The sequence below is a fragment of the Paramisgurnus dabryanus genome, chromosome 10 (assembly GCF_030506205.2).
Source record: "Paramisgurnus dabryanus chromosome 10, PD_genome_1.1, whole genome shotgun sequence".
Lineage (NCBI taxonomy): Eukaryota > Metazoa > Chordata > Actinopteri > Cypriniformes > Cobitidae > Paramisgurnus > Paramisgurnus dabryanus.
The window spans coordinates 4,372,195-4,513,828 of record NC_133346.1 but is presented as its reverse complement, the minus strand read 5'-3'; the positions used below and the strand labels follow the sequence as shown (position 1 = coordinate 4,513,828).

Sequence of the window (141,634 nt, the reverse complement as noted above, 5' to 3'; positions counted from 1 at the left end):
CATGTAATGAAATCTCAGCCGTTCGAGTGTTAGTGGTGTCCAGGTCAAGGAGCATTTCTTTGAGAGGTTGCTTATCTTCAATCTCACTTGGGTCACTTGTCCTGTCCGGCTGTTTTCTCACCTTTCATTGCTGCACCAGTTTCTCATAAAAGTGGGGCACGTAGATAAAAGCCTTTTCATTTGATCGTTGTTGATAAGATGTGCTACGTTTAAATCCCTATGGATTGTGCACATCACTAACAATGTCTTAAGTGAACATTTCAAGTCTTTTGTTATTTTCAAAACAGCATCAAGTCAAAAAAGAACAAACGCAGCCGTTGGGTTAAATAAACCTATGTTTATATTTGACCCAACAATGGAATTGAAACAACCCAGTAGGTTAAATTACAATTGGTTGGATTCGTCCCATTTTGATCCAATACTGATCCAACATATGCTGGGTTGTTTTAACCCAAAATAACCCTTTGTTGGGTCAAATATAAACATTATCTGTGTTAATTTAAACATTTAACATAAGCATTTTTAGGGTGTATAAATAATTATCATTATTGCAGATCCTTGGCTCCAGCGATGCTCTAATAAAAACAAGTAATTTTTTCAGATATTTAAGATCATCTATCTATAGAGTTAATATGAAACTATTTCTCTGATATCTTAGGTTGTTGTGTAGTGCGCATGGCCTACTAATATGTGATTTATAATAGTGTTACAATTAAGTTTAAGTGCCTGACATTTTAAAATAGTTTTTCAAAGCGCAAGCATAATTCATTGTTAAAAGTTATCGAGTTCAAAAGGTTGGCTGCTTTATGAAGCAGGCTGTAGAAATAAATGAACCGCTTACATTAGTCATAATGAGCCATCATTGTTATTCCTCTTTTTCTTTTGTTCATTTAGCTTTGATATTTCCAATTATGCTGTTACAATTTATTCTTTAAATAGCATCGTTTTGCTCATTGTGAGGCAAATTCAAAGATACAGCCCTTTGTATTGCAAAAGAAATTGTGATTTTATGGTAAACGGGTATTTCATTAAAATTTTATGACATCCATACAGTTGCAGTCTCAGTTTTATGTTTCTCTACTTATTACTTTGCAATCTGATGCTAGTTCAAAGTGCTTTTCTTTCATCTGTAGCATCAAATAAATCTGTAAACAGCTTCAGGACTGTGACCCTAATCTGAGATATAATTTATAAATAAATGCATTCACGATTCAAACTCTCCATTTATAAATGCCTTGAAATATATATGCTTTATTTTCAGATCTCACAATATTTATTACATAATTTTAAATTAATATTAAATTAATTTTAATCTTTATTGAGACATTACTGTCTGATACGTCTTAGGTGCACGGCTGGTGCTCCTAGTTTAAAATGCAACAGATGCATAGATTGCATGCAACGGACAATATTACTTTCCCCGTACATTTTGCAGCTTCAACAAAGCCTGTCTGCTGTAATATATTTGCCAGCTAAGCTTCAAACAAGGCAACAGCAATCCCTAAGGACCATAGTAGGCGCTGTGTGAATTAAGTTCAGCACTGTTCCAGTTCATCCTGTTTATGAAACAATATTTATATGTGGATTAATATCAGCATCAGTCATATATCATACAAAAATATGATTTTTTGGCATTAGGATATAATTTTCATGACAATTGATTTGAATATTTGCCCAAAAATGCTGGGTTATTTTCAACCCAGTGTTGGGTCAACAAGGGACAAACACAATCACTAAATTAAAAAAACCAAGAACATTTTAAATTTGACCCAACAATGGGTTAAAACAACCCAGCACATTTTGCTAAAACAACCCAGCATAGGTTAAGTTACAACCCAGTGGGTTGGGTTCGTACCCTTTGGACTCATGATGTAATACTTATTTGTAGAAGAATTTCAGCATCAGTCATATTTCATAAAAAATTATGAAATTTGAATATTTTTGCATTAGGGTATAATTTACATGACAACTGATTTGAACATCTGCGCAAAATTTCTTGCACTCTAAAAATGCTGGGTTATTTTCAACCCAGCGTTGGCACAGAAAGAAACAAACCCTGTCGTTGTGTTAAATTAACCCAGAACATTTTATATTTGACCCAACAATGGGTTAAAATAACCCAGCACATGTTGCTAAAACAACCCAGCATAGGTTAAATTACAACCCAGTGGGTTGGGTTTGTACCTTTTTGAACCAGGTTGAAAACGACCCAGCATATTTTTAGAGTACATTATATATCATCCTGTTTATGAAACAATATTTATATGTGGATTAATATCAGCATCAGTCATATATCATACAAAAATATGATTTTTTGGCATTAGGATATAATTTTCATGACAATTGATTTGAATATTTGCCCAAATGCTGGGTCATTTTCAACCCAGCGTTGGCACAGAAAGAAACAAACCCTGTAGTTGGGTTAAATTAACATTTTTTTTACACTTAACCCAAAAATGGATTAAAAACAGCATTTTGGGTTAAAACAACCCATCTTAGAATACATTTCTAATTGGCATGTCGGTTTTGTCCCACTTTGGCTCAACAGTGTGTTAAAAATAACCCTGCATTTTTTTTGTATTACAATAATGTTACATTAAAATATTGTTAAAAGTTCTTACACAAAATTTGTTAGCTGTAAATAAAATCAGATTTTGTAAGAATCACCCATTTCCTAATTCACTTTTAACCAGGAACATTTTATTTAGCAACAAAGTTTATTTAAGATCAAAAGTCGTGATTATTGTTCGTTATATGTTGTCTTTATTTTTCTAGATATTTTTTTAAAGAGCCAGTGTGTGATAACGTCATTCAAAATCAATAAATTATATTGCAATATGGTGACTATGCTGGTATGTCATCAGTCTAAATTAAATGCATTTCTTCACAGGCCACACAAGTGCACAGTGCAATATTACTACCCTTACATTTGGCGCCATCTAACGCTGTACTTTGCTATTACAGGCACTTTAACAGCCCAATAAAACCAGCATCTCACAGAGAAGACAATGTCCCAGCAATTCTTGGGTTCACCAATGAATATGTAGCAAAGTGAGTGCATTTGAACACAGAATTAGGGCCTTGAAAAACAGAAGTACAATGTCTTTAAAACATCTGCAATTGTGGATTTTCAATTCTGAACAAATGGAGAATCCTATACTACAGTGCATTTGTTGATTTGTTTGCCACGAGTGCATGGTCTTCATTCATTGCCACTGTCGTCGTTGCCGCTTTCAACAGTGCCGTCTGCTCTTCTCTCCGGTTCGGGATAATTCAGGATGTGTCTGTTGGCCTGGGTGAGGTACTGCTGCTGTTTAAAATACACTTTAAGCACACCCTTGATCACAACGAAGGCAATGCCACCCTGGAAAAGGAAAACTCCATTAAGCGTCATGGTTGTAACGTGCTGATGTCATAATATTATGCCTTGACTCACCAGGATAGTCCGCTGTAGGTTAGACGTGACTCTTCGGAACAGAAGACGGCCAACCAGGTTGGCGATAGAGGGGAAGATCAGAGCACCGCACAGGGTGCGAGATACAGAGAGATGGTCTCCGCCGTAACTACCCTCCGCTGGGACCCGGGGCAGAGGACGCCCCATTCCTGCACAAACCAATACATACATAAAACAATCACTTCTTTGTCATGCACTTTTGAGTATAATTAAGACAAAGAACCACATTTTCTTCTACATACCAGGGACAAGCCCACTAAAGATCTGAAGTTTGGATGAATGACGCTGCCACATCCGCACAATGTAATCCTCCCAGCGTATCATTTTTCCCAGTACCAGCATGACAGGAATGGTGGGCAAACCCATGAGCAGGAAGAGAGGGTCTGCACGCTCCATCACATCTAAACCCTTCTTATGGCCCACAACCTAAAAAAATAACAACAATTATAAAAAAGTGTTAAAAAATCGTGTCCAGGCCCCTTCTCTTCCGAAATTAACGCACCTGCATAACTGTGACGGCACCATAGGTGACGGCTGACCAATAGACAGTGCCCACAACGACTCCAGCCGCAGCGAATGGGCTGACCCGAGATAGAGCTCTATCGACCTGCTGAAGGAAGTAGACCACAGGCCCTGGAACGAAAAATGAAACAAGCACACGTTTAACACTTTCTCAGTTATCAGCAGGCTCAAAGGACATGTATACTGATAAAATGTATAGCTTGCATCGCTGAAATTTGCTTTAGATAAAACTCCCTGCCAAATGCATGACTGTAAATGAGAATGCATGACAGGTGTCTTCAAAAAGGTGAAGTGCAACTGCTCACCCATTTTGGGAAAAACTATCCGATATTCTGTTCCACATTGTGGGCAGCTCACAGCTCCACCGCTGTTGCCCTTCTGTTTCTCATCGAGCCATCGCTGTAAGCAAGTCTGATGGATCCACTTTGTACAACCCTTACAGCGACACGGGCTCACCCATTCTGCAGCACGGTCCTCCTTTTCAGTGGCAAAACACACCCAGCAATGCCTGGCATTGGAGAGGTGCCAACATTATTATAATGCTCAGTATTTTTTTAAAAATTAAAGAAACAGGAACTCACTTCTCTGGTGGTTCATCTACACATGCCATCTTTTGTCAGGTTATATCCACTGTCTCCAACTCAACCATGTGTAAGCCAGAGCTGGCTCAATGTATAATACCTGGACAAGCAGTTCAATACACATAGTTACAATACAGTAGCAGCTATGAAAGTTTTACTGTATTTACAATTATTACTGTAGATTCATACATCAAACTATTTCTCACGATACGTAACATTTATTTATTGTAGAATTAATGTAGGTCACGTGAGCCGCCACAAACTATACTCATTCCCTGTTTCGTGTTTAGTAAAGTCAATTTTATGGTAAGTTTGGCTGTGTTATATAACAGTTTTTGTGACTCCCTCAGCTCGAAAGCAATGGACTTTATTATTTTAGTATTACCTGTCGTTAACAAACAGAAACTTATAAATCAAGCAATAATAGCCATCAAATAAACTCAAGTTTGGACACACACCTCTGCGATCCGGAGTTTTTGAAAAGATTCAGTAGGCTTTCTGATGGGCGTTTGATTGTTGATCTTTTGCTGATCTGACACTTTCAGTTTCACGGAGGACAGAACAACAACCTTATGAAGAACAGCTTCCTGGCGAGGCACTTCCGTGTGTTAAAATAAAAGTCCCTTAATGTGATTGAATTGTTTCGATTTAAAAAAAAGGTTCTTATTATTATTTAATTTTGAGAGAGAGTATTTGCATAAAAAAACATAAATGGGATTTGATAATTCAATAATCTAAATATTTTATATACACGTAAATATTAACGATTAAATATTTTAATTTCACTTCAGGAACAAACATACACATATGAAAAAAAACAACATAGTAATAAAATTATCAAAAACTATAAAATGAAACATGTTACAAATTTACAGATTTTTGTGTCCGCGTCATGAAGGCCGTTTCTCAATCAGAAGACTGCAGCATCCGGAGGTGGCATTTGAAGGCTGCATACGTCATCTAAATTTGTCTTGTTTTAAATATTAACAATTTAAAGTTCACTTTTATTCTTAGTTAATCTTAAATTGTTGTGATTTTCTCATGACTTGCGAATGTAATTCTCAGTTAACTTAAATAAACCAGACTTGGTGACGTGTGCAGCCTGCATATGCGACCTCCGCAGCCTGCAGCCTTCGGATTAAGAAAAGGCCGAAGAATCCTCTAGGTTTTCATATCCCGCCTACGACCAGTTTTCCCGCATGTCTATTGGTTACAATTCTGCCAGTCACCGATCTGTTACGTGGGTTTGATTGGCTCCCTGCACCGTTAGGTTCGGTTGACGCATCACCGCTCAGCCTGCGGTTTTTACTGCCCAAGCAGCGACGGTTGTTTTTTATTTACATGAACAGAAAATTATAAAACGCGTACTTCTTGCTATCTGTTTTGACCGAATAACGCACCCAAGCGCAGGCTGATTATGGAGTCGTATGATATTATAGCAAACCAGCCGGTTGTAATTGATAATGTGAGTATGATGTCAGCCTTCCACACCCAGTCTATGCTAACGGGCTAAAGCTAATACCATTGTGTCCTATGGTGTCAAAGCCTGGGCTAGCCGACCGGTGCTAATATGTGTCTGGGATTCATAAAATTATATTCTTTTAAAATGTATACAGTCTGATGCACGTCTAAACACGCTAATAAATGTAACCGTGGAAAAAATAACTGAACAGATGGTTGTATTTGTCTGGATTGATTTGTATTAGCTGGCATTAGCTAATCGGAATGATGCATCAATGTAGAGCTGTGCTGTCAGTTGTTTACTGATTATACAAATGTATTGTTCAATGTTTAAATTAATTAAAGTACATTGTTTATATTAATCACACACTGCAATATGCATGGCTGTCAAAGGCTGTCTGTCAAATTAAAAGCGGATTTTGGATGAAGTTGTTGTTAAGATGACCGGCTGTGACCCCGCCTTTTTTACAGCAGCTATATTTTGCTATGTGACACTCGTTACTATAAAATTACTTTCTCCTATTAATTTGCATTGATTTGTCGAAATTTAGAGCAAATATCAGTTTGTTGAGTTGTGTTTCTTGTTGTCCCCTCGAGCTCAGTCTCATGACTCAAGTTATAACAAGCAGATTTAAGATCACACAGTAGATGATTCATTTTTAAACGCATTCTGTATCTGAGTAAAATGGTCCTCATTGACTTGACCATAGTAATTTTTATTTCTACTATAAAAAAGTCAAAGGGCCCCATTTTTTTTTGTGGACTACTTTTTGAAGTTTATATTGTATTACCTATGCTGATCTCTCTTCCTCACTATCTTCCACAGGGTTCTGGTGTAATCAAAGCTGGCTTTGCTGGAGATCAGATCCCCAAATACTGCTTCCCAAATTAGTAAGAATTTATATTGTTGTTATTGCATAAATCTAAGCTTTTATTGTAAACAGTAGTCAAGAATAAATGCATTACGTATGTTATTTAGCAAGTGTATTAACTTTTTTGAATTATCTCTAGTGTGGGACGACCCAAGCATGTCCGGGTGATGGCTGGCGCTCTTGAGGGTGATATGTTCATAGGACCTAAAGCTGAGGTATAAACCAAGTACTCTGTCTCCATTAAAGGCACAATATGTATAATTTCTGCATTAAAATATACAAAAACTGCTAGCAGAGGGTTATATATTTTTTTGACATACTTGAATTATCCCAAATGTTTTCAACAACGTTTACATCCAAAAAAATTCGCAGTTTTAAAAAGTGTTCATAGGACCACTTGTACTGCAGTCGACCTCATGCAGCCATGCGCAGACTGAACGGCATATGACATCATAGTATTGCGAAAGCACATCCATGCACATGATTTGTCCAATCGCCAGACTACAATTCCCATCATTCCATGCTCAAATTAAATATTTTGCCTTTAAGTTTTTCAGACTTCAAATTTTTTATTTTTATGATGTGTTATGAGAACATAAAAGTTTAATAATACTGTTTTGTGTGTATCCTATTTGCAGGAGCACAGGGGGCTTTTGTCCGTACGCTATCCTATGGAACACGGAATTGTGAAAGACTGGAACGATATGGAGCGCATCTGGCAGTACGTGTACTCAAAGGAACAGCTGCAGACCTTTTCTGAAGAGGTGAAGCCGTGTGCTTTTACCTATTATTTTGACACTACATCTCTCAGAGACGTTAACGTTTTTTTGTCTCACTTTTATCTTAGCATCCTGTACTACTGACTGAAGCACCACTGAACCCCAGTAAAAACCGAGAACGGGCGGCAGAGGTTTTCTTTGAGACCTTTAACGTCCCCGCGCTGTTCATCTCCATGCAGGCAGTGCTCAGTTTGTGAGTACAGAGATTTTTTCATCATGTTGTTTTTCTTCCAGATACATCTCCCTCACATAAATCTACTTCCTGCCTGACAGATATGCCACAGGTCGAACCACAGGTGTGGTCCTGGACGCCGGTGATGGGGTGACGCACGCCGTCCCAATTTACGAAGGATTCGCAATCCCGCATTCCATAATGCGCGTGGACATCGCCGGGCGTGATGTTTCTCGTTACCTCCGCCTGCTCCTGCGCAAGGAAGGCTACGATTTTCACACCTCAGCAGAGTTTGAGGTCGTGCGCACCATCAAGGAGGTATGAAGCTTTACAAATTTAATCTAAAAAAAATTTTTAGAGAACGGTAACTGTATAAAACTTGTATTTTTCAGAGAGCCTGCTACCTTTCCCTCAACCCTCAAAAAGATGAAACTCTAGAAACTGAGAAAGCACAATACGCACTCCCCGATGGAAGCACTCTAGATGTAAGTGGGAAAACATTTCCAGCTTGCTAAGTAATCAATTCATGTGTTATTTTACCAACTGGTTGTACTCACAACTATTGATCTCCCACAGATCGGTCCGGCGCGGTTCAGAGCTCCAGAGCTCCTCTTCAGGCCTGATCTGATTGGAGATGAGAGTGAGGGCATTCACGAGGTGCTGGCTTTTGCCATTCAAAAGTCAGACATGGACCTGCGACGCACCCTCTTCTCTAACATAGTGCTGTCTGGAGGCTCAACATTACTGAAAGGTAAACCGTCATTTGTCATCTCTCAGTTCTCCTGCAAATGATAACCGAAACTCAACCCTAGCTATTTACTTCCGTCTTGCAGGTTTTGGAGATAGGTTGTTAAGCGAAGTGAAGAAACTTGCACCCAAAGATGTTAAAATTAAGGTGAGGCCATGACTGATAAATGATCATTTATTATTTTACGGTAAATTGAACTGTTTTGCTAATAAAATTACTTTTCCTTGTTTTATAGATATCAGCACCACAGGAGAGACTTTACTCCACTTGGATAGGGTAAGAATGTAGTATATATACATGCCTGACTATATTTTGACATTAGTTTAATATATATATATTGGGGCTTGCAATTGGCTAGCAAGGTACACGTGGTTAAAAAAAAATACAGATGCTGAGGTTGTCATCCACATTCACCTTTCCCATTATGCCTCATTTAGGGGATCTATCCTGGCTTCACTCGACACCTTTAAGAAAATGTGGGTCTCCAAGAAGGAATACGAGGAAGATCGTGCTCGTGCCATCCATAGGAAGACATTTTAAATGGGGGTAAAGGGTACCATCCTCCCTCATCTCAGCGGTTTTTCATCCCACTCCTTTCCTCGCTTGGCCTTCCTCTGTTCTTTCTTCTCTCCCTCCTACACCTTACTTGTCCAGGTTCTCATTCGGACACCTGCCGGGACTAGGACGGGGTTCGGCCGGGACATCCTCGCACACATTTACGGCCATCAAACACGACGAAAGCTTTGCAGGGCATCAGTCAATGCTGTTAACTATTGTTTCATTTGAAGCCGATGCTTAAAGTCAGCGCTTAAATATTTATTACACTATTTACACCGCCCTGTATAATATTGTCATATCTATTCTAATGAAAAACATGAAGGTGAATGTTTTACTCTGTTGTAAGAATTTCATTCCAAAACTGAAGAGATCGGTAACTTTCTTAAATGTAGATAACAACATGTGGGAGTCTTTAGTCAAAGTCGAAATAGTATTTTTATTGTTTTGGGGCAATAATGGCAAACATATACAATAGAAAAAGGCATCACTACAACAATTCACTGTAATGGACACTATAACGTGTTTATTATTTGTGTCCTTTCCCTTGATCGTCTCAATGCTGAAACCGCTCTAGCTCAAGGGAAATACATATTGTGTACCGAATTATGAATTACACAGGACGTAGCTAGAATTATAGCTGCTTGAGATGTTGACAAGTGTTATTCTTAGTATACAGAACATTTTAATGTGGAAGCGGTTTATGTTAAAGGGTTGTACTGTTTACTCTTTTTGTTAAAAAAATTGCTTGAGAATTATTTTTCTCAGCTTTAAGTTATCGAATTTTTCCTATTCATTAATGTCAAGTTACCACACAGAAATTCATGCAAACATCCACTCAACGTTTGAATCAATTACACATTTCTAACTCTTTAAGCAGAGCAACTGACTGAAGCTTTAAAAAAGAAGTCATCCGGCTAGTGTTTTTGAATTTTTAAGGCTTTTCATCATTGTGACCCCATTCCACTGTAAAATATGACACCATTTCTCAAAATCTGCATTAATGCATGAACAGAATGACTGAGACTGTGTGTTATTTCGGTGTAAATTAAGGCAGAGGGCGGCCAAATGGATTTAGACGCTGACACTTCTTCTGGCAGATTTCTGTCAAAGGAGATTTGCTGTCTTAATGGGATGTGGTAGCAGGGTTGCATTCAAGTCCAATTTGTCTAACCTAAGATTCGCCTTACTTGCAGTGTCGTCATTGGAAAGTCAGAGCATCCTGGTTGTATTTTTTTTATTTTAAGATATAGAAAAATCATAAGCCTTGTGTACAGTGGATTGCTATTCAAAAATATTTAAAAAAAGAAACAAAAAATAAATGACAAAAAGGACTAAAATGTACAAACCTGTTTCTTTAATGTTGCTTTTTCTTTTAATTTTGTAAATTCAGTATGTTAAATAAATTAATGCTGAAAAATGGTTATCTGGTCTGTTAACACAATCCAAACAGAGGTGGGGTTTTGTATGCTGCTGACGTATTAACAGTGGTTTTTAAAACTGCTAGAGTTTTGTCACATTGAATTGGTGTGACTTTGTGGCTGGAAATAAACACGTTTTAAAATACTCATAATTAACTAATACATATTTAAATTGTTGATATTGTTAAGTACAAAAGCAGCTGGACTTAAAAAAAAAAAACAATAAGCGCGCCTGTGCTAAATTTCGAGCTGATAAATAGATGTGTTTGACTTCTTGCAGCTCTGCGCAGACCGTGTGGCATCAAAATACCGCGAGAGCGATTGCAGAGCTTATGGAGCAGTCTTCTATCAGATCGCTCTCGCGGTACTTTGTCGTCACAATCAATCGGTTTTGCGCACTTACTAAAGTGGCCAAAAACTTATGGCCGTTTCTCAACCCGAAGGCTGCATCTTTCGGAGGTCGCATTTGTAGTCTGTCTACGGCATCAAGACGGTCTTATTTCAAAATATTAACAATTATAAATTGACTATTATTTTAGTTAATCGTAAATTTTTGTAACATGCTTATGAATTGCGAATGTAATGCTCAGTTACGGCTTGATGTCGTATGCAGCCTGCTTATGCGACCAACGGAGGCTGTATCCTTCGGATTGAGAAACGGCTAGAATAACCTTCATATCACAAGACGTATGCTAATACAATTCGTACAACCCAGTATTTATAAAAAAAATACAAGCACAAACATTTTAATGATTTACCTGTTGTTCACAAACAAACGTTTTCGAGTAGTCAAGCGTACCACGTGACCACTCTTCGTTGTACATGACCAATCAGTGAGAAGTTTTGGGCCGCTAACACCGCCCACTTGATTCAAATACTTCACGTTGTTCGCCACTCTATTCTCTTGTTCTTTTAAACGGCCCTACTTCCGCTTTGTTTCTAGCCTGCTGATTGGCTGACATCATAACGGAAGTAAATAGTCTTCTGTAGTAGGCGGAAATGCTTTGTAATTTTAACATTAACTTTAGTTTAAAACAACACAAATAAATTCTGAGGAGCCACATTACAGTCTTAGATATGAAGCGAGTGACGCTGTTTGTAAATGGAACCTCGCACAATGGAAAGGTAAACGTTTTGTTACCCGTTATCTTTCTATTGCAGAATTTAAAGCATTTTTGTTGACTACATGGCTTGTATACCAGGTAGTGGCAGTTTATGGCACTCTGGCTGATTTGCTGTCAGTTGCAAGCACAAAATTTGGAATCAAAGCTACCAACATATACAATGGGAAAGGTGGTCTAATTGATGATGTAGCTCTTGTCAGGTATGAAGCATTCAATTCTGCACTAGTTTTCTTATGTGTACATTAATATATACATTATCTTTCTTATGTATACATGACCATATGTATACATTATCATCAGTACATCAGTTATAGAAATGACAATGAAATTAAAATTTGGTCTGTAATCTTTATCCTTGTAATAGAGATGATGATGTCCTCTATGTATCTGAAGGAGATTTCTTTGTTGGTAAGTTTGAAGCAATCTCCCTTTCACTTTGTTTGTATTTTTCTTATTTCATTTCTTATCTTTTTTAATTGAATTATTGTCTACAGATGCACCAAATAATTCAGAAGGTGCACACGAGTTTCACTCATGGACTCACACAGACTGGATAACCCTAAATGTAGGGGGGAGAAGATTCACCACCACCCGGTAATCTCAAAACAATCTTAAGTAATCCTGCTAGTGCAAAATAATCAATAATCTGAATCACAACTAAACAAACACTGGCAGAGCGGTGCATTTATATTACATTTACATTTATTACTTACAGTGCATTACAAGGTATACATTTTTTAATCAGTATTTGTCATCCCTGGATTCGAACCAGTGACCTTTTGGGCTGCTAACGCAATGCTATACCACTGAGCTATACAGAAGCACATTTAATACCATTTATGTCTTTTCAGAAGTACTTTGGTGAAAGAGGCAGAGAGCATGTTGGCCCACATGTTCAGAGACAAGGGTGAGTCACAAACATGACATTGTTTTTCTATTAAATGTTTAAAATCAGTTTTTTAGGTTACAGCTTTAGGTTTATAATTTTCAGTTTTGCTTTTATCTGAATTTTGTGAGGCAGATGTTTGGGGAAACAAACAAGACGAGCAAGGTGCATATCTTATCGATCGCAGTCCAGATTACTTTGAACCCATACTGAATTACCTGAGACATGGACAGATCATCATTAATGACGGCATCAATCTATTGGGTAAGAATGATGCAACATATTTAGTAGTTTTAAAAACTTCTTTACAGATATGCAATATAATATCCATAACTTTATTATCAGTGGTGTATAAAGACCTAACAACATCAACTATATTGTTTTTATTACCTAAGAATGAGCAATTTTATCTACAGTATATACACTGCAGGTCCCCTTAAATGGAAGTTGTCATTTTGTGCCGCCATGTTTCTACAGCAGCCCTAAACGGACAAACTGCTCTATAGAGTGCGTTTTGTCACTATGTTGTCTTACCGTGGGTTTACACAAGACGCGTTTGAGGCGTCAAAATCGCGTCTACAGCGCCTAATTTGCCATTTGAACAGTTTGAGTGTAATCGCTTCATTCGCGTGTGAATCATTAATTCAGTTATTTTTAAACAACAATTTTGCTTATAATAAATTATTATATGGCGATGATCCCTGTTACAGTAAGTTTGCATGTGAATACTTTGTTCAGGTGTGCTTGAAGAAGCCCGTTTCTTTGGAATCGAGCGGCTTGCTGAGCAACTTGAAGTTGTTATTAAGGTAACGAATTTCATTTATATGAGTTTTATAGTATATGGCGATAAAAAAATCATGATCAATAATATTCTCTCCTATCTCAGAATTCCCAGCCTCCCGATGACCACTCGCCCATCTCCAGAAAAGAATTTGTGCGTTTCCTGCTTGCCACGCCAACTAAATCGGAACTCCGTTGTCAGGTAAAACAAAACCGAATAAATACCTTAATCGCTTTGATTGTGCTATATTGTTGTGTCGGGTTTATCTGAGATCAGTTTTTTCCTCCTAGGGTCTAAATTTCAGCGGGGCAGATCTTTCGCGGCTTGACCTGCGCTATATTAACTTTAAGATGGCCAATCTCAGTCACTGTAACCTCACGCATGCCAACCTCTGTGGTACCAACCTGGAGAGGGCGGACCTTTCTAATGCTAATCTAGATGTAAGATTTTCTCTTTGTGATCTGATGACGATTCATTATTCTTGCAAAGATGTGATGTAGTTTTTGTTGTTCATAGGGAGCCAATTTACAGGGAGTAAAAATGCTTTGCACCAATGCAGAAGGGGCATCACTTAAAGGCTGCAATTTCGAAGATCCTGCCGGGCTTAAAGCAAATCTGGAGGGTAAAGCACGTGGCATGTGTGAAACTGAAATTTGATCATATGTTTTCATCACGTAATGTATGTCATTCTGATCTCACAGGTGCAAATCTGAAGGGTGTTGATATGGAGGGCAGTCAGATGACCGGGATAAACCTTCGTGTTGCCACGTTAAAAAATGCCAAACTGAAGAACTGTAACTTACGGGGGGCCACACTGGCAGGGACTGATTTGGAGGTGACTGGATCTTTAATTTTCAAACCAAACCAATATGTCTTAAGGTGCGTTCACACCAGATGCAAATGAAGCATTAACTGCGAGTGATTTATATGTTAAGTCAATGCAAAGACGCAATAGACATCCAGCGATTCGCCCGAATGAGGCAGCATGATTTGCACAAAACGCGAGTTAAAATATCTGAACTTTAGCGAATATTCGTGCCGCGTTAACCAATCAGGAGCTTGCTCAAGTAGTGACGTGATTACGACGTACAGAGCAGAGGCAGAAATACGAAACAACAATGGAGGACAAAATCATTGTCGCTGTATGACACGAGGTCACGAGTTAACTCAAAATGTTCAAGCGCCCAACTAAGGGCGAAGAGTACGATTTATTCGATTCATTTGTGTCTGGTGTGAACACACCATTAGAGACCAGAATGGGTGGGTAAAACATAGCAACACTTTAAAACCCTCAGAACAATCTGGGAATCATCCACCAAATTTACACGTTGTGGTACAAACCTTTTACAAGCAAACATCTGTAAACTCCCTAATATTTTATTTTCCTTTGTAATCATGCAGAACTGTGACCTCTCAGGCTGTGACCTTCAAGAGGCGAACCTTCGGGGCTCAAATGTGAAAGGGGCGATTTTTGAGGAGATGTTGACCCCACTGCATATGTCTCAAAGCGTCAGATAACCACATACACTCACCGCTGTCTGTCTTCCGTGACCGCCAGACGATGGTCTCTTCACAGAGCAGCTTTAAAAGACAAAACTACCTACAAACCTGTCGATTGTCATGTGACCTTGAGCTTATTGATATTCTCTGTTCATGTGCCGTCTACTGTTGTCTCAAGAACATTATTTTGTCCAATGCTTGATATGTAAACGTCCTTTAAAATGTTTGGCTGCCAAAAACCTTTAAATGGTCTTTTATAAAGTGTTTTTCTGAATGTGACTGCTGACTGTGGCTTTATCATGCGTAATACAGTATATATTTGTGCAGAGCCTTTATTTGTCACTGCTGGCCTGTGAACAGATTTTTTTTATATCTTTGCTTCTGTATTTGATACTGATTGAGGAATATGGCTTTTTTTGTTACTATAATTTCTATACATTGTTATATGCTTTGTCATTTCATTTTAAACAGTTTTGCTTATTTCAGTGTAATTCAACCTTCCTGGACTGCGATGCATGGTAGTTTTTAAAATCAGGAGGATGGAGCTATTACATAACATGTCAGTTTGACAGCTATATTCTGTATTAGTCAAACCCTGCTGAATTTCTGTAATTTGTATTAAGATCAAATAAAGTATAACACTGGAGATAAGAGAAACTTTTGTCATTTAAAGGGGTAGTTCACCCAAAAATGAAAATTCTGTCATAATTTACTAGGGTGACCATACGTGCCATTCTTCCTGGCCAGGATTTTAAAACCATTCAGTTAAAAACATAAGACATACAATCATAGTTTCATTCTTACCTTAAAATGTAATGGTTGCTTTTTTTGTAATACTAATAATAATCCTCTATGACGTATGCGGTCGACAAATACAACTTCCGGAAGACGCACCCAAAATCCTGGCCAGGACGCGTCGGGAAAGAATGGCACCTACCCTACAATTACTCGTTACAAGCCTGTATAAATTTATTTGTTCTGATGAACACAAAGGAAGATATTTTAAGAAATGTTTGAAACAAAACCATTCGTGGACCCCATTCACTTCCATAGTAAGAAAAAATAATTCTATGGAAGTAAATGGGGTCCACAAACAGTTTGGTTACAAACATTTCTCAAAATATCTTCTTTTGTGTTCATCAGAACAAAGAAACGTATACAGGCTTGTAACAACATAAGGGTGAGAAAATGATGACAGAATTTTAATTTATGGGCGAACTATACCTTTTTAAGTATTATTTTGTGCACGTGTTTCCACAGTTTGCGGTTTCATCAGACGCATATGCGTTGTCGCGGGCGGAATTTAGCTTCCGGTCTCTGTTTAATGGTCTGACTAAACCTAAACTCTGGAACAAATACCTAGTGGAAAATAACATGTTTTGTTTCTCAAAGACGAGGGCATGGCGATCATGGATCACAGAAGGAAGGTTTGGCAGCAGATTTATACATTTTATAGTACATATTTTACACAACAAACTACACTCACTATAGTTTGATACGCTTTAGCTATGATTTGAACTAAGGTAATCTACTTTTTGTTTATTTTGCTTGTTAAATAAACTCTAAAAGTCGTTATTAATACTTTGCAAATTGTCCCGGAAGTTGCGTTTGTTCCACGAAAGCCGTTTGTTTATATGTTGTTACTACTGAAGCCGTAAAATAAAAACTGCTGAAGCCGTATGGATGGATGTGAGTTTACTATTCCTGTAAAAAGCTAAAAAATAAACCGCCTAAAAGGGACACTAATTGTACCTGCTGTGTTGATTGTATCTTGTTTAAATCATTCTAATATAAAAAAAAATCTCAGCATTCCAAAGATATGCGACATGTTTAGCTTTTTTTTTTTGAGTTGTGGTATGTTATCATGAGTTTACAGTGGGATGCAATGTTCCGCCCACAGAATCCTGAAATCCTGGAAGTGAGTGAAAGAGAAAAAAGTATAAATGTCCCGACAGAAGAAACCGTTTCTTTAGAAAACACAACAGTAGCTGTTCCTCTCAGTACCGACGCGCTTGCGAGTGTTAAAACTTCTGCGGAGGTTTGCCCGCAACACCTGGATTTAGGCGAACGCTTAAAAATATAAATCCGTCACTTCAAAGTGGTGAGTGCCTTTATATCTCGTGTTAGAAACATAACGTTATCTGTTTTTAAGCTTGCACACTAAAGTACACAGAATTATATATAGGGCACATTAGGACTTTTAAAAAATTATCTTCTGTTGTTTTTCCAAATTCGTGAGTAGAGTAAGGATGCTATATTGTGTTGTTATTGAAATATGAAAAGTTATCTATTTTTAATTATTTTTATGGATATATTGTGAGGCAGTTTTCTCATAATTTGTCTTTCAAGGGGCTCACCCTCCTCGGCTAGCTGCATTGCCATGTCCTATTTCAGGATGTTAATGTCATTGCGTATACTTCTCCTGTGGGTTGTTTTAGCCCAGCTTTCCTTGGCTCACACACATCCTGCAGAGACTATACAAGGTATTTGTTTGTTTTGTTGTGTACATGAGGTAAAATGGCCTAGAAGTATGATCAAAGGCAACTAATAGACCGAATTAAAAGATGCTTTTACCGTACCTGCAAACTAGTTTTTAATCAAAATATGTCATTTATGTAAAGCAGTGGTTCCCAATCTTTTTCACTTCAAGGCCCCCTAGTTGCCCACAATAATATTTAAAGGCCCCCCACTCACTAAATTTTTTCCACATAAAATTAAATAAAACTTGGAATGACTAGACAGATGTATATTTTCTACTAAAATGGCCAAAAAACAAGAAACATCTAGATTTCTAGATTGTTTTAGCTTATTTTAATGCTTGTTTTGTCCAATTTTTAAAAGCAACCGTTTAGCAAGACCAATATCTCTGCATCAGAACATCTCAATGCCTAGTACTGAATGAATCTACACCTTGTCTGGGAAACAGCCCCTTTATGTTGTAGAATGTGGTTTAGTGATTAATTTGTTAGGCAGCTCCCCTGTGTGGGTTTGTGGTTTTGTGTATGATTCAAGCGTAGGCTCAGTTCTGAGCAGAATCCTGGACCGACGCCTACAGTTTCCTCACTGTCCGGCAGTCTTTGAAGACCGAATACATTACCTGTGTGCTTGAATTATAGCAAACTGCAATCCAGATTCTGCTGTTTAAAAATGAGTAGCAAGAAATGAGCTTTTATTTAAGGGTTGTATAAATTTCAACACAAATCATGTCGACTTTTTCACAGGTCACACAGTACTATCACGTAAGGATGATGATAAGTCATCAGAAGACAACAATCTGTCAAGCACCCTGAAGCTCTTACGTAAGTACTAACCCTATTTTCCAGTAGACAATGAAATGATCAATCTGTCATTGTTATTAATGCAGTTTTTGTCCGCTGTAGCAATGGCACCTCAATGGACCCAACCTGAAAAGATGACAGAAAAGCCTTATGCTGTACCAGCCAGCAAAACAGTGAAATTCCGATGTCAGGCCATGGGAAACCCCATTCCAAAGCTGCGCTGGCTCAAGAACGGAAAAGAGTTCAGTAGAGAACAGCGCATTGGGGGCTACAGGGTAACGCTGTTCTTAAGACTTCAAGACGCGCAGTTCGCATTGACTTGAAAATGTCCCCTTGGTTACTTTCAATAGCTAGGGACTAGCACTGCATAATATCACTACGCCTGCTGCAGCCATGTTACATCAGCAAAGTCCTTGATTATTACGCCAGAATGAGAGTATAGTTCCTAGCAATATCGTAGAGGTCTCCTCGGGTCCAAAGAAATGTACCCGCCCCGAAATGACCCGAATCACTTTATACCTGAACCGAACATGCATAAATATATTTTTTTAAAGAAAGACCCGACCCGAGACAAACCCGAGAAAATTAGACCTGAGTCCGACCCAAACTAGTGGCAGTTTTTTTTAACACAACTGGACCTGAATGTAAACGGCACTGACGTGTGTGCATTCTGCAGACTCACAAGCAGCAGTCACACAGAAAGAAACTCCAGTGGGCTTGCAACCAATTTGGCCTGCATGAGAGCGTGAGAATGGGGTCAATTGCGCAAGTCTCACGCTAAATGCGTGACTGTTGACAGCCCTGCTAAATCAGAATTAAGAGTGATAACTATGCTTTATAGAATCATATTTACTATGCCAGATCAGAAACTCTTGCATGTAGTTCCTGTAGTCAAACTAAAAATCTATAAAAATGTAAACATCATAAATCTTCTCTGCTTCCTCTCTCAGCTAAGGGAACACTTGTGGACCATAATCATGGAGTCGGTGGTGCCCTCAGACAAAGGCAACTACACCTGCCTGGTGGAAAATGAATATGGGAGCATAAATCACACTTATCAGCTTGACGTAGTCGGTCAGTTATATCTCATACATTTTTAGGCTAAATAATTCAGCAAAAATTCATCTAAACCCATGTCTAACAAACCCCTCATGTGCGTGTTGTAGAGCGATCTCCACACAGGCCCATCCTACATGGGCCAGTAAACCAGACCGCTGTCGTGGGTAGTGACGTGAAGTTTGAATGTAAGGTGTATGGCGACCACGACCAGCGGCCTCACATACAGTGGCTCAAACATATCGTAGTCAGGGGAAGCCATGTCGGACCTGACGGACTCCCTTATGTCCGAGTTCTGAAGGTAAAGACGCATTCCAGTTGATATAATTTTAGATATTTTTTTAGCTGATTTGTTAAAATAAAGTGCTTGTTTTATGATTAACAGTATGGCAGAGCAGAAGCATTGCATGTGTGATCTATAAAAATATTAGATTTAAAAACAAAAAATCATAAAGGCACTTTTTGTTTTTTATTTGACCAGCAGCCCAAGGTTGCATCTTTTACAAGCTCTACAAATTAAACACTAAAGGTTTTTTATTTGATTTTTTTGTCATCTCCAGCACTCGGGGGGTCAATTGCTCAGACACCCAAATGCTGTCACTTTACAATATAAAAGTTAACACTTTTTAATACTTTTGGTCTTCCTATTTCAAAATGCCATGGAAACTCCCAGCTTATCCCTTTTTGGGATTAGAACCCAACCCATGACACTGATTTCCTTGAAGTCGTTTGGGTTCTACAGGTTAGTGCTCCATGTTGCTATCCTGGTGTGGGTGAATTAAGGGTGATGGTGTAGGCCAGGGTTCCCCAAATCTTACCCTGGAGGGCCCGGGCATTGCAGAGTTCAGCTCCAACCCTGATCAAACACACCTGAGCAAGCTAATCAAGGTCTTCATAATCACTAGAAAATCACAAGTGGGTAAGTTTGATTAGGGTAGAGCTAAACTCTAGTGCTCCTGCCCTCCAGCGTAAGATTTGGGGAACCCAGGTGTAGGCCATTGTTGTTTGGTCCTGCTGCAGGTGTTGGGCCAGGTCTTTATGTGTCTTTCAAAGCTTTGGGAGCTTGTAAATGTTTTTAAAGCCAACCAGAAACAACTCCCAAAAACTTCCTTCCCCTTATTTCTGGGCCTCGGTGTGCTTTTCTTGTTTTATTCCAGACTGCTGGCCTTAACACCACAGACAAGGAGATGGAGGTGCTCCAGTTGAGGAATGTGTCCTTTGAGGATGCTGGGGAGTACACTTGCTTAGCAGGCAATTCTGCCGGGGTCTCTTATCAAACGGCATGGTTGACCGTCCTCGAAGGTACCTGGCGACGCTTTCTTCACCTCTTTCCACCTCTCCTCCTCTTCAATCTCTTTTATCGTTGGTGTTAAAATGCTTGGCTAATGACAAGTCACCGATTGTAGGCCTAGAGGTCATCTGGACAATATACCAGACTGCAGTGCTGAATTCATAAAAAAAAAAAATTTGCTGCTCAGTTACTGTCGTGTTTTGGCTTTACTAATCGGTCAGACCGGAAAAAACATTTGGAGTACTACAGACTGGCAAAAGTTATAACAAATCAAGGAGAAGAGTAAAAAAAACTGGCGCTTGTGGTTGGCCAAACTGCTTTTTTTATTTGCAATATGGCCGCATATCCGAGTAACTGACCAAACTGTAACATAGGTGAAAACTCTCTATGGTAGGGGTTTTGTTGGTGTCTTCATTCTGACCTTTTATTTAAGGGGCTGTATAAATTTCAACACACATCTGTCGACATTGTCACAGGTCACACAGTACCATCATCTAAGGACGAGGATGAGTCAAGCAGCCAGAAGTTCTTGCGTAAGTACTGACCCTATTTTCCAACAGACAATAAAATGATGACAAGTGTTTTACCTTAAAGTTTATGTGTTAGAAGCAGGAAAAATGGATCTGAGCGACTTTGACAAGGGCCAAATTGTGATGGCTATACGACTGGGTCAGAGCATCTCCAAAACTGCAGCTCTTGTGGGGTGTTCCCAGTCTGCAGTGGTCAGTACCTATCAAAAGTGGTCCAAGGAAGGCAAAGCGGGGAAAAAGTGAATGCTGGTTCTGATAGAATCGTCTAGATTGGTCAGGACTGTTTTGGTGGCAAAAGGGGGACCCACACAATATTAAGCAGGTGGTCATAATGTTATGGCTGATCAGTGTATGCTTGCCCTTCATGAATCCTGATTACAATCTATAATCTGTTCTAAGCTTTTTTTTCTGTGATCAGCAGTCACCCTCGCACACCTGTAGGTAATATGTGCTTTGGAAGACCTATACCTTGGTCATGGCACCACCAAAATGTTGTTGATTAATAAAGACTTTTGATACTTTTGCAAGATTTATAGTGTGCAGGATCTTTCTGTTATTTTTTAATTTTTCATAAAACCATCGTTGCTAGGAGGTCTTTTAATTTACTGCTCCCAAATCTAACTTCCTCTATAGAAAAATCTTTGTGACACAGCATCATACAATCCAATCATGAAAATCATGAGGGTTTCCCTGCACTCTTAGAAAAAAGATACAAAATTTGTCACTGGGATATAGTACTGTAATGATTCAGTTCTGTCATGTCTCTTATTTTGAAGTTCTGTCTGCCACGTTTTGTAGTCTTTTGTAGTTCTTTTGTTCATTGGTCGGTGTGTTGATTGTCTCCCGGGGATAACTTCTAAAAAAGCCCAAATATGTACCATGCTGGTACATATAAGGACCTTTAAGGTAACAATATGCACCTTAAAGGGACAAAAGTGTACTTTTTTATAAAGTGCCTCAGTTTCTTCTGAGAGTTTGAGGGGGGAAATCCCTGAGGGAAGGATGCCTAATAACTCAGCATCACTTTTCTCCAAGGGATTATTTCGATTGATAGAAATGCGCATGCCTTGGTACTAACTCGTCTTTAGTAAACATAAAATCAGACATGGTGTTTGACGTTTACTGTACCTTAAAGTAATTAAGGGACCATAGGAAGTAAAGTGGGTACTAAGGACTTTAAACAGATCTTTTGGGATTTTAGCTTATTCACCGTATCCTCCAGATTTAGATAAATCCATACATACCCTTTTAATCTCTGTGCATCCTGTAACTCTGTCTGAGGCACCCACCGCTAGCTAGCTTAGCACAAAGACTGGAAGTAAATGGCTCCAGCTAGCATACTGCTCCCAATAAGTAACAAAATAACCCAAACATTTTCCTATTTATATGTTGTGATTTGTATAGTCACTTTGAGACACAGCAATCTTTTAACATTATATAGTCACTTATTGGGAGCAGTATGCTAGCTGGAGCCATTTACTTCCAGTCTTTGTGCTAAGCTAAGCTAGCGGTGGGTGCAGCATCAGACAGAGTTACAGGACGCACGGAGATGAAAAAGGTATGTGTGGACTTATCTAACTCTGGGGGATACGTTAAATAAGCTAAAATCCCAAAATCTTGGTGTGTTCCTTTAAGGGGAATACTTTAGCATTTAAGGTAAATGCCTATTGACAGCCTTATGGTTCCTTTATGGGGGGGTTTCCCGGACCGGGATTAGACTAGCCCTATACTAAAATAAAATGAAGATCTGTCCAAGCTGAACACAACTTGCACTGACATATCTTTAAATACACCAGTGCCCTTTGTTTTGCCTCAAAGTGCACACAAGTAATGTTTTTAATAAGGATTGTTTGTTAAAAAGTTGTTAGATTTCCTAATTAAACTGAGGCCTAGTCCTGGTTTAAGCTAATCCCTGTCCGGGAAACCACCCTTTAGGGTTTTTCTTAAAACCTGAATAACCCATCTGCCATAGGAATGTAAGTTACTTCCAATACAAAAGTTTGCATCCCCAAAATCCCTCTGCATAACATTATTGTTTACCTGATAACACGCTGTAGGCATCTAGGTCAAACATAAATGTTATTGCCTACGTCGCAAAAATCTCTTTTCCGTCCACAAATGCTCTGCCCCAAAACATTTTGTTTTTTCAAATCAATATTTTATGTTCCTTACTTTACCTATGAGGCAAATAGCCATTTAATAAGCAGCTCTGGCGACAGCTGTCTGATTTCTTTATCAAATACCCTCAGATCTTCAGCAAACCTCTTTTCTTTAAAAATCTGTTTTTCTTTGCACTTTTCCACAGTATTCAAATAAAATTAAGTAACACCCTTTAGAAAGTACACTTAAAGGTCCTTACCATTGAGGTACAGATATACATTTGGTACCAATATGTACCTCTGAGCTAGCCTAGTGATGGGAGAAACAAAGCTTTTTGAAGCTTCGAATCAAATGAACCAATTGCTTCAAAAATTGATTCAGTTTTTCGAAACGTTCGAAACACCACACACGCTGGCGACACATGCTGGTCAAAATAGTATAAATGCAGTTTTGTACAAACCAAACATTTTACACTTTATTACAACTTCCCCTAGTGGTGAATCATCGGGTTTTCGAAACAGTTATGATGTAATGAAGCCTCGTTTGCTAAAATCACGTGATTTGGCCAGTTTTAGGCTTGTTCGAGCCGGATGATGTCAAAGTACCGCGAGAATGATTCAAGAAACCATATTTCGTCTCGCTCTCGCGATACTTTGACGCCTTTTGAAACACGCTCCGAACCAATGATTCGACACAAAAGATTCGTAAAAGTTTCGAAGCCTCATGTAGCAGTGCTTCAAAGGCGACCATCACTACTCTGAGGTACAAACACGATTTCTTTGATATAAGCTATTTTGACATAAGATATATATTTCCTGATCAAATGATTTTAAAAACTTTGATTACAACAATTGTTAATGAATGCCCCAACTTGTGTGGGCAGTCTCGCCGGTCACAGGTTAGATCAATTTAGGTGCCCACTGTCTGCTCGGCTATGTTTAATATTGTTAACTCAGCAGCTCATTTAAAAGTGTTAAGTTATTCAAGATGTGACACATTAATAATCAGATGCCCAAATAACAGGGAAAAAAATAATAATAGTAACGTCTTGTGATAACCTTAAGCCGTCAACAGGGGTCAGTATATCTACACAACACTCACACCTCTGGTATTATTACCAATACAACAATGTTTGAATCCACACGTTCTCAAAAGAGCCTCAGCAAAGCTACTGAGGGTCTTCAGCTCATGACAGGAGAGCATGAAATCTGTTTGCCAGGATCTTCTGCCAGGTTGATGAATTGGACTGAAGTGTCTGGTTAACCCATCAAATCACACGTGCTATAGTTACTGTTAAGGATTGAAAGTGTGTCCAAAAACAGGTTGTAAGAAGTCTCTGTGCAACATTATTATGTGTGTTTCCTGGGAATCGAACCCATGCGTTGCTTATGCATTGTTCTACCAATTGAGCTGTATGGACACCGTGTATAAAATGCCTGAATATGCAATTAATTCTTGGACTGTCATATATCTGCCATGGTACCAGGACCTTTTTTAATGTAAGTGCAGAGTTCTTCCTATTGCATTGTGCCTGAATGAGGCCATGGATGCCACTGCGGTTGTGCCCTCAAAGTCCATAATATATTTGTGAGTTACTCGCCTTCCCACATCACCACAGGTCCGGCCAATTCTGCAACGAGGTTGTTATTTCAGGTGGTTGACATTTGGGAAAGTTACAAGTGACACTTACTTTGTTTGGACAAGATAAGATGGTTGTGTGGTGGTTTGAGGTTTGGATGTTTGCAAGCTATTTTAGTGCGCTTGCTTAACAAAGAACTTCCTACTAGAGATACAGGGAATATGTATTTTGCACGAATACCCGGTTTACTAGAAGATCTAGGTGAAAAGTATATAGGAGGGGGGTATATGTTGTCCTCTCCCGGGATAAAAAAATAATGAATCAGAGGCAGGGCTATAAAAAACAGAGGGGGGTAAATCCCCCCCTGTCCCCTCGAGAAAATCACACACAATATTTAAAGGTGCAGTGTGTAATTTTTAAAAGGATCTCTTGACAGAAATGCAAAATAATATACAAAACTATATTATCAGGGGTGTATAAAGACCTTTTTATAATGAACCGTTATGTTTTTATAACCTTAGAATGAGATGTTTTTATCTACATACTCCGAGGGTCCCTTTACGTGGAAGTCGCCATTTTGTGCCGCCATGTTTCTACAGAAACCCTTAACGGACAAACTTTTTTTACTAAGTTGTCTCTGTCTATGACACTTTTTTGGTGGTGGCTACCGTAGCTTCTCTATGGGTTTCAAAAGCGAGGGAAGAGCAGTGGACTGAGCCATTGGTGGCAATTCGCAACCTCAACACTAGATGCCGCTAAAATGTACACACTGCACCTTTAAACAGATTTTTTAGTGTCGTGAAATAAACAGTGTTTCAAAATCATACAGTTGAGTACACTAAGATGTTCTTAAGTTTATTTTAAGAAATATTTTTATATGAAGTAGTGCGTGAAGAAAATACATTTTTTAAGTGTATTAAACAAAGTGTATTTTCACCTAGGTAGAGTAAAGGTAAATATCCGGTCCCAGATCTCCGCAGACGGATATTGAACACCGATCAACTGTCTAAATATTTTCACTGTGACCAAGCTAGCAACCCACACGTTCACCTCCGCTCTTCCAGGTATGAATATGTGTTTGTCTCCCACACGCGGACCGGGCCTTCGCCCGCCTGCGCACACATGTGGCCTTATCCACCCGCTCACTTCCTCTACCCACAGACCCGCCGTCAGCGTCCGGCCCGGGGACGTTCTGCCCTGAGAGCTCCATGCTTCTTTTCCTGTGAGCCCCAGTGGGACGACCGCAGAGTTATTAGACCTAATGGCCATCTGGGCTCCATTAAAGAAGGCCTGTACTGTGGAAAACATCTACCACTGTTTCTGTTTTAAAATCACCAGGGAGGGTTTTAGCAAACCCCAGAACGATGCAGCAGCACCTCATTTATCATTCGTTTACAGTTGGTATCGAAGCATTAGACAACGTGCCAGTTAAATGTGGGTCATTTCATATCTGCGTCTGTGGTGACTGGTTGGTTATACCGAACTGAAAGTGTCTGTTTAGTAGCACAAAGTCCCTGTTTGTGTGAATGTTCAGGTTGCTTAACTGAGCATTCCATTAAGTTCTGGGTTCGATTCCAGGTAACAAGGCCGTTTCTAGCCATTTTGACACCATAGACAAACCCCCATTGGCACCCATGCAATATTACTTACAAAAAACATAAATCATATACAAATCATGTGATCATGTAACACACAAATCTTAAAGGAAAACACCACCGTTTTTCAATATTTTACTATGTTCTTACCTTAACCTAAATGAATTAATACATACCTATCTTTTCTCCATGCATGCACATCATCTTTGTACAGCACTTCATGAATGTGTTAGCATTTAGCCTAGCCCCATTCATTCCTTAGGATCCAAACAAGGATGAATTTAGAAACCACCAGACATTCCGATGTTTTCCCTATTTAAAGACTGTTACATGAGTAGTTACACGAGTAAGTACGGTGGCACAAAATAAAACATGATAAAAAATGAGAACTATATGGCGGAAGAGCACTTAGTTTGCAGCACTTCGACCTCAGGTGCAGTAATATTGATAGAAGTCTAAACGAGAGGGGGAGTGATGATGTTACTGCACGCCAAGGTCAAAGTGCTGCAAACTAAGTGCTTTTCCACCACTATATTGGAAAACGGTGAGGTTTTCCTTTAAATTCAACACAATATTAAAATAAAAAATTGTCTATTAAAGTTTGACCCTTTAGTCTAATGGTGGTGTTGAGCACTAAAATGCAAACTTTACATGCAAATAATGATCAGACAGTAACCGATAGCCCTCTTATCCAATAAAATCTGATTGACAGTAGGCTACTCCAGCATGATGGTGCTATAGCAGTGGGGGCAGCAATAACATTTTTATGGTAGCTGTGCCCAGGTTTTGCTACCCGTTGGACCAGGGGTATGAAAATAGACAATGGCTTTATTTTTGGAGTAACCATGATTTTAGCAGATTAATTTCCATTTCTATTACCATAGTTTTACTACATATACTATTGTTATTATGGTGAGAACACAGTAAATTTGTGGTTACTTACTACAAATAAAGCAATGTTTACTAAATATGCATGCTTAATTTCTTTAAGGGCAAATCATGCACTGCTTGATAAACATTATGAATTATCATGAAAAAATGTGTTAAAAACCGTTGTGGTCTTTAAAAAAAATAGTTACGTATAAAAGTACCACAAATACCACACACACCGTCTTCTGTGTTAAAGGTGCAGTGTGTGAATTTTAGCGGCATCTAGTGGTAAGTTGCGAATTGCAACCAACGGCTCAGTCCACTGCTCACCCATCGCTTTTGAAACGCATAAAGAAGCTATGATAGCCACCTCTGGAAAAATGTCATAATCGGAGACAACTTAGAAAAAAAAGTTTGCCCGTTAAAGGCGGAGTCCATGATGTTTGAAAGCCAGTGTTGATATTTGAAATCGCCTAAACAAACACGCCCCTACCCCAATAGAATCTGGACCTTCTGTTGATAGACCCGCCCCACACATACGCAACCCGGCATTTGATTTGATTTGATTGGCTATAAGTGTGTTTTGGTAGTCGGCCCGTCTCCTTTTCCAAACCGTTTTTCAAACATCGTGGACTCCGCCTTTAAGGGCTTCTGTAGAAACATGGCGGAACAAAATGGCGACTTCCACGTAAGAGGACCCTCATGTATTTAGATAAAAACGTCTCATTCTAAGGTAATAAAAACATAAAGGTTCATTATAAAAAGGTCTTTATACACCCCTAAAAATATAGTTTTGTATATTATTTTGCATTTCTGTCAAGAGATCCTTTAAAAATTACACACTGCACCTTTAAATGCAACATTATTTGTTTATTTTTTATTTTGTTGCAGTGCTCGTCTTTTACATATTTAAAGTGAAATGAAACTGAAACAAAAAAATTCCATCATAATCCTTAATCAAAAACGCAAATCTCCTCCTCTCCTCGAAACGGTCTGTATTTGCTTCCGGTCATATGGTATGGCAGGTGTGCGGGGTCCGGGAGAAGATCGCAGCGATTAGCAAATAGAGACATGGTCCAACTTCAAACGATCCAGTCAATTCTCGATGGACGAATTCAAGTCCAGCCCCACCTTTCTTTTTTTTATTTAAAAAGCCGATAAAATCAATCAATCGCGTCTTCTGTTTCATGCAGATTTTAAGTCATTAAAGCAGCAGAAAAAAAAATCAATATGTGCTCTTTGGGACCCCCTGCAACAGGTGGCGCCCTAGGCAACCGCCTAGTTTGCCTATGCCTAACGGCAAGCATACTGATAAAATGTTAAAAGTTGCTTTAGATTAAAGTAACTGCAAAATGCAAACATGTAATATAACATGTAAAACAATAAAAATGAAAGAGTAAAATGCCATGATAGTCTAAACGATTCTCTTGTATTGCAGTGTATTGTATTGCATTAGTTATTTTTGCCTTATGTTGCTCAGTTCTTATACCGCAAGCCTTGAAATATAAGTGCAAAGGAGTCACATGGTTTCATTTTTACTTTCAGTTTTAGTCATAAAAACAGACCTTTTGATTTTATGTAGAAATATGACCTGGGCTTGTTCATGATACTCTCAAACAATGTAGACCCAAAAGATCATTCAGCCAGATTACATAATCCTACTTCCATTTAATTAAAGCACATAAATCCACCCGTTTCTCTTGCAGTGGCCACAGTTGCATAATTTACTAAATATATACACGCATTTTCGTTTCAAACTAATATACTGAATAGTCAAAGAGGATTTTACATCGAAAAACAGGCTTGATCCCATGTGCAGCGCAACTCCTGGAGAGACCGAGTGTGTTTACATCAATGGCTGACATAGATCGATCATGCTAAAAAAACACACGTGTGTGTCTTTAGAGGTGTGCTGCAAACCTGGAATTACTTTATTTGCACCTGGACCCCATTCAGATGTATAGATGTGGGGGTACAGTGCAGAAAAATCCATCTGTAGTCAGAGAAACACATGTGAGGCTCGTGGCAGTCGGCGCCACTTCGGGTCTCCGAAAAAGAAATGAGAGGGCGGGAGATCTGAAACGTGCTTCTGTAAAAGAAACACTCATAAATCGTCTGTCAATGGTGTAGCCAATCAAGCTCCAAATTTTACAATGATTAGATTCATCATAGTCATTTTGGAGCTTATAGCATCTGGGACCTCTTAACAGTGTCTGCCTGGAGAGTTTCACAAGATTTGAACATCTTTTAAGTAACATCGTAAGACGTGTGTTTAATTTGTACGACACACTCCCAGTATGTGGAGTTGGTTCCTGTGTGGAGGGTGAGGGGGGCGCCAGTGTTTATACCCCGCTTGGGTTGTGGTGGATTTGTTTGCTCCACAATTCCGCAGAGCATTTGCTCACTTCTTGAACAATAAACAGTTTTGATTGCCTATGAAGGCCTGGTGCCTGCTTTGCAAGCTTTACTGATTTAGAGGAGCCCAGCGGTCTGACATTGTACCACCAAAGCACACACACACACACACGCGCACACACACACACACACACATATATATATGTATTTTATATATATATATATATATATATATATATATATATATATATATATATATATATATATATATATATATACAGGGTGCGATTTGTGAAAAAAACAGAGGGGGGGATGTTTTCAGAGGCGTCGATTTCGGCGACGGTGGGTACTCACCATACTTCGTCATGAGTTATTTTGAACCCACCACTAGTTTTTACTTTTTTGACTGTTTTCAGTGGTTATGAAGAGCAATATGAGAGAGAAATTTGGTAATCATTGTCCGACCTAACAAAAATCCATTATAATATATATTTTTTATATATATTTCTAATTAAAATATTTCTAATATTCAGAAATGCGCTCTCCGCTCACGAGCTCTGATCGGAACAAACCCGAACCTCACTGTCTGCTGAACTTGCGCAGAAACATCAAAATAACCAGCTTTTTAAAATGGTTTTAAACTAAACATTTAGACTATTTTAGCGCAAATTATGAGCTTATTGACGATTTTTTATCATTCTTGACATAATGCGTCTGTTCACAGCACATTTCAAAACATTTTAATTCATAAAAATAAATCATGAGAACATTAACTTCATCACTGCATTTGCAGGAATTGTAAAAAAAATTCTTAACTCATGAAGCAGCCTAACGCAATATTTTTACACTAATAGTTTATCTTTCCCCACACATATGAACTGTGATCATGCACAACGAAAAAACACGCAAGAATTAAATCTTGAATGGCAAAACTGTATGGCACAACGTAGTGTCAACTTAAACATATATGAACAATGTATTGATTGCAAAGTTAAACCATAACAGTAGAAACAGCTTTACTGCTGCTTTTAAAGTAATAACATTAACTTTACACCGCAATGCTGAGCTACAGTGAAATGATAGAAAAGACAGATGCATTATGTCAATTAGCCTCATTTGCGCAAACTGGACGCGCCCGCGCCTCGCTAAACGCCTCATCTGCATTTATCATGTGTCACTTCTGCCATTCTCAGTGGTGTGACTGGGACACTTACTCTGCTTGTCATCATAAACAGATTATCAGATTGTGATGTTTATTCTCGCTTTATTAATATGCGGATGAATATGCTGCCTTCCATCGTTTCGACACACAGCTCCATAACCATCTCGCATGTGTTGATAGGCTTTTACTCGTGAGGTGTAACCGGGTCTGTAACCAATCAGGTAGCGCCGTGGGCGGGACATTGAGCAAGTCTTCAGAGTGGTGAATACAGAGAGGCTGCGCGGCAGCTGTATCAGAGCCAGCCAAAGCAGCGCATTTTAAAACAAAATTGACTTTAATCAAACCACGGATCAGTGATATGTTTTGTGATCCGTCTCGCCACTAGTGTAGTAGCACTGATCACTTTGAGGGGGGGATAAATTTATCCCCACCGGGGATAAAAATTATTAAGCAGAGGCAGGGATACATTGACCAGAAAGGGGGAAATCCCACGCATCCCCCCCAGCAAATCGCACCCTGTATATATATATATATATATATATATATATATATATATAAAATGATGTTTAAATGTTGTTTACAGTAGTGGTTCTGTAAAAATACAGTAAATGGCTGGCAACCCAGCTATTTACTGTAAATTTACAGTGAAAAGTTTTACAGTGATGTGAAGAGTTTGGTTCCACGCAATAAATTCATTTTGACAAATTACGGTAAAAACGTGTTTTCTATATCAAGAAAGTGACAAGATGAAAACCACTATTTTCTGTTACAAACTTTCACATAGCATCTTTAGGTTATAAAAACATAAAAAATTCTAATCCATAACTTGATTTTCAAAGATTTATTATAAAAACGAAAAATTTTTCCACAAAATGCATGTATATTACTAGATGTTGATGGCTTACGTTTCTTTCCCGTCACAAAAAAACACGACACATTTATCAATGCCATTAAAATTTTGTTTTTGTTTGTTTGTTGATCACGACGCGCCGCCATTGTTTGTTTACATTGCGTGGAATGGTGCGCTGTAATTTGTGGAGCGGATTTATTGCTTTCTGACAATGGGGTAAGCAAATTTTTCTTGAATTTTTCTTGAATTAAGCTTTTAAGAGAAATGTTCAAGATTTTTTGCTTACCCCATTGGCAGATTTTTTTTGCTTGTTTTATGCAGAAAATCACTTAAATTTGATATTTTTGGTTTAAAAACTAGTCTTTTTTCATGGGTCGACTCGTTTTGCTCATCAGAAAAAGCATCTTAATTTAAGAATTTTTTGATATTTTTACTGAAAACAAGACAAAAATCTTAAGAAATCTTTTTCTTGAAAATCATTTTTGCAGAGTAATAGGAAGAGATGTTGCCTATCAGTGTGAACTCTTCGCTTCTGTCGTCTGATTGCTCTTTCGCAAGGACTTCTGGGTTGGTAAAGTGTGCGAAGCCTGCTGCAGTGCAGGCTTCACCGAAGACCACATCAAGGGTTCAAAGGGGGCGCTAATGAGCACACTTCGGAGCTTAAAAATGACAGATGGGACACCCTACGGACTTGTAGACCAAGCAAGCACATGCAATTTAAGGCCACGAGACCGAAAGTCCACATGAAGTGCGACATTTGGGACAGGGCCAAAGTCCATCGAGCAAATTTGGGGCGAGTTGGAAAATAAACTGCACTTTCAAAGGAAAGTCTTTGGCTTGAGTTGCAAATGTCCTGTTGTAATTTTTGGATAAAGCATCTGCCAAATGCATAAATGTTACAAACATCACTTTAGGTGGCCAAGAGCACCATGAATTAAAGGGATTGTGCACGCACTGTAAAAATGAAAAGTTGGATCAACTTAAAAAATGACTTCAATTGGTAACACCCCCCAAAAAGTGGACATATCAGATATTAAGTTAAAAGTGGATATGACTCAATTAAGACATGCTCAAAGCAACAATCATTATGAAATGAAATCATGTTTTGACAAACTTTATTCAGACCTGTCAGGTGATTTAATGTTTTTGACCACCACTGTATGGTCATATATATGATTTCTAGCAGTATATAGTTTAGTTAAGGATCATTTAGAGCTGTGGGCAGTGTTTGATTTGTCTTCTGTTGTCAGCTGGATGAATCATATATGTGTGATCACACTGTAGACCCACTATGAAGAAAACATCAACATCCATTTGATCAGTCGAGGATACAGTATGTTCTGTCATGTACAGTTTGTCTGTTGTGTTGCCAAAAACTACGCTTTTATAGAAAACAAACAGAGCACTGTATTTAAAAGCACTTGATCTTTTTAGGATAAGGGGTGCAGAATAAGATCTCTTCAATAACTTAGTTGTTTCCACTGGAATGCATTGAAATTGAATGAAGACACCTTTGTCCAAATCTCTGGTTTGTCAGATGTTTAGAGACCTTAGTGAGCCCACATGTGTGTCCAATAAAGTTTCACAACAGAGATCTTAAAGGGATTCACCCAAAAAGTAAAATTCTGTCATCGTTTCCCCTCATGTTGTTCAAAACCTGTATGAGTTTCTTTATTCTGTCTGTTAAACACAACTTGAGATATTTTGATACATGATGGTAAGCGCACAGTTGACGGTACCCACTGACTTCCATGGTATTTGTTATTTCTACTATAGATGGATTTTAGTCATGTGACCTTTTACATCACGCCGCCATCTTTAGGACCTACCGAGTACCAGTAGGCTATTGACAAGCATTGGCTACCTTGCTACGATTTACGGATCTCTTATCTTTTACTGTCTATGATTCTTACGGATACAGTAAAGGGCTACGAAAGACAACATGTCGGATCTCGACTGTCATGAAAATAAACGCTACTTTAAAAAAATATATCTTGGTTAGGGTGTGATGCTTTCTCGATCCCTGATGCGTTCTTCCAGCCGCTGTCCGCTGCTACCGAACTACCACTATTTTACAACATAAGAAGGCGCGACACAACATGAAACTTTGCTCGAAGTATCACCTGGATCTCTACACATGAACGCGAGCATTGAGAACATTGTTTGTGTACACAGAGTTTACTAAAAAGAAAGGTTTTGTACAACTGACTTTGGCTGTTATGATGTCCGCTCGTCATCTCTGCCAGACGTAAATAATCGATTTCCGAAGGGGAATGAATGAATCTCATATGAGGCTCCTTTTTCAAAGGTCAATATTGTTTTTCACTTGTGACAAAACAACGACTTATCCGTGCATTTTTATGGAATTATGCTTTAGGAGATATCAATCTTTACAATCCTCCCTCCTTACGTCGCAATTGGAGATCGATACATCTTGACTGGGTAGAAGGCGGCGAGCGGATGCCAAATCATCCAAAGTCAGTTGTTCAAAACCTTCTTTTTAGTAAACTCTCTGTTCACAATGAATGTTCTCAATGCTCAAGTTCACGTGTAGAGACATAGGCGATACTTCGAGCAAAATATCATGTTGTGTTGGGCCTTCTTAGTGTTGTTAAAATAGCGATTTTGATGCTCACAGCATATTGAAGGCATAGCTTCTAGTTCTTTTGCGACCACTTCAAGTCCTTAAAATGGCGGAAGACAAGTGAGTGACGTCAGCTGATATCCATGTATAGAAGTCAATACACTGCAAAAAATGATTTTCAAGAAAAAAAAATTCTTTGTATTTTTGTCTTTTTTTCGGTAAAAATATCTAGAAATTCTTAAATTAAAATGCTTTTTCTTGATGAGCAAAACGACCCAAGAAAATAAGTCTAGATTTTAGACCAAAAATATCACATTTAAGTGATTTTTTGCATAAAACAAGCAAAAAAAAATCTGCCAGTAGGGAAAGCAAATTTTTCTTAAATTTTTCTTGAAATTAGTGTTTAAGAAAAATATTCAAGATTTTTTGCTTACTCCATTGGCAGATTTTTTTGCTTGTTTTATGCAAAAAATCACTTAAATTTGATATTTTTTTATAACTAAACTTATTTTCTTGGGTCGTTTTGCTCATCAAGAAAAAGCATCTTAATGTAAGAATTTATAGATATTTTACTAAAAACAAAACACAAATACTAAGAATTTTTTTTCTTGAAAATCATTTTTTGCAATGTACCCTTCTACACTAAGGGGGTGTGCACACCAAAGCTTTTAAACGCTGCTGAAAACGCCTGGAAGAAACCGAATGCCAGCTCGATTTTTTTCAGCTGAGTACCAGCTCCCTTCAACTGAGCACTTTGGTTGCTGTGATACTTCTGCTTTGTTTATGAGTTGTTGTACGATGTGCGGGTTGGTTGTTGTGATATTTGTCTCGCCCCTCCTCCACTGTGATTGGCCGTGTGAGAATTGACACTGACGAGCAAAGCTTTTCACCCAAAGTTGAATATTGCCTAATTTGCCTAAATAACTTGGAGATGTATTATATTCCATCATGTAAGCAAAGTCAACAGGTGTTCAAGGTGTTTGCTTTATTTCTTTTACATGTTCTAAGCGTATACGCATAGTCTGTTTTTGGGCTATGGTTAGACGTCTATTAGACTTTCACTGATAGCACAAATGTTGCCTTGTTTTAGCCAAAATTGCTTGCTTGGTCATACAGGTTTTGAACAAAATAGGGGTGAGTAAATGATTATTATTGAAGTGATTTTCATTTTTGGGTGAACTCTTGAGGTGGCTAATTCGTATTAATTCATACGACCAGTTTTGGTACGATTTGCCTTGACCCCTGTGATGTTGGGGTTAGGGGTTCGGTTACGTTGTTGTTTACTTCATGACAATCGTACAACTTTGCACGATTAACTTTGTATGAATTGATAAGAATTAGCCAACTCAAAAATATAAAATTATGCAAGATTTTATGTGAGATCAGGCTGGCTGTCCTCATATTTTCCAAGATGTCTGCAATCGAAAGTAATTTAAAAGTTCAAATACTTTTCAACAAATTCTTTCACTACCAAAATGTTTAAGTTATTACAACCCCATTGGTTCTATTGTTGTATACTCTTATTGTATGCGATTTTAGAAGAAACATCCGCAACTTTCATCTGTAAGTGAATCATTAATAAATCTATTAAGTCTTAGGTTTAAATCTAGAAAAAGTTTTTCCACCCTACCAGCAGTGGTTGAACTCATGTCTGTTCTCAAGTCTCGGGATATGAGCGATGCCATGGAACAGGGCAAGGTTAAAAATACGGAAATGCAGACTGCTTCTCGGCAAACAGCCCATTCGCCAGCTGCGCTTACAGTTCAGCATTTCCAAAACCTCAGCCCCTGCCACGAACTTATCCCAGCTGTCCGACACTCCTCAAACAACCGCTTATTTCCCGGCTCCTTGTCTGTTTTCATACATCTCAAAATCTTGTAGAAATGAAAAAATGCCATTGACAGTTCACAATCTTCCTTACACCACCTAGGAAGTCTTCACGGTTATAACCAACCGCTTTGCTGGGTTGTTGTTGACCAACTATGGGTTGAAACATCCCAGCATAGGTTTATTTATAATCCAACTGTTGGGTTTGTCCATATTTGACCCAACAATACAACCCAACATTTTAACAAATTGAGTTACACAACTTCAACTTGTTTTTTATAATTTATGTCAAAACTTAAAATTGACTTGCATTCAAAATCAAGTTGTTTAAACTTCATGCTGCTCACTTGGTAGAGCACTGCATAAGCAATGCAAAATGTAATCTGCTGATTTTAATGCTGATCACTATACTTAAATTTGAAGATGTTACTGTTTACAGATGTTTATATTTAAACCCCTGTGAATCAGGAGCTCTCATGATGACTTCATGCGAGGTCATAGCAAACACTAGGCAACCTAAACTCAAGACAACACGAATCCACGGTTTGGCCTTGGTCAGAAAGTACCAAAACAGACTAGTTTTGGCTGAACTGTGTCTCGTCTAGCTGGATTCACAGCTCGACCGCAGACCTAGGTATTCTTCCAGCTCCTCGTTTCATTGGTCGGTGCACCACAGAGGCTTGGGAAAAGGCTTGGCTAAAGCATGTAATTTTCAAAAAAACTACAACCCTTGTGAACTTTGCAAGTAATGACAGACTCGGACTGAAAATACACAGATACATTTCCCATTTATTGGAAGACTCTTAAAGAAGTGGCAAACACTTTACCGCATGATGGGATTTTGGTGGTCCGAAGCAGCGGTACGCATCACGTTGCTATAACTCGGGCTTTGCATGACATGATGTATAAATGAGTGAAAAAATAAAACCATCCTTTGGTTTCTCACCATCCTTTGACTTCCATCAGATGAATCGGTGCAAAGATCTCCATGCTTTTTCCGAATTGCTCATTGTGGCAAACTGGGTGTGGCGATGCTGTGCCTGGCAAAACCGCATTTTGTTTTCCTCTGCATCCAACACTTCCTAAATGTCCTGAAAGTAAATCTGCAGGCCTAGCCCTTAATTCTTTGCAATAAAAAATAGTCTGTATGAAACAAAGACACCACAAACCTTGGAATTTCGCTGTATGGCTTCCAAAACCAGCTTCCTAAGTTTAGGAAAACCTGATAGTTTGGCTGCAGCGAGCGTTGAATGGTTGCCAAGCCTTCAAAAGTACATCAAATACAAGCATTACATTGTAAAGATCACCCAAGTCTCCAAGTGCTAACCATTTACAGGTGATATGTCTTTGATGTATCAAGCAATACCAGCAACAGTTTTTCTTTGGCTTGCAATACAACATTTGTTATACAGATTGTGTCTGATTGTATTTAACTTATATGCTTATTTAAGTCAAATTAACTTATTTTTATTATGAATGTAAATCTGAATGCTTTTTGGCCATGTGTAAATCACTCTTATAGCTTTATGTCAACATGGACTTCCGCACTTCTGTTACGATCAAAGCCAACGTGACTGATTTATATCAATAAGCTGAACACACCTGCCTGTTCTTGTAATCTTGACAGTGTGCGTGGATACACAAGATGTGTAAGTTCACAACTATAGGAATGAAAAGGAATGCAAATGGTGAAAACAGGCACGATGAAGACCATAAACTGTGAAGATCACGTGTGTCATTATGAAAAATCGCAGGGTGGCAACTCACATCCAGTCTGTCATTTTAGTAAAAACGTGCTGGGTGGTAAAACGCAGACCTGAGTTTGACGCAGACCTGAGACAATCTGATGCTCTTTTGTGATAATCAAACATATATATAGAAATGTCCATTTTAGGACTTAATGTATCTTTCTGGCACACATTCATGGTTTAAGCAGAGCTCATGGTCATTTCAGTGGATGCCCAATAAACTCCCACATTTTAAACAGTGCAGTGTTTACTGAAAGCTGCTTGTTCCTGTCTGACCGCTATGAGGATACAGAAACAAACATGTATGCTTTAGAAGTTAACAGTGCTTTAATTCATATGCTGAAAGAGGTGTCCTAATGCAACCAAATGTTTATTAATGCAAATAAATAAGGAAATGGTCAAATCAACACAAATACAGAAAAGGTACAAAAAGTTTTTTTCTACAGCAGATCTTATAGGTGTTAAAGAAAATGTTTAAATAAAAATGTGACTACAAAACCATAAGCGTCAATTTTCTGAAATAAGGATTTAGACATCACCTGAACGCTAAATAAATTAGTTTTACAGTGATGTAATGTAGGGACTGGACAATATTTGGCTGAAAATCTGGAATCTGAGGGTGAAAAAAATCAAAATATTGCCTTTAAAGTTGTCCAAATAAAAGGTCGCATATTAGTTATGATAAATAATTTTTTATATATTTATATGTATATATTATTATTATTATTATTATTGCACAAAAAATTTATAATATTGACCCATACAATGTATTGTTGGAAATTGCAATAAATATGCACATGACTTATGACTTAAAGGGATAGTTTCCTTTAATATGTGGTCCAGGGTCACAGTTCATACAATGACAGGTTTCACAAAATATTTAAAACTTAATTTTAAAGAGCACCTATTTCATTGATGAAAAACAAAAATATTTTGTGTATTTGGTACAGTGTTTCTCAACTGGGTTACGCGGACCCCTATTGGTCCGTTGCGTAATTGCAGGGGGTCCGTAAAACCATAAAAAAAATTATTATCTTACATTATCTTTGTTTTGTTTTATTGTGTATAAAAAAATTGTATTGCTAAAACCAGAATAAAGGTTGAAAGTTGTAGTTGCCAAGTCATAAAAAATTATTAATTACTAAAATTGCATTCACTTATATTGCATTAATATCTTTTAAATGTGAAAATCATTGTGATTGGAAGGGGATCCATGAGGCTGGTTTCAGATATTATGGAGGTCCCATACTCCAAAAAGGTTGAGAAACACTGGTATAATACAATGTGTTTGCGTGGTTTACGTTTAAAAAACACATTATTTTCCACATACCGTACATTTTTGTAGCTCCAGATTTCACTCTCTTTCTGAAACGCACGGATTTGAAAAGCTCTGTGTCCCTGATTGGTCAGCCAATCTGTACGTTGTGATTGGCCTTAATACCCTTGATTTCAGCAGGAAATGTGACGCTCCTTACCCTGTTTGAAAGATTTGCTCACAATGCAATGCTAACAGGAGTTAACTTACAGGCTGTGAGTCCGAAGCAAGAGGAATTATGATAATGTCGATTTGTCTACATCACAAATCCCAGTAAGTAAACTGTTGCCTACAATCCGTGTGTTTGTTGTAGTCCAAGAAAAAAGATTTACGATGGAGACGATAACTCGCATCATCGTTTACTTTGGGGTTTGTACCTTTTGCATATCGTTAACATGAACTAATACACACTTACACACCAAAGGAAATGTAAAATTGTGAATCGGACAATAGGTGCTCTTTAAGTCTTCTAAATATATGCATTGTATGAGGTCACTTTTAAACTGCATACATAACTGAATAAGCAATGAAAAACTATTTATTCATGGGTGAAATATTCCTTTAAAATTCCATGACCTCACTGTCTTCATGTTAACATTAGCGTTTCACATTTTCCACAAACAGTCTATGTGAGTGGGTGAACTTAATAAATTAGACACTTAATAAAAAGTGACCCAGTCTCTTGCACACAATCCTATTGTTTTGAATATACAACTTTTATTGTCGATGCTTAGATTATTTGTGGCATCGATTTCTTATTGTTCAACCGCTTTTGTGATGACTGATTCAAGATACAAGTCAACCACACCCAGAGAAGTGAGAGAGATAGACAAATGAGACCACAGTAAAGAGGAAACTGATATCGGACCGAACAGTAGCACTTGCCTCCGGTGTCATTTTGGGTTGTATGACCTTCTCAAATTATACAGCGGGGAAAATAAGTATTTGACACATTAGCATTTTAATCAGTAAGGGGATTTCTAAGTGGGCTATTGACACAAAATTTCCACCAGATGTAGCCATCAAGACAAATATTGAATTCATACAAAAAATTCAGAACATTTAAGTATACAAGTTGAGTCATAATAAATAAAGGGAAATGACACATGGGAACTGCTGATAACTATCAATAAATAGTATAACACATTCTGGTTCAAATCAGGACAGCCTCCAGATTACCATAAAAATAACAATAATGAAATCACAATACCGCAGTTGCGAAATCTAAAGCACAATCTAATTATGAGATTAGGAACATCAAACGTTTAATATCACATTGATATTAATCTTTGGCATGACCTTACTCAGTCAATATTATAGATATCAAGATTATATTTTCACAGAATCTTCTTTATGTTATGTTGGATTATTTTTTGTAGAAAACAAAAAAAATGACTAGCTGTTTTTTCACAGACTGAGTCACAATTATGAAGCATAAAATGATTCAAAAAAGCTTGCATACTTGTATATCAACATGTGACAACTTTCCCTACTTGCCCCTGTTTAAATTTGTACATTTAAGTCATGTTTTGTACAGCATATATACTCTCTCCTGTAAAACTGATCTCCAGATGTCAGTGTGGTTGAAGCTGTACTAGGTGGTTTCTCTAAGACAAGTCATCCACTTACCACATCAGACCTTCATATATAAAGCAGGTGGCTCTCTTGCAATGTGCTGTGTGGATTCAGAGCATTTGATTGTTTTAGCAGATGGAGAGACATTCACTCTGAAAGGGAAGTGAGCAAATGGACTTGGATGTTGATGTTAAGCACCTCATGGGAAACTCTTTTCGAAAATACACCAGTCTCCATGAAGGGTAATTCATCAAAGGTACTTAAAGGCACACCATGTTTTGTGCATTAAAATAGATTTAAACAGCAAATAGACACCTTGGCTTAAACAAGTAAAGAACCACACATCATCTTTTTGAGATTTATCGTTGCTGCAGACGGAAGATTGCATAGCTTTTATTCCTGTATGGTACCATGAAAAATGTCCTTTTTATCCGCCTCCATTAGTAAGGTAGTGACTGGATCGATTGTGCAAGATTGAGTTATCACTTAAACATAAGCTAGATACAGATATATTTACATGTTTGCAGAATTTCGAATGATGAATAACAGCTTTAAAGGAATGAATTAGAAATGACCGAAAATATGTTTGTTACATGTAGTCACATGAAACAATAAATCTCAGTTATCATATTATAGGTTCTTTACAGGACATTGATAAATACCAAATGCTGGGTATGTATTGACTTTAACAGTAAATGCTGTCTTTATTCATTTTCACAGTTCATATTTTCAACCCAGTTGTCCTGATGTTAAGTGCTGCTGTCAACCAATGAGATAAACGACCAAATAATCCACTTATGGCCGGTGACTATTTTTAAGTGTGCACAAACTTATGAAATGTAAATGTATGCATGGTGGATTAAAGCATATGCCAAATGCAAAATGTAACAGTATACAAGTATAACTGTATTTCATTATTCTTGTATAGATCAGTGGTCGAGCATTGTGTTTGCAGCGCAAAAGATCATGGATTTCAACCTAGGAAACACAAATACTGATAAAAAAAAGTATAGCTTGTAATGCCCTGTAAGTTGCTTTGGATAAAAGTGTCTGCCAAATGCATAAATATATCATTATTGTAATTAAAGATAAGTATTACAGAGCACCTATTGTCCGATTCACGTTTTAGATTTCCTTTGGTGTGTGTGTATTAGTACATGTTAACAATATGCAAAAGGTACAAATCCCAAAGTAAACAATGATGCCCGTTATCGTCTCCAATGTATATCTCTTTTCTTGGACTACAACAAACACACGGATTGTAGGCAACAGTTTACTTCCTGGGATTGGTGACAAGATTGACATTATCATAATTCCTCCTGCTTGGACTCACAGCCTGTAAGTTAAGTCTGGTTAGCATTGCATTGTGAGCGAATCTTTCAAACATGGTAAGGAGCATCACATTTCAGTATTCAGGCCAATCACAATGTACAAATTATCTGACCAATCAGGGACACAGATCTTTTCAAATCTGTGCATTTCAGGAAGAGAGTGAAATCTGGAGATTAAAAAATGTACGGTATGTGGAAAATAATGTGTTTTTTAACCATAAACCACACAAACACATTGTATTATACAAAAATACTCAAAATAACCTTGTTTTTAGCAATGAAATAGGTGCACTTTAATTAAATGATCAAAACTAATAATGCATCATTTAACTCATAGCTCTACGTCTGCACGTGTCTTATTTCCTTAATGTTTTTAAATATGGAAGTGAATGCATGCAGAGTTTTAACAATGCAAAAAATTTACTTCTTTCTTAGTATTTTGTCTTGTTTTCAGTACAAAAATTCTTAAATCAAGATGCATTTTCTTGATGAGCAAAGGAAAATCTAAATAGTTTTTAGAAAATAGAAAATAAATAGTTTTAAGACAAAAAATATAAAATTTAAGTGAATTTGTGCCTAAAACAAGCACACACACCCAAAAAACATCTGCCAATGGGGTAAAAAAAATCTTGAATTTTTCTTGAATTACAATGCAAAAAATGACTTTCTTATTTATTATTTTTGTCTTGTTTTCAGTATAAATATCTAAATTTCTTAAATTAAGATGCATTTTCTTGATGAGCATTTAGACAAAAATATAAAATGTTAGTACATTTATGCTTAAAACAAGCAAAAATATCTGCTAATAGAAAAAAAATCTTGAAATAAATTTCCTTTTTTTTCCTAAACACTTAATTCAAGAAAAAAAATTCTCCCCATTGACAGATATTTTTGCTTGTTTTAAGCACACATTCACTTAAATTTGATATGTTTGGTCTAAAAACTAGACTTATTTTCTTGGGTCGTTTTGCTCATCAAGAAAAAGCATCTTAATTTAAGAATTTTTAGATATTCTTCCTGAAAACAAGACAAAAATACCAAGAAATATTTTTCTTGAAAATCATTTTTTTGCAGTTTAAGTGTTGAAGAGAAAAGTAAACTTATTTCAAGATATTTTTTACCCCATTGGCAGATTTTTTTGCTAGTTTTAGGCACAAATTCACTTACATTTTATATTTTTTTGTCTAAAAACCAGACTTATTTTCTTAGCTCATTTTGCTCATCAAGAAATTCCATTGTGATTTAAGAATTTTTAGATATTTGTACTTAAAACCAGTCAAAAATACTATTCAAGAAAGTCATTTTTTGCAGTGAGGGGTGAATGGGAGGATCAGATTGGGGGGGGTGCAAATGGGGGGCAGTGGAATTCTCGAATCCTCAAATCCTGGAAGTGGGAGGAACGACAGGGAAGAAGTCCTTCGTATTTGTGTTGAGAGGAAGCAGGGCTTGCTGTGAGCGACAGAAGCAACACGCGCAGCAGTTTAGCAGTTTGACTTCGGTTCCTCTCGTAAATCTTCGGCGCGCAGTGAGTTACAAACGCGCGCTGCTGGGTTCATGAATGAAAAACTACAGAAACGCCGTAGACCCGGAGGTTTTCTCACGCTTGCTCCGCGCACCTGGGCCGAAACCTTTTGTTTCTCGTGAATCGCCTCAAAACTTTGACAAAAACAATCGCGTTGAGAGACAGAGAGAGACGCCTCGCGGCTTGTTTTGATTTCTCTGCACCGTGGGACTGTTTTATTTCGCTTGTCGCGTGAATGGACAAATAATTCTGAGATTTTTATGGTTTTGGAGTAGTGCTTTACAAATCCTGGAAAGAAAACAGTTACACTTCAACATAACTCAGTGGCATCGCAATGGTGAGTCGTTTTAAGTTGTGTTTTCAAGCATTGTATGTGTTTTCTGCTGTTTTTCCACGATGTTTCTTTTTATAAAAGTTTATAGCAAATGCAACATTTAATATTTATGAATTCTTTTATCCAAATCAATGAACCAATCCTGTGCATTTTATTTATTATCACTGTGTGAGCAGATGCAAGCGTTCTCTTTATAGAAAAGCATTATGTATTTTTTCTTTTTAAACTTTTAAAAAGCTAACAAGACTTATCTGTCCCAATGCATTTCATCTATGATTTTTATCTTAACAGTTTCATCTGTGCATTTGATTCTTGCAAAAAATACACATAATTTTTTAAAGGGCAATGAACTTTGTTTATGTTCATGTCTATTGTCCCCCCATATTCGTGAGGAGACACATGTTGAATAGATGCTCACAGCACGAGTAGAATAAGAATGCTTCATTGTGTTCTGGTCATTACCATATCAATGAATATGAAAAGTGACCTATTTTGAGTTGTAAAACCATAGGTGCCATTGTCTGTCCAGTGATTAGTATGAATGCATTGTGCTTCTTGAGGAAACAAACCATTCCCAGTGAGATTTATTTCTCTGTTAATGATAAATCGGATACTTTCTTTGACATTCCCAACCAACCGCCCTTTGGGGGTTGTATCGTATTATCGAATAAAATGATCTACTCCTATAGGTCGTACCATCATTTAGGTGGATCTCCTTGTAGCATCACCAAGAATCCATTCAGATTGAATGATTTTAGTCCCCTGGTAGTCATGTTATGCATGCTGTGACCTTTAGGGCCACTTTTAAATACCAAGTGCATCATCAAGAATCAGTACTTGGACGTGTGCCTGCATCTCTTAAGAGAGTGGTCAGAAAAATAAGTTGTGGAGATGATCCATAAATTAAACTGATGTTTTCGAAACCCCTGCACACCCCATCCCCAAGGACCCCATCTTGTCTTATTGCGGCTCTAGGGCGATGAGTTACGGTCGAGCAGTTTGAGAGTTGACTGGAGTCCGTCCAAATTGAATGTGTAATATAGGATGCATTGAAAGATGAGCTCTCTGTGTGTTTCTGCACCTGGTCCGAGCGCTTGTGATTCAGCGTTGAGATTATTCCTGCTGGTTTCTTCCCCAAATCTTCTCTCTAACAGGATGAGAAGATTGTGTTTTCCACATGTGTGACCCTGCCTGCCTGTTAAAATCCAGCTATTTGTGATTTTTCTAAATAAATTAATCATACTGTAAAGAGCATTTTGTGAAAAATAACCTTGATATCTTCAATACTGACTTAAGTCCATGACTCCATGTTTAAAGATTGAAATTAATGTGAAATCAACACTGTAACAAAATTGCTGTAATTATGCAGCTGTTTGCCAGTAACTTACTGTAGATTTAAATTGATGTTATTTACGGCAACAGTTTGTTTAAAGTTAAATGAACATTAAACATTAACAAGTCTTGGTCTTTACAGAATAAAACTAAAATAACAGCCTCATGCAAAGCATTCTGGGAACCAGAAATCCTCATTAACCCATTTTTTCCTTCAGATTTTGGTTACCAGAATGCTTTGCATGATGCTGTTTTTTTTTTTTTTTTATTCTGTAAAGATAAAGATGTGTTAATATTTAATGTTCATATAACTTTAAAACAAACTGTTGCCAGTACATCTTTCTGTGTAGCTCAGTAGCATTGCATTTGCAGCACAAAAGGTCATGGGTTCGTACCCAGGGAATACACATACTGTTAAAACCTATACTGTATACCTTGTAATCCACTGCAAGTCGTATTCACTGCAAAAAAATGATTTTCAAGAAAAAAATTCTTAGCATTTTTGTCTTGTTTTCAGTAAAAATATCTAAAAATTATTTTTCTTGATTTGCAAAACGACCCAAGAAAGTTTTAGACCAAAAATATCAAATTTAAGTGATTTTGTGTAAGAACAAGCAAAAAAAAAAACCCATTGGCAGATTTTTTTGCTTGATTTATGCACAAAATGACTTAAAACTGATATTTTTGGTCTAAAAACTAGACTTATTTTCTTGGGTCGTTTTGCTAATTAAGAAAAAGCATCTTAATTTAAGAATTTTTAGATATTAAAAATTGAAAATCATTTTTTGCTGTGTAAAAACATAAATTTAAATCTACAGTAAGTTACTGTCAAACAGCTGCATAACTACAGCAATTTTATACAGTGTTGATTTCACATTGATTTCAATCTTTGATATGGAGTCAGTATTGAAGTTATCTGTTATTTCGACAGAAATGTTTAACCATTGAACTATGATCCTCAAAATCTCATTTTTAGTTTATGAGACTTTAACCGGATTCCACAAGATCATGAGAAACCCAAACTAAACCAACTATGTCCAAAGCTTTTCACTAGTAGCAGTAATGGCAGTTCCTGAGTTTTGATATGCATTAGGGATTAGGCATAAAATAGGTGTGGATGGGAAGAGAAATGGGAAATAATTTGCTGGGATTTCCTTCCCTAATCTCTGTAACTACAGATGCAAAGAAGTCCGATAACCAGTCAGGCGACAGAAGCGGGGGTTTGGGGAGATCTAGGGGTGGATTGCATGACTATCTCCCAAAACAAACACAGAACGGAGGAATGTCATGCATGGACGCAGCGGCATTGTAATTAAGGGTCCGGGCTGAACTCTCAGGGGGGCTGAGAACACAGCAAACCCAACCTTCAATTATCACAAAAAGCTTTTCAATTCCTGCTTTTGCAATTCTGTGAAGAACTCGGGAGAATGGCATTCAATGCAGTTTTTTACTTTTCATGACATAATGGTTGAGTGGAAGTTTGTGAATAGTCATTTACTCGTAGTTGTTACTAAAGTCCAGCGTACGCTTATGTTTAAAGACATAAAAACAGCTGTTAAATATGCATCAGTTGAAGTTATTTCTTTAATCAATTATTTGCATGCATTTTAAACTTTTCTTAACTTACAAGTTGTTGAATTTGATTTGAAATTAGCAGTGGTTATTGTGTTTTGGATTACTACCAAATGTTGCGATTACCTAGAGTTATAAATGGAAACGCTCAAGCAGCAGCAGCGAGAGCTATCAAACACTTTTTTTTTTCTAAAATCTGTCGGACCGCTGCTAGAACAGCAAAACGTGCATCTATTATTCTGCTAAAACTTTTATACGGTTTCGTGACTGTTCTTGAAAAACACTTTTATGGCTTTCCAATAACATTTCTTTGAACCTCGCCAAAGTGTTTTGCAGTTTCATGTGGGGAAAAATACCCCAAAATAAACTCATCAGTTTAAGAGATTCTTAAGTTTTACTACTTTGATAGTTATGGACAGCGCCTGTGAGGTAAATGAAGTGCGTTTATGGCCTTATCATAAACCCACTGCACACTAGCATTTAGATTTTTTTGTCCAATGGTTATCACCCATCCCAGCGACCGCTTCTTTATGTAGTTTAACTAAATTACGGTCATAAAGATCACCCAACAGCTCTCTGTAATAGACGGCCACCCCTTGTTTATCATTCTAATGAGGTGATCATGATTTACAGGATGGGGATCTTCTCCAATTTTTTTATTTTAATGTAAATGCATGGGATTTTTTTTAAGTTTGAAACAGGATATTTAAGTGGGAAATATAACATATTTATATTTATTCCCAATTTGTTTGTAAGGCACCACTGCTTTGACACATGTATAGCCTATTGCAAGGCTTATAAAATAAAAATGTTACATAAATGCATGTTTTCAAAATTGTTTAAATAAACGTGATTATGATTTTAACCAAAATAATCGTGATTATGATTTTGCCCATAATCAAGCAATTAATGCCAATCTGCCCTGATTATTGGCTGTTTTATTGACCTATGTCCGATAGTGAAGAAAGTTTATTATTGAATTTATGCATCTATATTTTTGCAAGAGAAAGATTATAAATTGTAGATGCATTGAAGTAAACTACAAACATTAACAAACAAACTAAAACCCACATTAAAAAGCCCTTATTTGGATTTCATGCAGTCAAACATCCACAGCATATTTTCTCTCTTTCTTAAAAGATAAGCCAATTGACCAAGGTGCTTATGCCACCACACTAGGCCATTTTGTCAGCTGAAACAATGTTGTGTTTGTTTGTGTTCACTAATGCTCTAACCCCCCCACTTATAGTGTAAAACATATGGCACCAAATTGTGTTATTTCTAGGTAGAAGTAAAGGTGCAAGAGCAAATGGTTAATCGGAGGAGGGGGTAAAAAAACAACGGGCAGGTTATTGGGCTTTTGTTGAGTAAAGTTTGTCAGGTACTGGGGGTATTACCGGGGTCCTGAAGAAACTCAAGTGTCAAGTGGTCCCTCTTGGGGGCAATAACAGATGTGTTTCACACCACCAGCATGGCCTCTCCACACCTACTCAGGGGGGCAGCAGCTGGTGGGGGAAGTGTTGGGATCCCGCATATTCTGTATAGTGTTGGGGAAAACAAAATAAATGTACATTTCGATTGGCAGTGTTCTCATGCTAATCTCAGATGCTCGTATGCATTAGTCTTATGCATATGTGTTGTTCCTGTAGCTCAATTGGTAGAGCATTGCATTAGAAATTGCAAAGATTGGGGGTCTGATTCCAAGGAAACACATATTCATAAAAAGTATGGCTTGAAGTCACTTTGGATAAAAATGTGTCTTAGATTTGTGCCAAATCTGGGATTTAGGTTGGAGTTTGATTGTTTTTATTTACCGCCGCCCCATACATTTAATGTTTATGTGTTTCGGGATAATTCTATGGCCTTTCCATAGGATTCCATAGGAATTAAAATGTTTTCTCCAATAGTTTCTCAATTTAAACTGATTTTTTGCATTTTAATGGTGATTTAAGATGTTTTACTTTACCCAATAACATTTAATGTCACTTATAGTGAAGAATATTGATGTGCATTTCAGAAACAAGTGGAATTTGCTTTTGAATTAAAAATAAATATTTGTTTCATTAGCTTATGCGTAATAAACAATTGTCAGTTCTTATAAAATTTAATTCGTCTTTAAAAAAACATTGAAAGGTTTGCATCCTTATAAAGCCAAATTAGTATGAACCAGATGTGCCTTATGACCAGGTGACAGTATTTTTTTCAGGCAGTCAGAGGGATCTGGTGTTTGTAAGCAAAGCCTAATTGTTGTTCTGCTCATGCTGGGGGTTCTTTGACACAGTAGAAACCTAAAAGCAACTTTATAGTTGTCCCGTAGTCCTGTTGAACTTCCCTTAACTAAAACCCAGTGATATTTAGGTGGTAATATAAAGTTAGCATTTGCCATTTTAAAAAAGCCAGTGCATTCCAATGAAGTTAAGGCTAATTCCTGTCTCTCATTTTTTGGCAGGTAGCTTTATGTTGCTGGTGTTGATGGCCCAGTGCTGCCCACAGCTGTGTAAATGAGCTCTTTCGGCCCACACTCCTCGCCCAGCTGCATTGCCATGTCCTCTCTCAGGATGTTGATGTCATGGCGTATACTTCTCCTGTGGGTTATTTTAGCCCAGCTTCCCTCGGCTCGCTCGCGTCCCGCAGTGACTGAACAAGGTATGTTTGTATTTTGTTTTCCATAACTTGAGGTGAACGTCTGAACAGTGGCAACTAACTACTTTCTAATTTGTCCTGGGTTGTTTTTAACCCAATGCTGGGTATATATTGGACCGAACACGTGTTGGGTTAATAAATGAACCTATGCTGGGTTGTTTCAATGTTGAGTAATCGATCAAAAGCATATCTTTTTTCAGGTGTTCGAGGTAGAGATTTAGACGGGATTAAAGGGCTTTATTTGATGTTAGGTTTTTACTTTATGTAGCCATAGAGTTCTGGTCATGGTTTTTGAAGTCAACTAGAAGAGCTGGAACTCATTAAGGTTTGGTGTGTAGTAAGACTCCAGATGCTTATTGTTCATGCATGAAGCTTTGGAGTTTTTGCTTTTTCTTGTAATCTTAGATGTGCAGATGGACTACAGACGCTCTTTAACATGCTAACAGTTCTCCAAACACCTTAAAAAACAACTAGTCTTACAAGAAAACAGTACAATAAAACATGAAACAATTACATATATTTATAATGAAGGTTGGGCCAAGCATTATCTTAAGACTGTGAAAACTATGGGTGGGCATTTCTTTTTAAATTGAGCCAATGAGCAACCACCCAGAAACACCCTGCCAACCACCCACGACACATCAGCATTTTCGCAGAAGCACACATTATCATCCGAAATTTTATGTTTAAGCAACTGGCGTCCTTCTTTTATGAATGCATTTCTTTCCCTAGATACAAGTTGTGCACCTAATTGGGTATGACAAAATGCATGTGTGTACAGATTCTTGGGCAGCCACCAAATTTTTTGGTAGATTTGCATTTAGACCTGAAGGTGGGCGAAACAAAAGAAGCATGTCTCCACCCTCTGACTGATGTTCACCTTGGAGATCGTATTCCTGGGAAATAATTAGGCACCAGAGTCGAACGAGGCAGACAGAATTGTGGGTTGAGGTTTACCCTTCAGTGATACTCGGCACAGCCTGACACCAGCACACAACCACTCGCTCTACAGTTTTGATCGACTTAACCCTCACAAAGATGCATGTTGGCACGCAAGTGGACATAGTGTCCATTTACAGCTGCTTAAGGCACTGACAGGTTGTACATTGTGAGTTGCAGAGCTCATCTGCTTGTTAGAACAGCCATAAGTCTGTATCTTGTTACCGCACAATCTCTGGCTCTATTGTTTATAAGCCTTGATCAACTTGTCTGTTTCCCATCTTGCCTGAATTGACTTGTTGTAGTGCCTCTGGTATTATGTCTGGCTAGTAATAGTATTGCTAGTCTGGCAGGAAATCCCTACAGCAATTCATCCAGGCTATGACTTCCTCCAGTGATTTCAGGCCAAGTCCAGAGCTTAGCATCAATCCTGGCTGACAGAGAATGAGAGATTGGCAGCTATATGATACATGGCTTGTTTTGTTGAAACATTAGTTCGTTTAATGGGTGGTAATGGGCTTTAATAATACCAGACTTTGGCTTTTAAGAATTCTGTGGGAAAGAATGATGAGGTGGTGATAGATGCTCTTCACTTCAGCTTGGACTGACCGACTGAGACAAATGGTTTGGGTCTCCTCTTCCCACTGAGAAAACACATTCTCTTCGGTTTTACAGGAAGCCACTGTGGGACGGCTTGAATCCGAGCCCACAGATGTGCGTTGGTACAGCTTGCGGATGAAGTCATGTTTGTGTGTTTGAGCACAATGTTTGGGTTGGTCAGACTGGACAAAATTATGTAGGAGAATTTTAAAATTCTTTCTTTTTTCCATAAAACTTTTCATTTGTTTTCCGTAAACAAAATGTGCTTCTAATTTTACATTTTCTCCATTTCTGCATCTCATTGTGATTCCTGTTTTTAGGCTATGTGTTCTTTCCCTTTGTTGTTGACTGCTTCCAATTTCCTAAAGGAATGGTTTGAATTCTTGTGTGTTAAGGTTTTTTGCAAACCAAGTCAACAACATTCTTTCCGGTTTTACCTATACGAAGACCCATAAAGGAAATTTGTGTTTATACCGTTTTTAGCCTTTGGCACATTAATACATTATTGTCTTGAATTCTTTTACAATGCAAAGACTTTAAGAAATGGCAGACTCCATTAAAAATTCTTGGCATTAGTTTCAGTAAAACAAGTATCAAAGCAAAGGCTAAAAGCTGTGAGCCATATTAATTCCAACTATAAGTGTTGCATTTCCTATAAGTGTTGAGTGCTATATGTGGTTTCCCTGTCAGGCAAGTGACTGGAAAGACATCCTATAGATCTAGAATCTATAGGATGAGGCACCAGACCATCATCTCTTCCACCTTTTCTGTTCAGCCTGCTTTAAAAACACTGCAGAGAAAGTTGATCCCAGCCTCCCCATCCCATTTCCCTGCCGGGATTAGGGGGCCTGTGATCCAGGAAATACCTCCACTTGGCTTAAGTGAGGTTTCTATGACAACAAGTCAAGGAACCTGCTGTTATAGGCTCTATGAACATTCGCTCTTCCCCCTGGTCTCTGACGGATCCGCTCACATTGTTGGGAAACACTGTTTGGGACAAAAGAGAGGGATTAGTTTGTTTGGCAATTAAGGTGACTTAGGTTGGTGGTGGGGGGTCTGTTTGAATGGGCTTGGCCGTATGCTGTGGCGTCAGGGTTTTTTGCCTTTGTTTGCTTGTGCTGACTCTTAGTCCTAACAGCTTTAATGGGCCACAGGAGGTTAATCTTTAAACTGTTTCATTTTTACCTCCGAACATCCCACTTTTTTCAACAGGAAGTATCTTGTTTTCCTTATAGGCTTGTTTTTGTTTGAGCTGTCTGTGTAGCAATGGATACATGCCTGTGGTGCTGGATTTGTTTAAAAATGTAACAAATTGTTGTGTATCTTCTTTATGTAGTTACAATTTGGTTCTTTTATACTTAAGTTAGTGATTGTATTATATTTTTTTGTTTGTTTTTTGGGGGGTGTCAATTCTTTAGATTTCCTTGGTGCTTTGTAGCTTATGCCTGTTGAGTGGTGACTTTTTTGTTGTTTTAGTTTTACGTCAGTTGTCCTTTTTTGGAGTATCGCCTCTTGTCTTTTACTTTCTTTTAAATTACTGATTTTATCCAGTATTCCCACTTTCCGAACAGTCCATGTTCGTTTCCTGTCTTACCGTTAGTCTGAACAGAAACTAACGTGGAGCTGTAAACGTTCCCTGGGGAGCATTTGGTGCTGCAATGCTTGGCTCATGACGAGTCCCAGATTGTAGGCCAAGAGGTCATGTAGACTAAAGACCAGACTGCAGTGCAGACCACATGCAGGTGAATGTGGTCCAGCTGGTGATTGGGTCAGTGGAACCAGCTGACTGTGGGCTTTGTGCCTGCTTTCGTCAAAGCTTGCTCGGAAACTACTCTGCCTATTTCATTGTTAATGTGATGGGTATGTCTGCGTGGGAGCTATGAAAAGATGAGCTTTGTTCAGTTAACAGATTTTGAAATATTTTTCTACTTGGTGGTCCGCAAGCTCTTGACCTTTTGTCATTCCTTTCCTTTGTTTTATTGTCATTATTGTTGTTTACGTAAGCAACATACAAATGTTTGTTGTCATTTTTTTAAATGGTCTTTCATTTCTGGTTGGGACTCTTTATGTTGTAGAATGTGTCATGGGTTGAGTGGTGAATTTGTTTGGCAGCTCCCCAGAGTGCGTTTGTGCTTTTGTGTATGATTCAAGCGTAGGCACAGTTCTGAGCAGAATCCTGGAGCGAAGCCTAGAGTGACTCATGCCTCATCACTTTCCAGCAGTCTTTGAGGAGCAGATACATTCACAGTGTGCTTGAATTATAGCAAATCTGGATTCTGCTTTTTGAAACGACTACCAAGAAGTCATCATTCATGAAAAATAAACCCTTTCTATGTAAGAACCTATGTCTTTACATTTTGACAAAACTGAAACACACAAGAGGTTTTAGGGATCCCGGGGTACTGACACACGGATAAAGTCTGGTTACAACTGTATTTGTATTTGTACAAGAACATTGTATACTGTAATACAATTTGATTTAATAAAAAAAATCAGGCATTGTGCTTGATAAATTGTGGGTTTCCTGTGGATGTCTTCATTCTGACCTTTTATTTGAGGGGGAGGTACTAACAAAATCATGTTGAATTTGTCACAGATCACACAGTACCATCATCTGAGGATGAGGATGATGATGAATCATCGTCAGAAGAAAACAAGCCGTCAAGCAGCCAGGAGCGCTTACGTAAGTACTAACCCTTGTTTTGCAGTAGACAATGAAATTATGAATCTGTCATTGTTATAATGCAGTTTTTGTCCACTGTAGCAATGGCACCTCAATGGGCCCAACCTGAAAAGATGGAAAAAAAGCTTCATGCTGTACCAGCCAGCAAAACTGTGAAATTCCGATGTCAGGCCGAGGGAAACCCCACTCCAAAGCTGCGCTGGCTCAAGAACGGAAAAGAGTTCAAAAGGGACCAGCGCATTGGGGGCTACAAGGTAACCCTGTTCTTTAGTCGTACTTGATTGCCTGGCTACTGTTGTGATGTCCTTTTTGTCGAAGATGCACAACTATTATTGACTTTCTGTAATGGCATCTTGATCTGTAGTTCTTGTCTCACAGACTGTGGGCCAAACCAAAACTCAAACCATCTCTATGAAACTCTTGGATTTAGTCCCTGCAATCAAACTAAAAACCACAAAAAATTTAAATATAATAAATCTTCTCTGCTTCCTCTCTCAGCTAAGGGAACACATGTGGACCATAATCATGGAGTCTGTGGTGCCCTCTGACAAGGGCAACTACACCTGCCTCGTGGAAAATGAATACGGAAGCATCAATCACACCTATCAGCTTGATGTAGTCGGTCAGTTATATCTTATACATTTTCATGTTCACTTAAATACTTCAATAATTGCTAATTAATTCAGCATTTTATACTCAAACAGTTCTTAACCGATGTCTAACAAAAACCCATCATGTGCGTGTTGTAGAGCGATCTCCACACAGGCCCATCCTGTATGCTGGTCTTCCAGCAAACCGGACCGCTGTCGTGGGAAGTGATGTGGATTTTGTATGTAAGGTGTTCAGCGACCCGCAGCCTCACATACAGTGGCTCAAACACATCATAGTCAACGGAAGCCAGATCGGACCTGATGGACACCCTTATGTCCGAGTTCTGAAGGTAAAGACGCATACCAGGATGATATTTTTAAACATTTTTGCTTATTTTATGATTTACAGTATGGCAGAGCAGACGCAGTGCATGTGTGAAGGGTTTATGGGACATTTTTGAAGTTGCCCATGAATATAATTTGTCTACTGACTGTAATACATATGTTCAGCTTTTGATCAAAGGTTAGATCTAAAAACAAAAATCATAAAGGCACTGTTTTTTCCGTTTGACCAGCAGCCCTATGTTGCATCTTTTACAAGAGGTAGTTCTACACAAATCTGATATATAACAATTGGGGTTGAATTATTTGGAATTTGGTTTTTGTCATCTCCAGCACTCGGGGGTCAATAGCTCGGACACCCAGGTGCTGACACTCTACAATATCACAGAGGAAGAGGGCGGCGAGTATATATGCAAAGTCTCCAATTATATAGGAGAGGCCAATCAGTCAGCCTGGTTAACTGTTCTTAGACATGATGTACAAGGTAACTGGACTACAGGGTAGACCGAAATACTCTTTGTAGAAGTTTTGTCTTTGGGCTCCTCTAGTTCCTTTTTTATACTTTGGGTCTTCCTATCCCATATTGCCATGGAAACTCCCAGCTAATCCCTATTTGGGATTAGAACCCAACCCATGGCACTGATTTCCTTGATGTGGGTTGGGTCTTACTGGTTAGATCTCCATGTTGCTATTCTGATGTGGGTGAAGGTAAATTAAAGGTGATGGTGTAGGCCATTGTTTTTTGGTCTCGCTACAGGTGTTGGGTCAGCGCTCTAAGGTGGCTTTGGGAGCTTCTAAAAGCCAAACTCCCAAAAACCTTTCGATCCCATAGTGGTCATGCTTTCTTCTTTCCCCTCACGCCTGGGCCTCGGGTGTGCTTTTCTCATTCTTTTCCAGAATGCTGGCCTCAACACCACAGACAAGGAGATGGAGGTGCTCCAGTTGAGGAATGTGTCCTTTGAGGATGCTGGGGAGTACACTTGCTTGGCGGGCAATTCTATTGGGCTCTCCCATCATTCAGCATGGTTGACCGTCGTCAAAGGTATCCGCCGACCCTTTCTTCACCTCTCTCAACCTCTCCTGGTTTCAATCTCCTTTCTGTCTTGCAAGTGTGTCTTGGGTCATTTGCCGGGTCTTCAGGTGGACCGTATTTAGGTTCAAGAGCATTTACTTGAATATCCCTGAACTGTTGTAGTTTCTGCACGCACCCCAAAAGACAAGGTATTTAACAAAGATGTGTGTGGCCGTCTGTATTCTACAGGTGCAGAATCATTCATGCATCCAGCACCAGCATGCTAAGTAGACCAAACAATTGGATTATAGTGACATCTCCCCTATACTAGTATTAGCTTTCTAAAGGTCTTCAGTGTGTTTGACTTTCCGTTTACCTGGCAAATGACACCAGTTATGACAGTTGTTTCTGCTCTACCTTTTGTCCTCTAATCTCTGTACTTTTTGTTTTAATGACCGGTTTTTGCACACCAAGTCATGTCAGTTCAAATTTTGGCCAAACGTGGTTCATTATACAGTATAAGACAATATAATGTCGCTGTTTATCATATGGATCAGACATACCATGTGCATAAGTTCATACCTAAAATTCCAAAATTCTGTATAGTTAGGCTAGGTTTTGTAAACGTGTAGACTAGTAGTAGTAGTAGTAGTAGTAGTAAACTAGGTTTTGGAAAAGATATGTTGTCTTCTGACTATAATCTTACCACTTTTTGTCTTGGTGCTGCATTGTCGTTGTATCATTAAAACATGTTTGTGTTCATTTTCTGGGTGCTTTGTGTTATTTTAACCACTTTGTATTTTTAAAAAACACAACTGAGTTTAATCCAAATTGATAATAACTAGAGATGCACCGATATATCGGCAAATCATTTGTATCGGTAGATGAAAGCAATTTTTCACACTATCTATCATTATATTATTTATTATGAATAATTTTCAGAAAATGTAATCTTTGGAGTTTAAATAATTAATATATCCCCTCAAACTATTGGTTTTGGTATCAGTTATCGGCATCGGTGGAAGAATGTAATATCGGTGCATCTCTTTTAATAACCCATTGGGGGAGTTTATCATGCCTCGTCATGTTGCCCTGCCCTTCGTGGACGTTTTGGCTAGCTTGGATTCATTTCATACTTGTGCAGCCTCACACCGGTGGAGAATGTAGAGTGAAATCCTAAGCCACAAAGGAGTCATTATGTGGCAACAAAAGGAGCTTGTGCTCTCTTTTCAGTGCCAATAGTGTCAAATACACTGGTTGAAATACAACAGAGCTTGGTGTGTGTGTATATGTGTGGATACATGTGCGTATGTGTGCCTGTCACCAGCGTCTTTCAATGTGTATCAGTTGAGGGCCCTGTTTAACATTGCAGCCACAGTAATGGAGGTGTGCTTGGGGGGTAGTTTACACTACAAGAAGACTTAGCTTTGCTAAGAGACAACCATCACTATAATTAATTCTAATACCACCTAATCTTAAAATTATGTGGTTAAGGGATAGGCAACAGACACATGATTTTCCCCTGTCAAAAACGATAAAACAGGCAAAAAATCCCATCAGCATTCTTTGTCAAAGGGACATGAATTATATCTCAGGATAGTGACCTTGTGGGGTAAACTCCTTCGACCTAGGACAGTAAACAACTACTTACAAACTACTAACACCTTAAAAAACAACAAAGCAATGCCGTTTGGCACGGACAAGTACAATTCACAATCAGCATATTTACAAATTTAGTTCTGCAGTTACTGACCCTAAAATTTTGTTTGCTTTATAAGCACCCACCACCCCTTCTGCAGTGCCCAGTCAGTCCTACCTGGAGGTTTTGATCTACTGTGTTGGTTTCTTCTTCATCTTCATCATGGTGGGAATCGCCACCATTGTCAAAGTCCGCAGTTCCACCAAAAAGAGTAAATTCAATGGCCAGCTGGCTGTTCATAAGCTGGCCAAAAGCATTCCCCTCCGCAGACAGGTAACAAAGTCAATAAGGCATACTTTTCCCCCAAAAAAACCTGTCTTACCAAGACCTTTAGAAAACACTTCTAGCTCTTTCATTTTTTTATAGGTGTCGGTGGAATCCAGTTCTTCTCTGAACTCTGGTGTAATGTTGGTCAGACCCTCAAGGCTCTCCTCCAGTGGGACCCCTATGCTGTCAGGGGTCTCTGAGTATGAGCTGCCCCAGGACCCATGTTGGGAAGTGCCCAGAGACAGGTACCGCCGTTGGTCATCTTATATATTATGAATTTCTTGCAGTACTATCTCTGTCAATCTGGAGTCATCTTGCCGTCTTGTGTGTTTGTAACAGACTGGTGCTAGGAAAACCTCTGGGAGAGGGATGCTTTGGCCAAGTGGTGATGGGTGAAGCCATTGGACTGGACAAAGACAAGCCCAACCGTGTGATTAAAGTAGCTGTAAAGATGCTGAAATGTACGTTTTGAAGGAGATTTATATGGACCCTGAAATGGGCTTTAGTTTACATCACAGTACTGCTAAACCATAATTCGTGTAGAATAGTTCCTCATTGACATCTTGCTGCTTTTCTTTAGCTGACGCAACTGAGAAGGACCTCTCTGACCTCATCTCAGAGATGGAGATGATGAAGATGATTGGAAAACACAAGAACATCATCAACCTGCTTGGAGCTTGTACTCAAGATGGTAAGAGTCAAGCTATGATTGTCTCCAACCATATGGTGTGAAGTTTAAAGATATTAGAACCCATCTAACGGACTTATTTCTTATATCTTTCCTCAGGCCCTCTTTATGTCATTGTGGAATACGCCTCCAAAGGAAACCTGCGGGAATATCTGCGTGCACGCCGGCCACATGGCATGGAATATTGTTACAATCCTGACCAGGTGCCTGTGGAGAGTATGTCCATTAAAGACCTGGTCTCATGTGCCTACCAAGTGGCTCGTGGCATGGAATATCTGGCATCCAGAAAGGTAACTGGGGCATGTTAAAGCAGATTTTTTTTAATCCTCTATTATGTTTTAACAATGCTTGAGATACTTACTGTGTATGTAATCCTCAACAGTGTATCCATAGAGACTTGGCAGCACGCAATGTACTTGTAACAGATGACAATGTAATGAAGATAGCAGACTTCGGTCTTGCTCGTGACGTTCATCACATTGATTACTACAAGAAAACCACGAATGTAAGCAGACAGTTCTCCAAATACTCATAATTTAAAGTCCAACTGATGTCAGTTTATGATCCAATTCATAAAAAGTTTATCTGTATGTTAAATATGTATTATTTTTCCAGGGTCGACTCCCTGTGAAATGGATGGCACCTGAAGCTTTGTTTGACAGAGTTTACACACACCAAAGTGATGTGTAAGAATTTTTTTTATTTCCATTTCATTAAATTCTCGCTTTTTGTCACTGGAGATTTTGGTTGTGTCTTGGCATTAACTTGGTGATATTGGTTTGTAGGTGGTCTTTTGGGGTTCTTCTCTGGGAGATATTTACTTTAGGAGGTTCACCTTATCCAGGAGTGCCTGTGGAGGAGCTCTTCAAGCTATTGCGGGAAGGTCATCGCATGGACAGACCCTCAGCTTGCACTCATGAGCTGTACGGCCAGTTTAAATGATTTAATTTGTGTTTTCAAGACTACATAAGTTTTCCAAATGTTCTTTGCAAAGTAATGATCCATGTTTGATTAGTATTTCAATGTATAATGTTATGCTATTGGTCTATTTTAGGTACCTGATGATGAAAGACTGCTGGCATGCGGTTCCCACACAAAGACCGACTTTTAGACAGCTGGTTGAAGACCTTGACCGTACGCTGTCCATGATGTCCAATCAGGTAAGCCAAACAGTTCACTCTTAACAGTTAGCTTTATGGGGAGCATCCTTATGTGATTTAAGCCATTTATGAAAAATATTAAAACAAAACTTTCTCCTGCAGGAGTATCTGGACCTTTCTGTGCCTCCAGACCTTGTATACTCTGAAGTCATCCTGAATGAACGAAACTCCACCTGTTCTTCTGAACCAGACTCAGTCTTCATACAGGTGTCTGGACCCGAAGAACCCTGCATTCCCCCGCCAGTTCTCCCTCAACACAACGTTCGTTCCTTCAAGAAACGCTGACTATAGAGAATACCTGGACATCTGATGTCACATTGTCTTTCTAATTCCTTTTGCTCATAAACTCTAAGAGCTCAGAGACTGAGGAGTTCAGCCTGGGCCATCATAAAACCATATGCAGGAAGAGACATTTATACCTGCAGAATGTGAAAATGAAGACGAGGAGTCTCGGGTGGCTCTTAAGAGATGGCTGACGTTTATTGAACTTTTGTCACCGTTTCTGCTCAATATGCTTCAGAGGCCTTGGTCCTCACAAAAAAGATGTTTCAAAAACATCATTAAAGGGTTTTCTTTAGTTGATATGGCACAGAAATAATTACAATTGTTACCCAGTGGAGTGGATTGACTGTACAAATATGAAATTATATAAACGCTATTGTTTTATGTCACTATTATAATTATTATTATTTTGTATTTAGCTCGCTCATTCCCTCTTATGTTAGTAAAACATAAGTAGTAATACACATTAACCAGGTGTAACCAGGTGTAAGCTGACAACAAGAAGTTACATAGCTATCTATTCCATGTTATCCCTTCTATGGGTTTTTCAAAATTGGTCAGGACCACCAAAAATTTTGACTGACTGGGTGGCTTCTTTTCTTCTCACGTTAATCCATGGATATGTTATGAAAGACTGTGCTGTGTTGCAAAGCATTTTTGATTTTCTTGTGGAAATACTCTGTCGCCTGGTTAAGAAACACTGTAACACAGATTCGTGGGGTACAGTTGCTTTACCTTCAAATAAGCTACAAATGAATGATGTTAATCATTGCTTGCTGTTGCGGATGTAGCATACAAATACCATTTTGTTGTGGTCTGTAACACTAAATTCCAGTAGTGTGAATTAATGTTTGATAACAAATGTTACCTGGGTAGGATAATATATATATATATATATATATATATATATATATATATATAATGTCAGTTGGGGGGTTTGACAATCTCTAAGTACATTCTGACAGATTTTGCCCATATCATGTTGGTGGTAGCGTATCTTTGCCTTTACCATATTCTGTTAAATTGTCAAATGGCAGGGTTTATGTGATGTGTTAAAAAAGGATGACTGGTAACCTGTTGTGATTCAGCCCACAGGGAAAAATACTGTAGTAAACTTTAGTATTTATTATAGTTAACTGTAGTGTATGTGGTATATTATAGTATTATTCTGTAGTATTAACTATAGTAAACACTGCTAAATTCTCTAGTATACTTTCATTATTCCTATAGCAAGATTCAAAAACATTATAGTATCTAGAATATTACTACAGTTTAGTATACTAAATACTATAGTAGCCTACTGTTATACCACTACAGTATATTTACTATAGTAATCTGTAATAAAATCACTAGATGATATTGTGTTTTTGAATCTTAATATTGAAGTACTACAGTGTATGAAGTTAATACTACAGAATACTATAGTATACATTAACAGAGTGTATTATAACTACAGTATACTAAAATTTAGTACAGTTTACTGAAGTACTGCTGTATTTTTTCATGGGTTATGAGTGATTGTGTGTAGATGTGAATTTCGAGGCAGTGCACTTATATTCAGGCTGTCAATAAGCTTATTGATTTTGCCTTTCTTGTTGGAAATAAAAAAGTTATATATAAAATATTGCCCTGGTTCATGGGTTGTTTAGTAAAAGCTGTGTCATTCTTCTGTGTCACTTACTTGTATGAGTAGGCCTAGTAAGCACGTGAGAAGGAAATGAGACTAACCAAACGTTGCGAGACTGTCCAGAGGTTGTCGGAAGGGCAGACGTGAGTAAGAATTTGCTGTCTCTAATATGAAACATTCACTCCAGCTGAAAGCTTCTGCCAGAGCCAAACACATGATTAACGGTGAGAAAAGATCGCCTTTCCCTTGCGCAGGTCCCCAATCGATCAAGCGCGCCAACATCAGCGCGCGAACACATGCGCATTAGAGCACGTATCACGAGGAAAACTCGTCGCATACACGACAGCTGAAGTACTTAAAATCACTCTTTTTAGACAGAAGAGCAATGAGTTTAAACCTTTTCACTAGGCAGAATACTTTACAATGTTTTTCTATAGTACACTGTGTTAAATTGTAGTGAACTGGAGTTTATGAAGTACTACACTGTAGTATTTTGTGTAGTACTTAAGTATTTGCTATAGTACATTTATGGCTATAATTAGTATATTATAGTACTAAATAATTAACTGTAACAGTGTTAACTAAAGTGAATAAATTATTTTTTAGTAAATATGGTAGTATAAATTAATTTTGCTAAAGTAAAATGTAGTGTACTGTAGTATATTATACGGTAAACAAATGGCTTTTGTGGACTAAACGCAACTTCCGGTAGACTCTATATGGCAAAAAAAAAAATTCAGATATAATATTATAGGCCTACTAGGTTTTAAATATAAATTTGCTTAATATATGCAGTTGAAAATAAATTAAATTTTAACCTGTTATGTTTACAGGTTTGTAACATACAATATTTTCTTCCAATGTGCATGAATATAAATGCTTTCAAATATATTTCTTTTTTTAACTATATTTCAAAATATACAAAAAATTGTCAAAAAATATATTGCTGAAAAATACATTTTTGTAAACGTATTTCAAAATATATTTTTCAGCAATATATTTTCTGACAATTTTTTGTATATTTTGAAATATAGTTTAAAAAAGAAATATATTTGAAAGCATTTATATTCATGTCACATTGGAAGAAAATATTGTACGTTACAAACCTGTAAACATAACAGGTTAAAATTTAATTTATTTTCAACTGCATATATTTAGCAAATTTATATTTAAAACCTAGTTTTGGCTAGAGAAATGTATTTTTTGTCGTATGGGCTTCTACATACAATCAATAACTACAGAGTTCTTGTCACAGTAGTTTATTTCTTATAACAAGGTAAATAAATGACAAGAAAATTACTTCATAGCCCTCTGTACATTTGTTATCCATGCTAGTCGTGTCCCCTCTTCTTTAGCAAACCAATTTTTTTTTCAAAAAGTTATTGTTTCAGATATTAGTTTAGCCTCTAAAACGATAAATAAATAAAAGTAAATGTTTTCTTCAGTTCAGGCGCGTAACCGCGACAACACGTGTGCGTCCAATGAAACCATCTATACTTTATTAATTGTAGCAAATGCTGCAGAAATAGTATGGGGTCTGCCATTGTAAAAATATTTGAGCGTGGTAACAATTACCTGATATTAACCTCCTGTATAGACGTTCAATGAACGCACGTGCGTTGGCCCAAAGTTTACTTCCGGTCTGTATTCGTTTATCAGTCTGGTTATTGGCTAAACTGACATCTGCAACAATTACGTTGTCGAAAACAAAAAATGTGTCCATTTCCTAAAGAAGAAGGGAGGCGGTGAAGTATTTAGCCAGGCAGAAATTTAAGGTTGTGTAGTTCACATTGTATAAATTAGTTTTACATGTTAGCTCAGTGTAGTAGTTGATACACTTTAACTATGATTAAACTAAAGTAAATGCGTATTTATTTTGCTTGTTATTGGAAATAATAAAATCTAGAAGGACTCTGTTATCAATTTTTGCGGAAGTCTACTGGAAGTTAAGTTTGAAATACCAAAACATTTGTTTATGTTGTTGCCGCTAAAACTGTCTAAAGGACCGCTAAAAAAACATCACACTCCCAAATCACACCCGTGCTGATATATCACCACAAATCACAGGTGATAAATCTGTATGCTTGTTTTGTCATTCAGTGTTTTTTTTGTGCATCAAAATTGTGGATGTGTTTAATTTTCTTGATGTGAGCCCTGATCCATCAGAACCCTTTTAGCATCTTTGTCTTTTCACCTGAAGTAATCTTGTTGCCTTTGGCAGGAAAGGTCATAATTGAATTAATGTCTGTAAATAGGAGCTGGTTAAGAGTCACATCTGCCGGCCTGTAAAAGCTATCTATGGACTACACACCTGCCCTCATGAGCAGCTAATGGGTCGTAAGGTGCAATTAACCAGCGCCCATTATCACCTTTGACAGATGGTCCAAAAGGTCTTGAACAAATGACAGGCTTGATTGCTTTTCTTGCGACAGCGGTGTCATTACAAACAACGGCCTCAAATGTAATTATTTGTGCTTTGTAAAGGTGTTGTGTTTCTAAGACTTATACCACGTCTATGAATGCCATTATGATGTTGGTCATTGATCTGAGTATCTTTACATTTCATGTTAAAAGTGTGCAAATTGCTTTTTTGTTATAAACTGGCCCTACCAAAAATAATACTAAAGTTAATTTGAACAAGCAGCACCAATTATTCTTATAATGTATTTTAGTATGATGAGATTGTGAAGGTCTTTTGGTTGATAATGCATGTTTTTATACATTCTCTGCATGCAGATTTTGTTTTGGAGAGCTGTCTGGTACTGCGCTGCCCGCGGGTGCAGGTGATGACTCTGTCACTCACTTTGTTTACTTCTGTAAGCTCACATGCATTCAGTGCCGGGCGAGTCATGACACCTTCTCAGCTGCGTGTCTGTGTGTGTTTACTGCAATGTTTTGGCTTTGAGACACTGTGACCAGGCAGGATATTTAGACAAACAGAAGGTGGAGAGGTGCTGTTGGGTTAAACTTAGAAAGACTTTAAGAATGAAAGTGAAAAGAAATGGAGGTGAAGTGTATTTTTTAATGCTGTGGTCTTACTGCCATAAAAAAGAAAGAGTAAGACAGATGGTGTTTATTCAGGATTTAAGTATAATACATTAACATTAAGTAAGACATAGTTCACAAGTTTATGAATATACACAACGGGGGGGAAGAACCCCCCCTGAGTATTTCACAATCTGCTCAGTTACTGAGTTTTTCCCGCACAACCATTTCTAGGTTTTACAAAGAATGGTGTGAAAAGGAAAAACAACCAGTATGCGGCAGTCCTTTGGGCGAAAATGCGTTGTTGATGCTAGAGGTCAGAGGAGAATGGGCTGACTGATTCAAGCTGATACAAGAGCAACTTTGACTGAAATAACCACTCGTTACAACCGAGGTATGCAGCAAAGCATTTGTGAAGCCACAACACGCACAACCTTGAGGCGGATGGGCTACAACAGCAGAAGACCCCACCGGGTACTACTCATCTCCCCTACAAATAGGAAAAAGAGACTACAATTTGCACAAGCTTACCAAAACTGGAAAATGTTGCCTGGTCTGATGAGTCTTGATTTCTGTTGAGACATTCAGATGGTAGAGTCAGAATTTGGCGTAAACAGAATGAGAACATGGATCCATCATGCCTTGTTACCATTGTGCAGGCTAGTGGTGGTGGTGTAAGGGTGTGGGGGATGTTTTCTTGGCACACTTTAGGCCCCTTAGTGTATCGTTTAAATGCCACGGCCTACCTGAGTATTGTTTCTGATTATGTCCATCCCTTTATGACCACCATGTACCCATCCTCTGATGGCCACTTCCAGCAGGATAATGCACCATGTCACAAAGCTCAAATCATTTCAAATTGGTTTCTGAACATGACAATGAGTTCACTGTACTAAAATGGCCCCCACAATCACCAGATCTCAACCCAATAGAGCATCTTTGGGATGTGGTGGAACGGGAGCTTCATGCCCTGGATGTGCATCCCACAAATCTTCATCAACTGCAAGACGCTATCTTATCAATATGGGCCAACATTTCTAAAGAATGCTTTCAGCACCTGGTTGAATGAATGCCATGTAGAATAAAAGCAGTTCTGAAGGCGAAAGGGGGTCAAACACAATATTAGTATGGTGTTCCTATATAAAATAAATTGGACTTTTATTGACTGTCCAAGATCTATTCAAGGCACGGTAAGATGACCACAGAATGAGAGTTTGTTAATATTTTATAGCTTTAAACAGACATTAAATTAACTTTCCATTGTCTCATAAACACTTTCTCAACTGTAACTTGATTCTTTTGTTTGCTATTCTTCCCATCGTCTCATTTATGCAGCAAAGACTAATTCTGAAACTTTGTGATGTAACTTTAGAGGATAATAACAGTATCGTCTGTGTGTTTATTCCAAAATATCTGCCCCTATGTTCCGCTTATCCACAAATGAATGAGTGCCAAAGGAAGAAACTTTGCTAACAGAAAGTTTGCTTTCAACTCTCACTCCCCTTGATTAGATGTTTATTTGTTCGGTTTTACTTAGCAGCAATACCGCAACACTTTTGTCTTGACCAATGATTCTGGGAAGTTTCGAAATTGGCTTTCTTTTGGAAAGTCGTGTGGTTACAATCAACTCTTGTCAATTATGTAATGCTTGTTAACGGTTTAAGGTCAGGTTATATTATAATTTTGTTTTTTAAACCCACATTTTGAATGTGAAAAACCTTTTCCGTTTCTGTCCATGTGAACTTTAAACTTTGAAAGACAGAGCTGCAATGTCAAGAATTTTATAGCCATCTACCTTGAATTATATTACATATATTCAAAATGTAATGTATGTATATAGTTTAGTATGTTGAGAAATGTGTAAAGCATAGCCGTTGAACTCCCAATCCACCAATACGTTAATGTAATATGTTTGAAAAGAGCTTCACCTTGTGGATGTGGCAAACACTGCAGCTGTGCTTGTCTGGATTTGTCATTGCATTTGTATGGATGCTATTTTATCCATTTGTTCAAAACCAGTGATTTATTTTGAGATTTATACATCATATGAAAGCTGCATGAATAAGCTTTCCATTGATGTGTGGTTTGTTATAGGACAATTTTTTGCAGAGATACAACTAGAGAAAATCACTTTTAAAGTTGTACAAATTAAGTCCTTAGCAACACATAATACTAATGAATAAATACATTTTTTAATATATGTACAGTAAGAAATTTACAAAATATTTTCATGGAACTTGATCTGTAGTTAATATTCTTATTTTTGGTATAAAAAAATGTATAATTTTGATCCATACAATGGATTGTTAGCTATTGCAACAATTATACCAATGCAACTTATGACTGGTTTTGGGCTCCAGGGTCACATTTACATTTATGGAGTGCATTGCCATGTATACATGTGTTTGTACCCATAACCTTTTGTACTGCCATAACTAAAAATTCATACAAAAGTAACACAAAAAATCAAACAATGTACAGTATCAGGTAGTCTCAAGCTTTATTTCTATCCAAGCACATTCAGCAATACAATTTTACCAATGTAACACCAGCATTTTCTATATACGTACGCTCTCTTTTACCTATATAAGATTTCCTACGACCAGCATAAGAAACTTATCTCCCCACATAAATCTTTTTTCTCTCTTAAAGAATAAAGAATTTTGGAACGCTAAAACAAACAATCGTAAACTATATAAATTACATTTGGTAGGAAAAATAAATATAAATTACTCGATGAACACTAATAAATATATTTTTTTAGCCTGCCACTACAAGTTGGTTAACGGGTCAGGGGTCATTTATCTACATAGATCATCCAAATGCACTAGGCCATAAACATTTAATAATAAAAGTAAATTATGCAATAAATGACTTGTGGGATGTAAATTCAATGTAATGCAGTTGAAGTATCCAATACATGTAAGCAAATAATTTTTAAGTATTTTTATATGCACTAATAACTATTTACCCTCTTATCAGTATTACAGTACGCATGACTGTGCAAATAGGGAGCTGTTAACAAACTGAATGTGCGGCCATCTAAGAGCTCCCTTCAACTGAACGCTTCCTGGCGAAGAGGTGCGTGGGGTCCCGGTTGCGAAGGTTGGGTTGGATCTTGAACATGGGAGGCCAGCGGAAAGCACCGTGGCCATCCATGGCAATAGGCCCGGCTGCCGCAGGTTCAGATGGGCAGGGTTTGTTCTGTAGCAGCTGGAAGAGGGTGGCCATGTCAGGGCCCAGTCTGGACACCAATCCGGCTCGCACCACCTCCACGGTGTCATCGTCGCACTCCATTAAACTCTGCAGAAGTGTGCTATAGTACCTGTGATAGAAAATCATGATGGTGTCAGCATACAGATAAGTAATCTCATCCAATATCACTTGATCAAGTCAGAAGCAACATCATATTCATTTAAATGCAGTATGCTTTACCTGTTTGGAAAGTGGCTCGGCACCTGGACCACATCACCGATGGCTTCAGGGTTGGATCGGGCCACTTCACACAGGTCAAGTTTCTTGTAGCATTCCTCCTGCACTTCAGCAATCATCTTCTGGAAGGTGGAACAACGCCTGATGGTCTGGAAAACCTTGGCAGTGATGCCATTGGCAATGCACCTGATGCTTTCTTTCACAAAAGTCTTACCCTGCGAAATAAATGACGGTCATTTGACATCTGTTTCATACATTTACATTTTCAGTGTTTCATTGATTTTGAAATAAAAACAAATCAAAGTGGTTAAATTATAAATACCTCTGTATTGAATATTGCAGCTGTGTGGAAGAAGCTGTTGCAGATTTCGTGCATGCCATCAGTGTCGCAGGTGGAGTTCTCCAGACATGCGAAGCTTGCACAGCCCACCTGGATCGCACCGTTCAAGCAGCGGGCAACATCAGCTGGAGGGTAAGAAGATTTCACTTTTTTCAGACACTTGTTTAGATAGTTTAGGACACTAAAGCCACCACCACTTTTTTGTGCGTAAAAGTAAAATGACCTAATAAAACAAATTGGACTTACTAGGGCTGTTGGCTGAAAACCGAGCTCGTCTTGGTTGTGCAGGTTCTTGATCTGATGCAAACGCAGATGCAACCAAAACAAGCAGCAGAAGAGATCCACTTTTCAGCAGCATGTTTGCACCCATTTCAGTCAGTCCTCTGTGATAAAACAAGGATTTCAAGCTGATTGTAGTGCCTGTGCCGGTCCTTTGGGTTTGTGTTGGAGGTTGATAGCAGCCTTTGCTTTATACAGGTCTTCAGCTGAGCTTGACGGGTCATAAATTTCCACCTTCACCAATCAGAACGTGGGAACTGAAGCCTCAAACTTTCCATCTTTCCGTAAATATTCATGGCTTGCAATTAATGCAGGTCCAGCTGGAATGATTTTTATCTCAGGTTGGGCATTTCAATTTGTGTGGGATAAAACATTTAAGACTGATTCTGTCATCTCTGATTTTACTTTTAAACCCTGTGAGAAAATAATGCATTATTTGAAAGAATGTGTAATTGAACAATAAATTTTTTTGTCTTATTCCCATTTTCCAGTTTTTGACATCTCGCACAGATTGTGCCCAAAAGATGCCATCAGTGCCAAAGGGCTTCACTAAAAAGATTTAGCTGGTCAGAACTGGTCACAAGGTTAAATAAACATCCATTCTCACCATTCACAATGTGTTTTGTTCACCTGAGCTAAGATGGTTTGTTTTAGTGTTTGATCATGAATGTAGGAAAGTGTGAAGAGGAAGTGATGTGTTTTCCATGACGATTTCATTAGCCTGAAGAAATTTCCACATTCCTCTTAAAGGGTTAATTATACTGATAGTGATCAAAGCATTTGCTGGTTTTGGGGGGGTTGGAGGGCCGGCTATGTGAATTTAATTACTTTTGTTCACACAGACGCCCAAAAAAACCTGTTTATTATTGCAGACGTAAACTGGGCAAACATCATATCTTCACATGGGGTACTTTTATTTTCCAATAATTATTTGATTCTCAAAAGAAAGAGAAATTATAATCAATCATTTTTCACGTATGTGACATAAATGCACAAAAATGATCTAACCCCTTATATCAAAAACATCCTCATCAGCAGAAGTTACTGCTTAGATCAAATAAAATGATATTATGCATGTATGATGTGCAACTCAGAACCAGGTTCACTTTTATTTACATAGGTGTTCATTATGGCTTTAGGTCAGACCAGTAAAGTATTTCCACACCAAACCAAGGAAAAACTTTAATAGTGCCTTACAAATGCGTTGTTCACCCCAACTGTGTTAAATATTGGACAAAAATGAACAATTTCTGCTTATGTGCAATCAATTTTGCAATTTTGAAGTGTGCTTTATAATAGATACTTTTTTTCATGCTCCTTTGCCTTTCACTTCAGTCAGTCCTGGAAAATCATTGATGTTCACCATTGATGACACATGCAATGATGTTTTTAAGATCCATATTTTAATTTTTTAATGTACACATCTTTCAAATAACGAATATCATTTTCCAGAAAGTCAAAGGCTAGTTTGGTTTTGACAAAATGTGACAAAAATGTGGCAGAGATCGGAAATAAAAAAATTTTAAAATCCATAATATCTATCTATTCTTTTTTCACATAAAAATATCTAAAAATAAGTTAACAGCAAGAGTGTAATACAGTATAAGTCTCAGGTGTGCCCAGAATGTGTCTGTTTCAGATAAAATGGTAATGCATCACTGTTAGTGGGCGGGGCTTTATCAATGTGACCTCACATTGATAAGAGAATCAAAACGGCATGTCTAATAAGACTGCTTTGGATTAATGGGAATTAAAAAACAAGGAGCGGGTGGATTTTTTTCATCATAGGGTGGTTGTGTTCACACACTGCCAACACACATTATGTCCAAACACATTGTAAAAGTGGATTTTGCATAAAAGGTGCCCTTTAAATAGTTTATATTCAAGGCAATTGATGTTTTTCTTATGGAACACAAATGTAATGATGGGATTTATGTCAAATTCCTAAATAAAACTTCTTAAGGTTTCACCCTGAGATGCTTTTAAAATGGGAATTCACATCTACACTGCAAAAAAATTATTTTTAAGGAAAAAAATTATTCGAATTTTTGTCTTGTTTTCTGTAAAAATATTGAAAAATTCCTATATTAAGATGCTTTTTCTTGATGAGCAAAATATAAAAAAAATAAAAAGATTTATTTTCTTGGGTCGTTTTTCTCATCAAGAAAAAGCATCTTAATTTAAGAATTTATAGATATTTTTACTGAAAAGAAGACAAAAATTCTAAGAACATTTTTCTTGAAAATATTTTTTTGCAGTGTATTCTTGGCTCTTATTGGCAACTTTTCTTAAATATAAAGTTCAAGTCAGTCATACATATTCAAAAACTTTTTTTCAATAAAATTTTTGTTTTGTAATGAAAGCAACTAATATGTTTGCACAAATGTAAGTGTGTTTACAAAACTTACAGTAACAGATTGAAATATATCAAGACATCAACTATTTTTTTTTATTTTTAATTTAATTTTAATTCATTTTTAATGCAATAGTATACTGCATATACAAAAGTAAAACTATGTTCATTGAATCTAAAATATATTATGTACACTCGACCGTAGGTTCAGTTGATATGTGCGGTGCGTCACTGCCTACATGCGGAAGCAAAAGCAATGAACGCTGGGAATGTCACGCAGCCCGAAACAGCCAGTCGTTTCGGTTCACTCAACCTCTGTGTTTATTTTAGTTAAAGGCAGCAACGAGGGCCCGGTCCGGTAAAATGGGCTAGTTCGGGTCTCGTTGCTGTCAAACGCGTTTACGTAATTATCTTTCTTTCGCGTGTCCGCCGGGAAAATGAAGTGTAGCCCCGGATCGCTTCAGATGCACGCGGCATCCAACGCGCTTTTCATAAACATCGTCTCTGAAATAACAACAAACCTCTGTCAACCCGATGCATCCCTTCAATTCACTTCGGTAAGGGCTCGGGCCTTTATAAATGTCTGTGGTGTTGTAAACTAATTGTCATTTTAAGCAGGACATTACGGGTATGAAAGCATTACATAAGTTCAGGGTGAAAACAGTGACTGGATGTCAAATTAGTGAGTTCCCTACCTAGACTGCGGTCATTGGTGCATTATTGCACTTAATACCGAGCAGTAATAAATGCTGAGAGAGAAAAAACTGCTGTTGTGTGCGATTATTATAAACACAGTATAAACATCAGTGATCCGTTTCTCTTTTGGTTTAGGACTGTATAAATAATTGAAAATTGATTTTGCACCGCAATACGGTTATTTTTTTACAATTCGGTGCTAAATTACATAAACCAAATAGTTAAATTATCATTTAAGAATAAAATGTTATTCCTATTGTTATGCATGCTGTCATCATCATCATCATCGTCTAATGTTATTTGAGAGAGCACATAATTCATTATTTACTTTATATAATGCAATGTTTTAAGGCATGACCATAGTAAATGAGAAGCAGCAGCAAAGGTAAAAATATGTTTAGCATATCTTCCATATACAGTATACTTAACATAAGGTCTTGAATATATAAATTGTAATTTACTGTATTATTTTTGACTATTCAGACTTTATATAATGTTTTAAAGTCTCCCTGTAGTAGGGCTGCATAACGATTAATCGCGATTAATTGTTTGCAGAATAAAAGTTTTTGTTTACATTATATATGTATGTGTACTGTGTATAATAATTATGTATATATAAATACACACACATGCATGTATAGTTTTAAGAAAAAAAAATATATTTATAGAATAAATATTTATATAATATATATTATATATAAATATAAAAAAATTATATTCACATGTAAATACCTCTCAAATATCTACATGCATGTCTATTTATTTATACAGAATTATTATATACAGTACACACTCACATATGATGTAAACAAAAACTTTTATTCTACAAACGATGAATCGTGATTAATCGCTATGCAGCCCTTCACCTAAAACTCATCTTTGAGCATCATAATAGGATATGTAAAGTTTTTCCTGTGACAGTAATTTCTAAATGCTTTAAAGGGGTCATAGCGTGAAAATCTGACTTTTCCATGTTTAAAGGTGCAGTGTGTAAATTTTAAGGGATTGAAAAGGACTTCTTTCGACAGCAATGCAATATAATATAGATAACTATATTATCATTGGTGGATAAAGACCTGTATTGTTTTTATTACCTTAGAATTAACCATAATTATCTACATACACAGCGGGACCCCCTACATGTAAGCCGCCATTTTGCGCCGCCATGTTTCTACAGTAGCCCTAAATGGACCAACTGCTCTACAGAGCGCGTTTGTCACTACATTGTCTCAGATGAGGACATGTCTGTCTTGTGACGGCTATCGTAGCTTCTCTATGTGCTTCAAAAGGGATTTTTCTACAGTTGTGTAAACCGTTACCGTGTATCTGTAATGTGGTTTTACATGATTGTGTATAGGGAAAGTGTTTGCTTAATGTAATGTGCTTTTAATTCTTTCCATTAGGTCCCAGTTTACAGATACTGACATGGACTATGAGAGGCCTAATGTGGAGACTATTAAATGTGTGGTGGTAGGGGACAACGCTGTGGGCAAAACCCGGCTTATCTGTGCCCGTGCATGTAATGCCACCCTAACACAGTACCAGTTACTCGCCACACATGTGCCCACGGTCTGGGCCATCGACCAGTACAGGGTCTGCCAAGAGGTATGAATTTCAGCCTTTTCTTTCTTGTGGTTCCAAAGCATGGGATATGTAGACTTTAGGGTTCCTAATCTAATGCTTGTTTGGTTTTGAAGGTTCTGGAGCGCTCCAGAGATGTCGTGGATGATGTAAGCGTGTCTCTCCGATTATGGGATACCTTCGGAGACCATCACAAAGACCGTCGGTTTGCTTACGGGAGGTATGTTTGGTGATAGCTTGTCCCTAGGTAAATTTTTGTTGATATGTTCGGTTTTGATGTATTTGTATTGTGCCTGGGCACTAGGTCAGATGTGGTGGTCTTGTGCTTTTCCATCGCCAACCCGAATTCTCTGTTTCACGTGAAGACCATGTGGTACCCAGAGATCAAGCATTTCTGCCCTCGGACCCCGGTCATTTTGGTGGGCTGCCAGTTAGATCTGCGTTACGCCGATCTGGAGGCCGTTAACAGAGCCCGGCGGCCCCTTGCAAGGTAAATCTATTTGTAGGTTATCAGACTATCCATATGTTACTGTACTTGTGAACTAGTATATACTTTCTGACTTTTCTCCGTCAACCAACCTCACAGACCCATCAAAGCAAACGAAATTCTTCCTCCGGAGAAGGGTCGGGAGGTGGCCAAAGAGCTGGGCGTACCGTACTACGAGACCAGTGTGGTGGCACAGTTTGGAGTAAAAGACGTGTTCGATAATGCCATCCGTGCTGCTCTCATCTCACGCCGCCACCTGCAGTTTTGGAAGTCCCACTTGCGTGACGTCCAGCGGCCTCTCTTGCAGGCGCCCTTCCTACCTCCTAAACCTCCCCCTCCCGTTATAACCGTCCCAGCACCTCCATCCACCACAAAGGAACATCCGGGGAGTCTGCTGGAGGAACCGCTGTGTGCCGATGTAGTTCTGGTTCTCCAGGAAAACCAGAAAGTCTTTGCTCATAAGGTTTACCTTGCCACTGCCTCCTCCAAATTCTACGACCTTTTCCTCCAGGATTTAAAAGCCGAGACAGACGGCAGGCAACCTCATGGACGGGAGCCACCCGCCCGTGCTGCCAGCTTTGACATGTGTGAGAGCAGCGATGAAGATGGCAAGGCCAACCTCAGGACCTGCATCAGTGATGATACCCTGATCGGGTCAGACTCGGATGGGATCTTGGAAGGCGGTCGTACGAGAAGGCTTTTGTCCTCATTAGGCCGGGCTTTCGTAAGCATCAAGACAGAAACCGTAAAAGACCCCATTACGTTAAACTGTCGGCCAATGACGGTGGTACATATGGACCCCTCCGTGTTGTTTGGCCCGTTTCGTGTGGTGCTCGGTTACCTTTATACAGGACAGTTGGATGAACACGAGAAAGACTTGATGCACATCGCCCACATCGCAGAACTGCTGGAGGTGTTCGACCTGCGCATGATGGTCGCCAACATCCTGAACAACGAGGCTTTCATGAACCAAGAGATCACTAAGGCTTTCCATGTACGACGGACCAATCGCGTGAAGGAATGCCTGGCTAAAGGAACTTTCTCAGGTGCTTGTAACCATTTTTGCAATCTAACCATTTCTTGGGTTGAGTAACTACATCAATTTTGTCTTTGCGTTAACTTTTTGTTTATGATCCAGATGTGGTTTTTAAACTTGATGATGGTACCGTTGAAGCTCACAAGCCCCTGCTCATCTCCAGCTGTGATTGGATGGCAGCCATGTTTGGTGGGCCATTTGTCGAGAGCTGTACTAAAGAGGTAAGACATTATCATGCAAACTTTTTTGAAGTCAATACGTTGGTGGATGTATTGTACTCTTGCACATGTACATTAATGACCAAACCTTGACAGGTGTTGTTTCCGAACACGACTCGCAGTAGTATGCAGGCTGTGCTGGAATATCTCTACACGGGACGCTTCTGCTCCAGACCTGACCTGGAAGCCATGGAGCTCATTATTCTAGCCAATCGCCTTTGCCTGCCTCACCTGGTCGCCCTAACAGGTCTAATGCTTGATTATTAAACAAGTACTAACTTTCAAAATGTTTTGCTCGATGTGGCTTATAATCTTCTGTGTATTGTTGCTTACGAATCGTCTTTTATCACAGAGCTCCACACTGTATCTGTCCTGAAGGAGGCGGCTGCCATGGGAACGGACATTGATGGAGATGTGATGGTTTATCTGGAGATGGCTCAGGTAAAACTTTAAAACCAAAATTATATTTTTGTGCATTAAATAAAAAATAGTCTTTTAAGGGAGTAGGTTAGGTTTCAGTATGTTTTTCCTTGAATGATTAACCATACTGCTATGTAGCAAAGTAGTCTGAACAATGTGATACTCACATGTTAACATGATAACATTAATAAAAATGGCTTTACACAGCTTTCTTAAAGGAACATTTAACTGTTTTTGAAAATTTGCTCATTTTCCAGCTCTCCTAGAGTTAAACATTTGATTTTTACCATTTTGGAATCCATTCAGCTAATCTCTGGGTCTGGCGCTAGCACTTTTAGCATAGCTTAGCATAATCCATTGAATCTGATTAGACCATAAGCATTGTGCCAAAAAAATAAGCAAAGAGTTTTGATATTTTTTTCCTATTTAAAATTTGACTCTTCTGTAGTTACATCGTGTACTAAGAACGATGGAAAAATAAAAGTTACGATTTTCTAGGCTGATATGGCTCTATGGCTCATTCTGGTCTAATAATCAAGGACTTTTCTGCCGTAACATGGGTGCAGCAGGCGCAATGATTTTACGCAGTGGCCGAAAATAGTCCCCTGCTATTGAAGGGAACCAAGGGGACTATTTTCAGGCGCTGCATAATATCATTGTGCCAGCTATAGCCATGTTACAGCAGTAAAGTCCTTGATTATTACACCAGAATAAGAGTATAGTTCCTAGCCATATCGGCCTAGAAAATCCCAACTTTTAATTTTTCGTCTGTCTTAGTACACGATTTAACTACAGTAGAGTCAAGTTTTAAATAGGAAAAATATCGAAATTCTTTTGTTATTTTTTAGCGCGATGCTAATGGTCTAATCAGATTCAATGGATTATGCTAAGCTATGCTAAAAGTGCTACCGCCAGATCCGGAGATCAGCTGAATGGATTCAAAAACTGTAAAAAAACAGATGTTTAACTCTATGGGAGCTGGAAAATGAGCATATTTAAAAAAAAAGTGGAGTTTCCCTTTAAATAGTTGGTTGGTCAATTGCTATAATTGCAATATTTCTGCCTAATGACTGCTAAACTGTAGTTCATTGCAACATACAGATTTGCTGCATTATACCTAAATATATTAGCTAGCAAGCTATTATCACTTAATAATAAACCTGAAAGCTGGCTTGAAGAAAAACAGGTTTCTAAAACAGTGCCAGAAGTGCTCACCTGCTCTGGGATTGGTTGTGAACTCAATTGGACATTTTGGCGATTCGTGTGACAGCTCACATGGTTATTTCTGCCATGCTTTACTGGTTAGTAACTTACTAAAGACTCTCGGGAATGCTGAGCATTTCTCCACTCTACTGAATCTAAGGAATAATTTTAGCAAAAAGCAAGTTTAAGTTTATACGGGTTGTTCACCCAAACCTGTCCTCATGTTCCCTTTATATAACCTGGCTTTAAAACAACATAAGGTGAATGAATTATGTAATCCAGTGGTCTCCAACGTGGTGCCCAGGTTGCCCGCACAGAGTCCCTACCAATGCACATTCCATTAATAACATCAATTTTAATATTTATTTATTACATATTTTTTATTTTAGCTTGGCTTCTGTTATGTATGTTAACATTTTAAACAATGATAAAACATATTAGCAAGTAAGATCAAATAAAATCAACAAGTAAAACAAAGTTTTGAGTAACTATTTTAAAAAAGTAGTCTTCCAGATTGTTTTATCCATTGTGGTTTGAGGCCCCGATGTAATCGATTCATGTCATGTGGTTTCAGTTTCACTGTGCCTACCAGCTCACCGACTGGTGCCTTCATCACATCTGCACCAATTACAACAACGTGTGCCGCAAATTCCCAAGAGACATGAGGGTCAAATCCGCAGGTAGTACATAAAGATCTTTCTCCTTATTCTGTGATTCGGTGTAATTTTAACACGTTTTGGATGCCATTTCATTCGTATCGTCAGAAAACCAGGAATACTTTGAGAAGAACCGCTGGCCTCCAGTTTGGTACCTGAAAGAGGAAGACCACTACCAAAGAGATCGGAAGGAACGGGAAAAGGAGGACTTTTTGTCCCAAAAGAGGCAGAGCAAACGTAAATGGGTGCTCTGGAATCTTCCGTCCTCTTCGTCAAACCCTTCATCCTCTTCCTCGGTCTGATAGTCAGGATGAGGACACATCCATCAGATCCTGGACCTTCTTCAAAACTGTGCTGCTTTGAAATATTATAGTTCTGGATTATAAACACTGCTTTTACATTTTTTGGTGCTTGAAGGTCATGGACGCAAATCGTTCAGGCATCACTTGAGACATGGTGCCAGGCAGGTCTGAAAATCGGTGTAAAATGTTTACGGGTTGTCCTGTGTGAAGTCAGTTGCCTCCATGAACTCATAGTGTGCAGAATCGAACCATCTCATCTCTAAACACTAAAGAAACTCTCTGTCCATATTAGTAAAGCCATTGTTTCGGCTGGAGACCCAATACAGTACCAAATTGTTTTATGCAAGATTTAAAAATGTCATGCAGACAGATATCCCTAAAATCACACATTTTAGACAATTAAACTGTATTATAACTTTTGTTTCTTAAGCTCAAATTGAGCTTTTTTTAGGTTGTTTCATGATTGGTTCCTTTAACTGGAATGCGGGACTTCCATCTCCAGAATGGCCATATTGAGCGTTGCATTGTCCCCTATTTATATCTTGGCATATCCAATATCTTTGACTGCTTCTACTATTCGACAGATAGTTAATAAGAATATTTATTCATGTTACAATGGACAACTGCACTGCAAAAAATTATTTTCAAGAAAACAAAATCTTTGTATTTTTGTCTTGTTTTCAGTAAAAATATCTAAAAATTCTTAAATGAAGATGGTTTTTCTTGATTAGCAAAACAACCCAAGAAAATAAGTCTAGTTTTTAGACCAAAAATATCAAATTTAAGTGGTTTTGTGCATAAAAAAAGCCAAAAAATCTGCCAATGGGGTAAGCCAAAAAATCTTGAACATTCAAAATTCAAGAAAAATTTGCTTGTTTTATGCACATAACCACTTAAAATTGATATGTTTGGTCTAAAAACTAGACTTATTTTCTTGGGTTATTTTGCTCATCAAGGAAAAGCATCTTAATTTAAGAATTTTTAGATATTTTTACTGAAAACAAGACAAAAATACTAAGAATTTTTTTCTTGAAAATCATTTTATGCAGTGTGTATCTGGTTGTACTTTGTTTTTGTCTTTTCCTTTGCTCTCCATGACATACCGACTGTTGTATTTAAAACCATTTTGCCTCAAACAATCATAAAAGAAGAATTGTGGGACTCATTCAAACCTCACGTTTTAAAGGGACACTCCACTTTTTTTGAAAATATGCTCATTTTCCAGCTCCCCTAGAGTTAAACATTTGATTTTTACCATTTTGGAAATCAATTCAGCCGATTTTTGGGTCTGGCGGAACCACTTTTAGCATAGCTTAGTATAATCCATTGAATCTGGTTATACCATTAGCATGGCGCTCAAAAATAACCAAAGAGTTTTTCGATATTTTTCCTATTTAAAACTTGACTCTTCTGTAGTTACATCGTGTACTAAGACCGATGGAAAATTAAAAGTTGGGATTTTCTAGGATATTACGCAGCACCCGAAAATAGCCCCCGTAGTAACTTTTAATAGCAAAGGACTATTTTCGGGCATTGCGTAATATCACTGCGCCTGCTGCAGCCATGTTACATCAGCAAAGTCCTTGATTATTACGCCAGAATGAAAGTATAGTTCCTAACCTTATCTACCTAGAAAATCGCAACTTTTAATTTTCCGTCGGTCTTAGTACACGATGTAACTACAGAACAGTCAAGTTTTAAGTAAGAAAAATAACGTAACTCTTTGATCATTTTTGAGCGCGATGCTAATGGTCCAACCAGATTCAATGGATTATGCTAAGCTATGCTAACAGTGGTACCGCCAGACCCGGAGATCAGCTGAATGGTTTCCAAAACGGTAAAAATCAAATGTTTAACTCTAGGGCAGCTGGAAAATGAGCATATTTTCAAAAAAGTGGAGTGTTCCTTTAAGAATGCAGGCGCTTCGGTAACAAAAGTAGATCTTTTTGTCAATATAACATCCCTATAAACGTTGTAATATTACAGATAATTTTTTACATTGTTCCTTCGATGATTCTTTGTGATTCATATATTCCAATTACAATAGGCATGATTCCCAAGTGATCACTAGATTCTGCTTCTCAAACTATATTAAATGATGTTTGTGCTGTTCTGTTGTCTAGTCCTGTTGTTGTAAGATTTCATGGCATGGCAGGACTCTGCTGGCAGAGTTTGCGTTTGGGAATTCCTCACTAGATGTGAAACGAATGATAATATGCTTTCATTTCCATTTCAATTTTTTACTTCCATTTTCTATTCACTACCAGCATTCCATACATTTCATGTAAGGAATTATAGGGATAGTTCACCCAAAAATGAAAATTCATTTACTCAACCTCATTTTGTTACATACCTCTATTTTAAGCAGGTGCCTTTTTTGAGCACCATTGACTTCCATAGTGGTATTTGTTCCTACTATGGAAGTCAATGGTGCTTCTGTTTCCTACAAATATTTTTCTTTTTGTTTAGCTAAACAAAGAAATTAATAGAGGTTTGTAAAAATATAAGGGAGAGTAAATGATGACCAAATTTAAATTTTTGGGTGAACTATTCCTTTAAGAGTTCACTGTGAATGATCATACATATCATGCTATGTCAATAATGTTTGCTCGTGTCCGAGATGTAATTATTTAGTCTTGGTACTAAATATATCACGCAATCGGCTGTGGTTAAGCAAAGATGTAAATCTAATGAAAGCAAATTTCATATCTTAAATAAATATTAGATATTTTTTTTTCATTTGATATTTTTGACTACTACAGTTAAGTAGAAATAATTGGAAACACTTTACACATTTGTTAACATTAGGAAATGCATTACCTAATACGAAGTCACAATAAGCATTAATTAATTGTAGTTCATGTTAATTTCAGCATTTACTGATATATTTATAAAATCTAAAGTAATTGTTAATGCATAGGTAATCAACAAGAACAATTCTGTTGGCATTAAATAACATTAAAAAAGATTAATAAATGCCAAAATCGGTATAGCTTATTATTACTTCATAATGCATTTACAAATTTTAACAACTACACCCGTATTGTAAAGTCTTACCAAATAATTTTTGTAGTAGTCAACAGCATGCCTTAGATGCTGCATGGAGCTTAACTGGTTTTGAACCAAGTTTGTTTCTTTATTAATTAATTTGGTTATGAGATATCCCACTAGCATGTGTAATCTGACTGTTTTGGGTGCTTCTATACAGAGAAGGTTAAACATACTGTGTAAAAAGAGTTTGTTACAAACCAATTAAAAGACATGGGCTACAAATATATCTCACTCCTGTTTCCCATTTCTATTAACTATAAAGACAACATCACTCGTAAAATATTAGCATCTGTACATCGGTCTGTGAATTTCAATCTCATAAAGAGATTAGGAGCATCAAATTTTGATTTCAATCATTGATATTAACTTAATAGTAAATATATCAAAGTTATATTTTCATAAAATGTTCTTTACATTATGTAGAAAACAGTACAATTATTTTAGCTGGGTTTTCAGAGACTGTCTCACATATTTTGACACAACTAAATAATTTCCAGCAAATTCAGAACTCGATATCCCAGCCAGATTCCTCATCAGGTGGCTCATCTGTATCTTCAGGGAAACAGTCGAAATTGCTTGTGTCCAAAGGGCCTTCCACCTGGAGCAAACAAGCAGCATAGGGATGTATTACTTTCTCAAATTAAATTAAAATAAAGCTAAGATAAGGCAGAGACATTTTGGGTATAGAAAATCACTGTTGAATTTGAATGAAAAGTTTTACACTTACATTCGGTATTAACGGGGGTGTTAAAGTGCCTTCACGAATACCATCCCAGTTAAAACCTTCAAACCATCTGCAGTTCAAAATCCACACAAGTTATTAAGTTATTACGAGGTCTTAAATAATTTGTACCTTTTATATTCATTGACAACCTGTCTGATAGTGCTTTGAAATGAACCAATAAATAAGGTCACCCCGCCGATGAAAAGTCATTTTTGTGATTTACTGTTTTCTATATAAAATCATCCTACATACTGTAAATAACATTCTGTGAAAATATAACCATATATTTAATAAATTCATTGATTTAATTCATTGACATGACCCTACTCAGTCAAGTCAATGAATTAAATCAATGAATGAAATCAAACATTGATGCTCCAAATCTCATTAAACATGGCAAAAAATGTCTTTCTTTCTTAGTGTTTTTGTCTTGTTTTCAATACAAATATTTAACAATTCTTAAATCGAGATGTATTTTTTTGATAAGCAAAATGACCTAAGAAAATAAATCTAGTTTTTAGACAAAAAATATAAAATAAAAATTGAATTTCCTTAAAACAAGCAAAAATAAATCTGCCAATGGGGGGAATTTTTTTTTCTTGAATTAAGCGTTTAAGAAAAACGTAAAACTTCTTTTTAGATTTTTTTCTTAGCCCATTGGCAGATTTTTTTTGTGCTTGTTTTAAGGACTAATTTTATTAAAGTTTATATTGTTTGTCTTAAAACTAGACTTATTTTCCTAGGTCATTTTGCTCATCCAGAAAATCTTAATTTAAGAATTTTTTGATATTTTTACTGAAAACAAGACAAAAATACTAAGTAGGAAAGTCATTTTTGCAGTGTACTTTAACCTGGATTTCACAGACACACTGCAAAAAATGATTTTCAAAGAAAAAATGTTTTTAGTATTTTTGTCTTGTTTTCAGTAAAAATATCAAAAAATTCTAAAATTAAGATGCTTTTTCTTGATGATCAAAACAACCCAAAAAAATGACTAGTTTTTAGACCAAAAATATAAAATTTAAGTGATTTTGTACATAAAACAAGCAAAATAAATCTGCTAATGGAGTAGGCAAATTGTTCTTGAATTTTTCTTGAATTTAGTGTTTAAGAAAAATTTTCAAGATTTTTTGCTTACCCCATTAGCAGATTTTTTTGCTTGTTTTATGCACAAAATCACTTAAATTTTATATTGTTGGTCTTAAAACTAGACTTATTTTCTTGGGTTGTTTTGCTCATCTTAATTTAAGAAATGTTAGATATTTTTACTGAAACAAAATTTGTAGTGTAAGACTGTAACCTGGATTTCACAGACACACTGCAAAAAATGACTTTCTTACTTAATTTTTGTCTTGTTTTCAGTAAAAATATCTAAAAATATATAAAAAAAAATCTGCCAATGGAATAAGAAAAATTTTCTTGAAATAAGTTAACTTTTTTCATAAACACTTAATTCAAGAAAAATTTCTTATTCCATTGATGGATTTTTTTTTGCTTGTTTTAATTTTAGAATTTTTAGATATTTTTACTGAAAACAAGACAAAAATACTAAAAACATTTTTTCTTTGAAAATCATTTTTTGCAGTGTGTCTGTGAAATCCAGGTTAAAGTACACTGCAAAAATGACTTTCTTACTTAATATTTTTGTCTTGTATTCAGTAAAAATGACTAAAAATTCTTAAATTAAGATGTATTTTCATAATGAGCAAAATGACCTAGGAAAATAAGTCTAGTTTTAAGACAAACAATATAAACTTTAATAAAATTAGTCCCTAAAACAAGCAAAAAAATTTGCCAATGGGGTAAGAAAAAAAAAATCTAAAAATAAGTTTACGTTTTTCTTAAATGCTTAATTCAAGAAAAAATTTCTTATTCCATTGGCAGATTTATTTTTGCTTGTTTTAAGCAAAGAATTTTTAGATTTTTTTACTGAAAACAAGACAAAAATACTAAGTAAGAATGTCATTTTTTGCAGTGCAGGGTCACATATATAATATGGATGTTTTTAGCATTTAATGGCTACATACTCCCATGAATACACATACTTGTGTTTCTGTATGTCCTTAACACCATTCTTCTGGTTGCCAAGTCTCTCAGATGGATTGTCCCTGTTAGACACACATGTACATAGACAAATAACATGCATGATGGTTGGGTTTCAAAATCTATTCATCTGCCTTTCCTGTTTCATATAATGTCTAAGCGTATTTTGAGCTCGTACCTGCAAAGTCTCTTGATCATGTTTGCAGCACTCTTAGTGATTTTCTTGGGAAACTGGACCATATCAATTCCTCGAAGAATAACGTTATATGTCATCATGGGATCTGTCCCTGAGAAAGGTGGGCTTGAGGCGAAAGAGGAAATATAAACAATACAACATTTAGGATCTTGAATATCCACTGACCCTTGAACAGCCACCCCCTGGTTGATGGTAATATCATTATTAAATCGTCACCTTCATTAACAACCAACCTTCCGCTCAACAGCTCAAATATGAGGATCCCAAGAGACCAGCAGTCTGCGGACACATCATGACCTTTATTCAGAATGATCTCAGGAGCCACGTACTCCGGAGTTCCACAAAACGTCCAAGTCTTCTTCCCCAATCCGACTTTTTTGGCAAAACCAAAGTCAACCTAGATCGCAACAGCAAACATGTCTATGTGGATAAATACTGTATTACTCTCTGGTTCCCACTACCCTATAAACCAGTAACAGTATTGTATAGTAAATACCAGCTTGGCATATCCACGCTGATCCAGTATGATGTTCTCAGGCTTTAGGTCTCTGTAGATGATGCCACGGCAGTGGAGGAACGCGAGAGCTTCCACCACACATCCAGCGTAAAATCGTGTGGTGCCATCATCGAATGATCCTCTAAATGTATAATCACACCACGTCTTGAAATTTTTGAGTAATAATGTATAAAAGAAAGTTTGTGTTACCTGTCTCTGAGCAGAGTCCACAGCTCTCCACCCAAACACGCCTCCAGTAACATATACAGGTACTTGGAATCTCTGAAGGTCCGATACAATCTGGAGTATATAACCATACAGTCTTATTGTGTTTTTAATAAAAATTATTTTAATTAATTTACATAAATAAAAAAAGATTATTAAAAAAATGTGACCCTGGACCACACAAAACCAGTCATACGTCGCACGGGTATATTTGTAGAGATAGCCAGCTATACATTGTATGGGTCAAAATTATTAACTCATTCCCCACCAGCCTTTTATACACTGCAAAAAATGATTTTCAAGAAAAAAATTCTTAGTATTTTTGTGTATTCTTGTTTATTCTTAAATTAAGATGCTTTTTCTTGATGAGCAAAACGACTCAAGAAAATAAGTCTAGTTTTTAGACCAAAAATATCAAATTTAAGTGCTTTTGCGCATAAAACAAGTAAAAAATCTGCCAATTGGGTAAGCAAATTTTTATTGAATTGTTCTTGAATTTAGTGTTTACACTGCAAAAATTTATTTTCAAGAAAATAATTTCTTAGTATTTTTGTCTTGTTTTCAGTACAAATATCTAAAGATTCTTATATTAAGATGGTTTTTCTTGATGAGCAAAACGACCCAAGAAAATAAGTCCAGTTTTTAGACCAAAAACATAAAATTTAAGTGATTTTGTGCATTAAACAAGCAAAAACATCTGCCAATTGGGTAAGCAAAGTTTTCATGATTTTTTCTTGAATTTAGTGTTTACACTGCAAAAAATTATTTTCAAAAAAAAAAATTCTTAGTATTTTTGTCGTGTTTTCCATAAAAATATCTAACAATTCTTAAAATAAAATGCTTTTTGGTTTTTAGACCAAAAACATAAAATTTAAGTGATTTTGTGCATAAAACAAGCAAAAACATCTGCCAATTGGGTAAGCAAAGTTTTCATGATTTTTTCTTGAATTTAGTGTTTACACTGCAAAAAATTATTTTCAAAAAAAAAAATTCTTAGTATTTTTGTCGTGTTTTCCGTAAAAATATCTAACAATTCTTAAAATAAAATGCTTTTTGGTTTTTAGACCAAAAACATAAAATTTAAGTGATTTTGTGCATAAAACAAGCAAAAACATCTGCCAATTGGGTAAGCAAAGTTTTCATGATTTTTTCTTGAATTTAGTGTTTACACTGCAAAAAATTATTTTCAAAAAAAAAAATTCTTAGTATTTTTGTCTTGTTTTCAGTAAAAATATCTAACAATTCTTAAATTAAGATGCTTTTTTTGATGAGCAAAACGACCCAAGAAAATAAGTCTAGTTTTTAGACCAAAAATATTTAATTGAAGTGATTTTGGGCATAAAACAAGCAAAAACATCTGCCAATTGGGTAAGCAAAGTTTTCATGATTTTTTCTTGAATTTAGTGTTTACACTGCAAAAAATTATTTTAAAAAAAAAAATTCTTAGTATTTTTGTCGTGTTTTCCGTAAAAATATCTAACAATTCTTAAAATAAAATGCTTTTTGGTTTTTAGACCAAAAACATAAAATTTAAGTGATTTTTGTGCATAAAACAAGCAACAAAAATTTGCCAATGAGGTAAGCAAAAAATCTTGAACATGTTTCTTAAAAACTAAATTCAAGAAAAATTCAAGAAAAATTATATATTTGTACTGAAAACAAAAAAAAAATACTAAGAATTTTTTTTCTTGAAAATCATTTTTTCCAGTGTAAGTAAAATGCTCAAGATTTTTTGCTTGCCCCAATTGCAATTTTTTTTGCTTGTTTTATGCACAAAATCACTTAAATTTGATATTTTTGGTCTAAAAACTACTAGACTTATTTTCTTGGATTGTTTTGCTCATCAAGACAAAGCATCTTAATTTAAGAATGTTTAGATATTTTTACTGAAAACAAGACAAAAATACTAAGAAAAAAAGTTGCCCACCAGCATTTTTTGTCATTTTTACAAATTGCATTTTTGTAAAGGCATTTTGTAAGCGATCAGGTTCAGAACGATTATCAAAACATACACGGAGTTAACATTTTCTTTTTATAAACTGGGTAAGAGGCCATCTAGTGGATAATAGTGGAATAACAGATTACCATAAAAACTTGTCAGTAAAGTGTTATTGGCAGGGACATTTTTTCTCTTAATTGATTAGATAACTCCTCAATGGCGGGGAAAGAGTTAAGTTCAGATCATGTATTTTTTGATTGAAGATTGGTTCTTTTAACTGGAAGGCGGGACTTCAGTCGCCAGAGTGGCCATATTGAGCATTGCACCCTATTCATAGTAATAGCAGTGCTCATCTTGTTATATCCGGTATCTTTGGTTGTGCTGACCGGACAGTAAAGGGACTGTGGGCTTCCATCATGATGCGTCTCTCAGACAGTATGTGTCCCTGTTGACAGGTGTCCAGTATGTGACGCTTCTTCAAAACCTTCATAGCAAAAGATCGACTCTGGTCATTTTTCAGCTGTACCTGTGAAGAGCAAGAAAACACACTTTCTATGTAACATTATTCTGTGAGTTTTGGATTAGTTTCAGGACGTTGGTCTGATTTTACCAGCTCCACGCGACTGAATCCTCCCATCCCTAGTGTGCAGATCACGTGGAAGTTGCTGAGAGACAAGTTAGCGAAAAACGAGGCTTCTGCATCCAACCTGTGAGAAATGTCAGGTATTTTAATGAACCATTAATAATGATACGTCTCATTAGTAATGAATGGTTGTGAAGGAGATCATTGTGTGCTTACTTGGCCTTCACCTCCTCGCTTTCGTACATTTGGTTGCTCATGTTGTCCAACCCTCCAATGAGCTGTTTAAAAGATCTGAGCAACATGAAAGTTATTAGCAGTGAATTTGATCGATTTTAAAGGAAAACACCACCATTTTCCATATTTTACTATGTTCTTACCTCAACTTAGATGAATTAATACATACCTCTCTTTTTTCAATGCGTGCACTTTTAATCTTTGTACAGCGCTTCTTTTATGTGTTAGCATTTAGCCTAGCCCCATTCATTCCTATGGCTCCAAACAAAAGTTTTATTTTGTGCCACCATATTTACTCATGTAACTACTCATGTAATAGTCTTTAAATAGTGAAAACATGGAAGTGTTTGGTGGCTTCTAAATTCATTCCTGTTTGGATCCTAAGGAATGAATAAGGCTAGGCTAAATGCTAACACATTCACGACATGCTGTACAAAGATTAAGTGCACGCTTTGAAAAAAGATAGGTATGTATTAATTTGTCCAAGTTGAGGTAAGAACATGGTAAAATATTTGAAAACAGTGCTGTTTTGCTTTAAGTGTTTGTGATCGACTGACTGTTCTGCAATCTCCTTACTCTCGGTCCACAACTAGACACGTCACATCACCGACTGCCATTACACTTGCCGTACGCACATCTTCCCTGGGAGAAAAAATGAAAATACAGTGGTTAACATGGATAAATATAACCTGACTATATGAGGCTAAAAACCTCTCAGTCAGCAGACGACTCCGGGCCAGATCCGTACCATAGCCGTGACTTTGGTGCGGATCCGGCCCAGAGTCGTCTGCTGTCATCTGGTTCCTCACTGACCCTTTGAGAGCTTGCTCTCCAAACCAGTCACCTCTTGCGAGTGTGCACAGGAACGCAGGCTCCTCATTGGCTGATTTCTGCTGGGTGACCCTCACCTGTGTGCATATATGACTTCTCATCTAAGTTATACACCGAAAGCAGAAATAAACATCAGGTCGAGTCTTTCTCACCTCGCCGTCACTGATGATGAAGAATGTGTCTCCGGTGGCTCCTTGTCGAATGATGTAATCGCCATCGCTGTAGTGCGTCTACAGGTTAAAGTGTTGATTAACATCTAATTCAAAACTGCTATCATAATAACTTAACTGTGTGTCCTAAACATCTCACCTCTTCCAGGACATCTGCTAATTTACTCAGCACATCTTCTGTGAGGGTCTTAAAGGAGGGCACACTAAAAACACAAAAATATATTTATATTACTAGCATTTCTGATAGTAGTATTATTATACAATTAAAGCCACACATTAATTTTGTTTTAATGCATAAAAGTTGATTTAGATTTAATATTGCTTCTACCTCCTTAAAAATTCCATGTAGTTGGAATGCTTGAGAAGGCCCGTCCTCATCATGATGGTCTGAAAACCCTGCCGGTCTATGGCCCATAGTTTGATACAAGTCAGAGCTGAGAAGAACGAAACAGAAGAGGGAAGTGGAAAAAATATTTCTGAAAATGTGCAACTATGGCTTATCTAAATTGATATTTAAATTGACAGTGAAAAAAAACACTGGAATGACATTGCATGCACACATTGGTTAACTGATTGCATTGCGTTAGCAACAGAAAGGTCATGTGTTCGATCCTTGAGAAAACAAATACTAATAAAATATAAAGATTGAATGAACCTGTAAAAAAAATCTGTTGCTTTTAAAAAACTGGAAACTGTGGTTGCCAGAAAACTTGTAAACATCTTTGCAGTAAAATAACTGTGAAAATACGTTGGCACTTTATTCAGATTACAGTAAAGTTTTGTATATTTCACAATTCTTAAAGGGGTCATAAGATGTTGCTAAAAATAATGTTATTTTGTGTATTCGGTGTAATGCAATGTGTTTACGTGGTTTAAGGTTCGCAAAACATATTTCCCACCATACATTATAGTTGTTCCTATATGTCCCGCCTTTCTGAAACGCTCTGATTTTTTATCAAGCTCATCGTTCTGAAAAGCACATTGTGCCATGATTGGCCAGCTATCCAGTGCATTGTGATTGGCCGAATACCTCAAGCATATGACGGAAATGACACGCCCCTTAACATATTTGGAATATCAGTTCCCAAAGCACAGCATCTCCATGACAGGGCGGCGGCGTCAACAATACTACAGCGAGAATAAAAGTTACACCTTCTTGCATATATATTTAGGCGGTCTTGTGCAAATATCTTCCCACACAGTGACGTAGATATGTGGGGGCGTGTTTGAATGTGGCGTTTTAGGAATGCATGGATCTTTGGAACTTTACGGATCTTTTACACTGCAAACAATGATTTTCAAGAAAAATATTCTTAGTATTTTTGTCTTGTTTTCAGTAAAAATATCTAAAAATTCTTCAATTAAGATGCTTTTTCTTGATGAGCAAAATGACCCAAGAAAATAAGTCTAGTTTTTAGACCAAAAATATCACATTTAAAGGTGCAGTGTGTAATTTTTAGAAGGATCTCTTGACATAAATGCAAAATATAACTATATGGTCAGGGGTGTATAAAGACCTGTCATAATAAACCGTTATCTTTTTATTACCTTAGAATGAGATGTTTTTTCTACATACAACGAGGATCCCCTTACATGGAAGTCGTCATTTTGTGCCGCCATGTTTCTATAGAAGCCTTTAACGGACAAACTTTTTTTTGAAAAAGTTGTCTCCGACGATGACATGTTTGTCCGGTCGCGGCTAACGTAGCTTCTCTATGCGTTTCAAAAGCAAGGGGTGAGCAGTGGAATGAGTCGTTAGTTGCAATGCGCAACCTCACCACTAGATGCCACAAAAATTTACACACTGCACCTTTAAGTAATTTTGTGCATAAAACAAGCTAAAAAATCTGCCAATGGGGTAAGCTAATCTTTCTTAAATTTTTCTTGAATTTAGTGTGTTTTTTTGCTTGTTTTATGCACAAAATCACTTACATTTGATATTTTTGGTTTAAAAACTAGAATTATTTTCTTGGGTTGTGTTGCGCATCAAGAAAAAGCATCTTAATTGAAGAATTTTTAGATATTAATGAAAACAAGACAAAACTACTTAGAAATTTTTTTTTTACTCCAAAGTCAAAAGAAAACCTGAAATCGGATCATTTGACCTCTTAAATCATGTTTTTTTTATTAATTTATTAGCTTTATATATAAATTATATGTTAATAAATTTGCTTTGTACTTAAGAACATACAGCTTACCACAGGTCGTAAAATGGCATGTCATTTCCAGCTTTTTTTCACAGATTGTTGCCAATATGTGTAGCTATGGTCCAGTGTCATTTACACAAATATAAAACACCATGATGGTAACACGTGCACTGTAAAAAAAATTCCGTAGAAATTGCAGCTGGGTTGCCGGTAATTTACTGTAGATTTACATTTATGTTTTTTACTGGCAACATTTTGTTCAAAGTTAAATGAAAATTTAACATTTACAAGTCTTTATCTTTACAGAGTAAAACTAAAAAAACAGCATCAAGCAAAACATTCTGGGAAATAAATTCTGGACCAAAAAACAGAAAAAGGTTGATGATGATTTCTGGTTCCCAGAATGCTTTGCATGAGGCTGTAATTGTATAGTTTTATTCTGTAAAGATAAAGACTTCTTAATATTTGAAATTTATTTAACTTTGAACAAACTCTTGCCAGTAAATAACATAAATGTAAATCTACGGTAAATTACCGGAAACCCAGCTGCAATAACATTGAAATTTCTACGGAATTTTTTTACAGTGATAAACATGAATTAAACAACACAAAATGTAACATATAAGTCACCCTCATGTATGTAACTGGTAACATAATAGAAAGATAATTATTTAAATATAATATCATCAATGTAAAGGCATGCAAGGAATGGATAAGCATTTAACTGTATTTCAACATACATTTTATGGTGACGTGTATTTATAAACTTACAAAAAACATAACTTTTATAATATTTTACCATAAAAAAACAACATTTTCAATATTTGGTTGCTGCTCATCAATTAAGTGAAGGTCTTTCTAAAAGACCCTGTGTCACATCATTCCCCTAAATTACATTTCTAAAGTGTATTGAGAGTGTTTATAATTAAAGTTCATGGGGTGAGGCATTGCAGTGGGTTTGAATATGAAAAGCTAAGCTCACATATTTTTTAAAGATCAGACATATTTCAACTGCAAAGTTGACTACGCTGTCCTTGAAGCCATTGTGCGTTTCTGATGTAATTCCTGTGGGTGGATTTCGCTCCAAGTAAACAGTTAACTGTTACATCACATCTTCCTTTGGTGTCCTTGCATTTATTGTGTGAAAGTTGTGGTGATTACATGGCCAAAGATTGGACATAACTAGATATATCACAAAGAAGGTTGATAAGAAATATGCCCATGTTAATCACATATAATGGTTGTACTGTATATTATACAGTATAACATACAATCTGTTGCTATCTGATATGACTGCAGTAGATCTTACGGCATACTATTTTACTTGCTGTTGCAGTACTTTATATACAACGCAGTATTCAGTAAGCTGCAACAAATCTGTTCATAGGTGAGATTGCTACAGAGAACTCAAGAAAGAACTTGGATACCCGAAGGACGGATTTTAATTGCGTTTCATTATTGAAATTAAACAGAGAGTCGGTTCATTTCACCCCAATCCTTCACGCTAAGCTAGTGTGTCGTAAAGGACAAAAGAACGGTAAACTCAATATGGTCAAACATCTTAGCAATTACACAGACGAATCCACATCATTCCCTCTGAGGGAGACAACAATTTACAGAGCTGAACGTAATGTTAGACCCACTTGCCTGTCTTCGCTTTTTGTCATCTCCGCACAGATACATAAATGAAACATTTTGCTGCCTTTAGTAATCAGTTTGATGTATTTTATGTGTCACCTGTGACGGTGGCCGTGCGTGTGCAGTTGTATAGTATGGCGAGTTCCCCGAACACCTTTCCCGGCTCAATGGTGCACAGTTTCTGCCCTCCTTTAGTGACCTCCACCATCCCCTCTGAACACAAAACACACAAACCAGATTTAAAACCTTGAGACTGTACAGGCCATGAAATGCGTTTACATCTTGTTTCTGTTGTGTCTTGTGTATGAGTGAGATTCAGTCTGCAATATTGTGAGCACATAATTAAGCATCTCATTATGAAGCAACGTTGATGATAGCGTGACCGTGACGGACATGATGTTTTTGTGCTTTTCATCGGCTAAGGCTGATCTGAAATCCCTTTGTACAGTTTGTCTCTCCTGTAATAATAACAGCCGGGGAAATAAAAGAACATGTCGTTTGAAGTGTTGTCTCTCTGTCCACATAGAAACGCTGTCAGAAACAGATGATGTGCAGCTTGCCGGATAGTTTAAGACAAAACAAAATAGAAGATAAAGGTTTAGTTTGGACAGTTCGAATATAATGAATATAATGCCTTAAAAATGTGCCGGACAGACACATATGTTGTTTACCTTCGAGTACATATACGGTAGAGCCGTCGTCTCCCTCCTGGATGACACAGCAGCCCTGTGCCAGTGTGGTGGGATACATGCAGTCCATGATGGTGAGGATCTGACCGGCTTCTAAGTGCTTCATAAAATCATTTTCCAACAGAGCCTTTTGGATCAACTGTCGAGATCTGCAATAATTGCAGAGAGATGAAATTATATGTAACATTTTATTATTGATATACAGTGTTGGGGTAACGCATTACAAGTAACATCCATTACGTAATAATATTACTTTTCTGAAGTAACGAGTAAAGTAACGCATTACTTTATAAATGTACACATTAATTTGGGGTTACTTTTAAAAAAAAGTAATGCAAGTTACTTTTCAGTTTAATTAATTTGATGTAGATTTAAGCACTCGCTTGCGAACTTCTCAGTTGTAAAAGCCACCTGCAAGGCCTTAAAGAGATCAAGCTTCAGCCAAGTAAGAAAAGTAACATAATATTGTAATGCATTACTTTTAAAAGTAACTTTTCCCAACACTGTTGATATATTGCAATAGCCAGATCCACACCAGAGCTACCGACTTTGGCATGGATCTGGTGCAGATCTGGCCCGGGGTCGTCTGCTATTTGGAATATTGTATTTATCAGACGAATAGTCTTTTTAATTGGCTGATAAAACTTTCTTTTTTCTTAAATTAGATATTTATCTAACGTCTGACAGACAGTTTAATGACCGTTCCATTATTCACTTTTTATTGTGACGTAAGTCACGGAACAACAATTCTTCAGCGTGCAGTTGTCTTATTCAAAAAGAGCCATGATTTATCAGATCCGCAGTACATTTGTCTTATAAATATTTCCCAAGCACTTAAAATGTACTGCATTAAACTGAAAGTATTAACATAGATTTACGCACTCGCTTGACATTTTTGTGATGTAAATATACAATTTCTATACTTCTCAGTCATAAAAGCCACCTGCAATGCTTAAAAGAGATCAAGCCTCAGCCAAGTAAGAAAAAGTAATGCAAAAGTAACGTAAGCATTATGAAAAGTAACTAAGTATCGCAATTAGTTACTTTTTTGGGGAGTAACTTCATATTATAATGCATTACTTTTAAAAGTAACTTTTCCGAACACTGTTGATATATCAACCGACTTTGGCATGGATCCGGTGCAGATCTGGCCCGGGGTCGTCTGCTATTTGGAATATTGTATTTATCAGACGAATAGTCTTTTTAATTGGCTGATAAAACTTTCTTTTTTCTTAAATTAGATATTTATCTAACGTCTGACAGACAGTTTAATGACCGTTCCATTATTCACTTTTAATGTGACGTAAGTTGTGTCAACCAGAACAACAATGCTTCAGCGTGCAGTAGTCTTATTCAAAAAGAGCCATGATTTATCACATCTGCAGTACATTTGTCATGATAAATGTTCATTTTGTTTCACCAATTTTCTATTTGTCTCCCCGACATTGCGTTCTCAATATCGGCCATAAAAAACAGAGTTTTAAGATGTGTCTTTCTGTCTGGTGTGTATGGGCATTGATTTAACTCACTCTTCACTCTTGCTGTAGTTGGTTAAGGTGACGTGGGTGAGTTGATGTGGGTCGAGCGCTGTGGGTTCAGCTGATATAGCCTGCCGTTTAGTGCGTTGGGGCTCATCTGGCAACGCTGCTCCAGTGCCAATAAAATAAAACCACAAATTATTTTTTTATTACTCATTTTTTATTGTTAATAAAAACGTGTATATTTGTTTCATAAGATGTAAGAAATGCTTTTCAATGGAAAACATTAGATGATGCAATCATGGTTTCCAAGGCTTTGCGAAGCTGTTGCTAAGGCCTTGCCAGGTGGTTGCTAGGGTGTTCTAGGAGGCTTCATACTAGCTAAATTGAAAAAGATCAACTAGTCTTACTTAGTCATCTTATTAATTTCTTCAAGAATGGTGAGAATGTTTTTAAGTCCGTTACGTGAAATTGTTCTAATTTTAATCTGAAAAGTAAGGCCTTACTTATTGCTAGTTAGACTATTAACTATGTTTGTGCAACCAAGCACTGCTTCCATAATTAAACTTAAGTGTGTGAATGTGTGTTTAGGGAAGTGTAGTTCCCATCTCACCTGTGTTTTCTATCACGCCAGAGGGGTTATGTGAGACAGAGGCAGTGTGGAGACGGTCGAGCTCCCCCTGTAACTGTCTGATGAGGTCATCTTTCATGTCCAGTTCGAGCTCTAGCTCATCGATGAGGGCGTCACGTTGTCGCAGCTCTTCGATCTTCGTCCGCAGGGCAAACTGGAGGTCACGGAGCGTTCCCATCAGCCTGAGAGATGACCAAATGTACCAACACCACTGGAGGATTACACATTTAAACATGCAATAATGAGTTCCCCAAAACACACTGAAACAGATATGTAACGGTGTTTAGAATTGATTTTAAAGGGGACATATCATGAAAATCAGATTATTTTCCATGTTTAACTCTTTCACCGCCAGCGTTTTTAAAAAAAGTTGCCAGCCAGCGCCAGCGTTTTTCATGATTTTCACCAAAGTTTAATGCCTTCCAGAAAATGTTCTTCTTTAAATATATAAACATACAATATACCAAATGAAAGAACAGACCCTCTGCTTTCAAACAAAAAAAACCGTTTCATCCTACCTTTAGTGGTTCTTTTGCAATCAGCTTTTGAATATGGGTAGGTTTTTGCAAAAACACCATATTTTGAGCAAAAAGCAGAAATAATTCCATTTTTATGACGGACTTTTCATAGAGATCCGATTCAGAGCGATCTTTAAAACAGACACGGACATGCAGCAGCTTGGCATAGGGAAATACTTCCGGTTTTAAAAAGTTGCGGAAGGGCGCCACCTGGTGGATAATAGCGGTATTGCGGAAAGACGGAATATCTCGTCATTGGCGGGGAAGCGTTTTCTCTTAATTGACGAGAAATCTCGTCAATGGCGGGGAAAGAGTTAAGTGCTATGGGTCCCTATCAACCTAGAAAATGTGAAAAAAACAACACAGTCACTTAATTTTGGTAAACCATTCTCTGCAAGCATGTAGAAAAAATAGGTCATTGAATTGTGATGTCATAAGGGGATCTTATTATAATTACCCTGCCCCTTAATCTGCATCCAACCACGGCACTGCCATTTAGTGCAGAGATCAGCTCATTAGCATTTAAAAGGAAACACCCATAAATTCCACTTTTTTACACCTATTAAGTGGCAATTTTAACATGCTATAATAAATTATCTGTGGGGTATTTTGAACTGGAACTTCACATACGGTATGTACTCTAGGGATGCCAAATATTTATTTTTTACATCTTAAAAAAGTATTGGGAAATGTCCTCTTTAAATTTTATTGATCCCAGAAAATAAGATTTTATAGTTGCTGGGAATGAGAACATTCCCCAATATAAAAACATAATATACAATACAAATAAATAAATGTCAATGAAATAAATATAAACATAGAGAAAAATAAAAGTACAAAGAAAAAATTAGATAAAAAATATTTTTAAATAAATATTTCATTTTGGTTGGTTGTATTCATATTGCCAATGTTTTACATATTTCCACCAGAAAACATAGAATACTTTTATGTTTACTATAGTTAAACACCAATGTCTGCTATATAAGGTTCAAAAACACTATGAAGTATTTACTTAAGTTTATCAGTTCACTATTGTAAATACTACAGAATACTGTAGTATGCTATATTATAACAATTAATAGAACATACATTATACTACAAGAATTTACTCTAGTTAACTATGGTAAATACTACAATAATTTGTTTTTTTATATATATAAAACAATAGTAGTTTATTCAATTTGTACTTAGTTGTAAGCATAAAACGAAATACTTATTTATATAGGAAATTAAATAACAAAATGCACAATTGGCTAGATAAGCTTCCTATATCACATAAAACAGAAATCGGCCAATAATAATAAAAATACTTTAATTAAATGTATTTGGCTGTTCATGAAAGAAAAACGCTTTTCCGTTAAAGTAAGAATCCAGTCGCGTCCGACTTACCTAAAATAAATAAACCCTCAGAGAACTGTATGGATCCACACGCGCGTCTTGGACCAGAGATCTGGACGTGTCTTATTTCCTCGTGAGCTTCCTAAATATACGGTATTTTAGACGAGTCCATGATGTCATACTGATACATTATAAAACATATGTTGAATGTATGAAGCGGCTACAAGTGTTACTGACTGCAAGATTGACTCGTTGTGATTCACTTTTTTAATATATTTTAAATTAGAGCAGCTTTAACAGCATGTACTGGCGTACTTACGAGTCAAAACTCTTCTACATGCGCACTCCCCCTCTCTTCAGTTCGTTCGGACAGATCGTTTAAACGAACCGATTCATAAGCGATTCGGTTTAAATGCATGAGCGTCGTGTCAGCGCTCTAAAGATTTAAGAATCAAAATAGCTTTATTGGCATGGTTATTAAAAATGATCCTTACATTGCCAAAGCATAGAAACATTAAATAAACATTTTACAAAGAAAAACACGTAACCCGACGTTTATTTTATATAAGTGAAATCTCTCTCTCTCTCTCTCTCTCTCTCTCTCTCTCTCTCTCTCTCTCTCTCTCTCTCTCTCTCTCTCTCTCTCTCTCATAAATAATTAAATAAATTGAATAAGTAAACAAAACAATTATTTAAATGCTGTTCATCACTATTTTTGACTGTTGTATAAATAATGCTGTGGTTAAAAATAATCCAATATGACAAACATTGCAAATATAATATAAAAACTTTTATAATATATCATTGTATTATAATTATAATTTTGTCTGTGATGTACGTAAATACTTTTATAAAATCGGTCGTTCAAGAAAAAAAACTGTCGATTTTTTTTGTCTAAAATGAAGGTTTACGTTACATTTAATAGACTCGTGACGAAAATGCTGATGTCAATCTGAAACTGAACAAAACATGTCAACATGGCGGCTTCCTCGAGTGAAAACGGTTCAAATGGAAAACTTGAATTGTATCCTTTCATTATTGTCCTAATTTAAAACAGTAAGCTACTATTAAAAATAGTTATTATAGACCTTATAGATGCGATAATATCTATTCGGACACTGCTTACTTGTTTGCACGGCGGGGTTTGATCCGACAAGAGCCATGTGCCGCAGAGCAGTCCATGTAAAATAAATGTTTTAAAAATCCTTTAACTCCACCAAACACCAGCTTTCTAAAAGTCCCTTTCCCTTCAGAAAGAGAGGCAGCTATTGCTCTGCAGTCTTTGTCCCCTGATCCCGAGCCCAGAAAAGGAGGAATCACCAAAGATTTGGATGTTGCAGGTCAAACTTTGTCTGTGTGAGTTAAACTGAATAATTAATCACCTAAAATAGTCCAGCGTTCAGAATAGTTGCCCTAATTTAGATTTGGGTCGATATTGATGTCTTGTTGAGCATCCTGTTATCACTTAAAGTGATAGGGTCACAGTTTAAGCTAATAGATTTTGTACCCTAGGCTGTGTACTTGTTATTCTCTCACATATTGTTATAAACAAAATGTATATTATACTGGCATTGCATTTGATTTATTCTCGTGCCATTACAGGAGATGGACTGCAGATGAAGCTCGTATTCTTCGTGTCTCTGTAAGTTCATTCTTGGACCACTTGTCTTTAGTGATGGAGACTATGGATGCATTTGGACCACCTGTTTCACAGTGAGACTTGTAAGACAGACGGGTGGATGTCAAATGTGTGGATGCAGAAAGAGCATCAACTGCTACAAGCTGCTGTTTGGATCAAATAAATATCGTCTGCCTGGATGAACTGTATGGAGTCAATGTGCTTTGGTTCTGTTGGAGGAAAGCGGTGCATCTTTTTGATGTCTAAAGAAAACCTTGAATTGTATTGGATTAAAAATAAAAAGAAGGAATGTTTTTCAAATACATAGATGCCAAGACAGACTGTTCTAGTTTGAATAAAGATTTATTAATTGAGCATTGATCAGAAAACAATATCAAGAGATGATTTAACAATGTACCAGGAAAGGTGTAATTTGTATAAAATAGGAACAGATGTTTATTTGTTTTTATTGGGAGACATCACCAATAATAATGTTTTCATTTTGATCTACAATACTGATTTACAGAAATAAAGATATGTTAAAAAAACACAGTTTAAGATTGTTGGGGCTCACTTTGTGATTTCAGGTTTCCTTCACATTTGATCTGACAATTTGTGCGTTCAGATTTTATTTGACTTAGCACGTCAAACCCATCATTTTATCAAACTGAGCCCCTTAGAAATGTGTCTACTATCTGGAGGTAAAAGTAAAATATACTCAAGCATGAGGTCAAGAAATGTTTTCACGAGACACAAGAATTAGATTAATTAGGTTAATTTGTTACATTCATTCATTCATTCAAACTGGGGAATCACTCATTCAACAGAAAAGCAACATTTGTTGCATTGCTAGTTTAACTAAACTGATTGCACTTTAGCTCCTTAAAACTTTCATGTGACACAAACGCATGAAAGCATCTACCAACGACGAGTACCACACGTGACGCTAATTCAGGGCGTCTCGGGCACAAACTGAATGGCAGTTGATAAATATTTTGATATTTTGTAGATTTTTATATTTCGTTGAGCTTGCACCGGCTGTTTGTACTGTGTGCCAAGTTGTTATTATTAGTTAAAGAACACATTAAGGTTAAAGCAGCAAAATTTGGCAAACAAAGGAAATGTGACAGCGACTTTCTCTACAACTTAAAAAAAATTAAAGGCACCCAAATAACAGACAGACAGACGTGCAAGCAAAAGTCAAGTCTGAATGGGCTGTAATACACGAAGATGAGAGAATACATTATAAAAAAAAAAACAAGTAGCAATATAAAGAAAAGCAATCATCTGTAAATAATAGAATAACTATTACAGTTCATTACTCTAAATAGAAATAAATCCATAAATGTAGTTATATATTAAAACTAATGCTAGGGCAGGGAGTTTCTTTACATTCCTAACAGTTCTTTACACAGACGTTTGAAGAAGGATGTTTGCACCGGAGAGATCGGTCCATCCTGTACGCTGGCCTATCCCGCCCGCTCTCTTCACCTCTGGTCCTCTCGTTCTCCACGTATGGTTTCAACAGCTGCAGCCATCGCTGGAGGACACAGGTCTGTCGTCTCGCAGTTTAATTTGACTCGGGAAGTCGTACGTCTCCACCTCAGCCTCCTGGAAAGTGTCAGCAATATGAGCATTTAAACTGTAGTACATTAACAGTGTATTAGAGGACGCTGAACAGGTACCTGTTTGAGGGCATTGCGAGCGATGGTCTGGAAAGCCTGGTCCACGTTGATAGCCTCCTTTGCACTGGTCTCAAAATAAGGAATATCATTTTTGCTCTGACACCATGCTTGTGCTCGCTTTGTCGTCACCTGCAAGACAGAGGATGAGTTTGCAAAGGGGTGGAAACTTTCCATGGGAACTTAATCTGGGAATTGTTTTAATATTCCAAATCGGAAATTTACAGGAATTATTTGGACATTTATATAAATTATATCACATACAAACATAAATTAACATTTTGTTTAGTCATAAGCAGACATGCATGCAAGGTATTACAAATTTTGAAAAATCCTGATACACTCATCAAGCCTGGATTTACTTGATCAAAAATCCTTCTAATATGAATTTGCATGTTTTGGAAGAATGCAAGTTCACGCAGGGGTGTGGCCTCAATGGCCCTTCAGTAAGCAACTGAAATTGCATTAAATCTTGTTGTTTTAAAACAAAATTACGCTGCAAGATTTTTCTACATTAAAGCCTCCTTTTATAGGTAACCCAGTTTATTCTCATTAATTCCCATTGAAAGTTTCCAGCCTGGAATATTACCCGAATTTTGCAACCCTAATAAAAACACAGTTTTTATTATTCATAATAAATGACTACAAGTTTCTGTTGAAAATGCAGCTGGTGCTTTAAAGGCGGGGTGCATGATTTTTGAAAAACACTTTGGAAAAGGGAGCCGGGTCGAGTACCCAATTTCGTCTTCAAACGAACACCAAAGTAGACATTTTACATCAGTTGAATATTTCTGTTAGAAAATATAATCTTCCGTGGCAAAATTAATACTGACCTGTCTGTTCTCCAAATCGATCTTGTTACCAAGCACTACAAAGGGGAAGTTCTCTGGGTCTCGTGGACTGGCCTGAATGAGGAACTCATCCCTCCAGCTGTCGAGGGTTTTGAAGGTGTTTGGCGCTGTCACGTCATACACCAGCACGCAACAGTCCGCACCACGATAAAACGCCACGCCCAAAGACTGAAACCGCTCCTGTCCTGCCGTGTCCCAAATCTGAAACAACCATCAGAATATTTCAAGAGTCAAATAATAGGAAGTGTGAAAACCCAGCTAAAGTTTTTTTTTTGTGATTTAATATTTTCTACATCCCACAAAAACCTTAATATGTTTAATATTGACTTGAGTAAGATCAATGCCAAAGATTGGAATTAAAGTGAAATCAATGACTTGATGCTCCAAATCTCATCAGTAGATTATGAGACTTTAGCCTGGATTTCACAGACAGGGTCACAAATGATATAGACCAATTTCGTGTTTGCAAACAGAGATGACGTTTTTTGTGGGCGGAGCCAAACTGGTTGCAGAAAGTGACTGCTCCGCAGTAGGGTTGTGAAGTGTTTTAGCATTAAACCGTGATTTTTATGGATCCGGTGTTCTGTCGAAGTCTGATTCCTTTATGTTTCCCTTTAGTGCAATGTTTCTTATAGCGTTTTAATCACATTACATTTATTTTTTTAGATAGATAAAAAGTTTAAATGGCTTGGCTACTGATATGCATGTATGTAATGTATATGTATTGTTCTTTTTTGCTAAATCAATTATTTTTAAAGTCTGAATCGCTAAAGTACATGTAAAAGCAATACTATCATGTATTATATATAATAGCGTTTATTAAATATTTCATAATTTTACTGTTTTTTATTATTTCTTCCTTAATAAATTATAATTGTAACATGATAAAAACGCTATAAGAAACACATAGAGGGATCAGACTTCGACAGAACACCGGACATCTTCTCTACTTATTTTCTATTCTAATTATTAAAAGATTTCCAGATGATTTCCTTGCTCCATTCTGTCCGTTTAAGGGCTTATTGTAATCATAAACACCTACGTTTATCTTCAAATGATGTCTTCGACGATGGTATTCTATAAAAATGAAAGCCATCTTTTTTGGCATTCTTATTCTGACACTTGACAGCACAACCGGACATTTTCTAGTGAGTTATCTTGCGCTTTTCACTCGTGTCTAATTCATTTCCACTGTTTTTCTGCAACCGCATTGCGCGCGCAGCTTGCAGTGACGTAACTGTGACGTCTACTCTAAATTGGTCTATTGTCATTAGTCTTTTTAAAGATTTTGCTATAAAAAAAACATAGAATGAGTTTGAATACTTTAACTGCCTTGATTAATTAAATTAAACTATTGACTATAAGACTGAATAAACAGGTGAACTCATGAACCCAGTGAAAGACACCATTTAATAAAAATTACCTTCAACAGCTTATGACATTAGCAAAAAATGCATTTGCTTATAAAAAGGATGTTATTAAAAGTTCGCAGTGCCAACTAGATTGTACTCACTATATTCCTAAATTAACCCAATATAAGGAACAGGGTTCCGACACCTTAGTTAACTTCAAATTCAAGGACCGTTCAAGGACGTTCCAGGTCCAATACCCTCAAATTCAAGGATTAAATGTGGGGAGACATTTCAAGTGAGAGCAATGTTACATCGTGTTACCTTTAAAGATACATTGTTACAGTTCCCTCTTGAGGGAACTCGTACTGCGTCACTGCGGTGACACTTTGGGGACACCTCCAGGGGTAAGTGCGTCTGAATGTGTATATCAAATTCAACCAATGGTGAGGCTTAACGACAAAGACAGGGTGACGCGGGAGCCAGGAAGTATATCGCTATCTGAAATATTGCCAAAGACGGCGTTACAGGGACGCAGGAAGTATGCCAAGGGAGATGCAGCGTCTCGTTCCCTTCTCAGGGAACAACAGTTACAACAGACGTTTTCATGTGTCAACACAACTATGCAAATAAGCATTTTGATATGAATCAACATTCACATACAGAAGATATAAGCATTTAAAGTAAACAGTTTAGCACGTGTGCTTAAAAAGTCTAGAAATTTTATGATATTATCCTACACTACACAGGGAATAATATGGATTTTTTTTCTTGCATAAAATAGATTTTAATGACCTGTATCTATGCATGTATATTTTCAAAAACTTCCCAGGGCCTTGAATTATTTCCCCCAGATTCACAAACTTTCAAGGATTTCAAGGACCCGTGAGAACCCTGAAGGAAATTTAGTAAATGATATCCACTTCAATTGGAGTTTCTTCATCATACCAAGTGGTAAACATGCAATATAACACCATAACATAAACTGCTAACTAAAAGACCTAAACTTGGGACATACCTGCATTGTCACCAGCCTGTCATCCGCCATCACCTCCTTGGTAAGAAAGTCCGCACCGATCGTAGCTTTATACTGATTGCTGAATTTCTTATTAACATATTGGTTCATCAGCGATGTCTTTCCAACACTGTGGGACACAGATACATGGTTGTAAACTCACAACACCAGGGGTCTCCAACGTGGTGACCACGGGCACAGAGTTTGTGAGGTGCCCGCCAAAGCACATTCTATTGATAGTCTCAATTGTAATATTTATTAATTTATTTATTACATATTTTTTATATTAGCTTGGCTTGGTTTACGTATGTTAACATTTTAAACATAAATTCTAGGGTCGCAGCTCAGCAGACTGAGATACAGCCAATGCCAGCAAATATTAAACCCGAAAAAACGTGTAACTCACCCAGTATCCCCAAGAATGATGACCTTCAGGAGAACCTTTTTACGAGAAGACATCCTGAACTAAACAGAACCTGAAACAAATACAAGAATGAACATCAACAAGTCTTCATCTCAGTTACACACAATAACTGTGATTGCCAAATACACACTTTGAAAAGGGAAGGTTGCATGATCGCAGTCATGTGTTTTATAGTCAAATGTATCATGTGTAATACAAGGCGCGTCATAAAAACGTATTTACGTATAACTTAATGACAATTTGTCTTGTGTTTGTGTAAATGTCAACATTAGCCTTGAATGCATGCTAACGTTAGCTGTCCCAGCTAATGTCACTTTCTTGAAATTGCGTACATGAGGAAGACAACGACGACATAGCGTTAATACAGAATAATTTAATAAATTGAAAGCAAAAAAGGTTTTAAAAAATAATCAGTTTTGATGATCAGATATTATTATCTTCTCACGATTGTGCTAAAGCTAAGAACAAACAAACGCATTAAATGAGGCATTTGCACACTTTTAGCGAAATAAATAATTTTTAATCTATTTTTAATCTAATCAGTACTACAATTACTTTAAAGTGTGTAGTCATATAAAAACATCTTTATTATTTTTATATTTCAGTTATGTAGACTTAGCATGCACGGCTAAATCAGGTTAGCATGATGAAAACTCACTTTCTGATAAATGCCACCTCGAGCTCAATCTTCTGCTGTCATATAACAACAACATAAAAAACACGTCCCAACACGTCACAGTCTTGGATTATGCGTGGACAGACTCCTCGGGTGTTGTCTCGTGTTTGTCACGGACAGTTTGCGTGCCGTGAGCATTCGTGTGTTGTATTGAGAGCAACAGCAACACTCCCTCCACTGGCTGAACTCAACATGTTTACCTTTCTTCTTTGTCTACCTTTCACAAATATTAGTAGGTGTTTGGATGTAAGGATACTTGGAAAAACTTTTGTTCGGCAATTTCAATGTTCATAAATGTCATAAAGGTAGTACAACCACAATCATGGGCCTTTTATTAAGAAATTGCCAAGTATAAACACTAAACATGATATATCACCACATCTAGCAAACAAAAGTGTTTTTTATGGCTGAATGAAAAGTTTGTAGATTTCCCTCAAATACCTAAAAAGCTACTTTGACGTAATGGTACACTGTCTGTGTCAGGTGGTACAACCAATGTAAAAATAGGAAAAATGCTTTTAAATTTTAAATGTATTTAAAAAGTATATTTATGAATTTGATATCACAGGCAAAAGCTTGTACCAGCATCCAAGTAGAAGTCTGTTTAATATAAATTTATTGCAGAGGTCAGGTGGTGGAACCAGAAATGTCAGGTGGTACAACCAATGTAAAACTAGAAAAAATGCTTTTAAATTTTAATTGTATTTAAAAAGTATATTTATGAATTTGATATCACAGGCAAAAGCTTGTACCAGCATCCAAGTAGAAGTCTGTTTAATATAACTTTATTGCAGAGGTCAGGTGGTGGAACCAGAAAGTCAAATGTCAGGTGGTACAACCAATGTAAAACTAGGAAAAAATGCTTCTTTATTTTAAGTGTATTTAAAAAGTATATTTATGAAATTGATATCACAGGCAAAAGCTTGTACCAGCATCCAAGTAGAAGTCTGTTTAATATAAATTTATTGCAGAGGTCAGCTGGTGCAACCAGAAATGTCAGGTGGTACAACCAATGTAAAACTAGGAAAAATGCTTTTAAATTTTAATTGTATTTAAAAAGTATATTTATGAATTTGATATCACAGGCAAAAGCTTGTACCAGCATCCAAGTAGAAGTCTGTTTAATATAAATTTATTGCAGAGGTCAGCTGGTGCAACCAGAAATGTCAGGTGGTACAACCAATGTAAAACTAGGAAAAATGCTTTTAAATTTTAATTGTATTTAAAAAGTATATTTATGAATTTGATATCACAGGCAAAAGCTTGTACCAGCATCCAAGTAGAAGTCTGTTTAATATAAATTTATTGCAGAGGTCAGGTGGTGGAACCAGAAATGTCAGGTGGTACAACCAATGTAAAACTAGAAAAAATGCTTTTAAATTTTAATTGTATTTAAAAAGTATATTTATGAATTTGATATCACAGGCAAAAGCTTGTACCAGCATCCAAGTAGAAGTCTGTTTAATATAACTTTATTGCAGAGGTCAGGTGGTGGAACCAGAAAGTCAAATGTCAGGTGGTACAACCAATGTAAAACTAGGAAAAAATGCTTCTATATTTTAAGTGTATTTAAAAAGTATATTTATGAAATTGATATCACAGGCAAAAGCTTGTACCAGCATCCAAGTAGAAGTCTGTTTAATATAAATTTATTGCAGAGGTCAGCTGGTGCAACCAGAAATGTCAGGTGGTACAACCAATGTAAAACTAGGAAAAATGCTTTTAAATTTTAATTGTATTTAAAAAGTATATTTATGAATTTGATATCACAGGCAAAAGCTTGTACCAGCATCCAAGTAGAAGTCTGTTTAATATAAATTTATTGCAGAGGTCAGCTGGTGCAACCAGAAATGTCAGGTGGTACAACCAATGTAAAACTAGGAAAAATGCTTTTAAATTTTAATTGTATTTAAAAAGTATATTTATGAATTTGATATCACAGGCAAAAGCTTGTACCAGCATCCAAGTCGAAGTCTGTTTAATATAAATTTATTGCAGAGGTCAGCTGGTGCAACCAGAAAGTCAAATGTCAGGTGGTACAACCAATGTAAAACTAGGAAAAATGCTTTTAAATTTAATTGTATTTTAAAAGTATATTTATGAATTTGATATCACAGGCAAAAGCTTGTACCAGCATCCAAGTCGAAGTCTGTTTAATATAAATTTATTGCAGAGGTCAGCTGGTGCAACCAGAAAGTCAAATGTCAGGTGGTACAACCAATGTAAAACTAGGAAAAAATGCTTCTAAATTTTAAGTGTATTTAAAAAGTATATTTATGAAATTGATATCACAGGCAAAAGCTTGTACCAGCATCCAAGTAGAAGTTTGTTTAATATAAATTTATTGCAGAGGTCAGGTGGTGCAACCAGAAATGTCAGGTGGTACAACCAATGTAAAACTAGGGGAAAAATGCTTTTAAATTTTAATTGTATTTAAAAAGTATATTTATGAATTTGATATCACAGGCAAAAGCTTGTACCAGCATCCAAGTAGAAGTCTGTTTAATATAAATTCATTGCAGAGGTCAGCTGGTGCAACCAGAAAGTCAAATGTCAGGTGGTACAACCAATGTAAAACTAGGAAAAAATGCTTCTAAATTTTAAGTGTATTTAAAAAGTATATTTATGAAATTGATATCACAGGCAAAAGCTTGTACCAGCATCCAAGTAGAAGTTTGTTTAATATACATTTATTGCAGAGGTCAGGTGGTGCAACCAGAAATGTCAGGTGGTACAATCAATGTAAAACTAGGAAAAAATGCTTTTAAATTTTAATTGTATTTAAAAAGTATATTTATGAATTTGATATCACAGGCAAAAGCTTGTACCAGCATCCAAGTAGAAGTCTGTTTAATATAAATTTATTGCAGAGGTCAGCTGGTGCAACCAGAAATGTCAGGTGGTACAACCAATGTAAAACTAGGAAAAATGCTTTTAAATTTTAATTGTATTTAAAAAGTATATTTATGAATTTGATATCACAGGCAAAAGCTTGTACCAGCATCCAAGTCGAAGTCTGTTTAATATAAATTTATTGCAGAGGTCAGCTGGTGCAACCAGAAAGTCAAATGTCAGGTGGTACAACCAATGTAAAACTAGGAAAAATGCTTTTAAATTTAATTGTATTTTAAAAGTATATTTATGAATTTGATATCACAGGCAAAAGCTTGTACCAGCATCCAAGTCGAAGTCTGTTTAATATAAATTTATTGCAGAGGTCAGCTGGTGCAACCAGAAAGTCAAATGTCAGGTGGTACAACCAATGTAAAACTAGGAAAAATGCTTTTAAATTTAATTGTATTTTAAAAGTATATTTATGAATTTGATATCACAGGCAAAAGCTTGTACCAGCATCCAAGTAGAAGTCTGTTTAATATAAATTTATTGCAGAGGTCAGCTGGTGCAACCAGAAATGTCAGGTGGTACAACCAATGTAAAACTAGGGGAAAAATGCTTTTAAATTTTAATTGTATTTAAAAAGTATATTTATGAATTTGATATCACAGGCAAAAGCTTGTACCAGCATCCAAGTAGAAGTCTGTTTAATATAACTTTATTGCAGAGGTCAGGTGGTGGAACCAGAAAGTCAAATGTCAGGTGGTACAACCAATGTAAAACTAGGAAAAAATGCTTCTATATTTTAAGTGTATTTAAAAAGTATATTTATGAAATTGATATCACAGGCAAAAGCTTGTACCAGCATCCAAGTAGAAGTTTGTTTAATATAAATTTATTGCAGAGGTCAGGTGGTGCAACCAGAAATGTCAGGTGATACAACCAATGTAAAACTAGGGGAAAAATGCTTTTAAATTTTAATTGTATTTAAAAAGTATATTTATGAATTTGATATCACAGGCAAAAGCTTGTACCAGCATCCAAGTAGAAGTCTGTTTAATATAAATTTATATCAGAGGTCAGGTGGTGCAACCAGAAAGTCAAATGGGGCAACTGCAATAAAAAAACTAAACAATTTTAATAAGCAAACAATTTTAGTTTAATAAAAGCTTAGGTTGTCTATTATTGTTATTATACTTTTTATGGTAAAGTTGTTTTGCACTTACAAAAATTATAATTTTAAATGCCACTATTAAAACAATCAGCATGACACAGGGACTGCATTAAAACTTATCTGGCAAATAGACAATGACTGGTTGTACCACCTGACATTTTTTTAAATTGGAATAATAAATTCCCTTCCGAACCATCAGGGGTTCTCGTATGAAAACCTGCACGAAAGAAACAGCATAATATCTGATTAAAAGGCAACTATGTTCCGATTCACGATTTTACATTTCCTTTGGTGCGTAAGTACATGTTAATGATATGCAAAAGGTACAAACCCCAAAGTAAACGATGACGCGAGTTATCGTTTTTAATATAAATTTCTTTTCTTGCACTACAACAAACACACAGATTGCAGGCAACAGTTTATTTCCGTGGACACGACGGTCATTATCATAACTCCTCCCATTTAGGCCTCACAGCCTGTAAGTTAACTCCTGTCAGCATTGCATTGTGAGCGAATCTTTTAAACATGGAAAGAAGTGTCACATTTCCAGCTGACCTCAGAGATATTTAGTCCAATCACAACGTACAGATTAACTGGCCAATCAGGGACACAGAGCTATTCAGATCGATGAGTTTTGTACAAAAATAAAAGCATTTGAGGAAAGCAGAGATATCTGGAGCTACAAAAATTAACGATGTGTGGAAAATAATGTTTTTTTAAACCACGCAAACACATGGTATTATACCAAATACACAAAATAACGCTGTTTTTAGCAATGAAATAGGTGCACTTTAATGAATAATAGAAAATCATTCAAAGGTCTATAATGGTGAAGAGATTCCCAAAGACACTCAACAGACTTTAAAACCTTTAAATTTGTATCTTATCAAACTTCATTAAACATATTTTCACTTTACACAGAAAGCTTATGTACATGTGATTATACAAAGCAGCAACATAAACTCACACAAATAAGCAACAAGAACAAACAAAGCTGTAACATTAAGTACTAATTTACATTTAGCTACAGATCAAAGTTCTCCAGCTTCAAAAATCATCATCATCACAAATGTCCAGATACACATCAAAAGCCTCGCGGTTGCAGTTTCCATCAGGGGTGAAGACGTACTTGTGGAATGTCCCGTCAACACATATGGCTATAGAAAGAAACAAGAAACATTACGTATCATTAAATAAAGTAGCTACATTTTAAGTTTAACCTTTTGCTGAAGAATAAAACGCACATACCAATAACCGAGTTGACATTTTTGGATGTGTTCTTCCCAAAAGCACAGATACAAGCACATTCTGCAGGCACGGTAAAGTTAGCCAGAGACCACTGACTGTCCACGTACTGTCCAATGACCGGACCCACCTTCCCCACACGTGCCAAGCTAATGAAGAGAAGTCAAATATTTGTATTAATGACACTACAACTATGTAATTCTGTATGTAAATCAATGACCAAGAGAGAAGAAAATCTTACGCAGAGCGACGGTTCAGTTTGGTGTCTTTTAAAGCGAATATGTGCACAGTTCCCTTGTCGCTTGATGCGCAGAGAAAGGATGAGTCGTGGCTGAAGTTAATGCTGAAAAAAATGATGCATTATATATAGATAAAGGACTAGTAATCGAACATTTAAAATGTGTGTATTGCAGAGATGGGTCAATACCAGTAGAGTGTTGCAGGGTCGGTCCCTCTCCGCAGCTCGACTAGTTTATCTCGTGTCGTAGTGTCAAACAAACGGATCAAAGTGCCTTTTCGAGAGGCGGAGGCCACCACACTGCCAGGCTGATTCAGTGCAAGGCAGGCGATCTCACTTTGATGGGCATTGATGGTGAACGGAGCTGAAGATGTTCCAGGTTTTGTGTTGGAAAGATCCTGTTAATGAATGACAGAAAGTGATGGATGAATCTGGACCTTGAACTGAAATTAAATGAGAATCACATGCTTTAATAGCCAATATTTTGTAATAGGAATGCACTGTTCTGTTTTCTATTACTCAGAATGACATAAGCCGATACCAATAGATATCGATGATGCTTTTTTGCTCCATGTTTCAAATTATAATGTTGTAAAAATCCTAAAAGTGCAGACTATACAAACTGCATTTCTGTTGTTATTGTGACCCAATTCAAAACAATGCCACAGTATGAGTTTTGATACGTTTTCCCACTCCTTTTGATCGGCAGGATTTAATTGGCCCGGGTCAAAAACTACTTTTATCTGCCGATACCGATTATAGGCCGATACATGGGTGCATTCATATATTTTAACATTTGTATGTGCAATCATAGTACAGTGCATCTTACCACTAACTGCAGACTGCCACATTTATGTCCAGGGAAAACAAGCAACTGCTTTTCCGAACTAGGACACAGATCACACAAACCTACAGGACCATAAATGTAAAGCACCTTAAGTACAAAATTATCAGGTTGATTTTCTTCTATCTACACATATTTTGCAAACATCTGTATAATCATCGCAATACCTTTTGGGTTGTCCCGAGTGTCAAACTCAAATAGCTTAACAGGGTTGTCTGGAAAACTATAAACGTAGATTCTGTTTTTCAACACAATGATGATTCTTCACACAAAAGAACAGAAGAGATGAGACATTAATAGTACATTGAGCACATTCAAATCAAATCATAATCGAGATTCTCCAAATGGTGTTTGTCTTACTTGTCATGTCTCATACGCACAGCGAGCACTGGTTTGGTGAATGTGAACTCAAGCACAAGTTTGTCTTTGGGGTCTCGCACTTCTCGAGCATCATCCCATATTAATACTGTCAAAGATATAATCCAATGTTGAAAATGCATTTAATGTAACCTTAAATTAGATTTTAAACCAAATAAACAAAATACTTTAATTGTTGTAGTTGGATTTTAATAGTAGATTAGTTTGCATTATAAAGTGCAAGGTGTCAGCATACCTGAGATTTCAGAAAATTTAGGATTGACTCCGCCTCCAACAACAGCCAAGAGATTTGATCGATGAAGCATTGAACATGAGGCAATGCTGCCCACCTGCTCATGGTCTGTAACCAATCAAATCACAAAACATTTACAGACATCTCAACAAACAAGTGATATTAATATGACAAATGCAGATTAATTTTACCTAAATGCCCCTTTTCCATTAAGGGTTCCACATTGTAAATGCGAACACCGGTCTCCATGGCACAGCAGAAACAACCTTAGTAAAAGTGTATAAAGTTATATAGCTAAATAAGTCTTTGTTATGAGTATATATCAATAGTACATTATAAGTATTCATAGGCTGATAAATTAACTCAAGGTTAAGATTTTTTTAAAGCTACGTGCATCATTATATATTTTAAATGTGTTATTGAGCAAATTTGTCTCAAACTTACTCTGGTCCTGGTTAAATTGCAGACTGTTGACTCCTCTCTGCTGGGCCATGACGTCAGAGAGGGTTTTACAGTTTTTCTAAAATCTTCAGATATGATTTATATCAAGTCACCCTGAAGGTAAAAATGAACTAGTTTAGGTGACATGATAATATAATCAGTCATTCCATAACTGAACAGATGTAACAGCATTGTGTGCCACGTTAACCTTCCTCCTTATTTAAAAACATATTTTCAAAATGTTTCACTTACCATTAACCTATTAATGAGTTTCCCTGATGTAGTATGATGACAGTAAACGGTGTTTATAATGTTCAAACTGAATGTGATATCTGACATTAGGCAATAACTGCAGTCGTGTTGTTGTTATTGTCGCTGCGCTCTTCCTCTACAGTGGCGATGACGGAGTTAAACGGCATTACTGCCGCCTGTTGGAGCGACGGAGAACTACACGAAGAATTACAACGACCGCACAGAACAAAATACAAATTAAATTAAATGGAGAAATAGCAGCCAAGACCACAACAGCCGGTCAGATAAAACATATTTAATTGATAATAACAAGGAAATCCCCTACATGATTCAAAGTGCTCACTTCCGTTAGGATATCAGACATTGAGGCCGTTTCTCAATCTGAAGGCTGCAGCTTCCGGAGGGCGCATATGCAGGCTGCATACGCCATCAAGCCTGGTTTATTAAAAATAAACTGAGCATTACATTCGCAAGTCATAAGCATATTGCAACAATTTACGATTTAACTAAGAATAATAGTCAACTTTATAAATGTTGATATTCTGAAATAAGACAGTCTTGATGACGTATGCAGCCTGCAAATGCGACCTTCGGAGGATACAGCCTTCGAATTGAGAAACGGCCTGACCGCTTTGGCATGTTGCCGTCTCTTAATATTATGCAATAAAAATAAATAAATAAACCAAATCACTGTGGTAGAATAGATTACAGTATTTAATTTAGTAAACTATAGTCATTGTAGTGTACTCTGGTATATTTTTGTAATATATTTTACACTTTCTAATGTTTACTATAATATAGTATAAACAATAGAAAACTGATAGAGAACATTTTTAAATATTTACCTTACTATGGTTAAGTTTAAAAAAATCATCTAGGATTATTATTACAGTTTACTACAGTAGATAAATATTTCAAAATATATATTATAATATAGTATTATATTGTTATATTATGTTATATTTTACTAAATATATTTTTTGGCATTTTTTATGTTTTGAAATATATTTATATTTTTATATATTATTATATTTATCATATGGGCTGAGAAACAAAGACATACGAAGTTTAATATGAAGACTTTAAACTCACCTAGAGATGGCGCTGTTTGTTACTCTCTGTTGTTTTAAAATTAAATGAATAATTTCATGTTGTACTAACAAAGTCATACTTAACTCATACAAATGATAACATTTTTATTTCGAGTTTGTTATATATTTGTAGACACTTTAAATTCACATCCCATCTAACTATACCAATGACATTAATCTTAAACCCTCAAAATACAATATTTTCTGTGGTCTAAGTAACAAATGATAAAATTGAATTTCATTACAAATTTTCCAGTTTGCTTTTATTGTTTTTTCAGTCTAGACTGATTTTTGGATGGAGTGAGATAAACAAACAGAGATGTGGCCAGAAGCAACTATTATTCTAATAATAATAATAATAATAATAATAATAATGTCTGTACAGAGTCTAAAGTCATCACAGGACATTTTAATATTTATACACAGACTCAATCAAATGCAAAAAACTCCAAATTTTACCAAATATTAATAAAGTAAAACATTTAAAAGAAAAGACATTAACATGTAATTATAATAACAAACATAATTTGTTTACCCACACTTGAGTGATTGAGTGTTCCTGCATTGTGTTTAGCAGCACAAAAAGTTGTGGATTTGATCCCAGGGAACACAAATGTTGCTAGCTTGAAGTTTCTTCCAAATGCGTACATGTAAATATAATTCCTTCACATTACGGCTCAGATACAGTGTTTTATTTTAATTTTAAAAATCTTTAAAATATTTGTTATTATTATGTCTGTAGTCTCGGCCATAGTTAAAAACTTCTACAGAAGTTCAGCAGAAATATAATGTTATCAAATTGTGGGCACCACCTGTTTTGTTTAAGAGAAAATTCAGTTTATGCGGTCTACATGTCTGTCAAATATTATCCAAAGTCATTTTTTTTATTTAGATGCTTTTATTATTTCACCAGCATTTCATCAGCTATGGGCATTTTTGCCCTGTTTTCTTTTGAATAAATATTATTTAACAGTGAATATATACATATACACAGTTTTGAAAGATGCAGAGTGTATTTTTTAGAAGAATCTTTTGACAAAAATGCAAAATCATATACAAAACTATATTTTCAGGGTTGTATAAAGACCTTTTTATAATGAACCATTATGTTGTTATTACCTTAGAATGAGACATTTTCATCTACATATATACTTGGGGTCCCCTTACGTGGAAGTTGCCATTTTGTGCCGGAATGTGTCTACAGAAGCCCTAAACGGACAAACTTTTTTTTACTAAATTTGTCTCCGATGATGACATGTTTTTTTCTGGTGGCAGCTATCGTAGCTTCTCTATGTATTTCAAAATCGAGGGGTGAGCAGTGGACTGAGCCGCTGGTTGCAATACGCAACCTCACCAATCGCTAAAATTTACACACTGCACCTTTAACATCTAAAATGATATATTGTGCCAACATAAACAAGTAAATTAAAACAAAGTTTGCTTTAAAAATAAAAGGTTATTATCAGAGCCTCATGCACAATAGTTTATGAATATACAATATGCATCATTAAATGTTACACTCCAGCTACTAAAGATTGCTCCATGTAAAAGCCAAACTTAAAAATCAAATTACACTTCAAATACAGTTTTCCTATTTTTAGGCTTTATATTTCTCATAAAACCAGTTAAAAAAATATTTTTCTTTTTAAAAAATCTTTCTTTTTAAATGTACTTACTGCATGCAGGAAACACAAACTAATGATGTTTAGATGTTTATAAACAATATGCAAACAAATATAATTAAACAAATAAAGCAGCTTGCTGTCAAACTATCAGTGCTGCCTTTTACATAAGTCTATAAATAGATGTATCACAAAAATTGAAACATTAGGTCTAAAAGCAGCTAAGATTGCTTAAATCCATGCAATCTCTTTGCAATAATTTAACTTACATCATTGCCCATAGTTATAATGAACAACAGTGGCTATTGGGTATTTATAAAGAGAGATAAGAGCTTTAATTTGTCTACCAAGGCTACAAAAAGGCAAGACTTTTATGTTATATAAATCACTTAAAGTTCACATCTCTGTTCCAAGCTATATGTGTGTATTTTCTCTGATGATTTAAAATGTATCCTTAGAGAGCTCATTTAGAGCTGTCAGACCAGATGAATCATTTTAAGGAAATGAACGAAAATCTGCTTGATTAAAACTTAACAAACTTGAACATATGGAAGGAGAAAACAAGAAACAAAATTTTACCCGATTTTCCAACTGTGCTTGGCTAAATTGTCTCATAAGCACTTCTGTGGAATGTGAATACCATGATTGAGTGATGGTATCAGACAGTAAACACAAGCGTTTAACTACACTAAATGATAACAGTATGTGATAACCAATGTGATAAACCACTGTGTGAAACATATAGTGATACTGCAGATGTATGTTATGCAATAAACCACAAAATACTATTTACATGAAGTAACATTACACAGGAATTTTTCTGGTAACAGATAACCAGAGGTTAACTAACCTAGAACTAATCTGAAAAGAGTATGATCATTTTAATACCTCAGTTACATGAGAATAAATAGTCTAATATTAAGTGCTTTAACAAACATGAGCATCAAATGTATGATTTTAAACCATAAATGGTTTGCGGCAAACTTTAAGATGAACTGAAATGATTTGATGATGGTAATCGATAACATGCCACACACTTTGTAATCTGCATTGAACCCGGAGCATTACTTCTCAATAACCAGTAGACGTCTCTTTATACAAATGATGTGATTAATATAAAGCCTGCAGTTAACACACCCTCACATTGCTCTACAAGACAACAAAGATCATCAATCAGCCGGCTGACGGAGAGGTCTTTCCTCTCTCTCGCTGCAGCTTTAACACCTCCTTCCCCCAGATGCTCATTTCAGCCTAATCCTGCTCTTCACTTCCATAAGATGAGATGGACTCCCAGCGAACCACAAATCGATGGAAGTGTTCTCAGAGGGTCGAAGATTAATGTGGGAATCAGAGGCCGGGACAGTGTAGTTAAGTAGAACATACTCCCCAAAGGAAATAACTCACATCATAATTAGATGTTAATGTAGAGTCTGACACCGACCATACAGAGAAAGAGTGACGCAGGCCATACACAGAGAGAGATAGACAGATAGATAGAGAGAAAGAGAGAGAGAGTGGCACAGGCCATGCTGAGAGAGAGGAAGAGTATGAAGGTATATTTGGTGCAAAACAACTGCACACCTGTGACAGTGGAATTTGTATTTGTAGAGATTATCCACACATGTGTATCAGTAAATTTGAAGTCACAGATGAAGAGTTGCAAACTTGTAGATTTTTTTTCTTTCCCTCAAATACAACACAACAGTTACACATTCACAAATCCTTCAGTGCAGCTGCACAAATCCCATTTTACAAATCACAGATTAAGAAACTCACAAGCTCACGTTTTTTGCTACAATTGCTGCAGTAAATATGGTGCAAAACCTACTTGAACACCTGCATCAAAGTATGTGAAGTCACACACAAATTTTGTACATTTGCAAATCAGTTTGTGCATCTGTGCGATGAGAGTTGCATGTGTGTAAAAAAATTTTTTCACAAATATTTTTTTATTTTTGAAATATTTTCTAGCACAAACACAAGTACATAAATACAACTGCTTGAATCTGCTGCTACAAGTTTCAAACACTCTTTTTTGTGTGCTCTCTGTTTTGCACCAAATATCTCGAGATAAGTGGTGCGAAAGTGATTTGTATACCTGTAGGCTATGTTCAGCACTGCCCACCAGGTGGCGCCTGACACTCACTGAAGCAGAGTTTATTAATTACCAGCAATGTTTCAGCAAGGTAAATCGCCTTTATCAAGGTATTATTTTCACCAAGTGGAGAACAATACAAATGGGAGTGCTAATTATACACAGATGAAGGTAATTACATACAATATTCCAATGATTCATTAGTAAACAAAATATAAGTTCCATAAATCTCAAACCATCAATATAAGTAGATTAAAAAATACAAGCAGCAAATACACACATAGGCCTACATATACCTAATAGGCTTTAATATACCTAAAAGGCCTCCTGTCTAAGTAAAAATTGGTCCAACTCACCTCACTTTCTAGATGAAAATACCCTCTCAATTGCTATATACAATAATGAAGTTATAGGATGATTAAGTTCAACAAAATGCAGTTGTAGCACTTATGTCACTGCAATCGTAATAACTATGCTACTGGACCAGTTCTAGGTTCGTTGAGTGGTGTATGTTATATTAGAAAAGACACATGAGACATGAAAACTTATATAAATTAATTAGCAGTTTACTGAACAGGATTAAAAATGGAATAGGTAAGTTAGTAAGATAAATAGAATAATTAGATAAATATATCAATATAGATGATTCAATAAATATATCAATAAATGTTTACCGTAGACAATTTAGATAAATAAATAATCAATAAATATTTACAGTAAAAGATGTGTCAATAAATAATCAATGTAGATCAATAAATAATCAATAAATGTTTATAGTAAAATATGTATGTCAATAAATAATTAATAAATATTTACAGTACGATATTTATAATAAATAATTTTAAATCCTTTATATTTAATCTTTTCTTATTTAAATAAGTTGAAATGGATTTAACTGGTTTAAGTATGGGTTTATTCTGGTTAGTTTTGTTCTTAGACCGGTCTATTAAATTTTAATCAGCTCTTTTAGAACAGTTGCTTTAACTATTTTTAAACTATTCTTTTGAGTTAACTCTTCTTTCTTTAAGGGAACAGGTAAGTATTTTAGCGTGCTTATGTTAGTGTGATTGTTTCACTTTACAGGGTCTAACTTTTTTTGCAGGTAATTGTAAGGATTTTAAATGTTTCTTTTGTTTGTGCAATTGCTATTAGAAAAATACATATGGACCTTGGTATTTATAAAATCCTCTGTACGGCCCTGCTCATGACAATAAGAATCCACTCTCAATAGTGTATGACGAGCTGTAGGTTTTTTAATCGGATCCCTATGTAAAAAATTACAAGCTACCCACAAGTCTAAAAAGCTGATTTGATTTGGGTTAGCATCCAGGGTAAATGTTAAGAAATCAGAACAACTGTTTAGATAATAATAAAAACAATTTAGTTGTTCAGTTACCCGATTAAAAAAGACAGAAATAATCATCCAAATTAGTATATTAGAAGAAAAAGCATGTATCTTAGTTAAATGTAGGCCTATGTGTGTATTTGCTGCTTGTATTTTTTAATCTATTTATATTGATGGTTTGAGATTTATGGAACTTATATTTTGTTTACTAATGAATCCTTGGAATATTGTATGTAATTACCTTCATCTGTGTATAATTAGCACTCCCATTTGTATTGTTCTCCACTTGGTGAAAATAATACCTTGATAAAGACGATTTACCATGCTGAAACATTGCTGGTAATTACAGTTTTTCTGAATTGCTAAAACACTAAACCCCAATCTCTGAACTAAATTCATAGTGGCCTAAACACGTTTGTCAAATCTTGCACTCTTTTTGCAAAACACTAAACACAAACTTCTCACTAAAACACACATTTTACACTGCAATGCACTTGTTTTATAAATACTTAACACAGGCAGGCAAAAGTTGAACACAACTACAACACCGTTATCATCGAGTAAACACAACAACTCAAAATTCTACACACTTTTATCTAATGGTATTTTTTACCAATTGTGTGGATTGGAAACAGTCTGAGAGGCAGATGAAGAGTATGAGGAAGAAAAGGACACCAGAGACGATGCAATTGGCAAAATTTTCAGTTGGATTGCTGACTTTTTACAAAATACAAGTGCTGCTTACAGTAATATTGAAAACTTACTATTACTTGCAGTACTTACAGTAAAGTATTCGCTATATTCACTGAACTAAACTTGTGATTACAGTAATAGAGATTTTTAACAGTATTTGTCAAGTGTGTTGTTATTTACAATAAACATGTATTTTTCTGTAAGCAGATCTCCTGGATGTTGTGTTTTCCATTTTTTAAGGTAGTGTCTAATGGATGCTTGTAGTGTTTTATATTATAGACTTATGTGTGTATGATTTGAAAGCTTAGTTTGATTTTGAGTATAAGTGAAATGGTTTTGAAGGAATTGTTTGATTTTGATCGAAGAGTCAGGGGTTCTGTAAATTGTGTTTGAAATTGGGATTTGTGTTTAAGGTTTTGAGAAAATGAGTGATGGTTTCAAAAAATGTGTTTTAGCAATTCAGAAAAACTGTAATAAACTCTGCTTCAGTGAGTGTCAGGCGCCACCTGGTGGGCAGTGCTGAACATAGCCTACAGGTATACAAATCACTTTCGCACCATTTATCTCGAGATATTTGGTGCAAAACAGAGAGCACACAAAAAAGAGTGTTTGAAACTTGTAGCAGCAGATTCAAGCAGTTGTATTTATGTACTTGTGTTTGTGCTAGAAAATATTTCAAAAAGAAAAAAATATTTGTGAAAAATTTTTTTTACACACATGCAACTCTCATCGCACAGATGCACAAACTGATTTTGCGAATGTACAAAATTTGTGTGTGACTTCACATACTTTGATGCAGGTGTTCAAGTAGGTTTTGCACCATATTTACTGCAGCAATTGTAGCAAAAAACGTGAGCTTGTGAGTTTCTTAATCTGTGATTTGTAAAATGGGATTTGTGCAGCTGCACTGAAGGATTTGTGAATGTGTAACTGTTGTGTTGTATTTGAGGGAAAGAAAAAAAATCTACAAGTTTGCAACTCTTCATCTGTGACTTCAAATTTACTGATACACATGTGTGGATAATCTCTACAAATACAAATTCCACTGTCACAGGTGTGCAGTTGTTTTGCACCAAATATACCTTCATAGAAGAGTGACATATGCCATGTGTGAGAGAGCAAAAGAGATAGAGAGCGAGAGAGGTAGAGCGACACAGGAAAGAAAGACTGACACAGGGAATGCATAGAGATAAAGAGTGACAAAGGCCATGCTGAGAGAGAAAGAGAGAGAGAGATAGAGTGACACAGGCCATGTTGAATGAAAGAGTGACACAGGGAATGCATAGAGATAAAGAGTGACACAAGCCATGCTTAGAGAGAGAAAGGTAGAGTGACACAGGCCATGCTGAAATTGAGAGGTTGTGTGGCACAGGACATGCAGATAGACAAAAAGAGTGACACAGGGAATGCAGAGAGTTCAAGAGTGACACAGGAAATGCAGTGAGATAAAGAGTGACACAGGAAATGCAGTGAGATAAAGAGTGACACAGGTAATGAAGAGAGATGAAGAGTGACACAGGAAATACAGAGAGATAAAGAGTGACACAGGAAATGCAGTGAGATAAAGAGTGACACAGGTAATGCAGAGAGATAAAGAGTGACACAGGGAATGCAGAGATAAAGAGTGACACAGGGAATGCAGAGAGATAAAGAGTGCAAAGGACATGCGGATAGAAAAAAGAGAGACATAATGAATGCAGAGAGATAAAGAGTGACACAGGTAATGCAGAGAGATAAAGAGTAAAACAGGTAATGCAGAGAGATAAAGAGTAAAACAGGTAATGCAGAGAGATAAAGAGTGAAACAGGTCATGCAGAGAGATAAAGAGTGAAACAGGTCATGCAGAGAGATAAAGAGTGAAACAGGTAATGCAGAGAGATAAAGAGTGACACAGGTAATGCAGAGAGATAAAGAGTAAAACAGGTAATGCAGAGAGATAAAGAGTGACACAGGTAATGCAGAGAGATAAAGAGTGAAACAGGTAATGCAGAGAGATAAAGAGTGACACAGGTAATGCAGAGAGATATAGAGTGACACAGGTAATGCAGAGAGATAAAGAGTGATGCTTATATGGATGACACTTTTACACACTCGCATAAACATGCACACATTTTTCATCCTTTAAAGTCCTTCCTACCAAAATACTCTAGCTTTATTACATTTATGCACATTGCTAGACGTGGAGCATATTTAATACAGTGACTTATTTTCATACGTCTTTCAGTTTATTAGATTTGATCAAATCTGCTTTCAAGTATAGTTCTGCATTAAAACTCTGTGCTTTTTCAAGTATCTTTTTGGTGGAGGGTTAAAACTCTTAGATGTATCAGTTTCACCCTAGATGAGTCATGAAATTACACAAGCGGGTTCAATCTATAGTCACATCTAAAGTTGTTAGCAATTACATAAGTTCACATTTTTCGTATTTCCTTAAAATAAGGTTATGCACAGCAGATAGTGCTCTGTTATGAGTCAAACTCCCCAGATAGTTGTTTAGTACAGAAATTAATAAATATAAGAAATCGGCCCCTCATTGTGTATTGCGTTTATAATACATCTATTAAATCTTATCCTATCTGTTTTATTGTAATTCCGCTTTCAAAAATCTTGTGAGTGCCTTTTTTTAAAATGTAAATTAAAATAATTTGGAATCAGGTAGTTGCCTCCTCATACAGTATTTTTTTACACTAAAGCTGCAATGAATGTCAATTGCACAAGTGAGATTTGGTAACAGATGATACTAGATATTTTCTCAATACTAACTTCCTTTTTAAAAACTTTAAACTAACTCTTATGAAGTCAGTTTCCCTCAGTGGTTAACTGATGTGTCATGGCAGGTGCACCACAGGTTCTTCTTAAAAAACAGAAAGTTTTCAAAACATTTAGTTGAGTTTGTCCTAGTTTTTTTATCAATTTAAGCCTAACTAATGCCTTTTTATTTATTCTTTTAAGGAATGTTTTGCTATTATGTCATGCAAAGACATATATAAATGTTTAAGTGTGGCTTAAACTGGTTTTGGTGCTTCTTTATTTAAACACTGAGAGTCATGACCTCTCCTCACTTTTAACACTCACACCTGTAATTATTAGATATAGTTATGATTTTTATTTCTCTCCATTTTTCATGTATGTGTAGGGTCAAAACAAACAACGCATGTTTTCTACTGTGATGCTATAATCTTCTGTTCACCTCTGTATCTTTAAATAGAGTCAGGTGGACGTCTAGTTCTTTTGGCACCTTCAGCACATCTAACAAAGCATAATTGGCTCATGTTTTCTTCCCACACAGTTTTTATTTCAGACTTCATATGGATTTCTCTTCTGCCATTGTTCCCTCGAGACTTTCAGAAATCTGTGTGTGCAACTCTTGAGAATGAGCTTGTGGCAAAACACTCTCGTCCAAAAAACAAATAAAAGACTAATCGAGCTTAACCCCATCTGCTTATGCTCATGTTTGTTTAAGACAGTCCATTTGTGAAGTTTCATCTTGCAGCTCTCTCCAAGCTGCAAGATGAAACTTGGCTCAATATGCATAACAAACATTGTGAATGCCGTATTCATAGGGATTTTGTAGCTTTGTTGGTAGAGGATTCCTCTAGCAACATAAAGGTCATAGGTTTGATCCCTGCAAACATGCATACGGTATGCTATAGCTTTAATGCAGTGTACGTTGCTTCGGATTAAGGCGTCTGTCAAATGCTCAAATCCAATAAGCAGAAGCATGCTGATTTGATTTACGTATTCGCCTACGATCCTGTCAATACAGAGCTAATTGTTAAAACACTTGCAAAGACAAACTTGCCAGAACAGCAGTATCTCACTAGGCCTGCGATAGACTCACCGTGATTTTAATTTCTTGATATTATGCAGGTGAAGGTCTTACTGTTGTCTTTAATATGTAGCAGATTACAGATTCGGGAAAGGTCATTAACCTTATCAGGCTGTCCCTGGTGCGAGGGCAGGCAGAGCTGAGACCCCAGCAGCACACACTTGAATAAAACATGAATAAAACACAGCAGACTTCATCACAGCACACCTGCACTTTCAAGAATTGTTTTTGGTTTCATTTCAAACAGATGCAGCAGATATCATAACAGTTTCACTTGAAGGATTGTGTTGGTGAATAACTTCATTTCAACAATGGAAGTTTGTCCTTACATCTTTAGGTAAATGTTACCATTTGTATTTATTTTTGAACTGCTTATCACTTTCACATCATTCTTGAAAAGTGTTTTCTGTTAACCCTTATAGGTTGTTGAGGCCATTTTTGGCCATTTTTTTTTCTTTATTTGGCCACAACTTTCTCTGTGTTTCAGCAAATGGAATGATTTTTGGTGACAAATCTTATACAGACAAATATATTGAGAAAATGCTTTGAAATTTTTCAAAAACTCAACAGTGGGCAAATTTACTACCCTTTTGTGTTGTTCGTGTACAAAAAAGCCACTAAATGAAACGGCTGTAAAAATTCATAAAATTATCATGGTAAACAATAGTAAAAATTAAAAATTTTCGCAAATGGAAAAACCGCCATCAATCAAGAATGCATGATTATTTGCAAATTGAAATTGATTATGCAATCTTACAAAAAGGGTTATAATGGAAGGCAATGGGGCAAAAAAAGTCACAAACAACTAATAGAAAAAATAAAATCTGATGCTGCACAAAAACTAAAAATGGATCAAAGCCAATGTTTTTACTAATCTTCGACATGGCCAAGACTTTGAAAATGGTAAAAAAAATCCAGTCCATAATCACTTTTTATATTGAAAATCTGTAATTTGGGGTGTTTTTCCACCAAATCAGTGACATCACCTATGAACTTGGAAATTAAAGAGTTAAAATCATGGAATGTGTGTAAACATTTGATAGTTTTGATCAGTACTGAGGGTAATTTAGTGGCTTTTTTGTACACTAACAATATGAAAGGGTAGTGAATTTCAACAACCCACAAAGGTTAAAGAGTATATCTCCCTGTGGATAACTTTGCAGACACATATTTATACTCAAACAGCCACATTTACACATTCATGATGTAGTAAAAAACTGAAAAGTTAACCATTGTGTTTGTGAAAAACGTCAACGTTATAACAGATAAAAAACAACTAAAATGGTCTATCATGCGTGCCAGGCCAGTAGATGGCGATGTTACCTTGTAAAGAAACACTAAATGTCTGCGCACATACAGATTTTTCTACAGAATGATAAATGCATACAAGCAATCAAGATTGTCCAGAAAGGTAATAAAAACATTATCAAAGTAGTCCATGTGACATTGGTGGGTCAGTTCCCACATGGAAAAAACATATATAAACATATATGTTTCAATATAGGTTTTGATATAGGTTTTACATATATGTGACATATATAAAATTGGCCGTTTTCCTATATTATATGTACATATATGTACATATATGCACATATATGTTAACCTATATATTGGTAAAATTATTAAAATCTGTAGCTGCTAATAAATTAAACATAAATAAAGGTCCAACCAATGACAGTCTGCACCTGCAGGAGCCAGGATTCAAACCTCCAACCTTCTGATCACCAAAAAAAATGCAACCCCACATGCCACTGCTGGGATTCGAACACCCAACCTTCCGATCATTAAACATCTCACTCTACCATCTGCGCTACTGTCGCTGTTAAATAACACTGAACAGTAGCTGTTAAATTAAACCATTTTCTTATACATGTCCTAGACAGATCTTGTAAATGTTTTAAATGTGCAGACATCATAACTTTATTTAATAATTCACATAATTTATGGCCTGTATATGCACATATATGCACCTCAATTTTGCATATATGCAGCATATATATTATCATATATGGGCATATATGCTGTATATGTGCAGCATATATGTGCATATTAGCTGCATATAGGTTTCATATATGTGCATATATGCTGTATATGTGCTGCATATATGTGCATATAAGCTGCATATAGGTTTCATATATGGGCATATATGCTGTATATGTGCTGCATATATGTGCATATTAGCTGCATATATGTTTCATATATGCGCATATATGCTGTATATATGCAGCATATATGTGCATATAAGCTGCATATAGGTTTCATATATGCACATATATCCACATATAGGTTCTTTCCATGTGGGTTAGAATGCGTTGAAGCATCGAAAATACAAAAATAACAAAAATTATGACTTTATTCAGCATTGTCTTCTTTTCCGCGTCTGTTGTGAAGCGCATGCGCGAGACTAAAGTCATGTGACTGCAGTGACGCGGATGACTTACGATGCAGCTGACGTGTTATCTGGTGCGCCCCAGCTGTTTTTTTTTGTGCACCCCGACTTTGTATACAGTCTGAGGGAGACGCATGCTGTAAGTTTGAAAAAAAAAACTTTGCAAACATGTCTGAGGATAACACATCATCTGCGTCACTGCAATCACGTGACTTTAGTCTCGCGCATGCGCTTCACAACAGACGAGGAAGAGAAGACAATGCTGAATAAAGTTGTAATTTTTGTTATTTTTGGACCAAAATGTTTTTTTGATGCTTCAACACATTCTAACTGACCCACTGATGCAAATGGACTTCTTTGATGATGTTTTTATTACCTTTATGGACATGGTCAGTATACCATACGTAGATTTTCAATGAAGGATCAGAAAGCTCTCGGACTAAATATAAAACATCTTAAACTGTGTTCCGAAGATGAACGGAGGTCTTACGAGATTAGAACGACATGTGGTTGAGTCATTAATGACATTATTTTCATTTTTGGATGAACTATCCCTTAAATTTTTCCAAGTGTAACGTTATCTTGACAAACTACATAACTTTTTAAATCTAGAGAAGCTTGCTCAAACCTGTCAACATCAACTCATACGAGATTTAGCATTAATTGTAAGCTATGCATCTGGTCACAGCGAGGACTACGTCGTCTCTCTTTGAATACTCAGAGATTGTGTTATAATCACAACATGGACACCAGAACTCCAACATTCACACAATCTGCACAACAAGCGACCCCTGGATCTAAATCCAGACAGCAGACACAAAAAGAAAACAAGCTGATTAAATAAAGACAGAAGATGAAAGAGAAAGACAACACAGAAAGAGAGATTACAGTTAATTTCATTTATGGCCATCCAGGACAGCAGGAAAGATGTTGGCGGTTGTTTTGGGGACGGCTGGAATTAAAAGACAAAGACAAAACTTCACGAGGCTTAGCATCTCAAGAGAACAGATCACTAAATAAAATAAGCTTCATGTTTCTTTCTATCTTATGTGACTCATTCTGGTTCATTTTGGGTGAACTGTGCCTTTAAGAGTGCCACTTTGATGTCATCAACACATCAAGGCAATTCAATTGTAGGCCTATATGTCACATCCCATCAATGATATAAATACTAGTTTAGATAAAACGTTTAACCGTCATTTCTAAAGCTCTTTGGGAATCGAATAAATCCTGCTGAGGTGTGGACTGCTTATCTTTCACAATTTTTCGAGATGAGCTCACACAAATCTTCTGGTCTTCGCATATGGGCTTGAACATATGACCGGATCTGTGAGCTTCCCACGATGCATAAGAAGCAATTAATAGTTTTTTACTTTAACAGTGATTTACTTTAATTGACGTTCCGATTTGTCATTCCGAGATTTTCCTCTTCCCCGAGCCATTCGGCACCCACCTCCTCCCGACGTGCATTTCTCATTTCTTCCTCAATATCTCCTCCAGAGTCTAATCTGTACTTGACGGATTCCTTCCATTTCTTTTGCATTAGCGAAACTCTTTTGGCGGGATCATTACCTTGACAAACGCAGAACCCTTAAAAAAACAGTCCATCTGACAATGCTCATAATGACACGCCGCTTTAAGCTGCTGCTTGGCAACCTGCTACGAGATTAAAGGAGATATTGCAGAGAGAATCTAATGTGAAAGGACAAAATGACATTACAAAATGATTTTTTAGCCTTGAATATAGTGCACCTGTCTGTTCGCCGTTTCTCAGTTTGAAGAATGGAGCTCATTTTTCAGGCCGGCCTGATGAGACCTACGTGATCCAGGTTTCTAAAGATTGACCATCAAACGTCAATGATTGATTGAACTCAATTACCTTCTTTTCTCCGAGGACCATCTCAGCTATCTTCAAAGATGAGAATGGGAACAAATGGGTGATCTGGGGAGCCAATTAAAGAATGCAACCTAGCGTGAAACCTTGAGAACCTGATTGTCTGTAGTCTGATATCAAGCATCCCTGGTGTTCCAGACCAAGCCAGACCTATCCTAAACAGCTTCGATACAACATCCGATTGCCCTACCGCTGCTGCCAAGACGTCTAAATGAGACTCATCCTAGATGTAACGTTTGCAGGATCTCACAGGAATTCGTACGGATTTTACAAGTTGGCTAATTCATATAAAGTAAATCATAGGATAACGTATGATTGCTAGAAAAAAACGTCCACAACCGCACTGTGAATACGGAGAAACAAATCATAAAGCTGAAATCATTATTCAAAGCATTACAAATCCATCTTACTCCATTTGAATTCTCACGCTTGTGTTTAAATACCATACATGTACAAATACTTTCTGTCCTCCAGTCAAGCAGATGGTCCATTAGGTCTTTATTTAACCCTTAAAAATATTCTTGGAGAGGTTGGAGGGTTTTGGAGATGGATGGCAGACCTTGTTAAAAATCCATGTGCTTGTCTTGGTCCAGTGAGTATTCCCACCGTGTTTAATTACTCTCAGTGAAATTCACTGTGATGTGGAAAACCTGTCAGAAAAAAATGGTCCAAAATTGGTCCCAGCCATCACTGGGATAGTACCGTTTTTAAAGAGCACCTTTGGTCCGATTCACGATTTTACGTTTCCTTTGGTGTGTAAGTTTGTATTAGTACATGTTAAGAATATGCAAAGTTACAAACCCCAAAGTAAACAATGACGTGAGTTTTCGTATTCAACGTAAATCTCTTTTCTTAGACTACAACAAAGACATGGATTGTAGGCAACAGTTTTCTTCCTTAGCATAATTCATTGAATCTGATTAGACCATTAGCATCGCGCTAAAAAATAACCAAAGAGTTTTGAATTTTTTTTTATTTAAAACTTGACTCTTCTGTAGTTACTTTGCGTACTAAGAAAATTAAAAGTTGCGATTTTCTAGGCAGATATGGCTAAGACTATACTCTCATTCTGGCGTAATAATCAAGGACTTTGCTGCTGTAACATGGCTGCAGCAGGCGTAATGATATTACACACTGCCCGAAAATAGTCCCTTTGGTAACTTTAAAGGGACACTCCACTGTTTTTGAAAATATGCTCATTTTCCAGCTCCCCTAGAGTTAAACAGCTGATTTTTACCGTTTTTGAATCCATTCAGCTGATCTCCGGGTCTGGTGCTACCACTTTTAGCATAGCTTAGCATAATCCATTGAATCTGATTAGACCATTAGCATCGCGCTCAAAAATGAGTAAAGAGTTTGGATATTTTTCCTTTTTAAAACTTGACTCTTCTGTAGTTACATTGCGTACTAAGAAAATTAAAAGTTTCGATTTTGTAGGCAGATATGGCTAGGACTATACTCTCATTCTGGTGTAATAATCAGTTACTTTGCTGCTGTAACATGGCTGCAGCAGGCGTAGTGATATTACGCAGTGCATGAAAATAGTCCCCTGCCATTGATAGTTACTAAGGGGACTATTTTCGGCTGCTGCGTTATATCATTGCGCCTCCTGCAGCCATGGTACGGCAGCAAAGTCCTTGATTATTGCGCCAGAATGAAAGTATAGTTCCTAGCCATATCTGTCAATCACAACTTTTAATTTTCCGTCGGTCTTAGTACACGATGTAACAACAGAAGAGTCAAGTTTTAAATAGGAAAAAAATTTAAAGTCTTTTGTTATTTTTTTGCGCGATGCTAATGGTCTAATCGGATTCAATGAATTATGCTAAGCTATGCTAAAAATGGTACCGCCAAACCTGGAGATTAGCTGAATGGATTCCAATACGGTAAGAATCAAATGTTTAAATGAGCATATTTTCAAAATAAAGGAATGGGTAATATGATTATACTTTTGACCACATAAATATTAAAAACGCGACAACCTGCCACGATCTAAATGTCTCTTTCTATCAAAACACACTCACCTATAGCCTCAAACGCTGTTAAGATCTCCATTAGGGATGTTTTTTTCAACTGTCCAAGCTTTATTTAATTACAAAGAAAGATGGAATTGGGACAGGAAATTCAATGAGACTTAAGTGGGGATTATTCCGTCTTATTCAAGCCACAGGCTTTCGACTCAACACTCCAGCTCTCATTCACGAGGAGAAGTAAGGGACAAACATTTATTGTGATTTATTGTTTATTGTACATCCTACAGAACAATAACATTGATCTATCTCAATATCTTTAATATTTACTGAGTAAGACCACACGTCAAAGATTAAAATCGATGACTGAAATCAATGTGAAATCATTCGATTATGAGACTTTATCCTGGATTTCACAGACAGGGTCACATAACAACAAATTAAAGGAACAGTACATATTTGACGAATACTTCAATAACATCTATTCAACAGATAAAACATTCAGTCTGTGCTACTTAAATCTGGTTAAAGGAAATACAGCCAGAAACCCAATTCAATTTGTCTGTGTGTTGGATGTTTACTGTGTTCTCCATGCAGCGTGAGTTCAATATCATTCAGCCAATAAACTGCTGTTTCATGCATCGCCAAAACAATAATGCATATATAAACCAGCACAAAAAACACGACTACACAAAACAAGAAGACAACTCTTTATTATACTGTATAAGTATATACTCAATTCTGCAAATATATTACCAGCCAGATCGGAAAGCAACAGTAACCAACATAAACCAGCCAGGTCTAAAATATAAAAAGTGTAATCATATTCATTTCTATTACATTAAAGGCCACATATTATGCACATTTTTAAAAGATGTAATATACATTTCAGGTGTGCCTAGAATGTATCTGTAAAATTTTAGCTTAAAATACCCAACAGATTATTTAAAATAGCATTTTCAAAACGCACCTATTTGGGTGGGAGCATAAAAGCGCTGTTTTCATGCGTGCACCTTTAAATGCAAATGAGCTCCTCACTCCCTTACCAACAGACAGTAAGTGCTACAAAAGTATATCCGAATACTGGGAATACAGTCTGAGACAATAGTATATTCAGCCGCATTACGCTAACAAACACATTTAGAAAAGCTTTTGGGTCAAATTAACCAGTCATTCAGTGGGTGTGGGCGGGGCTTTGCTTGTGTGACATCACATTAACAAGATAATCAAAACAGCATGTCAATAAGACTAAATGCGTTGGTTTAATGGGGATTAAAAAAGAAAGGAGTGGGTGGATTTTATTCATTGTGGGGTGGTTGTGTTCATACACCGACAAATCACATTTATGACCAAAAATGATTTTGCATAATATAGGCCCTTTAAAAAACATTTATTTAAATTACATGTATTATTATTATTATTACATTTACATTAATTTGAGAGATAAAGCAACTTACAGTGCATTCATTTCATTCTTATCAGTATAGCTATGTGTGCTCCCTTGGAATTGAACCTATGACCTTTGCACTGCTTATTAAAAAATAAAAATATGAATGCATAGACATTTAAATGAATAGTGTATTCAAATGCATTTTTCCTATTGCATGCATATCAATTGCGGAGTATATTTTACATTTAATTTGCAAAATTACTGAGCAAAACAGCTGATGAGTGATCTCAGATAAGAGAGATTGTTATTGCATTGGTAGCGGTGGTCTCACAGGTTTCATATAGCAGAGATGTTAGTTTACACCCTTTAGGGTAAAAACAGCATAACTACTGCAATGCGAAACTTATACGCTTCGTGCATTAACAGGTTATGCAACCTTATCTTATTTGCTATTCATTAAGCCTGGAGATGTTCCTGCAAAGTTGTGATTGATTTGTTTTAGGGAACATGATATGTCTTAAATTAAAATAATAAATTGAGGTGGTATTCGAGCTAAACAGTGCTCAATGGTCCAGAGGTGTCTGAAATAATATCTACTTGAGTGATATTTCACAATTGTCAATTACACAAACTGTCTCGTAACAACAAATCTCACTGCAGATGCTTCCTATAGAGCATACAGTAAATCTACAAGAGTGTGTTTGAAAGCATAACTCTGTCCCAAAACCCAGTGTGCTGTCTACCTAGTCGACACAGAAGGGTCATTGAGTTTCTCTTTGCCCAACAATAACAGCACTTGCTTATGCATTAAAAACAGCACTGCAAAGAGCAACAGAAAGTCTCACGGCCAGCAGATTTTATATAGATTTTCACAAGCATGCATTAAATGAGCAAACCTTTGATCTGCATGATAGTCATTTCCCGTTTTATTTATGGGTGACAAAATGATTCACTGTGGGGTGAACACACCGGACAATGTTGAAGCATTTTCTAAGTGTTTCACCGAATAAGTGGGGAATGTTTCGCTTCAGATAAGTGCGTTCACTTCAAATTCGAAAGCAAGGACACAATAGCTTTTTTAAAAAAAAGAAAGAAATCAGAAAAGTGGAGTGGTTATTGTGCAGGTGCTCAGGCCGCTGAAGAGGTTTAGTCATACAAAAACAAAGCTATCAGTAAATACAACTGGGTTAGGAATTCGCCCACATGCAAACTAACCACAGAGGTGTAAACATTGCAGACTTTCACACTGCCAAACATGTATTTGAGAGACAAAAATTTTGATTGGAAAGTAATAAATGATAAAGAAATGGTAAATATTTGATGCTAAATATTTAATTGGGACGCAAATTGATTTCCCATAATGCATTGCAGTTGTAGTTAAGCTATCCTTTGTTAATTCTTGTTATTAGTTTGCATTTAACAGCTGTTTTGCAACAGCTGTATGAGGTTTGTTAAAAAGAAAAATCGTTATGTAAATATTAGTTTAAAATCGCAAGCCTAAACTTGTTAAAGTAAACTTTCAATGCAGTGGGGTCATATGACAATACATCTTTCTAAAATGTTTATCAATGCATGTTTCATGCTGTTTCACAAGCTATTTTTGTAAGTGGTGAGCCTGTAAATCACGCAGTATGCAGTAATCCGTTCCGACAATCCGCCCGTTCTCTCCGTGTGAAGCTCAGTCTGTGAGTCCCAACAGACAACAAATGAATTCACTTTAAAAACTCAGGATTCACACATTACCTAAAGTTGCTAAAGAAAAGGTTTGAAAGATTGTTTGGCTGTCAAAGATTTTATACCGCAAACCCCAGGAAGAAAAACAATTGAAAGATAAAACCCAAACTTTTTTTATTAATAAATCCTATAGTGTCTGTAGGTATAATTGTCAAAAAACAAATATTTTAAATCCAGCATTCTGCAGGAAATACAGGCCTACTACACTGTAAAAAATACCTTGTTGCACTTAAATGTTTTAATTCATAAAACACTTTTATCTGGCCTGCAAAGAAGTTTATAACGATAATAAACTGTGGGATTTTGGTCCAGAATGATTCATTTGATGCAATACCATCAACGTCCTAAAGATGTCGCTATCACTGAAACACTCGACTGGAAAATGAGCTTGCCAGATCGGCAACAAAATATAAAAGTGGTGAAACGTGTTTATAAAAGTAGGGTGTAAATGAAAGTCTATAGTGCAGTAGTATTGTTGATTTGGAATAAATAAAGCTAAATTTGTCGTTCATAGTTTGCGTCCCTTCGCTTTTATTTCAAAACCTAATGTGGTAAGGTAAGTAATAGTGTTGTAGTTCTCAAGACCGGCCTCGGTCCCAAGACCACTTTTTAAAGGTCTTGGTCTCGTCTTGGAATCAACCACGTTTTTATTCGGTCTCGTCTCGGTCTCGGACAAAGAGGACTCGGAATTTTATTTCAAGACCGGTCAAGACCACAACTGATGGCACACTGCAAAAAAAATGATTTTTAAGAAAAAAATTCTTAGTATTTTTGTCTTGTTTTCAGTAAAAATATCTAAAAATTCATAAATTAAGATGCTTTGTCTTGATGAACAAAACGACCCAAGAAAATAAGTCTAGTTTTTAGAGCAAAAAGTAATTTTGTGCATAAAACAAGCAAAAAAAATCTGCCAATGGGGTAAGCAAATTTTTCTTGAATTTTTCTTGAATTTAGTGTTTAAGACAAATTTTCAAGATTTTTTTGCTTAACCCATTGGCAGATTTTTTTGCTTGTTTTATGCACAAAATTTGATATTTTTGGTCTAAAAACTAGACTTATTTTCTTGGGTAGTTTTGCTCATCAAGAAAAAGCATCTTAATTTAAGAATGTTTAGATATTTTTACTGAAAACAAGACAAAAATACTAAGACATTTTTTTCTTGAAAAGAATTTTTTTGCAGTGCACATCACAAATGTATTTTTTATCATTAATTTTATGCAGTTTATTCAGGTTTGGCATATGATGTTGGCATTGTTTAAGCATTGTTTCTTCCAATGAATTCTAATTTTACTACTAAAAACACCTGCATTGTGTGCAAGACAGTTCAGATTAAATAGTTAAGTTGATTTCAGCTCTTTAGTGTTTGTTCACTTTTATTTGCTTATAGACAAAGATAAATTCCCACATATCTGCAATGCCTTTGATTATTTTTTCAACTTCTCTGATGGCACACACACGCACGCACGCACGCACAAAATGTGATAAAGAACAACCCAGTAACTTATTTTTGATAATCCATTCTCTGCAAGCATATGAAAAAATAGGTCATTAAAATTTGGCTCCCCTTGTGATGTCAGAAGGGGATAATACCGCCCCTTAATCTGCACTATACACACACACACAGACAACAAGTGCCTAATCATATGCATCTTCCACATTTTATCGTAAGTGTTTTAATGCAGTGACTTGGTCTCGGCCTGTCTTGACTCGGTCACGACCCTTTAAAGTTTTGGTCTTGTCTCGGTCTCGGCCTGTCTTGGTCTTGGTCATGACTTGGTCTCGGTTTTGGTGGTCTTGACTACAACACTAGTAAGTAAGAAAAGTTTTAATTTAATCAACTTGAATTTACAATTAATTTCAACTTTCTTGACTGTAAGGAGTTTCTACACAGTAAATTATAAGCATAAAGTTGAATTAGCTTAGTTCAGTTATTTCAACTTTATTTTCATAATTTATAGCAAATCCTCACTAGTTTACAAAGTTGAAATTAATTGTAAATTCAAGCTGATTTGTGCAACATGGATTTTTTTAAAGGAGACATATCATGAAAATCTGACTTTTCCATGTTTAAGTGCTAGAATTTGGTCCCCAGTGCTTCTATCAATCTATAAAATGTAAAAAAGATCAACCCAGTAACTTAGTTTTGGTAAACCATTCCCTGCAAGCATGAGATTGAAATTGGCTCCCCTTGTGATGTCAGAAGGGGATAATACCGCCCCTTAATCTACACTATCCAACCACAACACTGCCATTTAGTGCAGAGATCAACTCATCTGCATTTAAATGGACACACCCAAAAACAGCACATTTTTGCTCACACCTAAAGTGGCATTTTAACATGATATTATAAATAATCTATATGGTATTTTGAGCTAAAACTTCACATACATACTCTGGAGACACCAAAGATTTATTTGACATTTTAAAAAAGTCTTGTGAAATGTCCCTTTTAACAGTGTATGTAACAACAATCTTTTGATTGCTGTATGTTTTTTTGCATGTTTTACGCAGACAGTTGGGATTTGCACGGTCAAGTTTCCAAGTCTGTGTCTTGTAATAGGAAACTGTAAAGAATAGTCGAGAGTTTGTGCAGGTTTCTTCTGTATGTCATCTATATGGAAATGTGCCGTACACACATTTATCTCTGTCACGTGTTTCCAATGTACTGCAGGCAAATGGTATCACTCAGATACCAGCGAACTACTACGGTTTCATCGCACACACACACACACATTTCCAGCACGCGTTTTAAAGAGATATTTGAATATGCTGCTGGCAGGACAACATTTTACTGTGAATGCATCCCTGCGAGATTGACTGCTTCTTTCAGGATTGCAAAAAATTCAATAACATCTTTTAAAGTGTAGTCTTAACTAGATATTAAAGTTTGAAGACAAACTTTATGTTGGCTTGAAAAAGCGTAGCTTGAACGTTTAAAACGGTTTGACAGAAGTTTAGTTTAGTAGGCTATCTGGCTGTTAGAATGTTTAAGTATGAAGGTAACATGATTTAACATGATGCTAACATGATAAGCATGAAGCTGGCATGATGCTAGCATGATTAGCATGATGCTAGCATGATGCTAGCATGACTAGCATGAAGCTAACATGATGCTAGCATGATTAGCATGAAGCTAGCATGATGCTAGCATGATTAGCATGAAGCTAGCATGATGCTAGCATGATTAGCATGAAGCTAGCATGATGCTAGCATGATTAGCATGAAGCTAGCATGATGCTAGCATGATTAGCATGAAGCTAGCAAGATGTTAGCATGATTAGCATGAAGCTAGCATGATGCTAGCATGATTAGCATGAAGCTAGCATGATGCTAGCATGATTAGCATGAAGCTAGCATGATGGTAGCATGATTAGCATGATGTTAACATGATTAGCATGAAGCTAGCATGATGCTAACATGATTAACATGAAGCTAGCATGATGCTAGCATGATTAGCATGAAGCAAGCATGATACTAGTATGATTAGCATGAAGCTAGCATGATTAGCAAGAAGCTAGCATGATGCTAGCATGATTAGCATGAAGCTAGCATGATGCTTGCATGATTAGCATGAAGCTAGCATGATGTTAGCATGATTAACATGAAGCTAGCATGATGTTAGCATGATTAGCATGAAGCTAACATGATTAGCATGAAGCTAACATGATGCCAGCATGATAAGCATGAAGCTAGCATGATGCTAGCATGATTAGCATGAAGCTAGCATGATGCTAGCATGATTAACATGAAGCTAGCATGATGGTAGCATGATAAGCATGAAGCTAGCATGATGCTAACATGATTAGCATGAAGCTAGCATGATGCTAGCATGGTTAGCATGAAGCTTGCATGATGCTAGCATGATTAGCACGAAGCTAGCATGATGTTAGCATGATTAGCACGAAGCTAGCATGAAGCTAGCATGATATTAGCATGTTTAGCATGAAGTTAGCATGATGTTAGCATGATTAACATGAAGCTAGCATGATGTTAGCATGATTTTAGCATGATTAGCATGAAGCTAGCATGAGGCTAGCATGATTAGCATGAAGCTAGCATGAGGCTAACATGATTAACATGAAGCTAACATGATGTTAACATGATTAGCATGAAGCTAGCATGATTTAACATGAAGCTAGCATGATTAACATGATGCTAACATGATTAGCATGAAGCTAACACTATTTAGCCTGAAGCTAACAAGATTTAACATGAAGCTAACATGATTTAGCATGAAGTTAGCAAGATATATTGTGAAATTAGCATAAAGCTAGCATGAAACTAGCATGAAGCTAGTATGACTTAGCATTAAGCTAGCATGAAGCTAACATGACCCAAAGACCCAACCCCCATGTCTCTATGATGTTCAGATCCAGAGATATAAGGCTTTGTTTGTTATGTTGCTAGGGTGCTCATAATTGGTTGCTAGGGGCGTGGTTTAATACCTCAATAAGAATCCTATTAAGACTGATTGGATGCCTGAGTAAAATGAGCCCACCCCTATGTCTCTATGACACTCTGGTGCAAAGATATCCATCTGGGCTTTTTATAATGGTAGTCTATGGGAGATGTTGCTAGGGTACCCAAAATTGTTGCTAGGGGCGTGGCTTAATAGCTCTGGGGCGATCCTAAGAGACTGATTGGATGACTGAGTAAGATGAGCCCACCCCCACGTCTCTACGACACTCTAAAGTAAAGATATTCCATCTGGGACGCTTTCATTCCCTTATATGGGCATGTTTCCTGCCCCATTATAAGTCAATGGGAAATTTTGGGGGCCTCTTACACCCCAGGGGTATAGCTTACACCCCATTGTGATGTATGTTCTTACAGAGCCTGTCAGCCTCCTTAAATGTGGTAAGCCACAAGTTTCTACAAGTTTCTCACTCACAGCTATGACTCGTCAAAGTTTGTCTCAATGTTAAGTCAATGGAAATTTTGGGGTGTTCGAGCCCCCCGTTTAGGAATTCGGAAGGTCCCATCTGTTAGAAAAGATATAGCACACTCCGTCAGACCAGTCTGAAGGTCCGTGGAAAATTTGGTGCATGTAGCTTGAAAGCTCTAGGACGAGTTAGTGTTCGTAATTTTGGTCTCAGAAAAAGAATAATAATAACTAGATATTAAAGTTTGAAGACAAACTTTATGTTGGCTTGAAAAAGCGTAGCTTGAACGTTTAAAACGGTTTGACAGAAGTTTAGTTTAGTAGGCTATCTGGCTGTTAGAATGTTTAAGTATGAAGGTAACATGATTTAACATGATGCTAACATGATAAGCATGAAGCTGGCATGATGCTAGCATGATTAGCATGATGCTAGCATGATGCTAGCATGACTAGCATGAAGCTAACATGATGCTAGCATGATTAGCATGAAGCTAGCATGATGCTAGCATGATTAGCATGAAGCTAGCATGATGCTAGCATGATTAGCATGAAGCTAGCATGATGCTAGCATGATTAGCATGAAGCTAGCAAGATGTTAGCATGATTAGCATGAAGCTAGCATGATGCTAGCATGATTAGCATGAAGCTAGCATGATGCTAGCATGATTAGCATGAAGCTAGCATGATGGTAGCATGATTAGCATGATGTTAACATGATTAGCATGAAGCTAGCATGATGCTAACATGATTAACATGAAGCTAGCATGATGCTAGCATGATTAGCATGAAGCAAGCATGATACTAGTATGATTAGCATGAAGCTAGCATGATTAGCAAGAAGCTAGCATGATGCTAGCATGATTAGCATGAAGCTAGCATGATGCTTGCATGATTAGCATGAAGCTAGCATGATGTTAGCATGATTAACATGAAGCTAGCATGATGTTAGCATGATTAGCATGAAGCTAACATGATTAGCATGAAGCTAACATGATGCCAGCATGATAAGCATGAAGCTAGCATGATGCTAGCATGATTAGCATGAAGCTAGCATGATGCTAGCATGATTAACATGAAGCTAGCATGATGGTAGCATGATTAGCATGAAGCTAGCATGATGCTAACATGATTAGCATGAAGCTAGCATGATGCTAGCATGGTTAGCATGAAGCTTGCATGATGCTAGCATGATTAGCACGAAGCTAGCATGATGTTAGCATGATTAGCACGAAGCTAGCATGAAGCTAGCATGATATTAGCATGTTTAGCATGAAGTTAGCATGATGTTAGCATGATTAACATGAAGCTAGCATGATGTTAGCATGATTTTAGCATGATTAGCATGAAGCTAGCATGAGGCTAGCATGATTAGCATGAAGCTAGCATGAGGCTAACATGATTAACATGAAGCTAACATGATGTTAACATGATTAGCATGAAGCTAGCATGATTTAACATGAAGCTAGCATGATTAACATGATGCTAACATGATTAGCATGAAGCTAACACTATTTAGCCTGAAGCTAACAAGATTTAACATGAAGCTAACATGATTTAGCATGAAGTTAGCAAGATATATTGTGAAATTAGCATAAAGCTAGCATGAAACTAGCATGAAGCTAGTATGACTTAGCATTAAGCTAGCATGAAGCTAACATGACCCAAAGACCCAACCCCCATGTCTCTATGATGTTCAGATCCAGAGATATAAGGCTTTGTTTGTTATGTTGCTAGGGTGCTCATAATTGGTTGCTAGGGGCGTGGTTTAATACCTCAATAAGAATCCTATTAAGACTGATTGGATGCCTGAGTAAAATGAGCCCACCCCTATGTCTCTATGACACTCTGGTGCAAAGATATCCATCTGGGCTTTTTATAATGGTAGTCTATGGGAGATGTTGCTAGGGTACCCAAAATTGTTGCTAGGGGCGTGGCTTAATAGCTCTGGGGCGATCCTAAGAGACTGATTGGATGACTGAGTAAGATGAGCCCACCCCCACGTCTCTACGACACTCTAAAGTAAAGATATTCCATCTGGGACGCTTTCATTCCCTTATATGGGCATGTTTCCTGCCCCATTATAAGTCAATGGGAAATTTTGGGGGCCTCTTACACCCCAGGGGTATAGCTTACACCCCATTGTGATGTATGTTCTTACAGAGCCTGTCAGCCTCCTTAAATGTGGTAAGCCACAAGTTTCTACAAGTTTCTCACTCACAGCTATGACTCGTCAAAGTTTGTCTCAATGTTAAGTCAATGGAAATTTTGGGGTGTTCGAGCCCCCCGTTTAGGAATTCGGAAGGTCCCATCTGTTAGAAAAGATATAGCACACTCCGTCAGACCAGTCTGAAGGTCCGTGGAAAATTTGGTGCATGTAGCTTGAAAGCTCTAGGACGAGTTAGTGTTCGTAATTTTGGTCTCAGAAAAAGAATAATAACTAGATGAGGTTAAAGTTTGTGAACAAACTTTATGTTGGCTTGAGAAAGCCTAGTCTGAGAGTAATAGATGGAGCTGCAGTTGGGGCAGTTAAGTTAGTTGGGGCAGATGGGTTAGTTGGGGCAGAATTGGGCAGTTGGGGCAGATGGGGCATTTGTGGCATTTAGGGTAGTTGAAACATTTGGGGCTAAATTGGTTAATTGGGGCAGACGGGGCACTTGGGGCAGATGGGGCATTTAGGGCAAATGGGGCATTTAGAGCAGTTGGGGCATTTAGGGCAGTTGGGGCAGATGAGGCAGTTGGGGTATTTGAGGCATTAAGGGCAGTTGGGGCATTTAGGGCAGTTGGGGCATTTAGGGCAGTTTGGGGCAGATGAGGCATTTAGGGCAGATGGGGCATTTAGGGCAGATGGGGCATTTAGGGCAGATGGGGCATTTGGGGCAGATGGGGCATTTGGGGCAGATGGGGCATTTAGGGCAGAATGGGGCAGTTGGGGCAGATGAGGCATTTGGGGCAGAATTGGGTAGTTGGGGCATTTGGGGCAGAATTGGGTAGTTGGGGCATTTGGGGCAGATGGGGCATTTAGGGCAGTTGGGGCAGAATTGGGTGTTTGGGGCAGATGGGGCATTTAGGGCAGTTTGGGCATTTAGGGCAGTTGGGGCATTTAGGGCAGTTGGGGCATTTAGGGCAGATGGGGCATTTGGGGCAGATGGGGCATTTAGAGCAGATGGGGTATTTAGGGCAGATGAGGCAGTTGGGGCAGAATTGGGTAGTTGGGGCATTTGGGGCATTTAGGGCAGTTGGGGCAGAATTGGGTGTTTGGGGCAGATGGGGCATTTAGGGCAGATGGGGCATTTAGGGCAGATGGGGCATTTGGGGCAGATGGGGCATTTAGGGCAGTTGGGGCAGAATGGGGCAGTTGGGGCAGAATGGGGCAGTTGGGGCAGATGGGGCATTTAGGGCAGATGGGGCATTTAGGGCAGATGGGGCATTTGGGGCAGATGGGGCATTTGGGGCAGATGGGGCATTTAGGGCAGTTGGGGCAGAATGGGGCAGATGAGGCATTTGGGGCAGAATTGGGTAGTTGGGGCATTTGGGGCAGAATTGGGTAGTTGGGGCAGATGGGGCATTTAGGGCAGTTGGGGCAGAATTGGGTGTTTGGGGCAGATGGGGTATTTAGGGTAGTTGGGCCATTTGGGCAGAATTGGGTAGTTGGGGCAGATGGGGCATTTAGGGCAGAATGGGGCAGATGAGGCAGAATGGGGCAGATGAGGCATTTGGAGCAGAATTGGCCAGTTGGGGCAAAATGGGGCGGTTGGGGCATTTGGGGCAGATGAGGCATTTATGTGTGTGTTTGTGTGAGTCTGATTGGGTGTGTAATATTGTGTTTGTGTGTGTAATTTTGTGGTTGTGTGTCTGTGTGTGTGTAGTTGTGGGTTGTGTGTGTGTGTGTGTGTGTGTGTGTGTGTGTGTGTGTGTGTGTGTGCGTGCGTGCGTGTGTGAGTCTGTGTTTTTGTGACAGTATGTTACATATAACTTTGTGTTTGTGTGTGTAATTGTGTGTCTGTGTGTAGTTGTGTGTCTGTGTGTAGTTGTGTGTGGTTGTGTGTGTGTGTGTGATTGTGTGTGTGTGTGTGTGTGTGTGTGTGTGTGTGTGTGTGTGTGTGTGTGTGTGTGTGCATGTCTGTGTTTTTGTGACAGTATTTAATATATAATTTTGTGTTTGTGTGTGTAATTGTGTGTCTGTGTGTAGTTGTGTGTCTGTGTGGTTGTGTGTCTGTGTGTGTGTGTGTGTGTGTGTGTGTGTGTGTGTGTGTGTGTGTGTGTATGTGTGTAGTTGTGTTTGTCTGTGCTATTGAGTGAGTTTTGTGAGACAGAGAGAGACTGAGAGAGGCTGAGAGATGATGTAATGTATTTGTATGAATGAGAGTTGACAGTTAGAATTTGAAAATAAACACTCAGCCTAAACATTCTATGAATGTAAGTCTATGGGACTTTTTTGGGATGTTTGATCGGACGGTTTAGGAGAACCGTAAGTCCGATCCCTTAGAAAAGATATAGCACACCTCCTCAGATCAGACTGAAGGTCTGTGCAAAGTTTGGTGTCTGTAGCTTAAAAGCTCTAGGAGGAGTTAGAGTTAGAAATTTTAGTCTCAGAAGAAAAAGAATAATAATAATAATAATAAGTTTAAGTGCAACAACAGTATGTTGGCTTTCTCAAGCCAACATAATAATAAGTTTAAAAGCAATAACAATATGTTGGCTTTTTCAAGCCAACATAATAATACTGTCAGCTACACAGTAACAGCTGAATTGATATGGAAATTCAGTAAGTGTAGGGTCTTTATACAAACTGAATAGATTTTCGATGGCAGATGTTATATGTCAAAGTAACAGCTTTCCTGATGAATGTTTTATTTTCCTTCGTGAGAAATTTTGCATTTAAATCGTCCGACCTTTCTTCTTGTCTTCCATTAACATGTAAGAAAGCCTAACAGCCAAGGGCGTAGGTTTGATTCTGGCATTGGTGGGGACATAAATAAAATGGTCGCATTGCAAAAACTGTTTATCACCGTTTACTTGACATAAACAACAGACAACTCAGTATGCACTTTACTCAGTGACATCTGACTCGCCACCCCCGGTGCCATCCCAAATTTAATGTACTATAATAAACAATTCGTTATGTCCTAGAGCCTAATAAACAGTAGCTGTTTAAGTCTTTGTCAAAAAAAAAGAAAATCACATTGTAATATATATGAATCCATATTAACTTTATAACATTGAAGAATATGCAATTAATATTTAATTCTTAATTTAATTTTGCCAAAAAATCCCAGTGTTGAAGTAGGTATGTATATCATGCTGTTTCCTGAACAACGTTTATTAACGTTTCT

The 141,634-nt window shown here is 36.9% G+C and overlaps 11 protein-coding genes across 19 annotated transcripts; 6 read left to right on the top strand and 5 right to left on the bottom strand.

Moving 5' to 3' along the window:
- Positions 1–2,740: 2,740 nt before the first annotated feature.
- marchf5l (membrane-associated ring finger (C3HC4) 5, like) lies at positions 2,741–5,152 on the bottom strand. Its single transcript, XM_065261964.1, has 7 exons — positions 5,016–5,152; positions 4,558–4,657; positions 4,282–4,484; positions 3,957–4,087; positions 3,697–3,880; positions 3,437–3,603; positions 2,741–3,364 (listed from the first exon to the last, which is right to left on the bottom strand). Exons 2-7 carry the CDS (start codon positions 4,584–4,586, stop codon positions 3,203–3,205), a joined length of 876 nt encoding a protein of 291 aa, XP_065118036.1. The 5' UTR covers positions 4,587–4,657; positions 5,016–5,152; the 3' UTR covers positions 2,741–3,202.
- Positions 5,153–5,821: 669 nt separating this feature from the next.
- Positions 5,822–10,566, top strand: actr1b (actin related protein 1B). Its single transcript, XM_065261987.2, has 11 exons — positions 5,822–6,022; positions 6,845–6,909; positions 7,030–7,105; positions 7,529–7,654; positions 7,738–7,862; positions 7,943–8,159; positions 8,234–8,326; positions 8,418–8,592; positions 8,675–8,736; positions 8,825–8,865; positions 9,027–10,566. The coding sequence occupies exons 1-11, from the start codon at positions 5,975–5,977 to the stop codon at positions 9,127–9,129; spliced, it is 1,131 nt and encodes a 376-aa protein (XP_065118059.1). The 5' UTR covers positions 5,822–5,974; the 3' UTR covers positions 9,130–10,566.
- An 887-nt stretch (positions 10,567–11,453) lies between these two features.
- On the top strand, positions 11,454–15,513 carry kctd9b (potassium channel tetramerization domain containing 9b). 2 transcript variants are annotated; one of them, XM_065261979.2, is made up of 12 exons: positions 11,454–11,690; positions 11,768–11,889; positions 12,054–12,097; positions 12,184–12,283; positions 12,541–12,596; positions 12,711–12,839; positions 13,314–13,381; positions 13,462–13,557; positions 13,647–13,796; positions 13,873–13,978; positions 14,058–14,191; positions 14,758–15,513. In XM_065261979.2, exons 1-12 carry the CDS (start codon positions 11,643–11,645, stop codon positions 14,872–14,874), a joined length of 1,170 nt encoding a protein of 389 aa, XP_065118051.1. In that variant the 5' UTR covers positions 11,454–11,642; the 3' UTR covers positions 14,875–15,513. The 2 variants fall into 2 exon arrangements, with proteins under 2 accessions (XP_065118051.1, XP_065118055.1); XM_065261983.2 differs by lacking the exon at positions 11,768–11,889.
- A 1,249-nt stretch (positions 15,514–16,762) lies between these two features.
- On the top strand, positions 16,763–21,542 carry LOC135744061 (fibroblast growth factor receptor 1-A-like). Of its 3 annotated transcripts, none has more exons than XM_065262034.1 (9): positions 16,763–16,957; positions 17,206–17,339; positions 18,078–18,155; positions 18,237–18,409; positions 19,085–19,208; positions 19,301–19,491; positions 20,348–20,492; positions 20,958–21,014; positions 21,091–21,542. In XM_065262034.1, exons 2-9 carry the CDS (start codon positions 17,237–17,239, stop codon positions 21,252–21,254), a joined length of 1,035 nt encoding a protein of 344 aa, XP_065118106.1. In that variant the 5' UTR covers positions 16,763–16,957; positions 17,206–17,236; the 3' UTR covers positions 21,255–21,542. The 3 variants fall into 3 exon arrangements, with proteins under 3 accessions (XP_065118106.1, XP_065118097.1, XP_065118090.1); XM_065262025.1 differs by having other exon boundaries at positions 21,088–21,542; XM_065262018.1 differs by having other exon boundaries at positions 21,076–21,542.
- A 21,794-nt stretch (positions 21,543–43,336) lies between these two features.
- On the top strand, positions 43,337–61,194 carry fgfr1b (fibroblast growth factor receptor 1b). Of its 2 annotated transcripts, none has more exons than XM_065262009.2 (17): positions 43,337–43,761; positions 49,116–49,308; positions 53,441–53,527; positions 53,609–53,781; positions 54,026–54,149; positions 54,277–54,467; positions 55,357–55,501; positions 57,250–57,443; positions 57,537–57,682; positions 57,777–57,898; positions 58,018–58,128; positions 58,225–58,415; positions 58,508–58,630; positions 58,741–58,811; positions 58,911–59,048; positions 59,180–59,285; positions 59,388–61,194. In XM_065262009.2, the coding sequence occupies exons 2-17, from the start codon at positions 49,164–49,166 to the stop codon at positions 59,568–59,570; spliced, it is 2,250 nt and encodes a 749-aa protein (XP_065118081.1). In that variant the 5' UTR covers positions 43,337–43,761; positions 49,116–49,163; the 3' UTR covers positions 59,571–61,194. The 2 variants fall into 2 exon arrangements, with proteins under 2 accessions (XP_065118081.1, XP_065118073.1); XM_065262001.2 differs by having other exon boundaries at positions 49,112–49,308.
- A 5,566-nt stretch (positions 61,195–66,760) lies between these two features.
- Positions 66,761–68,343, bottom strand: stc1l (stanniocalcin 1, like). Its single transcript, XM_065257720.1, has 4 exons — positions 68,198–68,343; positions 67,934–68,076; positions 67,615–67,826; positions 66,761–67,504 (listed from the first exon to the last, which is right to left on the bottom strand). The coding sequence occupies exons 1-4, from the start codon at positions 68,319–68,321 to the stop codon at positions 67,222–67,224; spliced, it is 762 nt and encodes a 253-aa protein (XP_065113792.1). The 5' UTR covers positions 68,322–68,343; the 3' UTR covers positions 66,761–67,221.
- A 2,474-nt stretch (positions 68,344–70,817) lies between these two features.
- rhobtb2b (Rho related BTB domain containing 2b) lies at positions 70,818–77,625 on the top strand. The gene is made up of 10 exons (XM_065262046.1): positions 70,818–71,140; positions 72,683–72,884; positions 72,977–73,080; positions 73,165–73,350; positions 73,447–74,393; positions 74,486–74,604; positions 74,698–74,848; positions 74,954–75,042; positions 76,799–76,904; positions 76,989–77,625. The coding sequence occupies exons 1-10, from the start codon at positions 71,118–71,120 to the stop codon at positions 77,180–77,182; spliced, it is 2,121 nt and encodes a 706-aa protein (XP_065118118.1). The 5' UTR covers positions 70,818–71,117; the 3' UTR covers positions 77,183–77,625.
- Positions 77,626–78,997: 1,372 nt separating this feature from the next.
- On the bottom strand, positions 78,998–97,323 carry LOC135744087 (cGMP-dependent protein kinase 1-like). Of its 5 annotated transcripts, none has more exons than XM_065262074.2 (21): positions 96,433–96,524; positions 96,165–96,255; positions 94,240–94,468; positions 93,678–93,795; positions 92,131–92,297; positions 91,559–91,672; positions 88,003–88,108; positions 87,814–87,877; positions 87,657–87,734; positions 87,487–87,581; positions 87,250–87,315; positions 86,656–86,730; positions 86,467–86,563; positions 86,243–86,382; positions 83,903–83,992; positions 83,693–83,834; positions 83,430–83,593; positions 83,179–83,301; positions 83,003–83,065; positions 80,961–81,027; positions 78,998–80,831 (listed from the first exon to the last, which is right to left on the bottom strand). In XM_065262074.2, exons 3-21 carry the CDS (start codon positions 94,433–94,435, stop codon positions 80,736–80,738), a joined length of 2,061 nt encoding a protein of 686 aa, XP_065118146.1. In that variant the 5' UTR covers positions 94,436–94,468; positions 96,165–96,255; positions 96,433–96,524; the 3' UTR covers positions 78,998–80,735. The 5 variants fall into 5 exon arrangements, with proteins under 5 accessions (XP_065118146.1, XP_065118158.1, XP_065118130.1 ...); XM_065262086.2 differs by having other exon boundaries at positions 94,240–94,439; XM_065262058.2 differs by lacking the exons at positions 96,165–96,255; positions 96,433–96,524 and adding an exon at positions 97,240–97,323 and having other exon boundaries at positions 94,240–94,439.
- Positions 97,047–98,992, top strand: LOC135744140 (L antigen family member 3-like). Its single transcript, XM_065262110.2, has 3 exons — positions 97,047–97,137; positions 97,341–97,469; positions 97,716–98,992. The coding sequence occupies exons 1-3, from the start codon at positions 97,091–97,093 to the stop codon at positions 97,828–97,830; spliced, it is 291 nt and encodes a 96-aa protein (XP_065118182.1). The 5' UTR covers positions 97,047–97,090; the 3' UTR covers positions 97,831–98,992.
- Positions 98,082–103,909, bottom strand: LOC135744129 (ras-related protein rab7). Its single transcript, XM_065262102.2, has 6 exons — positions 103,711–103,909; positions 103,035–103,104; positions 102,632–102,758; positions 100,247–100,465; positions 99,417–99,545; positions 98,082–99,342 (listed from the first exon to the last, which is right to left on the bottom strand). The coding sequence occupies exons 2-6, from the start codon at positions 103,085–103,087 to the stop codon at positions 99,253–99,255; spliced, it is 618 nt and encodes a 205-aa protein (XP_065118174.1). The 5' UTR covers positions 103,088–103,104; positions 103,711–103,909; the 3' UTR covers positions 98,082–99,252.
- A 4,177-nt stretch (positions 103,910–108,086) lies between these two features.
- Positions 108,087–111,514, bottom strand: wdr45 (WD repeat domain 45). The gene is made up of 11 exons (XM_065262120.2): positions 111,368–111,514; positions 111,119–111,229; positions 110,866–110,940; positions 110,678–110,782; positions 110,425–110,530; positions 110,232–110,326; positions 110,050–110,129; positions 109,410–109,618; positions 109,224–109,325; positions 108,986–109,131; positions 108,087–108,894 (listed from the first exon to the last, which is right to left on the bottom strand). The coding sequence occupies exons 2-11, from the start codon at positions 111,165–111,167 to the stop codon at positions 108,785–108,787; spliced, it is 1,077 nt and encodes a 358-aa protein (XP_065118192.1). The 5' UTR covers positions 111,168–111,229; positions 111,368–111,514; the 3' UTR covers positions 108,087–108,784.
- Positions 111,515–141,634: the final 30,120 nt, after the last annotated feature.

What these genes read in the sequence shown, in the direction of transcription:
- marchf5l (XM_065261964.1), bottom strand. Translation starts at nt 4,586, where the DNA reads ATGGCATGTGTAGATGAACCACCAGAGAA. An exon ending in GTAGATGAACCACCAGAGAA is followed by an intron (nt 4,485 to 4,557) that starts GTGAGTTCCTGT and finishes CTCCAATGCCAG; the next exon opens with GCATTGCTGGGTGTGTTTTG. An exon ending in GTGCCGTCACAGTTATGCAG is followed by an intron (nt 3,881 to 3,956) that starts GTGCGTTAATTT and finishes TTATTTTTTTAG; the next exon opens with GTTGTGGGCCATAAGAAGGG.
- actr1b (XM_065261987.2), top strand. Translation starts at nt 5,975, where the DNA reads ATGGAGTCGTATGATATTATAGCAAACCAGCCGGTTGTAATTGATAAT. An exon ending in TCATAGGACCTAAAGCTGAG is followed by an intron (nt 7,106 to 7,528) that starts GTATAAACCAAG and finishes TCCTATTTGCAG; the next exon opens with GAGCACAGGGGGCTTTTGTC. An exon ending in AGGCTCAACATTACTGAAAG is followed by an intron (nt 8,593 to 8,674) that starts GTAAACCGTCAT and finishes TCCGTCTTGCAG; the next exon opens with GTTTTGGAGATAGGTTGTTA.
- kctd9b (XM_065261979.2), top strand. Translation starts at nt 11,643, where the DNA reads ATGAAGCGAGTGACGCTGTTTGTAAATGGAACCTCGCACAATGGAAAG. An exon ending in CCACATGTTCAGAGACAAGG is followed by an intron (nt 12,597 to 12,710) that starts GTGAGTCACAAA and finishes TTTGTGAGGCAG; the next exon opens with ATGTTTGGGGAAACAAACAA. An exon ending in AATCGGAACTCCGTTGTCAG is followed by an intron (nt 13,558 to 13,646) that starts GTAAAACAAAAC and finishes TTTTCCTCCTAG; the next exon opens with GGTCTAAATTTCAGCGGGGC.
- LOC135744061 (XM_065262018.1), top strand. Translation starts at nt 17,237, where the DNA reads ATGTCCTATTTCAGGATGTTAATGTCATTGCGTATACTTCTCCTGTGG. An exon ending in TCCTGCAGAGACTATACAAG is followed by an intron (nt 17,340 to 18,077) that starts GTATTTGTTTGT and finishes ACTTTTTCACAG; the next exon opens with GTCACACAGTACTATCACGT. An exon ending in TTATCAGCTTGACGTAGTCG is followed by an intron (nt 19,209 to 19,300) that starts GTCAGTTATATC and finishes TGCGTGTTGTAG; the next exon opens with AGCGATCTCCACACAGGCCC.
- fgfr1b (XM_065262009.2), top strand. Translation starts at nt 49,164, where the DNA reads ATGAGCTCTTTCGGCCCACACTCCTCGCCCAGCTGCATTGCCATGTCC. An exon ending in AGCGCATTGGGGGCTACAAG is followed by an intron (nt 53,782 to 54,025) that starts GTAACCCTGTTC and finishes TTCCTCTCTCAG; the next exon opens with CTAAGGGAACACATGTGGAC. An exon ending in GCATTCCCCTCCGCAGACAG is followed by an intron (nt 57,444 to 57,536) that starts GTAACAAAGTCA and finishes ATTTTTTTATAG; the next exon opens with GTGTCGGTGGAATCCAGTTC.
- stc1l (XM_065257720.1), bottom strand. Translation starts at nt 68,321, where the DNA reads ATGGGTGCAAACATGCTGCTGAAAAGTGGATCTCTTCTGCTGCTTGTT. An exon ending in GTTTTCAGCCAACAGCCCTA is followed by an intron (nt 68,077 to 68,197) that starts GTAAGTCCAATT and finishes CTTACCCTCCAG; the next exon opens with CTGATGTTGCCCGCTGCTTG. An exon ending in CCGAGCCACTTTCCAAACAG is followed by an intron (nt 67,505 to 67,614) that starts GTAAAGCATACT and finishes TTTCTATCACAG; the next exon opens with GTACTATAGCACACTTCTGC.
- rhobtb2b (XM_065262046.1), top strand. Translation starts at nt 71,118, where the DNA reads ATGCATCCCTTCAATTCACTTCG. An exon ending in AGTACAGGGTCTGCCAAGAG is followed by an intron (nt 72,885 to 72,976) that starts GTATGAATTTCA and finishes TTGGTTTTGAAG; the next exon opens with GTTCTGGAGCGCTCCAGAGA. An exon ending in CGTCGGTTTGCTTACGGGAG is followed by an intron (nt 73,081 to 73,164) that starts GTATGTTTGGTG and finishes CCTGGGCACTAG; the next exon opens with GTCAGATGTGGTGGTCTTGT.
- LOC135744140 (XM_065262110.2), top strand. Translation starts at nt 97,091, where the DNA reads ATGGCGGCTTCCTCGAGTGAAAACGGTTCAAATGGAAAACTTGAATT. An exon ending in TCAAATGGAAAACTTGAATT is followed by an intron (nt 97,138 to 97,340) that starts GTATCCTTTCAT and finishes ACCAAACACCAG; the next exon opens with CTTTCTAAAAGTCCCTTTCC. An exon ending in GCAGGTCAAACTTTGTCTGT is followed by an intron (nt 97,470 to 97,715) that starts GTGAGTTAAACT and finishes GTGCCATTACAG; the next exon opens with GAGATGGACTGCAGATGAAG.
- LOC135744087 (XM_065262058.2), bottom strand. Translation starts at nt 97,295, where the DNA reads ATGGACTGCTCTGCGGCACATGGCTCTTGTCGGATCAAACCCCGCCGT. An exon ending in TACCGTATATGTACTCGAAG is followed by an intron (nt 91,673 to 92,130) that starts GTAAACAACATA and finishes TTTTGTGTTCAG; the next exon opens with AGGGGATGGTGGAGGTCACT. An exon ending in TAGCAGATGTCCTGGAAGAG is followed by an intron (nt 87,735 to 87,813) that starts GTGAGATGTTTA and finishes TTTAACCTGTAG; the next exon opens with ACGCACTACAGCGATGGCGA.
- LOC135744129 (XM_065262102.2), bottom strand. Translation starts at nt 103,087, where the DNA reads ATGTCTTCTCGTAAAAAGGTTCTCCTGAAGGTCATCATTCTTGGGGAT. An exon ending in ATCATTCTTGGGGATACTGG is followed by an intron (nt 102,759 to 103,034) that starts GTGAGTTACACG and finishes TGTGTCCCACAG; the next exon opens with TGTTGGAAAGACATCGCTGA. An exon ending in TCGATTTGGAGAACAGACAG is followed by an intron (nt 99,546 to 100,246) that starts GTCAGTATTAAT and finishes TCTGTCTTGCAG; the next exon opens with GTGACGACAAAGCGAGCACA.
- wdr45 (XM_065262120.2), bottom strand. Translation starts at nt 111,167, where the DNA reads ATGGCCCAGCAGAGAGGAGTCAACAGTCTGCAATTTAACCAGGACCAG. An exon ending in GTGCGTATGAGACATGACAA is followed by an intron (nt 110,327 to 110,424) that starts GTAAGACAAACA and finishes TTTTGTGTGAAG; the next exon opens with AATCATCATTGTGTTGAAAA. An exon ending in AAACTGAACCGTCGCTCTGC is followed by an intron (nt 109,132 to 109,223) that starts GTAAGATTTTCT and finishes TCTCTTCATTAG; the next exon opens with CTTGGCACGTGTGGGGAAGG.